Source organism: Epinephelus lanceolatus, chromosome 10 (assembly GCF_041903045.1).
Source record: "Epinephelus lanceolatus isolate andai-2023 chromosome 10, ASM4190304v1, whole genome shotgun sequence".
In the NCBI taxonomy this organism is placed as follows: Eukaryota; Metazoa; Chordata; class Actinopteri; order Perciformes; family Serranidae; genus Epinephelus; species Epinephelus lanceolatus.
The window spans coordinates 34073903-34180833 of NC_135743.1; the positions used below are offsets into that span (position 1 = coordinate 34073903).

The following is a 106931-nucleotide window of genomic DNA, read 5'->3' on the forward strand; positions in this document are numbered from 1 at the left end:
TTTAGTGAAGATAGTGCTCTAGCCTTGGTAAGAGAGGTTCTTAATATTGACTACACTGCAGAATTATGTAACAGGCTAAGTTAACCATTAGATTGTTAATTTTCCATTTTGCTTGCAGAATTCAACCCCCCCATTTTGGTCTGCGTAATAGAACCAGTTTGTTGAAGCTATTGAAACCTACGTCTTTGGTAGAATAAAATAACTCGCTCCCAATGCCTACAGAGATGACTAACTTGCTAGCAAGCTTTACATAGGCACTGACGGCTAACTAACCCCTACTTCACCCAAATATTAGCTCATAGTGCCCAAACTGGATATCGTTATGTCAAGTCACATCGTAATTTCGTATATATTTTCAATTCTGACAGTTAACTAGACGCGTATCCTGGAAAAAAACACCTATAAACGTATACGTTTGTCAAATATTGTTAGCTGGCGTTAGCTAATGCTACATTAGCAGCTAACTTAGCTTGACTGACACATCATCGAAAGCTAACTTTGCGTTAGCCAGCTGTTTTGCGAAGGGAAATTAACGTCGCAGCATCTCTTACCTTCCGCTAGTGAAAGAAAAAAGATGACATGGAGAAAGTAGCATTAACGACGTACATCCACTGTGTCATTACTACAAACAGAAAACGCTAGCGGTATTTTTCTGGTGCAAATTTTGACAGGACTGAACGCTTGTAAGCCTGCAGGGTAGGGAAAAAAACTCGGTAATGTCGAGACTTCTGATTGGTCAGAGCTTGTACATCCCGATAATTAATTGGTTTATTTTTGGGGGGTGTTAGCTGTGCTCTGAGTGTGCTGTTGCTGCATCTATGATGTCATAGGAAATTTTACTTTACTGTTTTTATTTTATGGTTTACGTTGAAAATATAATTATTGAAATAAAACATATATGAAAACAGGGTGATAAAATAACTTACTAAAAAACTATACTTCAAAAAATAGTGTATACCTTATGAATTAATCTTAAATGATACAACACTTTTTGTATTATTTAGAGCTAATTTACAAAGCGTTGATGCCATTTACTTTAATGAACAGACATTGAAATTCTCACTAAATAGGCCTATATTTCCCCCTAGATGCAATAAGAAGCAAGAGAAGCAGGGGAAATGTTTCAGAGTTGTTTTAAAGTAATTTCTGCACAAGTATCACAAGATAATGGATTGTGCCTTTAATAGTTTGTTCGATCTTCCACCCAAACATTATCTGTTGAGCACACCACACCTTCAGTAGGCTAGTGTGGGCATGAAAGAATGAAAAAGGCTTGTTGATATTTCACAAGAGCATCATTTTTGTTCCAATAGTTTCATATTCAACAGATAGACTTCGGGCGGCGTATCACTTACAGCCTTGATCCAGGTGTCATTGAAGTACTCAGATGATTGTCACACTGACGTAGGCAAAGAATAGGAAGGGGTCAAAGGAGGGTAAAGCTAGGGTTACACAAGGATCTACACAGGGGCTTCCAAATATGACATATTGATGAGCTCGCCCTCCCTCACCTTTCATGCATAAACATATCCACAGTTGTGCACAATCCAGCAGACAAGGTCACCACTTAAGTAATTTCTCAGAGGGAGCTTTGAAAATACAGAGCATGAAAATAGATAAAGGAATTTGACCATTCTATTGTTTTCTACAATAATATCATGTTTGTGTACCGTTGATGCAGTCGCTCATTTTGGTAAGATCCAAGAGTTCCTAAACATTTCTTTGCACCAGTAACACTTGTAAAATATAAATCATTAATCTTTGCTCCATCCATGGACCAAAAGCTGAGACAATTTTCTTTAAGTGCAGAGATGACAGTGTGGAGAGAATGTTTTTTCAAGGTCACATGTAGTATTTTCATACATTCACGATTTTTCCCCCTAAAATGGGAAACTTTATTTTACCAAAATGTGGTGTTTCAAATGACTGTTTGCATTAAAGGATGATGACCTTTTGTCTTTTTGGGAAATTTGTATAAAACTTTACCTCAACACTTAAAAAATCTAAGCTTGACACTTTCATTCGAATCTTTACAAGCCATCTTTGCTCTTATTTTGAGTTTGTTATCTATGTGGTTCTCTATTGTGTCAACATACAAGTAAACATGCAATAAATCTTGACAATATTTTTTTCCCTGGCTTCATCGGGTATGGTAGGCTACAGAGACCTAATCCTCACAGATCCTAAAACGGTTTGGCTTTTCAAAATAGCAGCAAAGTGACATTATCAGTGGATCACATGATTAATGTGTTTCCTTTACCAGTTTTCTTTTTGCTTCTCGATACCTTTAAGCTGCTTTCCACTGAGATTATAACGTACTAAATGTTTTTTTTGTTGAACTGGATAAGATAGCAGATATTATGATACGCCTAATAGATCAAACTGGCTTTACCTCGGGAAACACAACATTTCCTATTCCCCTACATGTGAAGTCATTTGCTTATATGCAGCAGCATTATGTAAAAATATTTTATTCCAAGAAATGCCATCTGAAGAGATGTTTGTGGTTGGTTCTGATTTAATATGGGATTGCAAAAATCATCACTTTTGTATAAAAGTCTGAACAGAAGATAATATATTTCTCTACACTGTACTGTATAGACTGCAGCCTTCTCCAAGAGTGAAGCAGTGAGGCTAAATTGTTCTTCACATTGTTTGGGACGTCACTGGAGCTCCCTGAGGTACCCCTAGAGGTCCCTGGACCCCAAGACACCGGGCTCAATTTCAGTAGCAGCACTAGTATGCTATAGGTCGTTTTAAGAAAACTAGCTGTGGTTTTTATAGCTACATGTTTGACTGTCAAATAAAAATCAATTTAAAAACATGTGTGGCATCGTCATAAGTGGAAAATTTGAATAAAAATATGAACGAAACTTGTAAGAGTTTTCTGTTCACCCTCCTTTTGTTGGGAAATGGTACGCTCCCTCCTTCCGCTTGTCTGCACTGTGCTGCTGTGTTTGGTCCTTCCCTCCAGACTCCCAGCGTTTAGGAAAGTGGCAGGCTGGAAGTACGCATGTAGTAATTCATGCCACCTTTGGGAGACAGAGAGCATTGTCTGTCTCGGGACCAGCAGTTCGAGTAAGTTTTTTGGAAAGTTGATATTTTACAGTGGACTGTATTGTTTTACAAGGACTGGAAAAACGTAACGTAAACGCCTGAGGTTTGGGAGACAAACGAAGAGTTTGCGAGCTTCGCCCACATCACGTTTATCCTCATGGAAACGTAGACTTCCCCTCCACAAGGATGATTTGGGGGTAGTTTTATGGAGTCTGAGTTGGAACTGGGTGAGATTTTGGAAAGGATTAAGGCGGGAGACACAGTCGAAAAACTTTCCCCTGGTGAGTCACGGCGGCGAGTGGGTTGGATTGTTGTAAAGTAATTACGCACGGTCTGCGCAGACAGATTTGTACAGTCCAAGATGCGCCTGTTGAGCACGTCGTGCGGATGTGACCGCGGTGAAATCCAAGGGAGAATACACATGACCGGAATGATTCAGTTTCTCTTCCTCCTCGCGGCCGTGCTGTCCTGTCAAGGCTGTCCGGACAAATGCTTGTGCTTCTCACAAACTGTGAAATGCCAAAACCAGGACTTGGACGCGATACCGCATTCTTTGCCGACCAATACCAAATTCCTGTTCGTCACTGGAAACAACATTTCCCGGATCAGTGTGGACTCTTTCCCAACCCGCTTGGAACAATTAACAGATCTCTATCTCAGTGGGAATGAGATGGAGTCTGTGGATGCAATGGTATTTGATAACTTGCCAAACCTTGTGCGGCTGGACCTGAGCAACAACAACATCCAGAATTTCAGTGAAAGAGCTTTCCCTGATGATAATAAAGTGCAGTTCTTGAACCTCAGTAGGTGTTTCCACAATTACTCCACTGTGGATATGGTCTTAAGCGTTCTACAGAGTGGAAACCTCCTCCAGCTGACGGCCTTGGACTTGTCCAACAATGACCTTGTGATTCTCCCAGACGGCATCTTCGGCAGCCTCTCCAACCTGGTCAACCTCAGCCTGCAGAACAGCTCCATCGTCTCCATTCCTAACGGGACGCTGAAGGTGCCACCGCTGCGTGACCTTGACCTGAGGGACAACAGCCTGAGGGGCCTGCCCACCACCACGCTGGCAGAGTTCAGCCTCAAGCCTGCTCTTCACATCCGGCTGGCGGGGAACCCCTGGCGCTGCGACTGCTTCATCGACGACATGCTGCTGTGGCTGAAAAACTCCACTCAGATCATTGACATGCAGAACCTGACCTGCACAGACCCCAAGGCCCTGAGACGCCAGCCGCTCCTGCAGTTAGAGCTGTCACAGCTGAAGTGTTCAAGCGACATGGAGGGTGTGCTGGAGACCTCTTATGTTTTCCTGGGCCTGGTGCTGGCCCTCATTGGCGTCATATTCCTGCTGGTGCTCTACCTGAACAGAAAAGGCATCAAGCGGTGGATGTACAACATCCGGGATGCTTGTAGGGACCACATGGAGGGGTACCATTACAGGTACGAGATAAACTCTGACCCACGTTTGGCCAACCTGAGCATCAATTCAGATGTGTGAGCCAAGAGGGACACTGTCTGGGATCCCGCAGTGAGATATTAAATGACTTCTACTGTTAAAATTTGCATGAAAGTCTTCCTCCCCTTCCCTCCTTCTCCCCCATGATGCTATTCAGATTTTACATCTGTCATGGCTCCTAATTACCCTCCCTCACAACCTTCATTCAACCACTGCCGCATGTCCTACACAAGTACCTGGCAGCTGTGATGTCAACTGCGTTTCTTCCGTGTAACATTGCATGGACAATGAAATGGCGAAGGTTTTTTTCCTGGAGAGTTGCAAAGAGTGCTATGTTCTATTTTTATTTTTCCTAAAGGATAAACGTACGGCGTGACTTTTAAGCGAAAGAAAACATACTGCTGGTCATTGCATCCTTCTCATTATGCCTCTGCTGCTTGTTTATGAGTTTGTTCTTTATAATATGTGTTTTGTGATATACAGTATGCCTCTTGAATGATTATAGTGCACATTGCATAGTTTTTTTGGATTTTAGTAGGTGGATGTAATTGCTCTTTTTTCTGTGAAGATATTCGGCTAAATAAAACGCCTCTGGATTGCTGGTATCTGTCTCCATTGAGGACCTTTTAATCTTAGGACTGAGGAATGTGATTCAAAGGCTTTGATACAGGAGAGACACATTCCTGAGGCAGTGCCACACCTAGCATGAACCATGTGACAAACACTAAATCTTGAAACAGTTGTCAGCTAGTTCAACAATGTGTAAATTTATACTACAGTATCACTGCTACATCAGTTTAAAGGGACAGTTCATCCCAAAAATCAAAAACAAATATTTTTCTTCTTACCTGTAGTGCTGTTTGTCAGTCTAGATTGTTTTGGTGTGAGTTGCCGAGGGTTGGAGATATGGGCTGTAGAGATGTGTCCTACTCTCAAATATAATGGAACTAGATGGCACTTGGTTTGTGGTACTTAAAGCACACAAAAAATACATTTGAAAAACTCAACAGCAATGTCTCTTTCCAGAAATCCTGACTCTGTGACTCACGATGATCCACAGACCTTGTTGTGAGCAGTTTCATGTAGGAGCTATTTTCTTTCTACTGCACTACACCCATCAACCATATCACTGTGCAGAAGGATGTGTGCATCAACTGCTAGCTCTTCTAGCACCACTGTGCTAAGCTTAGCTAATGTTACAGCTCAGCAGAGAAGGACGCCGTCATGTTTACAGTATATCTCGCGCTGTAACAAGCATGAGCCTCTTGATGATATGGTTGGCAGTTGTAGTTAGAGAGAAAGTAGTTCCCACATGAAACTGCTCACAACAAGGTCTGTGGATTAACTTAAGCATCCGGGTCATTATTCTGGAAAGAGACACTGATGTTTTTAGATATATTTTTTTGAGACTATGAGCACCACGAGCCGAATGCCATCTAGTTCCATTATATTAGAGAGAAGGCAGACATCTCTGTGGCCGATATCTCCAACACTCTGCAACTTACACTGAAACAATCTAGACTGATAAATAGTATTAAAGGTAAGACGAAAAATATTTGCTTTTGATTTTTGGGGTGAACTGTCCCTTTAAGGGCGTATTGTGTTAAGTGAGTTGCTGCAGCAGGAAATAAAGTCAAATTAAGAAGTTAAGTAGAGGACACATGCTGTCTGAATTTAAATGGGCTTCTATCTGTAGGTCTATAGGTGATGAGAGGAGCAAACTTTTTATCTCCCATCCAATTTGCTTCCTGCTGTGAATCTGATAAAGATCCCTGGCTCCGCTGCAAACTCCCCAAAAATAACGTGTGTGAGCTGCAGCCAGTGGGCAGGTTTCACATCCGATAGCCCCTGCCAGTAAACTGAAAGCGTTTCAGTGTTCCCCAGCTGCAAAAACTGGGAAGAAATGCTATATGCTGTTTCGTGGCACATGCAAATGAAGGCAAACTGAACCCGCTATTCTCATGGGGCACACAGAGGTATTATGGAAATGAGCTCAAGCGGCTTTTCATGTAACCCTGTTTTAAGGAAACTAGCATCCTCGGAAAAAGCGTTCTCCATTAGCGTTTTATATTCGACTGTCAATCGCTATTTTATATGCCGTCCAGTATAGTATGGATGAATAATTAATCTGGGGTCTTCTGTAGGGTATACCATGCATGTTGGTGTCTAGCAGTCTAAATTAATGAAGATGTTTGTTGTGTCTGCACACAGGAATGACCTTCCTTGGCCCTTTTTGAAGAGCACCTGGATAGATAATAACTTCCCTCTCCCTCCATCTCTCCTTCATTTGCGCACAAACACACAACAACTCTAACAACTGGGCCTTACATAGCCTGCAGCTATATGTCATTATTTGCAGTATAACAGCATGGCTCTTGCACAGATTCCCCAGCCTGCATCTCGCAGCAACACAGCGTGTCGTCATATCTTTGTGTTTCACTATGAAAAACATTTTTGTGATCAGCAGATGCAATAATTGTGATTGTCTCCGGATGTGTCTGATTACACCCTTTCGACACAAGGAAGGGAAGCGCCTGTGTAACACTATCTGTCTGGTCTGGTGCTCTGGCTGGTGTTACCGCTCTATATGTCTCCTGACAAACACAGCAGCTGCTCCAACTGTCTCTGTGGGCTGGAGACGTGTCGTCACACCTTCGGCTTCACACTTCCCGCCTGGAAATCTTTATGTCTGGGAGACTTTTGTTCAGGAACAGCATGGCCAATCTTGTAGATAACAGGGAGTGTGTAGCTGCAAGTTTTCTTTTAATAGGATTATTACTCTCATTGGCTTCAAGGTGCGTTTCTCAGATTTCTGTTCTGATGATCACACCTTCATTTCTGCTTCTCTTATGTCTATAATCATGATTTTGCAGATTGATTTAGGCCACTTAAACAATCCTAACAGAAATAAAGACATTTCCACCATAAATTGATGCAGAAAAAGCTCCCGAATGCAGGAAATTAAGTGTTTGGGGTTAAAAATTTCCTGGGGGAGGACCCCAAACCCCGAGATTCATGTGCCTCCCCAAATGTAAAAAATGAAACCTATGGCCTTGAATCCCAAGCTCAAAAGCCGTTACTTACAGGCTTGCCTCCTCACTATAGATTTGTAATTGTTGCAGGTTCATTTTGGAAATGGATGGTCTCACTACACACACACACAATTCCCCGAAGTGAGGCTTCCTTACCTCTTTGTCCCAGGAGGGACATACAGGTGCAGGCTGCTTACAACCTAATGTTTCCACAGAGACTGTCGGCGAGCAGTCCTCCTCCTCACACACTCTGCAGATTCATATTAACGAGTGATTTTGCCCAGCCACGCCTCGAGCTACGCTTGGCAGAGCAGGTGTAATTACAGCGAGAAAAAAGCAAGCAAGCGAGACAGTGAATGGTTGAAGGGGAAGAAGAGTGAAACAGATGAGTGTTGAGAGTGCTCTTTGTTCTAAAAGCGCGGCGACACCTCTCCTGGCTCGCTCAGTGGCCCCTTTGTGCTTGTTAACACTGGTCTCCAAACAGCTTTGGCGTCTAAATAGCCAGTCATTGACTTATGGTGTCAACTGAGATCCAGAGAGGCAGCAGTGTGTCTCGGGCAGCTCCCTGGACTCTCTCAGCTGTCTGTTAGGGCAGGAACAGGACTGCTGTTTGTTCTTGTCACTAAACACAGGCCATGTTGCAGACACTGCAGTCAACCATGTTTGGTCTCCTCTCCTTTGTTGTTTATCTGACCTACTGAGGCCCCGGCGATGACATGATTGCAGACAGAAACACTGTTTTTATCCCAAGGCTACTTTTTTGCCTCAACAGTCCGTCATCTTGGTGTGTGGTGTTACCTCTGTGAACAGATTTCTTGATCTTTTACTGAAGCAGATGTTGAATGAGTGTCATGTACCTCTAGGTCTTTTATTGTAGAACTAATTAACATTACACTGATGGTCAGTTGGAGGCCCTAATATTCAAATATGCATGAATGTACTTTTTTATTTTTACTCTAGGTTTAAAGGATAAGTTCAGAGTTTTGCCCACATTTACAATGAATGGCTGTGAAGTGCAACTTCAATGTAAGAGACAAAATCCACAGTCTTCGTTCAGCACAAATTGCTAATTTAAGCAGTCTGAGTCAGACAGGCCAGGTGTGTATCTTGCAAAGTTACAGACTTTTTTTTAAAAAAATCACACTTGTCTTATCCCTCCCTGCAGCTCAGGAGCCAGATACTGTCTATGGAAACACTTAAAGTAAATTTGGTACAAAAAAACCCCTTTAAACTTAGATTCAGTAACTCACATTTCTGGAGCCTCATTTTCGTTCCAGCCAGATATGAATCTCTTGCAAGGCAAGGCTGCAGCCAGTTATGTTCCAATCTCTCATGTAATCTGTGGCTTTAACTCATGCTGTAACTGCACTTTGGAGACTTTTGTTCCTGGCCTTTAGAATTAAAGGCAGTGACAATGGGTGTACATCCTGGGGGGAAGTGCCATCTTTAGGATAACTCAAGAAGCAAAAGTCTCATCCCTCGCTGCTGTTTCATGTCTCACAAGCCTTGTGTGGGGATGAAATAGATGAGTGCAGTTAAAACAGTACCACAACTACATATATGAAGCACACACATGAAAGCATGTTATTTAACTCAGTCAAATAGCAAAAAAAACTGCAATATGACACCAATAACAGTCATAGAACAAAGAGCTGCAAAAGAGATCACTTAACAGCCAGTATGAAAAGGAAAAATGATCACAGCTGACAATTTTGCCGATATGTCCAAAATCTTGTATCACAGTATATGTAATTTTATGCCATGATAACGGTATATATAATATGATACAGAGGTTGTTCTGAAAATTCATTGAAGAAATTGTTAAAAAATAACCATATTGAACTTCATCACATTTGATTCTTTACTTCTTTTATTTGGAACTTCCATACACACAAAAAAACAACTGCTCATGGGTCAACACTTGAGTTAAAAGCAAAAGATTTAAAACAGTAAAACTGAAATTCTTTCTACAATAAATCGTTAAGGTTCTTGAGAACAATAATTTCAATCAGTCAGTCTCAATCTGTCCAAATCAGGCTACGTTGCAGGGCCACTGGATTTGCGAGATCACGCGCCCATGTGAGAATCCAGCCCTGATACGTTACATAGTTCCCGCAGTATCAATAGTTTTGCCAAATCTCTATTGTCGCACAGTATATACAGTCATAACCCAGCTCTAATCACTGTGAATTTTTTTTTATGTCGAAATTGGCCAATGAGAGTTATAATTAGACTTAAAAAAACTGAGAAATTTAGTGGTCTGACCCTTTGAAGTAAAACACCTGCAGTTGACAAACATACTGTCCTTCAAAACTTGATTATCAGTCAAACTCTGTCCACCCCCACCACCCCTACCCCATGATACTGCACGCACAGACACTGCTCCCGCTGCTCACAACCATGTTTGTTGAGCCGCATTTAATATGCCAGTGCACTTTCCCAGTGTTGAGAGACAGACTGGCAGGTTATCAGATTGCCAGAGTGCCGTAATTACATTCACCACACCGCACTGGTCTGCTGCTCCACAAACACCTGGCAAGTTGCCCCAGCCGCTGACCTTTCCCTCAGAAAAAAAATCAGGCTATGTAAATGGCAGTCATATGGGGCATGCTTTGTAGACTGAAATTATGATAAAGATTTGGTAACAAAAGCAACAGAAATCCCCTCTCTGACACACCCACCGTTGCTCCTGATCCTTGCGCATCGACAGCCTGGACTACTTGTCGTCAACCGCCACCTCTGCAGCCTCCCTCCACATGAGATGCCTCTGCTTCTCTAATGTGGATTTATGATGCTGTACATGAGCGTGTTGTGGAAGCCTCCCTCCTGTTGAGCCGTGTTGGACTTAATGAACAAGGGGCCTCCTAAACGAAGACGGATCTGAGCTGACAGCACCGCGGCCTCTCTGAGCCAGCTCGGCCGTACAGCATCTGCCAACCGTGCTTGAGGGACACATGCAGGGATAGGAAGAGATCAGGAGGCGAATGCAGCGTTGTAGATCAGGCTAAGATATCTGGTGGCTTGTACAAAGACAGAAGTCAATGTGATGCATGTAAAATGTCAAAATACACACTGAGAATGACCTTTATGTGTAGAATTTCCCGCTCTGAGGGTCAGGTAAGGCTACTAGTTTGTTTTTACAGAATGTTGAGTAACTGCATGATAGTTGAGGATGTAAAATGTTAATAATATACTGACCTTTCCTGGGTGACCTTTACTCTTGGAAGACTTCAGAGAATAGATTTAATCATTTCAAAAAAGATGTCATTTTTCTTTTTATGTGGTACAGGATTTGCACAAGATTTCCCCACAAATACATTCCTGTGTGAGTATTAACATACCTTGATTATAGACACCAAAACCTTCCTGTGTTACTGGCTGATTTCATGCACTATGTTAGACAACAAGCATCCTTGTAGTGAGAGAATGAAATCATTATGCAGCTCAAAAACTAAATCAAAGAAGAGATTTGTAAGAAAAATAAAGCATAAAATCTGAAATTAAATATGATCTCAGTTTACAGCTGAAACTCACCACACACACAAGTCCACACACAGTTAATGATGTTTAATTTTTCAGTTTTATGAATCGAGAGGTCAGACTGTGTGATACATCTCACATCCCACAACCTTTCATGTTTTAAGAGTCAGTCTTCACTCAGCATAGTAAATGTTGAAGTGTTACCTCTGAGCGCTGCGGCTAGGAATCTATCAGGCACACATGGGTGATTTTTGTGTTGATTTCTCAGCACTCGATGGCATAGCTGATCAATGGGCCAGTCTCAACAGGAGCCAGTGTTTTCCTTCAGTACATTCAGTACATACTCAAACTTGAAGCCCTTGTTATGTGAGGGACATGAGTGGTGTTTCCATTGCATTTTAAAACCACTAGAGACTGATTAATGTGTGGACATGTACATCTACTGCTGGGCTCAGCCATCAAGTGGTCTTAAACAGAAAGCGAGAAGTGTTTTTACACTCTTTTGTTACATAAATGAGCTGATAGCCTGACAGGCGTGCTGAGAAGATGCTTTTACAGTCAGTCATCTTTGGTTACAAAAACCCAAAACAGGCCTGAAAATGCTTTGTCTTTGGCCTTGATGGTTTTCAGTAATAATGAAACAAAAGATCAGAACACTCAGGATGGGTGTCTGGTGAGTATCACCCCTGTAGACAGATAGCTAATACAGAGTGTTAATGATCAAACAACCTCTTGGTCCGTGCACTTGTAGGCTGCCAATTAACAACAATTGTGCACTGTCTGTGCATAACAATGAGGTAGAAGAGAAAAGAAGCTAAATTTAAATTATTAGATCAATGAGCTGGATTCAGTATTCTGTAAACCTGCTCCAGACACAGATAACACTTTCAGCCCTGAGCTCATGGAGGCAGGTTACTGTACAGCTCTGTTACACCGTCTCTGTGTTTACGCTGGGTCATGATCCAATCCAAACAGCCCTGAGTGAACACAACTTTATAATGGCTGAACACCGATTACTCACCTCTAATCACTTATAAATTCAATATGTGAAGCTAGGATGCCCACAGCCCTCCAATCGGCTGCATACTCACTATCTTAACAAGTAATGCAAATACACTGCTCAAAAACATTTGGGGAACATTTAAATTGCACATAAATCTTGCACATTGTATAAGTTGTTGAGAACAAAATGACAGAACACTGCACACCAAAATCATCAACCACTGAGGGCTGGATTCAAAATCACACCGAAAATCCAAGTAAAAAATTTAAATCACAGGCTGATCCAACTTACGTGAATTTTATCACAGCAACTCATAATGTGACTCAGTAGTGTGTGTGGCCCCCGCATGCCTGTGTGGACTCTGGCAACATCTGGACGTGCTCTTGATGAGTCGGTGTCATGGGGGATCTTCTCCCAGATTGAGCTCCTGGACAGCCTGTGGCGGTACTTGGCAGCGTCAGATGCACCGATAAAGTCCCATAGGTGCTCAATTGGATTTAAGTCAGGGAAATGAGAGGGCCAGTCAGTTGAATCAATGGGGGGTTGTCTTGCCTTTGCCTCTCCATTGCACCTGTTGTCACTGTCATTTGCACCAAATCAGGTGAAACTGATTCACAATCACTTGTGCTTCCTAAATGGACAGATTGATATCGCTAAAGTTTAACTGACTTGTTATACTGTACTATACTGACAATTAAGTGTTTGCTTAATTTTTTTGAGCAGTGTATATGAGTATTAGTTTTACAGGTCAATCTTAGACCTTGGATATAGCAGTCAAGAAAAAACCTCAACACAAGTTCCATTTAGTAACTGTTTTTAGGCTTTGAATCACGCGATCAGCTTTTAAGCCAACATGGATGTGAAGGTCTTACAACGCTCAGAAATTCTGAGATGTGTAGCTGCAGCCGTGTTGTTTGAAGCCTACAGGACATGTCCCTACAAACCATGCCTGCCACCAGTACAAGACAAACCCAGCTATTCAAACTCACAACACAGTGTGTTAGGCCAGTGACACCAAACATGTCCCTCAACTTAATCTTTTAACCTAACTCTTCACAGCTAGCTAAATGCTAACTTCGCTATCATTCCAGGGCTTCTGCTTCTGGACCAGGGAGTGAAGGGGGCTGATCATGGACCAATGTTGGGTGAGTCATGTACTGTAGCTGGTGAGTGGGTCTAGTAGCTGTTCCAGCCGCAGCTGTAGGCTACCTACTCAGAAAGTTTTATGAGAACTTGGCAAACTCCATTTGCAGATCATGTCGCATGTTTGACACCTCCACACTGGCTAAAAAGTAGACCAAGTGAGACTGTTTTCTCAGTTATTTCACGTCATCATTTTTCTAAAATGACTTTGAGAGTTTTGATACAATTGTATGCTGTTGGTTGAATTCTTTACAGAAATACTTTTGATCACTGTGTGGTCACCATGAGCTTGCTAGCAAACATACTAGCAACCTTATGGTGACCACAGGACTCCAGAAAGTCAATCCACTTGGCCAGGATATAATCCAACACCCAACTCCCTGTAAAAGGACACACTATCATTTTTACACTTCTGTTTTTGTGCGACATAAAGACGCAACGTGTTCATTAATGAGCTTTAGAGGTGCTGGTTGGTGGATTCTTTACAGCCAGGCTAGCTGTTTCCATCTGTTTCCAGTCTTTATGCTAAGCCAAGCTACATGTCTCCAAGCTGTAGCTTTATATGAGTAGTATTGAGCTTCCTCTCTGTCATCATGGTTATATAACTGAACGGGCCTAGGGCTCAAGGGGCCCCTGAGCCAGAGCCTCTGCATGAAGTCACCATTATTAACTCGCCATTTCTTGTCAATATGTCAATAACAGAGCCCCATAAGTACAAAAAAAAAATAAAAATAAAAACTGAAGTAATAGCCTAAACATTAACTTTGAAGGCGTCACAAGAAAGAAACCGCCATGATACATTTTAGTGAATGTTTTCCCCTCAGTTTATCTTTAGGACTTTAGATGTGCTGAGTATTCTATGCAACACGGGTCCCTGTCAAGATAGCAAAAAATGTTCATGTTAGTGTTTATGCTGCTCTCTTCATCATGTCTCCCTTTAAGGAAGACTCCACAGGCTAATGTGCTAAAAATAAAAAAATTAGTACCACTCCAACATATTAAAATTTCCCTGTGGACACGCTCCAATCTAAACAACACTTGAGGTGTGTGTGTCTGTGCATTTCTTGTCTGCTTTCTAAGCATTTAAGAGGGACCACAACCAAGAGCACATGTTAATTTTTCTCACCCGTATGTCCAAATAAACCATGACATCTCAGTGATGAATTTTTGCCATCTGGTAAAGCTAAAGTGGTTCTTATATAATCTGAGGTTTGTAGGGAAAGAAGTGAAACTGATCCAGAGAGGAGAATAACTGTAGGAAAATACAGTAGCCTCAGGTCTACACAGAAAATCATCTTGGGTGCTTTCTGTTCTTTGTGTGCATTTTCTTTCCAATTTGTAGTGTGAGGTCGAAAGAATAACTGAAGACTATACTGTACCCAGTATTGTTTGTCACACTGAGTTCTGAGCATTTTACACCTCAGGTGGTAAAATATAAAAAGATTTTGTTTGCATAGTGTGTGCATTTTCTCTGAGTTCTTCAGAGGACATGATCGATAATTAATCAAGCAGAATGTCAAACAAAGTTGCAAAGCAAAAATTAAAAAGTCTTCCAAAAGAAGTAGCAGCGTGGGGGATTTGCTGAGGAGGGCACTTTAACATTCGTGATGATGCATTTAGTACAGCCTGGTAGTCCTCTCTGTGTTTGTTTGGCGAGGCCGTGCGGTCAGCGGGGAACAACATTAAACGCTTGGTAATATGATGTAGATCAGCGGAGGGTGTCACAGTGAGTAATGACCTCAGCAACACAGCAGCCAGGCACTGGGAGCAGAGAGAGCCAGGAGGAGCTCGATCACGCCATCCTGCGATGCTTTTACAAGGTCATGTGGTGCAAAACTCCTATTTAAAAACGCTTCCTTTTTTTTCCCCTCCAAATTAGAATGCTCAGCAAGCCTTGGAGAAATGGTGTAACATGGTTCACACAGAATATGAAAACTGTGTTCCTGCCATTAATCTGTTGGTACAAGAGGTGTTAAAGTGGACACTGGTTCAACTCCTGCGGCTACAACACTTAGAGAGGAAATAGGAATTTGTTATGTTGCCTAAAATGATCCAATATTTCACAGCTCTTTACACAAGGCAGCCAGATGAGAAAAAAACCTGCCCCACTCTGGTGTTATACATGTGTGTTTAGGAATGGAAAACAATTTCTTCTTCTCTTCATGTTACAGCTGATCTTATATGATCTTTATTATGGATCATGCCATCTATGGGGAAGGTTAAGAAGGAGCATTATTGATACAACATAGCCCCACTTTGCTATTTGGCCCCCAAATGACAAAATGTAGTATGTATGTAGTGCATAATGTATTTTCCATCAGCTGCCAATCAGTTGGTAAGAAATGCAAAAACTTTTTTGACCCTTTATTTTAACCCATTCTTTGGAATTGGCAAACATTAACCACTGACCTCTTTCCTTTTTTTTCCATTGGCAACATTTCCCATTTTCATCTTTTTTTCTTGATGCCCATTGGTTGGTTGGCATGTAGCTATGTTCTGGTCCCTTGAAAGTCCCAGAAACAAAAATGTAATATCAGAATGTTTGCTTTTATAACCTGCACTCATCTACTATGTTAAAAAAAGTCTCCAACTTTTTTAGTGAGTAATCATTTCAGTTTTATATTTTTTTCTTATTTTATTTATTTAAGTTTATTTAACCAGAAAAACCTCCAAGCCAGACAACAACACAAGTTACAGACAGGCACAGATCAAAAATACAGAATAAAATTGTACAGCTCTAAAACAAGCAATGTAAAACACAAAATAAGATTAATACAAAGAAAAGCCAAAACATATGTTCATATATACTGGAAGTGAACCATAAAAATGCAAAAAAGGGCAACCACACATGATTACAAAGACCAGCTAAGAAACACCGTGACATTGGCATATAGAAAATGGTGTACAGAAATCCTGCAACAGTGATTTGAAACGGCTGAGAGTCAGGCTTGCCAAACTCTGTGCGTACCCTTGGCACAGACAATAGAAACATGTTCTGAGAATGGAAAGCATACCCATTTTCAATTTTTTGTTTAACATGCACACATAAGAATGGTGGGAGTAGGCCATGAATAGCTTTGTAAACAAAAGAATGCCAATGAAAAAGTCTACCAAATTGTAAAGAGAGCCAGCCAACCCAAGCAAACAGGATACAGGGATGAGTTTGTGGCTTACAGTTGGTAATAAATCTCAATGTACCATGATACAGAGTCCAGAGCAGAGTATTGTGGACTTATAAAACTGTTAGATAGAGATATTGGAAATGTGTCACTTCTAGTTAATATACATAGATTTCTAACATCAAATATAATTTTATTACAAAGTTGGGTTAAATGTGAGTGAGGTTAGTTGGCACGTTGATTTTGGGTAGGGGTAGGTAATGGGTAGATGTTCTATTAATTGTTAATGGTCAATTAATTGTTGTTTATGTTTTTTGGTTCTTGTTTGAGTTAAATGTTCAAATTTTTTCTATTAGTTTCTTCATTTTTTGTTATAACATTTTGCCAACCAACCCCATAATGTGTGCCAAACCAGCACTGTGATGGGACTGGTTGGCACAAATAACCAACATGACTTGAATCATGAATCACCTAATTATAGAACACATTTGTGTACATTATATCATATTTATTTATTTATAGCTGAGACATTAACCTTTCATTTGATGCAGGCTAGAATATTCAAACATGAATAATGCCAAAGAAATATGGTAGAGAGTGAATAGTGTGCCAACCAACCCAGTCTCCCCTACCATTTGCACGTCATATATATACTGCATACTGCTATTACATCATGAGTTAAAGCACTTAAGCCAGCAAGCTGACAATAACAAACTTTGCTAAATAATACAATTTAGAACTTTTGAATTTAGTTTGACACCACAAGAGGGCAAACATTAAGTCACACAAGTCTACAAAATAATAAAGACAACATAAATCCAAGACTTTCCATTGCAGCCCTTGAAGACAAAAGTGACATGAACTTCAAGAAGATAATATCATGAATGAATGTTCGCTAGCTAACCTCATTCACGTTTGCTTGCTGGCTAAAATATGTGTTAGCTACTGTTACAGCAGTTTGCAGTTGCATTATTGTATCGATGATCAACAGAGTGGTGAAGGAATGACTTCTTAAACCTCTGTGTGTGTGTGTGTGTGTGTGTGTGTGTGTGTGTGTCAAATGGACTGGATGACAAAGATAAAGCTTTATATTTATTTTTACACTCCATTTTAATTATTTATTCAACAGTATTATTTATTGATGTATTCAGTTGTACGTTGAATTGTCTGATAACCTTTTGCAACATTTTGTCACTTCCAGGGCTCTGTACTTTGTCAGCTCTCCATATGTGTGTATAATATCCAAGACCTCACATAGAGCCCTCTCTCCTGGGAGCTTCAGTGAATGCGAAAATACTTACATTCACATTTCTCCAGTTACAATCTCGGCCCCCAGTTGTCAAGTACGTCGTTCCGCCCCTTTGCGCTCCATCTTGTCATTTTCTATTCTCTGTATGAAATGAGACGAGTCTCCACGCCAGCAAAGCAGTCTGGCAGCAGCTCCGGAGAATAATGAAATAGGCTTCAGAGACAGCGTAGGCTCAGACAGCCTCCCGACAGATGAAATGCAATATTCTTAAAGTGCTGTGTAACATGAGCGTCATATGTAGATATCAGATAGTACTTGACGATACCTCTATTACCGTCCACAAGCCAACGCTTTGGGCAATTAGGATCTCTCCGGTTACCCCTCTGTACATGAGCCAATCCGAGATGAGAGGGATAAAAACTCAATTAGCTTTTGTAAGGTGCTGCCCACTCTACATACCAGCTCACATATTCCACATTTTCTTTGTAGGATCAAACAACAGGTTAAGACCTGTCTTACTGGTTTATCATCACTACTTGGCGTTTTGAGTTGAAAATCCACTTTGTCTTGATAAAACCAAATTCTTGCAATTCACTGAAGTATACAAAAAGTGCAGCTCAAGAGGGATTAATCTATCACGCTCTTACACAAATCCCTAAAACAATGTGAGGATAAACATGGGCAGAAAGTTTGATCTGACAACCAGCCCTGTGGTTTAGGGGGTCCATGAGTGAGCAGTCAAAATGGGTGTCAATTCAGTCACCTCAGAGTTATGTGCTGAAGTAACTGTGTTCCAAGACAAAATATGCCATTCTCCTGATGATTTCCCCCTCCCTTTATCTTCCTCTCAACTTCCATTTTCTCCCATCTTCCCTCAGAGACCCCATTTTTCAAAGATTCATTTATTTCAAATGAATCCTATGAAATGACTCGGGGGCTTTGTTACGCCACAAATACCTCCTTGATTTGATGGAGAATATAGATTAAGAAATGAGTGGAGCTGTGTGTTAATGTTAACTTCTACTTCATTCCAACCAGATCTCTTTCACCTTGCGCCTCCACTGTGACCTACCAGACCCGCAGTCATCTGATAAAGATTTCTTGGCTGTCTCAAAAACAGTTTTGTTTTTTGGGGGCCTTTGTATTTGCATGTAATGATGCTACTGTGAGATCTCTCTTGTTTACTAATGAGTTTAACCTCAGTACTTTTCTATTGTCTTCCTATAATCATCAATCATTGCATTTTTCATTGTCACATAATTAAGAGTCTTTTAGAGATCATAATGTATTCAGGTATCGGAATACATAATATAGAATACATTATCTGCTGAATTTTCTGCCTTTGTTGTGTGTATGTTGTATTTGAATAAAGCACAATTTAAATGTATTGATCACTGATTTATCTCACAGAGTCTGTATACTCATCAGTTGCACTATTGGTAGCACTGGTGGGAAGTAGCTATGACATTGACAAAATCTGTCAACAGACATAAACACCTGGCAAAATATTCAAAACACTGTCTGTGGTAGTTCCCACTACAATAGATGCCCCCAGGACCACATTATGCACTCACACACACACACACACTGACAAGATGAAAACAATACCAGCCTTTTTGAAACTGAAGTACATTTTGCTCACATTTGTACTTCTGCTTAAGTAGAATTTCAAAGCCATTTTTTTTTTACGTGTAAATTAATTTAATTTATTGGTTAATTATGGCATTGTAACTTAAATGTAACTTAAGAATATGAACACTTCTTTCACCAGTGTCAAGCAGTGACATCGTAACAACAATTTTTGAGCTATAACGGAAATCAGTTACTTATTTGCGATCCTGGGACAGACTCCTTTGTGATCTTCTTTTATCGTGGTATTAGTTCATAATCTGAAATTCAGATCATGACAAAACCATTCTTGATATCACAACAAAACAAGATCTTCTTACATCTTAAGACAATTTGGTCAAAAATACTGATGTTACTACAACTACAGTACATCCACTTTTGATGCCTTAATACATAACGTGACTGAATGAAATGTGCTGTGTGTATGTGTATGTATAATTATATTATGGTGATGATGATATGATGTATTATGGTGTAGTAGCCCATATAACATACTTTAATTCTGTATTCTATGCCATATTGTATTTGATATTCTGTTATACTGCATTCTATACAATATAATGTTATACTGTATTATACAAAGTCCTATTGCTATTACATTGCACCTTTTACTATATCTTATACCACATATACTATACTGTATTATATCATATATCTGTATTATGTTATGTTATGTTATGTTATGTTGTACAATCTTACCACATCATACATATTATATTTCTATTTTGCTTTATTAATACAGACAACACCAAGTATCATGATAGTCTTTAATTATTCTGGTGTACACTGTTTACATATAAACCAGACTCCAAACATGTAACTTTAATGTCCTTACATCTTTTCTATACTACTTGTTTATAGCTCTTATTTTATTCATTTTTTCCTTCTCTAATCATCTGTTCTTATTTCTGTCTTTGTGATACGGCAACACCTGAAATTTCCCTCTGAGGATCAATAAAGGCTTATCTTATCTTATGATGATGGTGTTTCAATACGTGTACATCCATTGGTTGTTTTGAAATATAAATAAACTTTTTGAAAATCAAGAACTGCAGATTGTGAGTTAATTTACTTTCAAGGACATCAGGTAAACGCCAACTTTAATTAGCGAGGGAGAGACTATAAGGATGTGTGTGTGTGTGTGTGTGTGTGTGTGTGTGTGTGTGTGTGTGTGAAAGAGATGGTGTACAAAGTCAAGCAGACAGCTGCTCTGGAAAAATGAAACGCTTCCTCCTCGTTGTGCCCATTAACGAAGTTTTCAAACATCCTCGGCTCATCAGCAGTGATCCTGAACCAGGCTGGCAGGGTTGCAGGCAAGCCAAGGCCACAGGCAATAATACTGTGGTACACTGATGTTACAAAGAGGAGTGTAAAATGTTAATGACAACAGATCGGCTGTGCATGCACACACACTGTAATCACATCATCGTCCCTACTGGCCAGTTAGTCACCCTCTCTAAGCAGGAGTTGCATTTTCACCATGAGCACTGATGAAATGTACATACTGCATCCTATAAGCACCACAACGTCATGACACACAACATTAGTGACATTAGCCCAGTCTTTATGGCCTGCTGCTTTCCTCTGCAGCCACTCTCTACAGTGTTGATGGTGCTGTTCAAGTGACGAAGGAGCTATTGGATAACAAGCAGAGACAGAGGGAGATCAGAGGAAAAAGGCTGCTGTAATAACATCCTCTGCTCCAGACGCTGACAGCCCTGAGAGGCATCATTTAGTGGTATGAAACAACAGAGAGCTGTACAACTCACAGACAAAAGCTACACATTACGCTTAATTTCAGCCTGTTTTTCTGGAATGTTCGGTGGAATTAATTCCAAAACAGCTGATTACATGATGAAGGCACAAAACATATAAAACTTACTTTACTTCACTAAAAAATATTCTGAAATATGCACAGATCAGTCAATCTATCTATCTATCTATCTATCTATCTGTCTGTCTGTCTGTCTGTCTGTCTGTGTCATTACTGAAGTAAGAAGACCAATCACCAAAAAGTGTCATTTCTATGTACCAAAGACTGTTGTTACCTTATCACAAAGTTACTTGACTATTCACCCCACCTTCTAATGTCAGCAGCCCCTAACAGGTAGCTAATGCAGGCAGCACTTCAAACCAATACATTTAATGGGGCTCTATTGGTGAAAATGTGTGGGGAAAAGATAGAATAAACAAAAAAAAAGATATAATACAGCTATATATTTTAATATATATAATAAATAATATTAATTTACTATTCTAACTACATTCGTTCTATACAGTATATTTTCTTTGACTAACATATGATATGACGATCCTCTAAGCCAGAAGGCTCCATGACACCCTAAACCCTGTACATCTGCATTCTCTATGGGCACCTCTCTGCATCCACAACTACAAAAAAGTGGAAATAGACACCGTGATGTCACCCATTAATTTGTGGACTACTGTTCTGAAACTGTTTTTGAAACCGTTTTGTCAGCATCTTCCTCTTGTGACTGTGAAAGAGAGGGAAGTGGATCTGAACGAGAACCCGAGAACACTGGCGTGGTACCAACCATGCTCTGGAGCATATCCAGCCTTATCATCTTTTTTACTCAAGCTGCAACCTGAAAATGAAGCCAACATGGAAGTGCCAAAAACTGCAGTTCTTTGAACAGCCACTTGAGGCTGGCTCCAGTCAATCCCCATAGACCCCCATGTTAAAAAAGCCCAGCTTTACAGAAGAAATAAACATTTTCACAGCCTGGTACAAAAAACAGTTTTGCTCTTTGTTGTTAATTTCCCCACTTGTGACAACTGTAGAAGGGTGAATTTTTATATAACTCATTTGTTTAAATTTTATTAAGGCCCAAAGTTATGCATATATAAAGGGGCAAAAAGCGAAATTGTTTCACCGCTAGGTTCGCTGTTGTGCACTGCCTGTAGACCAAAACAAAGTGTGTCATGAGCCACACCTCCCTCTACCTCTGCTCTCCACCCCCACCCCACTCATCTTGTCTGTGCAGCCGAGCACCGCAGCATCTCCACGGACTATTACATCCAGACGGTCCCGGTGTTTCTTCTGCAGGCTCCACTTCGTTCAGCTGCCCGATATACCCGCTGCTTCTTCCCACATTAACCTGAATAACAAACCAGGGCTCGGTACTCTGGTTGGATCCAAACGGACAGCCGGGGCTAACGTTAGCTGGGAAGCTAGCGGAGGCTAACTGGCTGTACTGGCAGCTGAGTAAAGTGGAGTCTGAGGAGGAAGCACCGGTTAGCCCCCGCTAGCTGGGAGGCTAGCGGAGGCTAACTGGCTGTGCTGGCAGCTGAGTGAAGTGGAGCCTGAAGAGGAAGCACCGGTTAGCCCCGGTTTCACTACAGGCAGATTCACTCACCACAGGGGCGAGGAAATAAAACCTAAACAGCCAACTAAGTTTGGCTTAGTTTAGCAGTTAGCAATGTCTTTCACTCACTTTCAGTCTCTGCTGTGTTTAGCTATTTCCCTGCTTTCCTGTTAGCATTAGCACTAGTCGGCTGCCACGCTAACGTTCCTACTCTTCTCCGTGAGCCCATGAGCCTGGTGGGCTCAGATTCACGGAGAAGAGTAGGGACGTACATGAACGCGCAGCCGGACCGGCTTGTAAACAAGGGGCTGGAGATCAACACAGAGAGAGGGTGTGTGAGGCCATGCTATACTCCAGATGAAATTACACCTCTAGTTCTTCACATAGCAGTTTTTTAATTCCTTTAATCTAGAAATGGTGAATTTCGCTTATTGCTCCTTTAAGGGCGGGTCCACTTGAGTGACAGGCAGTTTGCGAGGCATCATCACAGTGTATGAGTCAGATCCACCCCTCGCTCCTCCACAGCTCCACCCTTTTCGTTCAAATAGGCTATGGTAAATTCGTGCCTCAAAAAACAAGATGATGATGGCCTAGATCAGGGGTAGGCAACCTGTGGTTCCGGAGCCACATGTGGCTCTTTAGCCCCTGTCCAGTGGCTCCTTGAGCCTTTGAGAAAAGAAGTCTATAGAAATTCATTCTATGAATCCAAATGTTGCTGAACCTCGATAGCAGTGGCTGGTTAGCTATGGATGCCAAATCCAAAAAAGTAAATTGAATAAAATAGAGAATGTAGTAGTGCGTGGACAGATTTGTTTGCTCTCACTGCCAGCTCTGCAAAATTTAAGTATCAGATAATTATTAATAGTGCCCTGCACAGTGTCCACCTTGTGGTAAAACATATTAACAAATGCTTATTTAGACCATAAGTATGCCCTAATTTAGCCTTAATAGGCTATTTACCTTGATTATAAGGCTCAAACATGTTTTGCGGCTCCACACAGATTTTTTCAACTTATTTTTGGTCAAAAATGGCTCTTTTAATGGCAAAGGTTGCAGACCCCTGGCCTAGATTCTAAATTTGAAGCTTCATGAAGCAGTTCACAAGCCAATGCTTAATGTCATAGTTGCTCTATCCATTATTTTATACAGGCTATGGCAGCAACCTGTCAGACAAAAGGTTGTTATGCCCTGAAGCATGCCTTGCTTTATCATCTTTATCATGCTGTATTGAAAAAGACTTAAAGCAAGGGATTGAGACCATAAAGTCATTAGGAAAATATTAATGAAGTAATAAATCTAGTAAGAAGTAGGGTGATAGACTTGTTCACAATCAGACTTATTCTTACAACCAGTGGAGTCAGCCCCGCTGCACATCCGCATTGGCTTCACTTTTCAGACCCAGAGATAATGCCATGATGCTTTACCCGCAGTTTCCCTAAATGTAAGTGTTCGTGCTTCTCTGCACGGCTTTGGTAGCCTGGCCTAATGCTGAAGTGAGAAGACTAATCATACATGATGCATGATGTGTAGGCACATAGGTTTTCCATCTCACTTAGATGTAAACAAGACAGACATGACAGACATTAATATTCATGTACCCTCCAAGACTAAATAATATGCAATGTAGTAACATGCAATGCCTCATTTCTATCTGTGGACTATGACGTTAGATGTGGAGCAACAACTTGGAACCACCAGCTGATGACTCTGATGTACTGAACAGCAAAAACTGTTCCAAATCATTAATTCAAGAACAGGGGGAGGGGGGACATCAAACATTTCAGAACATTTCAGCTTGGTACTTTACGTCAATGTGTTAAATTTGATCATTTTACATGTGCAGAAGCCAAGGTATGGTGCTGCTTAGAGTGACAGTTAAAAGTAGTGTATGGTAATTACAAAGACATCACTGGTAGAAATGTCCCCACTAACTCCTGCAGATAATAACATGCACTGCAATTAGAGGAGAGAAAAAAAAACCTGCCCCCCCCCCCCCCCCCCCTTGCAGAAATTACACTAACGCTTCATATCGTGACTATGATTCATTCTCTACATACAGTGCAGCACAGTACAACACATGTAGCTTTCAGCAAATTGAAGTGAATCATTTCTTAACTTTGTTACAGAAGCTATTAAAGTTGACACAATGCGATGCCAGAGCCGCACCCGAAGGCGTCGTAGGGATTGACTGTCATAGATGGGAGGCAGTGGAGCGAAGCAGGTCCAACATTTAGGTTTTAATATTTGAATACAGCAGCCTTGTTTCCAAAATTTGGTGAAATAATACAAAAATAACGCAAAGACAAGCCCTGTGCACAAAATGAAGGATTACTTGAATGAGATGAAACTAGAATTTTCTCCTGTGAGAGCTGAAAATATCTATATTCAACCATTAATTAAACCTTTCCAAAAGTGTAAGTTCTTTCAAATCATAAATGAAATATATTTTTCCAGCCTATCCCTAATGGTTTCTAGTGGTTTCGTTAGTTTTAGTTTAATTTGCCCAGTGCTGTACCTAGCACATTCAGCACCCAGGCCAAGTTTCCCCATGAAGGCCCCCCCAACCACAAAAAAATATATATTTTTGTAATTATTAGAACAAAAAGGACAAAAGGTAATGACAAATCATAGCTTACATTTTTTCATTTTCTCTTACTCTCATGCTCTCCACTGGATTTGCCTGAGTTTTGAAATATCCATCATAACAACCTGGTACCCGGTCTCACTCCGAAATCATCTAAATCCGGCGCTTGGGCAGTGACTTGTGGCGTTAGACACCAACGAAAAAAGGCGTTCTTTAACGTTGGCATGATTGCCGTTATATTTTAACATCGCCCGGTGGTGTCAGAGGGAAACAAAGCGAGACAAGAATGAAAGTTAAGCTGGCAAAAGTCCAAATGGGTTGAGTGGGAGGGTTGTCGGATCGGTCCAACAAACACTGACTTTCACCCAGGAGAGCAGTGTTTGTGTCCTGTAAGATTATAAAGCCAATCATAAAGCTTTTTTTCCTAAACCTCACCACATGCATTTGTTGTTGAAGGAAAAAAATGTCAATTCACATTTGTGCTGTACCGCCGTAGTGCGTTTATTTTGAAAGACTGTATGTAACAGGCAGAACTTGGAGAACCACGGTGTCCTAGAACGTCAACAACCAATGCACTCAGGGTACCTTGCATGTTGTATCCGGACGTGGAAAGTCCATGACCAAACGCTGATATGTGACAAGGTTGGTGTGAGAATGTGTTGGGGCGGCATTGGCTCAGAGGGAGAGTGGGTTGTCTGGGGATCGAACCACCAATCTCCCAACTGGAAGATTGGATGTTCTCCCCAAACCACCAATCTTGGTGATTCAATCCCCGGCTCCCCCCGTCTGCATGTCGAAGTAACCACAAATTGCTCCCGATGATGCCACCATCGGTGTGTTAGTGTGTTTAAAACTGAGTAGCAGGTGGCACATTGTATGGTTGCCTCGGCCACCAGTGTATGAATGTGTGTGTAAATGGGTGAATGTCACTCAGTGTAAAAAGCGCTTTGAGTGGTCAGATGACTAGAAAGGCGCTATACAAATGCAAGTCCATTTACCATTTCCCATCATGATGCTCCTGCCAACCCCAAATCAATTAAGGTGATTAATATGGAAGGTAGACAAGGATATGCATAAAAAGAAAAAAATATTGCAGTAATATTTCTCTCTGAGCTGAAGGAGGACGTTGTAGCAGAAATGGTAAGGGGCACATTGACAAAAAAGTGGATAAGATGATGCTCTCAGCTTGTCAAAATCCTCCCCTCCACCTGTCGCCTCTGAGGGATAGCAAGGAGCTTTGTTCTGTCTGAGCGACAAACCCTCCACTGAATAAAGGCTTCTGTCTAATGGAACAATCTGCCTGGGAGATCCACATGTGGAGGGAACTATAATTTAGGAGCAGCTCCAGGAAATGGGACTCTCGCACCTCAAAACATTAATGCCTCAGAGACTCTCAATGTGCACAGTCCTGGAACCATTCAGAAAACTGGACTCAGTCTCATCACGATGAATCCCATCTAAAGATAGTTTCATGGAAATATATTGGAACAGACAAAAGGCCTCTCTTTGGCAAGAGGCAATGGGTAACACACAAACTGGCATGCATGCACACACAGAAACTGTGGAAACCATTCCTCGTTGGCCAGTGGGAATATGTCTCTGCCTATTATTCGTTTTTGTTCCAGGTGTCCACTTTTCTTGGGTTTATCATGAGGAGGATGTGTTGCTGTGGGGTTCTAGGGGTCAGGTCTGCTACACAAACAAGAAGCCTCTATATCCTTTGGGCTACAGTCAGCTGAATCTCCTGGAGAAAGAGAGGGGGAGGACAGGAGAGGAATGTGCTGAGCAATTTTGTGCCGTAGTTGCTTTTCTCTCCCTAGTCACAGTTTTTCTTTTGATCTAAAAATGCTGGAAAGATGGACGCTCCAATTTTGTTCAGTGTTTTTACATTTGGGGAAAAATATTGTCCATGTATTGTCACAGCTAGCGGCATGGCTTTGTGGATGGCGGAGTTTGTTCACCACTTCAGTCCAAAGTGAAATAGCTCAAGACCTGTATATTGGATTGCCATTAAGCGTACATATATTCATGTTTCCCTCAGGATGAATTTTAATAACTGTGATGTTCCCACTCATTTTGCTCCTAAGGAACCGCTGGCTCCATTATACACATGTTGTATAGGAATGTCCAGGGGTTTGGGGAGAAAAGTCATTAGTGCCCTCGCAGAACTAACGAGGGTACAATTACCAATGGATCCTGGTATAGCCTATATCTTCTAAATGATGATTCCCACCTTTCCCTCTCAGGAAAAAAAAACATGCAAAGCTGGCTGGCAGGCCTGACTGCAGTTAAGAAGACTGTAGCCCAGCATTGGAAACCTCCTCATAATGTTTCAAGGATTCACTGACTTTAGAGCCCTTTGGATATTTCTTACCTTAAACTGTCATCAGTAAAGGTCAATGACGCATTTTAATGTAAAAATTTGATATCTTAGTGTAGGTTCTCCATCTAAATATGGATTCTCTGTCTGTGCAGGTATTACTATCCTGTTGAGGGGTGGAGATGGAGACATGGGTGGGGGTGGGGATGAGGGTTAAGGGCTAGCTGGATTAGAATGTAATTGTTTATTACAGCATATTGTCTGAAATTTGTTGATGTTGAAATGAAAAATGTGATCCCTGGTGTTCATGGGTAATACATTTTATATTACCAATTACTTTGGTAAATACCATGGATGTATAAAGAGAACTGGATACAGTGTTGGAGGGTGGGCTGCGTTTGTTCCTATGAAAGTTGCTCCGTGGCGCTTGAAGCCTAAAAGTTCAACAGCCATGTATAAATTTACCTGGATGATCGGCACTGCTTCTGCACTGTACAGCGCATAAAGCAGGCGCACTAGAGACCTCTGCAAGGCAAATTCTAGAGGTTGCATGATCGCATACAAAGTCAATTAAAAGATGTAAGTGGGTGCAAATTTACCTGGGACTATATGAATTGAGGCGAAGATGCAAGCGGAAGATTTGATGTTTCAACTTACCCCCCGGGGCTTTACAAACCTGCTTCATAGACATACAGAGGACAAAGACTAAAGTAAAAATTTCTGGTGAGTTCTGCGGTCACACAAACACAAGCACACTCCCATCATGGATGTATAAAGAGAACTGGATATTAGGCAGGCCTTATTCATTATGAACTTATGAAACTTGCTCAGTGGTGCACAAAGCCAAAAAAGCTCGGTCGACATGTTATGAAACTACCCAGATTCTCTGCAATGTGGGGCCCAAACAGCTCCACTGGACTTTCAAAATGTTATTGAACTTGGATCAAATGCTGATAGTGAAATAAGCCATTTTGTGAGGGTTTTGACGCTCAAAAGATGTCTCTTTCCCAATGGGAATTTTTTTTATAAGCCCTATGGCATCACGTGATGGACCCAGATGCTGTAATTCCACATTTGGCCACTGTATGAGATTGGCTTTAGAGCCTGGTGCTGTTGCTTGGGTGGCACTTGACTCCCATAACATGGGCATCCATTTCTAGCTAGCTTACAGCTAAAATCTGTGCAGGTACATTGGCTTCAGGGGTGAATTAACAGTCTGCACAAAAAATGTAATTCAGTTTCTGTTTGAATGTACCTTTAGTCTTGTTTTGATCTGGGCAGTGAGAACACAATGCTTGTGGTTGTAATTCTGAACAACTGGCCAAAGACTTTTAATAATGTACCTTTTTCAAGATCTAACCTTGCGGCAATGGAATTATACAGCTTATCTGTTGCCTGAAAAGATTAGTTCCTGTTTATATACTTTGATCGTCATTCAAAGGTCCACAATGGCAATAGCCACACAACAGCTGCAGTGCGTGCACCCATGAGGCATGCACAGGAGACAAGAGTTCGTGTAGATTGGATCATTTGTCTTAGCTGTGAGTGCTGACAGATTGCCCTGTCGTTAACATCCCCCCCTCTCCGTCTCTTCCTGTTCCCGATTCTATCCATCCCTCATCTAGATGCTCCCTAAAGCAGCAGCAGTACAGCAGTCCATATAGCTGTCGTCTCATTCATGGGGCACAGCTGAATTATCTATCTTTGCTAAATAGTTAGAAGATCTCAATTTTGGATCAAGAGTCTGCAGTCTGCCCAAGGTGGTTTATTGCATTGCTCCAAAAGCTACTGGCTACCTCTTAAAAAGTCCCATTTAATTTTTTTTATGCTTTTTTTTCTTCTATTCTATGCCCATCAGCTTCTACCTGTAAAAGGCATTTTGTTCATTTTAAATCAAGGTTTTCTAGAATGCAAGCCCGCACTCTATGCATCTCTCCCAGGAATGCGGATTAGCAGCTACAGGAAACTTAACTGCTTATTTTTCCATAATACATACTGAACATAACCGCTGATAAGCATTTTGCCCCCCGACAGTGATGCAAAAGCTCCTCTGTCTCCAAACTCAGAAGCGGCAGTCGATTCTTCTTCCCTCGGGCTGGAGGAGATATCAAGCTGCAGCGGCGGCAGAAACAGCATCCTAACACCCCACTTCCAGCAGGGCTTCCATCTCCTCTGTCAGCTGTCAGCTCAAAATGTCTCCTGCCTGTCAGGCCAGAGCTTTCAACTCAGCCTGTGTCTGTCTGCCCAACTACCACCACTCTCTGTTTCCAGAGTTAGAAATGAGTTTTTGCATCACGTTTGAAAATCAAATGTGTATTCTGCAACCTAAACAACAGAAATATTGCTGATGCATTTGACAAGTTTCATTCCCACACACTGTTTTCTTACGTTGGACCAGGCACTCATGACAGTAAGCAGTTTTCTGTCTGTCATTATGCTGTCACAAGCATTATAAGTTCAAAAGTGCTTCCTGGGTGTCTCTTTTGAGTTGTTGTTGTTTTCTTTTTTTGCCTCATGTTTGCTGAGGCAGCTGTGTATTTCTTCCCCAGGAGCAGGTTGACTCTGTGGCCTGTTTCCTGCTTGAAGGCTTGGCATGGATTTGCTCCAAGGTTGCCACTAAGGCTTGTTGAGACCAATGGACTAGCTAATGAGCCCCCGAAGGCACCACTGATATGCCCCATGGCCTTGTTAGAAAGCCAAGATGGAGGAGTAGCAGAGGGAGAGAAGGGCTGAGATATGGGTGTAGGTGCTGGGGTGGTTGTTAAAGTTATGTGGCTGTTGGGGGAAGCTAGAGGGAAAGACAGTATGACTTTGGAATTAAGATAACACTGAAATAGAATAAGAGTATTTGGTCAGACTAGCAGCTTTCTGAGGCTGTACAGTACTTACTTGGGTAGCCTACATTAGTATTTTTTAAGCTAAATGCTCAATGTAACAGCATACTAAAATGTTCACAATGACAAAATGCTAGCGTGTTAGCATGCAAACATTAAAGTTAAAGTAATGGTATCACCAAAGTCATGAGGCTATTTCATCTGGAGTCATCAATGTAGGTACTACATTTTGTGTCGGCCCATCTCGTTGATGTTGAGATATTGCACAGATAGATATAAAGTTTGACCTGCTAATGACTCTAAATGATAGGTCGAAGAATCACCAATCATGGGTAGGATTCATCCTCCAGGGACCATGGGTATCTGTACCAAATGTTATGGCAATCCATCAGACTTTTCAAAAGTGCAGATCTCCGCCAGGCAGCAGGCCTTGTCTATTTGGGATGGAGCCACTGCACATTGCAGAGAGCAGATCAGGTTCTCCCTCTAACAGTCACTGTACTATGTGAAATATAATACAATGTAATTATGAGGATGAATGTATTTTAATAACTGCAAGACAGCTGCAACTCTTTGATCCGGGTCATTCATACCTGGCCTTTTATTTGTATTAACTCTGGCTGTAGGTTATAGCACAACAAAGTAGGAAATACATAATTAAAATAGACAAAAAAAAAGGTGACCATTAAACTATGTAGAATACTGATTTATTTACTGTATGGTAGAAGCACAAACATTAAGGAAAATTAATCAAATCAACAAAGCCAGCAAAACATTTCACCTCAGAAATGCTCCTGTTGTGACATAATGCTGTGTGGTGCACAGAACCAGGTTGCAGCCATGACAGCCAGAATGAGATGCAGCTTTGCCCAGTGGAATTGTCACCCCCTGTCTCCCTTACAGTCAAAATGGTGGCAAAGATTACAAAAACAGTTGGCTTATACATCTCGTATCGTGTCTAACTTTGGTGGATCATAAAATATTAGGTATGGAATTAATCTGCAGATACTCCAGTTCAAAATGAGACCAAAGTTTTCTATGGATGTCATGTTTGAGCCACAGCGAAGGCTGAAATGGCCTGCAACAGACGGTAAGGCTTGTTCTTCTCAGCAAAGCCAAGATCCTGAAAACCTGCAGCTCCTACTGGCTGGTCAAGTGGAGTGAGGAAACATCAGTCAGTGATGGTATAAAACAGTCAATAAAACAGGTTTTTAACAATTTTGAATCACGCAACCACGAGAGGTCCTTGACCATACAGTCATAATTGTGCACACAAAATATTAGGCTGATTGGTCCAGTAGTATGCAAGATTAGCTCTGGGCAGACAGATACACACATTCACAACGCATGTAATGCCTGGCAGAGATCACTAAGACTGTCAACGTCATGGTGGTGTTAGAAGCAAAATTCAAGAGATCACCACAGTCAGAATTCATCCTTGGGGATCATGAATGTGCACAACATTTCACAGCAATCCATCCAGTGGCTATTGAGATATTTCAGTGTGGAACAAAGGGTCCAACAAAAAGGCTTTCAACTGAAGAATGCAATTTCTTTGTGTGGCACTTATGTGACAACAATGATTAGTACATAAAGTTTTGCAATTTGAAGTCATATCGGGGCATCTTAGAGGGTAATATACTTTAATTCTGAAACCCATTTCAGCCGTTTATAAGAGGCATTTGGCTTCCCAAGTGCAAAAGCAATAAACAAAATGGGTACAGATCAGAGACAAATTGGATGATCTACACAGCAGGGTGAGGCCATAGTGCAGTATTCTCAAATCCAGGAACAGACCCTACTGTAGCACCTGTGCAGTCCTTTGGGAACTATGGATATAACTAAGCTGACTTCAAGATTGTTTTTGTCTTAACTTTTCACCTTTACAGTGACTCAGGAAAAGAGCAAAGATTCTGTGATTCCTGTTTCGCAGAATGACTCCAAGATTCTCAGGATAGATGACCCATTAGGATTGGCTGACTAAAACGGGAACTCAATCTAATGCCTCATTTCCTCTCAGAGATGAGACAAGCTTTATGGCTTGACCTCTCCCAAAAGGATCTCTTTCTTTCTACAGTAGCCAAGTTGTAATCTCACACATCACTGTCTTGCTTAATCCGAAAATAATATCAAACACATTAGCAAAAGCAAAGGCCTGGAAAATCCAATTTGAAATTCATACGGTGGGGCTCATGGACTTGATCACTCCATATGTGTGATGTCACATATGGTTTTAATGGACATTTATCTCCAATGGGAGAGAAGTCATAGAGGAAGCGGGGAGTTCTGGGTGAAGCAATGCAGCGAGTTTAGCACAGTCGAAGTACAAGATGATACAAAACTCCTGACTTTTACTCCTGCCTTGCCAAATAAAATAGAACACAATAACATATATTTTCTGTCAGGAAAAAAATGTTTTAGGAACTTATTTGTTCTGGACAGATGTACATGTTTCATCTTTTAATTGTGAGGTTTTTAGCTTTGCTATGTGCATGGCTACAGGAATGGCAACATCAGTGGGTCCACCATTTTGTTTTCATTTTAATATTTAAATGAAATTTGGCACAGATATTAATGATGCCCCCAATGATGAATCCTGATACCTTTGGCTACCCACCAACTTTTTCATCGAGTGCCACCAACTGGTCAAAGTTTTCGCGTATACAGTAAATGATCTAGATCTAGATGGATTAACATAAGAATTTAAAATTTAAAATTTATTTCGGTCTGCAAATAGAAATAAGAACATCATGTATTAATCAACAAATTCATGTAAATAAAGTCACCGCCTCTCACAGAAAATGGCAGATACTTAAATAGTACAGTGCAAAAAATTCCAGTGATGTAATGTAACATAACTTAGACACTTCTGCAGTCCGAAAAAGGTGTAGGCTGAAGCTACAACTCATAACACCTATACTTTAAACAGCACATCATGTTAAGCAAATAACAACAAAACAAACCGAAACAGGCAAACAAGGCAAAATAGCAACAAAAACAAAATACAACTCACAGACACACACAAAAAAACAACTAACAAAAGGCAACTTACACAATTTATGTTCCTCTACACTGTTCTTCTACATCAGTATCACAGTCTGATCAATACATACTTTTTAAACCTTCTTAATGTTTTACATGTTTTCAGTTCCTCACTACAGCTGTTCCATAAACTCTCACCTTAAACTGAGATGTTTGGCCTTGGTCCTTACCAATGTTTTTTTGAACATAAAAATACCTCTCAAAGCATGTTGGCTTTCTCTCTTCAGAAACAACTTTTGGATACTTTCAGGTAATAATTGTTTTGCTCTCTACATAATTTGAGCTGTTTTAAAGTTTGCAAGTCTTCAAATTTAATCATTAAATTTAGTACAGACATTCATGGTTCCCAGATGATGAGCTGTGGTTTTGGTGATCCCCTGATTTTTCTGACAGCACCACCATGATGTAGACCAGGGGTGTCAAACATACGGACCACCTCATCCTTAACAGAAGATTGTCTTTCATGAGTTCCAATTTATAAAACAACTGTTCTGTGTTTTATTTTTCATGGTACTATAGTGTACGTTTTTATAATCTTTTTTATGATGTTTTAGTTGGTGTCTCACAACTCTTTATTTGAGTGGTCCCCAACACTTTTTATTTTGTCAAGGGGGAGGGGGGTAAATTGTATTGAATACTGTATTTTTATAAACATATTCCCTCTGTACCCTCATGTATTTTTAATGTGTGTTGTGGAGTGACACCGAAATAAAGTTTATCTATCTATCTACGGAACCAGCCCGCCAAAGGATCAAATCCGGCCTTCTAGATGACTTTGCACATGTAATGTTGTTGCGCATGTGAAGGTTGAGAGGTTTCAAAATGCTGCCTCAGAGGCTTTTCCACCCTGACCAGAATACAGCTCTCTGAAATAGCAAGGCGCTTTCAATGGTAATATTTAAAGATATTGAACATTGTGCAAAATATTGTCAACCAGCAGCTTCAGTACAAAAGAATCTGTATCAGACTTCTGTCTCAAAACAATATTAGTGGAGCCCTGCCGCTGAGGCACTGACAAAACTTCAGACTGTAAATGGTTTGTAAGGCAGGGGATGACTTCACCTGCTTCTTCAACAGCTTCCACTTAAGTGGAAAATTATGAGAAAAAGTCACATGTAATGAAAGTGAGTAGTACACTGACTAAGGCATACTGTTAAATTTGCACATAACTTTTCTTTTGTCTTTGTTTGGTGAATGGATGAACATTTTCAGAATAAAAGAAAAAATTAAAGTGGTTGATATTTATAGGTTATTATGCAGTGGTTTCAGCAGTCCCGCCCACTTGAGATCAAATTGAGCTGTATGTGGCCCCTGAACTAAATGAGTTTGACACCCCTGATGTACACATTTGTGGGGTTGTGTAAAATGTCTTGACAACCATTGTAGAAATTGCCATGAAACTATGCTATTATGCTTCCTTTTATCTGCAACAAAGACATTTTTACTGACACTTTTGCTAAATAAAGCATTAATATTCACATCATTCAGACATCATTTGTCTAAATGACAAATGATAGACAATGTAATTAATGTTGTCATTCAATGTTTGATATATTTACTCCAAAAAAATATTATATACACAGTAAATTCCAGTGTTCAAATTACACGGGGGCTTTAAGGAACCTATTTTGTCACACAGGGATGGGAGGGTACTGTACGCATGCACACCCATAAATGAATGTGCCTGTTTGCATTCAAAAATATAGCTTACAATCAATAATTTTCAATGCTTTCAGAGAATATTTAACCTGGAACAACAAAGAAATAATAATAATAATAAAAAAAATTCACCATTGTAATATTTTGAAGCAAGACACAGGAACTTCACCTGGGTCTCGAGGAGCTGCTTTGTTTATTCATGGACAAAACTCAAACTCACTGTACCTAAGCACAGCCTCATAGAGCAATTTGTGTGGCTATAGTACACAAGTCTTGTTAGGGTTATCAAACAGGGTTTGACATGTTTTCATAAGATCCTGCCATGGAATTTCATTCATCAAAAACGGAGTGGTCAACCAATGTTCATTTGTATGTGACTGATATGTGGATTATTTTGTGGGCAAACATAAAATTAAGCAAGATCAGGATTGTAAATGAAATCACGATGACAGAGATGCCTGTCATCAGATGCAGCACTATTCTAGTAGCTGCAGTTGGATATCCTTTCCTTTTTTCCCTTATATTTACTGTACATGTGTAAAAGAAGAGCAGACAAAACCTGTCCTCTAACCACGGACAAGTAATTAATAAGGCTGAATATGAAGTAGACCTTTGTTCAGACTGATATTTTTCACGAGATAACTGTCTGAAAAGGCTAATGAGCTGCACAGTGTCAACAGAAGGTGGTGTACTGGCCAAAAAACTTTTAATTTGACACTTCTATTGTCCATCAAGGGTAGAAAGACAAAGAGTGCCTGCAACTCCTCAAGGCTCCTGGGTGACTGTGTCTGTCGCTGTGTTCATAACAGCAGCAGCGGCAGCCAGTAATGTGGAGTAGCTCCTTCTGCTCAGCGGGCTTGAAACAAATGGGTTATTTAGAGCCTACTTCATTTGCACTTGTGGAGAAAGGGCAGAAAGGAAATGAGAACCCCTTGACGGTTCAGCGTTGGATGTATTTAATTAGCCAATTCACTCTCTGCTTTGCCGCCTCAGTGGGCACAATACTTCTTTGTATTTTTTAAAAGTAATTGTCACTTGCCGCATCAGGATTCAGCAGATCCAGGCATGCAGTCAGGAGCACAGAAGAATAGTCCACCCATCTCTACTTATAGCTTGTAAAAATAGACATGCAGCCACATATTATGCTGCATTGCTGGTCAGAGATAACCTATGGAGGCAGAATGCCGTGTTCACAAGCCATGAAGTAGAGGTGAGGGCATCCTAAGCTTAAGCAGTAAACAGTAAAGGATCATTTTGTTTTACTCAACTGACTGAACTCTGCAGGCAGTTTTCCTGGCCACACATCAAAATGGTCTCATCTTGATTTCGGGGAAAAGCCAGAGCTTTCAGACGTCACACAGAAGCAGACATCATAAATTATATTCAGAAAAATATAAAACTATTACAGGTTCTTTATCTCATAAGGACACAAGGCTGAGAGTCTACAGCCATGCTAGTGGCCCTGAGGCTGTACTGTTTGAGCTAAATGCTAATGTCAGCATGCTAGCATGCTCACAATGACTATGCCAACATGCTGAAGTTTAGATATTATGATGTTTGCTGGTTTGCAAGTTCACCATCTGATGGCCAATTTATAGTTTCTGCTTCTGTGAGGATCTGCTTTGGCTCACGTGACATATATCTTGTCATCTGCCCATGCAGCAAGGGTTGGCACGGACCTCTATATAGACGTCTGAGTACAGACTGTATGCATGGCAAGCATGCCGACTGTACATGCTCCAATTACAAAATAAAATCACTTGTTCCACACTCCAGTCCAGTTGGTGACATGCACCTCTAGCTGGTTGCCAAGAAGAAGATAACACCTGTTGAATGCTTGTTTTTAAGAGACGCTTTGGGAGGAGATCTGCCATTCAGCTTTGGCTCAGAGGCAGAGCAGGTCATCCACTAATTACAAGATCAGCGGTTCGATTCCCTGGCTCCTCCAATCCGCATGTCGAAGTATCCTTGGGCAAAACACTAAGCCCAAAATTGCTCCCGATGGCTGTTCCATCGGTGTGTGAGAGCTTGTGAATGGTTACTGAGTAGCAGGTTGCACCATGTAAAGTAGCCTCAGGCACCAGTGTGTGAATGGGTAAATGTGATTTAGTGTAAAAGCGCTTTCAGTAGTCAGAAGACTAGGAAAACGCTATACAAGTACAGTCTATTTTCCTTTTACCATTACCTGGGTTTATATAATTTGTCTTTAAAAGCATACAAAAAACAGCATGGCAGCAGCAGCAGACCCTCTACTGTAGTATGAATGGTACAAATCCACAGCTCTCTGCAGATGTTCACCGTGGAAAGTATGTCCGAGGCTTGAGTTAAGCATGTCAGCATGCTAACATTTGCTAATTAGCACTAAACACAAATTATAGCTGTGGCCGATTGGCGTGTGATTGGTTTAGCAGGTGTTTCGTCATAAGGAAGAAAGTTATTAAAATGAATTTTGAGGGGAAATTAATGTGTGTTACTCAAAGTAAATCAGAAGATTACTACAGCCAGTAGGATACATCATCTGGAAACCATTAATGTTTATACAAAATGTTGTGTCAATGCACCTGGTAGATATCAAGAAATCTCTGGTTAGGTGGAAACTTTGACCTAATGGTGGCAACTACATGAAAAGTCAGGGGATCACCTAAATGAATAGAATCTAGCCTCTGAGGACCATGAATGTGTTTAGAGCAGTTCATGGCAATCCATCTCATAGTTGTGGAGCCGTTTCACTCAGAACCAAAAATGTCAACGCTAAGTCAGGGAATCACCGAAGTCCATGGGACATCTGAATGTCTGTATAAAGATGTCACAGCAGGACATCCAACAGCACTGAGATATTTTAGTCTGAACCAAATCACAGTCTGACATTGCCATCCCTAGCATCACACCACTAATGTGTAAAAAGTACTTTGACTTTCTGTGAGAGCTACTTGACCGACCAGCTCACATCATGATACATTTTAGAAGGTGAAGAGTGTTTAACTATACATTTTCGCAAGGGTTCTCCCTACCACGCATGTTACATAAACACCATCAATCCCTGGCACACACAAATAAACCCACAACTAGACAAAAAAATCACCTAGCTCCACAAGCTGTAATTACACTCAAGTGGAGGATGCACTGCTGTACCCTGGGGCTGAAGTGCCTCTATAATAAGCTTTTATCAAGAGCCAACTCAAGAACACTGTCCCACATATCAACCAGCAGTGCTCTCTGGCAGATGGAAAAGAAGAAAGGCAGAGGTGAGACTTTCAAAAATACAACAGTTTAATCTGTTTTTGTTGGGAATGGTAAAAAAAAATACAAAGTTTAGGCATGGACAAAAATACAATGTACACATACAGGCTTTGAAACCACTATGATACATGTTGATTTAATTATACATAAGAAGTAAAAATTATACAACAAGATGTTATCATCTACTCTATGAAAAACTATTCTGACAATGTTATTCTCTTCCACTTTTGCATTTACTGGATGGGTGTTAACATTAAGAAATTTGGCAACAACCTGTTTCAACATGAATCTGTTTGGAGATGTTGACACATTTCCTTCTGTGGTAATCTCCATTCTCATACTTACTGGAAAACTGTGCAGGAATTTACCTTAACAAATACAAACATGTTCACAAAAGTTCCTCTCTCAGCTTTTTCAGCGTCCTCTTGAATTCTCCAAGAGTGAAGTCTTCACCTCCTGGCATCCGATCTTTGGCCTCACAGTCTCAGGTACGCCACCTGAGAACAACAAGCAAAAAGTTTAGGAGAGGTACAAATCTATGCGGACAACTGTGACACATGAGAATAAATTAAAAACAGATTAACTTTCAGAAAACTCCACTTTGTACTGTACAATGAGGAATTTTGTTCCCCAAAGCACAGATGTACTGGATCTCTACGGTCTGCTGATCAGCACAGAAACACATTATCTGCAATTACCGCCTTCAAACAACAAAAACACCACAGGTGGTAGAGATTTAATCAACTTCAAAAACACACATGCAGATAAACAAAGCGCAGAAAACAAATCAGCTCTGCTCTGCCTTCCCTCCCTCCCTGCCTCTCCCTCTCTCCATCTGCTATTCCTGGGTGTTTGCCTACTGCAGACAATGGTTGCGCTCCACTGAGGGCTCTATATTGGGATGATGGATGAGGGCATTTGCCTCACTCAAGGCCCTGTCTACTCCGTCCCCAAGCCAATGTCTGCTCGCCACTCAACCGCATCAATGGTAATTCATACAAATGATAACAAACGGCAACTAGAGGTGAGCTGTGAGGCCCAGAAAAAATAAAACAAAGTGTGATGAAGAACCTGCCTTTATTTTTATTTCCTCTTAATATGTTTACTGTATGCACCAGACCCCAAGGCAAATTCCTTGTAAGTGAAAACTTGGCAACAAACCATATCTGGATTCTGAACCAGAGCAACAGAAGTCTACGTACAGGACAGAAGCTGGCCTGTGATTGAAGGGTTGCTACGCTGAAGTTGGAGAAAGGTTGTACAGTGCCCCATTTGACAAGTTGAGCAAGGCACAAAAACCACAACTCCTTCCATTGAGCTGTACAGTGACTGACATTAGAGCCAAGGCTGCACCGGGCAGCCCTAAAGTGAAATGAAACTTGAGTGGATTGATGGTGAAACACTGAATGAGGTCTTGCTTTAAGCCTTTGAAAAGTTTATTTCAGAGCTAATGTATTTCTCTGTAACATATATTCATGGCAAAATAAGCAACAAGCAAATTTAAATTTCTGATTAAAAAAGCATGCTTATTTGCATTTCATTTAGGGGGCACTATGATGCTCTTCATAATTTTCTGCTATATACATACAGTACAGGCCAAAAGTTTGGACACACCTTCTCATTCAATGCGTTTTCTTTATTTTCATGACTATTTACATTGTAGATTCTCACTGAAGGCATCAAAACTATGAATGAACACATGTGGAGTTATGTACTTAACAAAAAAAGGTGAAATAACTGAAAACATGGTTTATATTCTAGTTTCTTCAAAATAGCCACCCTTTGCTCTGATTACTGCTTTGCACACTCTTGGCATTCTCTCCATGAGCTTCAAGAGGTAGTCACCTGAAATGGTTTTCCAACAGTCTTGAAGGAGTTCCCAGAGGTGTTTAGCACTTGTTGGCCCCTTTGCCTTCACTCTGCGGTCCAGCTCACCCCAAACCATCTCAATTGGGTTCAGGTCCGGTGACTGTGGAGGCCAGGTCATTTGCCGCAGCACTCCATCACTCTCCTTCTTGGTCAAATAGCCCTTACACAGCCTGGAGGTGTGTTTGGGGTCATTGTCCTGTTGAAAAATAAATGATCGTCCAACTAAATGCAAACCGGATGGGATGGCATGTCGCTGCAGGATGCTGTGGTAGCCATGCTGGTTCAGTGTGCCTTCAATTTTGAATAAATCCCCAACAGTGTCACCAGCAAAACACCCCCACACCATCACACCTCCTCCTCCATGCTTCACAGTGGGAACCAGGCATGTGGAATCCATCCGTTCACCTTTTCTGCGTCTCACAAAGACACAGCGGTTGGAACCAAAGATCTCAAATTTGGACTCATCAGACCAAAGCACAGATTTCCACTAGTCTAATGTCCATTCCTTGTGTTTATTGGCCCAAACAAATCTCTTCTGCTTGTTGCCTCTCCTTAGCAGTGGTTTCCTAGCAGCTATTTGACCATGAAGGCCTGATTCGCGCAGTCTCCTCTTAACAGTTGTTCTAGAGATGGGTCTGCTGCTAGAACTCTGTCTGGTTTTCATCTGGTCTCTGATCTGAGCTGCTGTTAACTTGCGATTTCTGAGGCTGGTGACTCGGATGAACTTATCCTCAGAAGCAGAGGTGACTCTTGGTCTTCCTTTCCTGGGTCGGTCCTCATGTGAGCCAGTTTCGTTGTAGCGCTTGATGGTTTTTGCAACTCCACTTGGGGACACATTTAAAGTTTTTGCAATTTTCCGGACTGACTGACCTTCATTTCTTAAAGTAATGATGGCCACTCGTTTTTCTTTAGTTAGCTGATTGGTTCTTGCCATAATATGAATTTTAACAGTTGTCCAATAGGGCTGTCGGCTGTGTATTAACCTGACTTCTGCACAACACAACTGATGGTCCCAACCCCATTGATAAAGCAAGAAATTCCACTAATTAACCCTGATAAGGCACACCTGTGAAGTGGAAACCATTTCAGGTGACTACCTCTTGAAGCTCATCGAGAGAATGCCAAGAGTGTGCAAAGCAGTAATCAGAGCAAAGGGTGGCCATTTTGAAGAAACTAGAATATAAATCATGTTTTCAGTTATTTCACCTTTTTTTGTTAAGTACATAACTCCACATGTGTTCATTCATAGTTTTGATGCCTTCAGTGAGAATCTACAATGTAAATAGTCATGAAAATAAAGAAAACGCATTGAATGAGAAGGTGTGTCCAAACTTTTGGCCTGTACTGTATACTGTATATAATGTTACAGTGGAGGATGTTCATATTAAACATGGCCAAAATTTCAAATAATGAGATAAACATATGTAAAAGTGATCCACGTGAGCAAAAACCTCAGACTGTTCTGTATATGCTGTTACAGTTTTTTCTGCTTTCTCAACAAGCTGATGACAGCTCGTGACTGACTTCTTTATATGGTCATTTGCTCCAGACACGTCACTGCAAGTGTTTACTTTACATACATGCTACATGTAGCTACATGCTAACATCAGGGAGACATGTCATCTTGGTTGCCGATGTTAATTTCTATCTGATATCGGATCATATTCCTGTTTAAAACATGTTATTTTTTATAATAGGAAGTGCCACTATACTTGGGGGCCACTGTCAAACAAGAGGAGCTGCTCTGTATGTAGATATAAAAGCTTATAGTAAGGTAACAAAAACACAACGATTCTTATTTAAGGTGATTATAAACTACTTAAAACATCAATATAAATATTATATACTGTACCATTTCTGCCAATAGATGCCCCTAAATTCTACATGCTACACCTTTAAAAGTTTATTACACAAAAACTCAGCTCCTCTGAGACTGTGTAGGTGTGGTTTGATCAGATTTGATTGACACAACTGTCATCGCATTTTGATTATAACTCTCATTTGAGCACAGAAACGCATGCCATCACCTTTTTGCAACTAAGCATAACCCACCCCTGACCAGGACAAAAACAAATACATAAAGATAAATGAAATATTTCAGCCCCCGGCAACGGCCCGGGTATAAGTCCAGCCCGGGCCCTTTTCTGCATGTCATCCCCTCTGTCTGCCCTGCCTTAACTGTCTGTCTGTGTCACTATCTAACAAAAGCAGAAAATGTCTAAAAATAATCTTTAAGAATACATAAATAAAGATAAATACAGTAAAGAAATCTACCATTATAAATATTGAGTTATTGGTTGATTTCTGATTAAAATAAATACTTCTCAGGGTCTTTAAAGCTGCTATAATCTATATGTTTATGTTAAGCAAGTGGTGGTTCCTCTATGGCACTGAACCTCAAGTATAACCACAACATAAAATGTAATGTTCAAGAGACATACAAGCTGACTGAGAGCCTGACTGAGAAGACGAATCACAAGCACAGGTATCCAAAGACTCACTACTTTCCGCTTGCTCCTGATGAGTACATTTAAAGGGTCTCCATGGGGGAATTCAAAGTGTATGAGTTGTCTGGACACGGTATTCAGCATAGAAGTAACTGAGCTGGTGGCTAGCAGCTAATGGTGCTAACTCCATAAACAGTGCTAAACAGCGGCAACAGTGCTGACAGTGCTAACAGTGTTAAGCAGGGTGGGCGCTACATTTCCGTGATGACGCCGCCCCCATATCAGTGTTAACCACCATTTGAGTGCAGTGCAAAGCGTTGTTGATGAGTGAGCTGATGGGATACGCACATGCACAAACATGCATGTGCAGCTGGACCCCAACAAATCACAGAGGTACTGTGAGTTTATTCCCTGCTCAGTGCACCATTACTCTACTGTATCTTAACAAAGCCAATAGTGGTTTGCTGCTATATTAATGCTCTGAATGTCACCTACAGAACCTTTAACTGTTTTAGGAATCAACTGTTTATATAATGATGCCACACAAAAGGGGTTCTCAGGTAGCTTATATTTAACAGCGGTAAAATTACATGAAGGTCTTTAAACTGGTGGGGATGCTGACAGCAGGTCTTCCCAGAACACTTGATGATAATGTGCTTACGGGTGTAACACTTCTTTGATCTCATTGAAATTCCTTTGAGCACAGCGAAATAAAAACATCACTGCAAAGCCTTTAGAATAATACATCTACCTGTAGCAAGAGATAATCTTTGGTTTTATTTTCCATTTCTATACAACAGCTCTTCAGTTGAAGAAGGGACTTTACACAACCGGAGGTTAATGGGTGAGTATTAAAAGGGTCTGAGACAATGACAAGAGAAGAGAAGACGTGAGGAAGTCTTTCCAACAAACACACACTCTTTGATGCGTGGTGCCAGGGACTGTTATCATAACACTTAAAACTTGGCGAGCGGCACGGTAAATGTTTCTTCACACGTCAAGAGACAGACAGAAGGTGTGGAAAACCAGAACGTGACGGAGGAAACGAGTTGGTGCTGTTGATAGACAGAGTAATACAATACACTGAAAGCACAGTCTTGCAGTTCAAGCAGATAAAGAGGTAAACAAGGATATATTCCTGGCATTATGGACAAAGCCACTGACCCATATCATTTCACTTACCTCTGTTATTTCTATTATCATCCTTAGGAGTGTCTCCACACCACTCTAAGGACATGGACAAATTTAAACAAAAGAACCACAACTGGTTCTGAATCTGGTACACATGGACTGATTACTGCCTTTTGAGACTTCAACACTCTCTGTTAATGCTACATAGTATTTCAAGCAGTGAGTGAATGTAGCTGTCATCAACTTATTACTAGGCTGAATGGTACTTGTTGAGTGCACACATTATTAATGAGCAGCATTCTCAAACAACATATTCCAATGTGGTTAGTAAGGACAGGAGTAAGGGATAAAAAAAAGGACAACTGATTGTAATAAAATAGCTCCCTGACATTTTTTTAGCTGCACCCACAGGCCAGACAGGCTCATTTCAGCCCTGAGCATTATCTTATTAAAATATATATTCCCATATTTGTGTTTAGGAGGAAAATAACAATCACCACTCACCAATAAGTGTTCTGATCTTCAGCAACTTAATGGTCACAAAAATAAGCAAGTTTTCCTGAAATGGCTGGCAAAACGCTATTTGATTCCACATATTCACGTGTCTTCTGTAAAAACAGGAAGCTAGGAACAAAAATTTTGTGGATATTGGTTGGTGTTACATTAGCCAATCTCACGTCACAAGCAAACATAGCGGCAGCTGCTGGATGTGCCAACAATTCTAACAGCTGCAAGGTCTAACAGTGTCAATGAAGCGTTACCTTGCAGGGGGGCCGGAGGTTGGCATTACACTTCCTGCCACCGTGGGTCAGGATGGCGGTATCAGTCAGGACAGATGAATAAGTGGCAACGCTCTTCTGCCCACGCATGGCCCAGGTAGTGCTCAGTTCAGAGTGGCGGTGATTAACAAGTAAATGAGATGGCAAATAGTTGTTTGCTGCTATATTAGTGGTCAAAGTCTCATTTTCAGAACCTTTAACCTTGGGTTGAAAGGGAAAGGGAAAAGATTGTGGGAGTTGGCACAACCAAAAACACAGACACGACCCACAACTGCTATCTAGCTCGTAGGCTCTTGTGCCCTAGTCGCTAACTGGCAGAATTTATAGTCACGGGGGAGTGACAAGTGGGGGAGCAAGTATTTTATTGGATGCAAAATTGGGAAATGGTATGGATACCTCCTAGCCCCCTACTTCTGGCCCCGTTGCTCGGTCTCACCCATGTACGAACTCAGTCTTCATTTTGATCTCAGCTAGATAACTGTACATTTTCATGACTGCACCTTGCACGGCTGTGACGTTATTAAATTGAGAAAATCTGTCCACAGAAAGACAGACAGATAGACAGACAGACAGACATTAACAACTGGTAAATTACTCGAAATTGCCTCTGTTGTAGTTCCCACTACAATAGGTGCTACCACAATCACATTTTGCCATGATCTCTCAGACCTTTGAACAAACGTGACAGCAACCTTAGGTTCAGGGCATCATACACAACCCATACAGTATAAATCCATCATTCACTAAACATCTAAATCAACAAACTGCGACATTTCTGTCATTAGAGGCAAACAACACTGACTTACCATTACAACATCTTTTTTAATTAACGAACCTATCAGCCTAAATTATGCTGTAAAGCAGAGATATCCTGATGTAAACACTAACTAAGAACAGAATCACAAACCCCACGCTCTGTTGATTAATTCCCCCTCTCATCCATTGGTGCATGCGCAATGAATCGAGACGTGTGCGTCTTGGGGGAAGTAATTTATTTCGACAAAATGCAGCCGTTACTGGTGGAGAGCTGCGTCGAGTGCAGAAAGACTGAGGCGATGTATGATCGATATATCTCCTCAGTTCTTCATTGTAAAACGTTGGATCAGTTTTGGGTTCAGTTTCTGTCTAACTGATATGCTGTCTCTGTGGGAGTGAGGAGGAGAATAATGAGATGGGAGGGAGGAGGGAGGTGTTTTCTGTTCCCGGGCTAAAGAGTGACACTCGGAGCTTGAGCCACTTTACACCCCATTACATCGGCCGGCCCAGGGACAGGAAGCGGGGAACACAGCAGCCCACACAGTAGACACATATTAGGGCTAAAATTATAGAAGAAAAACACACATAGACACACACCCAATTCAAAACAGTTACTTTTTAGCTCTGATTTATTGCTGTTATAGATGGATTGGGCTGTTCGGGTTCGTACTCATATATTGTGCTGATAACAAAATGCGAGCGGTCAGTGAGATCCACCTTAAGTGTATGGATATGACACCATTTGGTTGCATATGTAATGTAGAACTGAGCATGCCTGGATGTAATTTGGGTTTCCTTATGAACATACTTTAACACCAAATTGGATGTCCTCTTTTCAGCCTGCAGGAGCTATTTATATGGCAGCTGTTAAAGCTGTAGTAGTCTTTTTAACAACCTTTTTCACGGCAGGCATTCTGCACAGGTGTAAATGATGAAATTTAATTAATTCCATTTAGGTGAGGCCGTTCCAGGGTGCTGGCACTGTGCATGCTGGCTCACTGTCGATGGCTCCGTTCTATTCAAGTGTCCCTGTAAGCCATGCTGACAGTGTGACAGCATGTGCCAGCATGCACAATACCAGGAGCCTGAAACTGAAGCAGCGAAATGGAATTCATTAAATTTTACCATTTACACCTGTGCTTTTCCTACTGTGACACGTCAAAATGTGTTTTGTGGGGAAGGCCTATTGTGCATGCTTGCTCAGTGGATTGGCCTGCTAGGCTGGCTAGGACACTTAAATGGAACAGATTCATTGTTAATGTTATAAGCTACCCCATTGCTTATCCTGCTATGAGTCAAATTGTCAGCAGTGAAAAAGGCTGTTGCCTATGTAGGAGTATGTATGAGCAGTCCAAAGTTCAGACAACACTTAAACCCAATTACAGGTCTCAACAGTAATGGTTGCAAGATTGCCATTGCCAACCATTTTCACAAATTAGCAACCAGTTCTTGGCCTTTGGCTGCCATCAAAAATAGTGTTTATTATTCGAAGACCAAGCTAAACCAAATTTCTTCATCTGTTTCCCCATTAATGTGACAGATGCAAAAGTTCAGAGGGCTCTCTAACACATCTTTTCTGGCTTTGTCCTCAATTACACAATTATTGGTGCAAAATATTTCAGTGGATCTCCAGGGTATGAGGAAGAGATATCCCCCCTGACCGAAAACTGGCACTCTCTGGATGCTCAGGGTCTGTTTTGAACCACACATCTGAGGCGCTACTGACATTGATGCCTGGTATGGTAGCTGCCGAAAAGATGATTCTAACCAGTTGGGAATCACCAACACCCCTCTGCTTTGAGAAATGGCTCAACAAGATGATCATAGTCCTTCAAAAGAAGAGAATATGGTTCTACAACACTTAAACATCCAATTAAATTTGAGCATGTGATGTCCTTCATTGACTATTTCAAAGGTAATAATCATTAAGAATATATGTCCATCCTTACTTGTATTCTAGTAACATCTGACTATACACAAAAATAAATAAATAGGGATAATAGGTGAGTAACAGGTTGAGACTGCAAGAGCTGGCACACCCAACGACGGGCTGTTGAACACTGGCATTTGCAATCAATTCCGCCGACTGGAAGATTCTTGTAAAAGTAACAAAACCACATGGTATGTCATGAGAACTGAAGAACGCTTTCCAGCCTTACCTTGTCTGCTGGATCTCCAAATAAATAATGGATCTGATTCGGTGCCACGGACAAGCTAATATTACAGGATGGATCAGGCATGCAGGAGGTTAATAATGCTAGCTAGCCTGGACTCGGAGTTTGAGGAGCTAATTCAGTAAACAACTCAATGTTTGTTTGTTGTTGATGACATTATGTTGTTTTGGGATGACTGCTGGCAGATGTCAAATTTCAGAACAGCCTGCTGAGCTACTGTTAACCTGACAGTGCTGTCATCTCCTGCAGAGACAACATCACACCAACTCTGTTAAACAAATAGTCAGTTTGATTATTTCTCTCAATTTGGGTTGAAATAAATGTGCAGCAAAGCACAACATACCTTAAGTTTGCTCCTTAAGTATGACACTTAAGATTCAGTTTTCTTAGGTGAAATTACTGAAGGGTGTTGCACAGAATCTCTTAGAAGGTTTCCATAGTCAAGAAAAGATGTTAAGGCATTTACTGAACTGAAAGAGATTATAGCAATAATAAAATTCTACTGTTTCCATGGAGACCATTTTTTGCTTATACATTCACTTGTGATAGCCTTGGCTACCTCTCACAAGGTTGGCCTGATAGTAAAAAAAAAATAAAGAGGATAAGAAGACATGACAACCACATTGATCGGAGGAAGAAAAAAAATTCTATGGGAATTCAATAAAAGAAAGAAACTGAAAAGTAAATTGGATCTGAAAATAACAGAAAACATGAAGCACTGAATTTGGAAGGACATTCAGCAGACAGATGAGAGCCTTTGAAATCCAGTGAATGACGCGACACAGGATTGACTTGTGTACATAAAATACCTCGCCAATAACTGATTGGAAAGATCCTGTTACATAAAACCGCAGATCATTATTGTAAACAGGCTGGAAGAGCGCAGGTTTGGAAAGTCTAGTGATCCAACTCCAGGTGTTGAAACAAATAATGCAATTATAGTGCAAAATCAATTACTTATCATTAAGGGTGTCAATTGGGTTCTCCTGTTCGCAGAACACTCTTCTTGGGATGCCTTCAATTAACTTATTTACCCCCACAAACTCAGCCATGTTGTTGTTAAGATGCAGTCAGAGGTACCTTATGTTTTTTTCATTACTGTGGTTGCTAGGGTCCTCTGTGCAAGTAAATCCTTAAGTATAAGACCAAGATAAGGTGAAATACTTAGGAAACCTTAAGGAGAAGACTCAAGGTGCTTCATGCAACCAGCCTCTGATACTTCATAAAAGTGTTCTGTTTAATTCGGGATATGTCTAGTCCACCAAACAGCATTTAAATGATGTTAAATCTTAGCTATTAATGTTTGGGTATTGTTTGTCCTGTTAACTTACTATAGGCTAATTTAGAGTGACACTTAAGAGATTAACGTCCTAGTCTTAGTATGTTATATAGTTATGTTTTTCCATTATTATCATGGTATGTGTGCCTCTCCATTTCTGAGAAACCATTCAGGACTTTCGTATTTTATTTCATGTAAACATATGCAGATATTTGCCATATTTAACATGTTTTTTCCAGTAAGTTTATTTAAACGTACGTGACAATTCTTTATCAGTAATAGCAAATTGTTTGATATTTGATCCACATAAGGTGTGAACAAAATTATAAGTTGATCTCAACGACACTGTGGCTGAATCTCTGTTGCTCTCTGGGGATAGTGTACTTTAGCTTTTAATCATTCTTCATTGTCACATTCTCATTACTGAACTGATATATGACTGCATAGCATCTTGTTTAATACAACAGTATAAGGTGACTTTAAATGCCTCACCTAAATGAAATACAGTTGTTAATAATTACACCAGTACTTATTCAGCATGACGAAGCAAACTGTCTGCCATAAAAAAATCTCTACAAGTACATGGAGTTTAGTGATGTCATATAGCTCTCAGTGTAGCTCCACTTCAGCCTGAGCAGCGGTCTAATCAGCCAGAGTAAGTGAAAGCACCTGTGGTTGTGCTGGGCCTTTAACATCCCTTCATTCCCCCATCATTCATTTTCTCTTCTGAATAAGTGATTTTAAATTGTTAGATTACATTTTATAAATCTGGTCTCACAGTACGAATATCTCTAGAAATACTGTTGCACCCTTACAACAGTGAAGTTAGTGGGTAAAGTATTAGCATAGGCATTAAAAATATCGACCAAAATACAAACACAATGAAACATTTTTCTTTAAACGACGCAGAAGTGATTGTGAATTGTTACTGCTTTTCTCAAGGAGGCTTTTGCTCACTTGAGCCTTCAAAAGCCAACAGTAGGAGAGCCATAATCCTCAGTACCCACCCTCTCTGTTTTTTCTTTCTCTCTCACATCTCCATCTCCCCATCTCTATCAGATGCAACTCTTCAGATCATAATAAGCTTCCAGACCGCCATCTAACTGCTTTCAGTATTTTTCAAACAGTGTTTTAAACAGGGACTCTCGGACGCTCTCAGACCATCTCTGGTAACTCTAGATGGCCCTATGATCACATTACCTTCCTGTCCTTTGCCGCCTATAGCACAAGCTTCTACTATCAGGAAGTGTTCAAGTGTGTCAATTTATCACACTCTCCTTAATGCTGTAATTGCTTCCAGCACCAGACAGATAGTATGTCCTATGTCTGGGTCGCTCTATCTGTAGCCTTCTCCATTTCAGAAGAGCCTAATTCCTCCCCCCCACCACCACCTCTGTCATGTTGTTGCCTCAGAAAACAACAATACTGTTCATCATTGTAGCACAATGTGTAAGACAAACAAGACAAACACCTCTGACTTTACATTCATTTGTCATCCTTGGGGCTCAAGGTGTGAGAGTGAAACTATAGGGAGCATTTTATGGTGTGACACACATTACCTTTATAACAAGAGAGGAGCCTGCTGTAGGTGAGATCATTAGAATGGCAGTCTGGTGTAAATCAGCCCTCTATTCCAAATTCCACTTCTTCTCAGGCGACATACTGATGAGTTTCAGCTTTGATATTGTGTTATTTCGACAAGAAAGAGCACAGCAGGATAGAAAAATACAAATACTGTCTCTCTCTGAGTTCAGGCTGACATTAGATGAGTTCAGAAAGTCTGCTTCGAATCAACTGTTGTTGAGATTGGAGTTTACTTTGAAGTACAGCTAGAAAGATTACAAACACATTGCCTCTCTCAGGCCTGTTATAGCAGGCTTTAGCAGCATGGTGGCATGCTAAACTATGATCATGCTGTAGTATGCACATTGAAGTTACAGGTGCTGTGTGCAGCTGGCTGAAACATCAATACATCATTATCAAACCAATTGCAGAATCTTGGTTCACTGTGGGCTAATCCCCGGCCCCCTAAGTTACCGTTGCTGTGTTAAGCTTTCCAATCTTCCAGTACAGAGGTTTACAGTGATAAGGCTGGCAGATGTACCAATCAAAAGCTGCAGGATTTTTGAAATAAATTCAGATTTTAGACAGAGGTAGAAGAAGCTTTTTATTTCGAGCTGACAACCGCTGATTTGCCACTTGAAATGGCAACTCCTGGCAGATTTTAATAGCTGTGGCTGGCTAATTATGCTAATGTTGATTAAATTTTTAATTTTTCCAACAGATTTGTATTAAAATGAGAACCCAATAACACCCCCAACCCCCTGCAAGTGTGTTTGTGCTGTGAAATGGTGAAATGAGAGTCATCAGAGGCCCTATGATATGAGATGATATTATCACGATACAAAAGTCGCAATACATTATCACTGCTATGTTAAACATGTTGCAATATGGTGCGTATTGGGATAAAAAACATTGCAATTTATTGCCTTTTTTAATGGCCAATGATGTCTCCAACTTAAGAACCTTGTCAACATCTCTGTTATTTACTGAGGTAAAGGTTTGAGTCTGTTAATCTCACTTCAGTCATTTTTATTGCAGCAACATGTGTCTAGTGGACTGAAAAAAGCAGTTGATTATATCATTCTAGTAGGCTACCAAAAGTTTGCATTTGTAATATTCACTATTTATACAACACACAAACTGGTACTTGGCGTCCATGTCACGATACAATATTGCCACACAAAAATATTGCGATACTATCATTTTTTCCCCTCTTGTTTCTCACCTACTTGTTCTTTGTGGTTATAAATAGAACTTTTGGCACTAAACCTCAAACCTATCCTATCTCCATTGTAGCAAATCACAGACAGAAGGGAAATGACAGGGAAGAGAGACAGAGAGAAGGAGAGAGATGCAAACCAGTGTAAACAGCTGTTTCTACATGCCTGCTGAATTTGATTGATTATTGTGAATGTTCTGATTTTTAAATATAAATAAATAATACTTTGTATGTGATGAAAGTTTTGTTCAGTTTTAACAGCTAACACCTAGGTGTTGTCCAACGTGCTCAAGGCAGTGTAGGTATTTGTTGAGTTCTTCTTTGTTCATGTGCACACTCACTTTGACTCTCACAAACACATTCAATAAAATATACTGGCAATGTAATGTAAAAAAAGAAAAAAAAAAACATTATCAACCTAAAATATTATGTTGTTATTATGTAAACCGATCAGCCAAAACATTAAAACCACCGTGGATAACTTTGATTATTTTGTTCCAATGCTTTGTTCTGCTGGGAAACCTTTGGTTCTGGCGTTCATGTGGATACCACCTGACATGTTCCACCCACTCAAACACTGTTGCGGTAGTACCCCTCCTCATGGCGACAGTTCTCCCCAATGGCAGTGGCCCCCCAGCAGAAAATAGCAGCGTGCCACACTACAAAAACTGTTTAGAAATGGCCCGTAGAGCGTGACAAAAAGCTCAGGGTGTCGACCTGGCTTCTAAATTTCCCAGGTCCCAATCTGTTCAAGGATTCTTGTGATGTGCCGGTACCCCAGATGTACCCCTAATCCAAGGTGGGGCCTCCTTGGATGAGACTTGGCTCTGACCTGTCGAAGCATGGACACAGGATCTCTGGGAGTGTCCTGCGGTGTCTGGCTCCAGTGCGTTGGTGGCAGATCCATTTAGTCCAGTGGGTTGTGAGGTGGGTTAAGCCTAGTTCACATTACACGATTTACACTGCGATTTTGATGTCGCAGAGGATCTTGAGAGCCACCTTGGGTCGGAGGTGAGTCGGCTCGGCAGATAGTCTGCCACCACGAATCCTCATGTGTGAATAAGCCTATGAGCAAGTCGCCCCCTCGTCTGTGACTGAGACTGGATATCTGGCATGCTAGAAAACTGGAGAAGTCTGACACGACTGACAAAGAGCATCAGCCAATGAGAGGCGGGATACGTTCCACATCAGCACGCAGGAGGACGGAAGAAATGTGAGGAGGACAAGCCGCAGGGCTGCCACTTGCCAGGTCCGCTTATTAGCTGTGACTTTGGGATTGTTTCTAAAGTGGAGTTGCTTATTTGGGCTTGCTCTCTAAACATCACCTTTCTCTCTCTATATATATCTGTCTAATAAGTTATTTAAACGCATGATAGTTGCTTCTTTTGGGCTTGTTTCCATAGCCCTGGTTGGTTGTTTCTCTCCCAAGATCTGGCAACACTGACAAGCCGGCAAGCAACAACAAAAATGGTGGCGTCCACAGGATCACAGGGAGCGCGTTGTGTTTGGACCCAGGCCCTGGAGGCAGATCTGATTCAACACTGGGAAGAATATCCATGCCTTTACGATGTGTCGTCTCCAACTTTGGTGACGTCACCGCGTTATCTGGGGCTCTGTTGGCGAGGGCTTGGTGGAGAAATCTTGTGGTGTGCACACACAGGTCGTAACCCAGTTGGCAAGACTCCCGCTGACAGAAACAAAAGATTACGATAGTCTCTGCTACGCAAAATCAGGGTGAAAATCATGTAATGTGAACTAGGCTTCAATGACATGTACCACAGATGCTCATTCAGACTGGGATCTGGGGAATTTGGAGGCCAAGTCGACACTTTGAGGTCTTTGTCACATTCCTTGGGCCATTCCTGAACGATGTTTGCAGTGTGGCATGGTGCATTATCCTGCTGGGGGGCCACTGCCATTAGGGAGTACTGTTGAGAATTATTGTGCTAAAAGATTGAGGAGGCTTTCACATCAGGGTCCAAGGCTGAATCTAAGTACACTTGACCCCAAAGTTGAGTTTGTTTGGTAAGTGCTACACTGTGTATGGATCAATGAACCGTGCCTGGGTCCCCTTGAAAAGATTATCTTGGTTGCAGATGTACTCTATGAATCAATTGTACCTTGTGTGAAAATGCCCTGAGGTTAAAGTTGTCCAAAGCAGACAGAAAGTCAGCACCCTCCCTAGCTTATGACGCATGTAGAAGACATGGGAACAAAAGAGCAGCACTGTTCTTCCAATGCAGAGCCAATTGTCCTCTTATTAAACTTTAACTATGATAAAGAAAAATGTCTGATCTGTACTGTGGGTGTCTGTCAAAACTAAAGACCACATCGCCTTTAATTGCTCCCACTTGCGCACATGGTGACTGGATATTTTGTTTTAGTTACTTACAGTATGTGAAATCTTTACACAAAAAACATACTCGGATAGGTTATTTTTCTCATGGCAAGAAAGTAGCCCTTCTTCAATGCATCAAGCCAGTTTAGATTAAAGAAAGAATCCAAGCCTTCAAGTGAAGACCCCCTGCCTGGGTTTACAATAAAAGAGGCTTCACATGACGTACACCAGCAGACGTCCTAAAAGATTTGTAGCCGTATGTTATTCAAGTTCTGATACTTCATAGCAGGAGGAAAACTTGTTTAAGTGGTGGGAGTCATTTCCTAAACTTCCTGAGCAGGAAGTGGAGGATAATGGTGCTAATTACCCCGTCACTTTGTTGAAAAGGGGTAGGAGAATAGAGGTGTCAGCAAAGTTAACGCCTCCTATTTTCTAGTCAAAGGCTTTTTTTCTCCGCAACTCGAGCTAAATATACACATTTTGCACAGTTACAGGTGTACAGAAGCTGGAATAGGGCTGACAAAAGTAAAACCTTAAAATTGACCCACATAATCCCTAAAGCGAAGCTGTTAACTGAAAGCTCTGAATCATGAAATTAATTAAGGCGGGATAAAAACACAAGTCAAGCGCTGCTGCTGAATAATGGATAAACAAGGCACTGTAAGTAACAAGTAAGTGAAATAAGTGATCGCTGTCGGCTGCAGGAGTCCCTGCTGTTTTGTACAAAGCATGAAGATAAATTAAAAGACTTTCAGCTTCTCTCTGCAGTTATTACACAATATAGGGGTAAGCATTTTACAGTTTACCGTAGCTGTCTTACCTCATAGGACCTCATGCGACGCATAGATGCAGGAAGTGTGGAGTTGCTGTCATCTATCACTTGCAGCAGCTCCTCGCACACCTTCAGCGGCAGCACCACAGGATGTCCTATGGCATTGACCTCCCAACTAGTTACAATGCTGAAAACACACACAGAGTAGAGTAGGAGTGATTTATAGTGACTGCCACGGCATTATACAACCAACATGATGCCCAGAATAGCTGCTGTAAATCCCACAGTGAAGCATTTACACTGATGCTTTAATTAAGTGGTGTTTGACTGTGAACTAAACTAGATAACTAGGGATACATAAACGTGGACTGATGGCGAGTGCGTGTGCACAGCATCAACATACAGTATGTCTGCGTGTGAGACGTGAAGAAGAGGGGACTGAGGAGAAGAGGAAGAGTGATTGGGAGAGGAAAGATTGATGCTCTGTCAGTGTGTAGTGCCGTTCCAGTTTGTTTGGGGTGACATTTAGCCATCTGTGCAGTTCCTGGGAGGGAAAAGTTGTCTCAAAGTTTTAACAGTTTTGCTTTTGACATCACACTGAAGACAGACTGCTTCTGTAGCTATGTTTGCATGCATGAGGAATCTGCTATTAGCCTCTCAAAAACGAATGTCTTAGTTAGGTTTAACTGTTTACAACAGTAATAACAACAGTAACAACTACAAGGATGACGTATAAACGTGTATGGCTAAAAAAAGAGCAATTACAAACAAGACAAATATATACAGCATATATTTCTATGGTAAATATGTACATAAAAATCCCCCCACCAAACCCATCAAAACTACCAGTCAAAAATCAGTCTGTCTTTATTGGAAATTGGAATAGCTCCTGGTAGTGTTAAAGACCAAATATGCTAAATGAAGTGGAGAAATAATGGAAACAATAAAAACAACAAAAATGGCCAGCTTCAATAACATACATTATGGAACTGTATTGTCACTCTATGGTCAAAGAGGGGTTGCTATATTTTGAACAATTTTGCCATTGACCTACACAGGGTATATTTCATCTTTTCTAATTTACTAAAATGAAGAATATCTCAGATCCAATCCTCAAGGGGCAGAGGAGAGGGTGACTGCTAATGAAGTAATATGAGTCATCTCGCTAATAAGGACAAAGAGGCCACAAGGTCTGCTTTAATTCTTGGCAGGTCCACTGTATCTGGTTTTACACCAAAGAGTGCTATTGATGCAACTGGATCAAAGGGTACCTGAAGTGCCCTGATAACATTTTCATAAAGATACATAAGCGGAAATCTGAAATCGTCCAGTGGCTGGGGTGTATGGTTTTTTATGTTGGATTAAACCAAGTTTGGTACATACAGATTAAGAGTGAACCCGGAGAGGAATAACAGTTCTTAGATCACTGTTAATTTCTTCGCCTATATTCTGCTCTTGTTATGTTTTGACAGCTAACAATGAGTAAAGTCTCTCAGATCCACATGAGATGATACTCTTTACCACATGGGCTGATAATAAACATGATTAATGGAGGGGCTTACAGGCAAATTCGGAACTTGTGTCCTGGCCAAAGCAATTAACCTGTAGATATCTAATAAAAATGGCCTTTTGGAATATTCGATGAAATCTGTTGGAAGGCCACACTGATGCCCTCAATATACAAATCATTACATGACTTTAGGTCAAGATTAGACCACACAGGAAAAGCTCAATTTGTTTCAGAGAGAGGTTGAAAGCAGCAGGCTGAACCCCGAGGAGTGTAAACCAAAGCAGCCAGTGAAGACAGCCAACAAGATGATGATTCCATCCTCAACCAAGCTGGGACTTTATTCAAACTATCTGCACGCAACCAATGCAATATTCAGAAGTTGGTCACTCAGTAAAAGAGGTTAAAATTTGATAGGGGCATCCAACCTCTTTGGTCTCTGCAAGTATATTTTGCAGATTCTTGGATTCTCTTCATCCCCAATGAACCCTGAGAAAATCCGATCAAGTTAAAAAAAAATGATTCAGGGATAAAAATAGCCAATCTGATCAAATTATGCAGCTGTATATTGACCCAAACCAGCCTACGTCATAATTCTTTGTGCATGGACATGTAGTTAATGTTATCTACAGTAAGATTACTCAAATATCAGAATAAATTCTATAAAAAAGGAGTTGGGCGTACAATTTCCATTAGACTCAATTTCCTTGTCCATGAGACCTCATTCACATGGTACTGGACTGTGATGGTGCCTCCGACTTTCACTCAACTCATAATCAAGTCACTGCCATTAGTGACAAGCGTAATCCACTTAGGCACTGGCTCACCGATTCTCTAGCCAATTATTGGCAGTTCTAACAACACATACTGCGACCTCCAGCTGCAGTCAACTGTAACCGACTGTATCCTGAATAAGAGGGCCACCGTCCGGGGAATTCAGCTCCCCAGGCATAACATTTAATTTAAAAATGTCAGAGATGAGTGATGAAGGATGAATGGTAAATTATGTAGGGGGAAATGGAAGTGTGAGTAACACCAGCATTTAGCTTTGCAAGGCTTCAGAGAAATGCCAGAAATAGGTGAAATTAAAAAAAATTGCAGTTGCTCAAATGTTAGAAAAAAAGATAATAACACGCACATCCCAAAGAAATATTGAAAGGGTGCTGGATCATAAACTTCTAACATGCATCAAAAAAGGAAAAAAATGATCCGCACACTGGTAGAGCTCCCATTAATCCATGATTTATTTTCCGTCAAGTGACGTTTCGAGCAACGCAGACTCTTCCTCAGACTTGTAATTAATAAATAAATAATAAATTATTACAAGTCTGAGGAAGAGTCTGCGTTGCTCGAAACGTCACTTGAGAGAAAATAAATCATGGATTAATGGGAGCTCTACTGGTGTGCGGATAATTTTTTCCTTTTTTAGTTGCTCAAATGTTAAGCATTTGAAAGCTGAGACTTTTAAACAAAATAATGTATAGAACAATAAATTGGTCAGGCACCTAAATCGAAATGTCAAAGATGGGTTTGAGATCATTTAAAAACTGTCACAATTACATAGTTTGTCCAACAGAAAACTCTAACAAGTTTATTTAATTCTGTAAAATGTTTGGCCCAGTACTTATCTCGGTAAAGATTCTTCAAAAATACAAATTTTTGGGATCGTCATCGAAAACGCTTACATGTTATGTGTTCATGGCTAATACGTTCTTGAATTTTGAAACACTCAAAAATCAATTTCATACTACTGTAAAAAGTTGGGATATAACAATGAACAGCCCGAAAACTTAAAATTTAGACAGCAAAAGAAGAGATATTTTTATTTCATGTCTGGCAGGGGTCAAAGGGGACCTATTCTGCTTGTTTTCAGGTTCATGCATGTATTGTCTACAAACTTTAAGACTTTAACAAATTGGGGGCATTTATTTGGTGCAATTAATTTGCACATCAATACACATTTAAGCATCCGATTTTATTAGGGTCTGGGCAGCTAAGCCGCCAGGACACTACTGTAATCCTAGGTATTCTTCTTCTTTCTTCTTCCGAGGAAATCATACTTCCCATGGGTGAAAACTCACCAAACTTTGCACAAAGGTCCAGTCTCATGCCAGATATCCTCAGCTTTAAACTCAAGCCAATAGTCCTGATGGTGGCGCTACAGCAATCGTCTGAAGTTCAAAACTTTGAAAATTCATAAGAAGTCAACCATATGTGCTACAACTTCACAACTTCCATCAAACTGTAGCCCCAATACTGAAGAAACTTTTGTACACTTAAACCTATTAAAAATTATTAAGTTCATCACTCTGTTTTTTTCAATAACTGTAAAACTTCTTAAACCTATCTCCTCCCACAATTTTTGCTCAACTGACACCAAACTTGCTACAGAGCATCTTCAGACTGTCCTACAAAAACTGTTTCTCAGATTTTTGATTTATCAAAAATTGAGCCTACAGTGCATCAAAATGTTTGACTGTAAATGGTGCTGTAAACATATACATGCAAATTCTTGCTAAATAAATCTTTAATGTTCATGAAAAAAAATGGCAAAATTCTAGAGTCATGGTAGATGATGTGTGGCAAATTTCAGAATTTTATCTCAAAAACTGAATTTTTGACAGCATTTTGAATTTTGCTCTAATGTGGATTGGAGTCAATGTAAAAATGTCAATTTTAAACATCAGTTTTTCACTTATGGAGCAAATCAATCATTGTTTCAAACAAATTACCAACATCTCCATGCTGTCTACATGCAATGTGTGTATTTTCAGATTTTTGTCTTAATAACTGAATTTTTTTTACAGTGGTTTCAAATCTGCCTTTCCATGCACGGATGGCTGCTTTCCTACACAACAGTGAATGGCTTACTCAATTTGTGAAGCCACTGTTGAGTTGCTACTTGCCAATTAGCTCAGAGCGGTAGATGACCGTCTTAGGTTCCAGAGGTTGCTCAGAATTGCCTAAAAATGCCCGGACCCGACCCATCGCTGCGCAGCAGCTATAATTTATTTATCTTTTTGAACAATGTCCCTTTGTCTAAATTTTCGCATAGCACATCAAAGCACATAAACACTAAGAAAATGTTCTCCAGTGGGGACTCAAATTCACTCAGCATTTTAGCATTTTGCTAAAAAGAAACTAGATAAAAGAGCTTACAGCAGCATAAGCTATACAACAACTGACCTCAACCAGACTGCCAGATGCTCCTCTGGCTCAAAAGGATCCCTGTCGTTGATGTAAATTTCAGTTGCTGCCGGTGGCCCCTTGTGGCTCCTTTAAGTGCCTGTCTCTTTAAGCCCCTCTCCAAAAAAGACCAGTCTGTTCTGATTGGTCAGTGTTTCATCTCTGCACCTTCACTGCAGCCAGGGAGTAGCTGTAAATAAGCATGTTGGCACTTTTTACCATGAAAAACTGCCAATAAAAGCTTCTAGAAACAACCAGACATCTTCCAGCAGGATTATGATCTGAAATAGGGTGAAATTAACAACATCGAAATCTAGAGCCTCATTTTCACCATGCAGTATACAGTACGGTTCAGTTCAGTTCGGTACACTTTTTGTCGGTCTCCACTGTGAAAAGTTGTGGATGGTACCAATGGAACTGTTCTGTACTGTCCCCATTTTTGCTGGGGTACCTTGCACACAGATCTGGTACTAAAAGGTGGAGCCGTGAACATTGCAGTCCTTTGATTGGTCAATAGAGAACAGACACTCTTAGCTATTTGGGCCATTTGACCAAGAAGGAGAGTGATGGAGTGCTGCGGCAGATGACCTGGCCTCCACAGTCACCGGACCTGAACCCAATCGAGATGGTTTGGGGTGAGCTGGACCGCAGAGTGAAGGCAAAGAGGCCAACAAGTGCTAAACACCTCTGGGAACTCCTTCAAGACTGTTGGAAAACCATTTCAGGTGACTACCTCTTGAAGCTCATGGAGAGAATGCCAAGAGTGTGCAAAGCAGTAATCAGAGCAAAGGGTGGCTATTTTGAAGAAACTAGAATATAAAACATGTTTTCAGTTATTTCACCTTTTTTTGTTAAGTACATAACTCCACATGTATTCATTCATAGTTTTGATGCCTTCAGTGAGAATCTACAATGTAAATAGTCATGAAAATAAAGAAAACGCATTGAATGAGAAGGTGTGTCCAAACTTTTGGCCTGTACTGTATATATGACAGAAAATAAGGAGAAGCATAATAGGTCGTGTTTAAAATGAGCTCTGCAGTGTGAAATAACTCATACGGTAAAAGAAAAGCTGAAACTCAGAGGTCTTAATTCTTATTCTGGCTTGACAAAAACAGCGGTGCACTTTCTGTCACAGCTTTTGTTACCAAGATGACATCTCTCTTGGTAGCCAGCATGCATCTTTGGTGTAATGGGTTCCTGTGCATCACTCGGCTCATACAGTTACTCATGTCATTTAAATGCACTCTTACTGCTTTGACTGTAAAGACAAGCTTTTCTTCTTTCATGCGAGTTTTACTTCTAATTACCCTTTCTCCGTCAGTCAGCCGGTGGGCTTGTCAAAATGGTAGAAACAACAAAACGTCTCTGTTCTGCCTTCACTGTACGCGGCTGCAGGGAAAAGGAGGAGGAGGGAAAAAACGCTGAGTGCTGTTTCAGTTGAAAATAATGAGGGTGGAAGGCTCTTCCAGTGGGGTGCTGCTGTACTGAACATGGAGAACCACATGCAGTACATCCACCTACACCTCTCTAATGCATCACAGCAAGGTACACGGAGCCTCGCTCCAGTCAAAACAACATCTCCTGTATGTGCAACAAATATGAGCATGACTTACACAACTGACAACACTGAGATGATAAACTCCTTTGATGGCAATCTCATTCGCAAAATAATAGACAATTACATCTGAGCGGGGACCCTTGGCGCTAAGTGTTCTAAGACCTAAAATCTGTTCGGCAACAAAGCAGTCTTTCATCCCTCGCAGTGAGCCAAGACAGGTGGTGATTGAGAGGGTGCGTTGGAAAGATGAAAGGATAAGATTAAGAAGAGGAAAACAAAGAATGAAGGGGGTTGGGGGGGGGGTTTGGAGGATGCAGTAAGTCTCTGCTTACTCTCTCTGCTGGATGCCTGTGTCAGAACAGGCAGTGTAGAGGAGTTTCAGGGCTCTGGCAGCTCTGGGTGATGGACTGTGAAGAGCGGGGGAGCTGATAGACCTCTCACCCCCGACACACGTTTCTGGAACTGATGCGGTGATGGAGTCGCTGTTCAGCAGCCAGAGCTGCGGGAAGGAGCAGACAGGTCACTTAACACTTGAGATACACATGCCAGATGTCATGTGGGCGAAGGAATCACACTCTGCAAAATCAAGTCTCTGCATCCACTCATGCACACCAGAGTATCTCAGGTGTCTTATAAACAATGGTCTTATATCACGTGACGGATACAGGATGTTGTACAGGTTGTACTGATTTAACTGCCAGCCACATTAAAATTTTTTTAAGCATATAATGACCCTCCGACACATTTAACTCTTACCTTTAAAGTGATATTTAACTTTCTGGTTTGAGCAATTACACAAATATATCCGCTATTGGCAACTGGCTGAGTACATCGCTGTTCTTTTTTTGTGTGGCAGTTTTATTTTGCTAAATTAATGGTCTGTCTCTAAAGAATAAGTGAGAGCTGCTGCTCAGCGGGCAGCTGGCAGAGTCTTTAGTTAAGTGTGGAGCTAGAGCTGGCTATGCAAAACCACTCAGCAACAGACTCTTGTTCAGCGAGCTAACCCAGGAGCACTGAGAGGCAGCGGCATAGAGAGACAGGAGGGAAAAACAGCCAACATATTTCACACGTAAAATAGCTTGTTTGCAATCACATGAATATTATGATGGTTGAAATGACTGTGTGAATTGAATTAAATAAACATAAAGGGTATGTGATCCATAAAGAATGAAGATTTTTGCCACAGCTTGACTGATTTGCCCAGTGTGGACACAATCATTATAAAAAAGAACCACATCCTCCAGACCTCCTGACGTTATTAACTTTACACGGCAAGCTGATGAAAGTGCGCAGGAGTCTAGTGGACTATTTTGTGTGCAGCGGGGTCTACGTCTGAAATGACTGCTATCTTGTTTCTGGCTAAGTTAAAATGCTTGAGTTTAACTGTAGCTTATTTTAGATTTTAGCGCTGTATAAGGATGCAGTGGCTGCCAAGCTACTATTTTACTAGGTCAACTGTACCCAGAGGTCTGGTGGAACATTGTTAAAAATCAGTGTCTTGGCTTAAAAAATGGAAAAGTTATCACAGCACACTGTCATTGCATCCAACTTAAACACAATGCCTTTATGTTAATGTCTGACATTAGCTGACTCTGCTCCTCAAGACGCCTCCTCCACACCTGCCGTCATTTCACTGTTTCACTCTTTTTTACTTTTTCAAATCCTACCGTTCTCTGGACTTTAAGTTGCCTTTGTTTTTCCCCAATTTATGATTGGAGCAGCTGTAAACAGCACAGATCATGCGCATTTGTGCAGTGCTGGTAGTCTTTGCCTCCAGTTGCCTGCCTTCCAACTGCCCACCAATATATGGGGTTTATTTTGTCCAAACCAGAAGTGGTGTTTCCACTTGTTTCCATCAACCTGAATGAAGTATGTTACATGGTGAGTTAACAAGGTATTTAAGCTAGTCAGTTTTGGTTCAATAAGGAAGACCAGTTTAAGAATTTATCCTTTCTTGACTGTTTGTGAGTTTTATTTATTTATTTGTTTGACTATAAAAGCTAAGAGGACTTTTGGAACATAGTATGAATATATCGGCTGCCCCAGTAGTAGTGATGGTGGCTGGTTGAAAAATGTAAACTAATCGCCCAACCTTATTACCTTTAAAACCTCTTAAATCCCCCACTACAAAGGTTAACCAGTACACACACTGTTGTTTTTTACTCCTTACTTCTTTTCAAACAGTGTTGAAGAAATCAGTGGGGTCCAGCCATGACTCATACTATCTGATTTTCCCTCTCACTACTGTTCCTGTGATGCAGAGTCTGCTGGTGGCAGACTAGAAATAGCTGTCTAGATGAGCACATTAACAATGTAAATGATTGTAGAGCTACATGGAGCTTAAAAGCCATGTAAACAAAATTATATACAGCACAACTCCTCCTAAACCCCAAAGTTTCTGTCTTGATTTCTGTAACTTTACCGTATGTGCATGTGTTTGTCTGTGAAGGACTTTTTGAAAGCAAAAGGAATATATACTTGTCTATGCAAAACCCACAACATATTTGGACCCATAATAATGCTCTATGCTCATTTCTGTAATTTGTTACCTTCATCAAATGCGCAAGCTCAGTTTGTGGCAGGTAAAAAGGATATCAGTTACATATTGGGCTTTAATAAGGTCAGAGGACACGAAAAAAAAGATTTGAAGGGGAAAAAGATGGTTGATTTTTACAATTACTACTATTATGTTTCTTATATAACAATAAGGAAGTAAGGCTATCCACAGAACTAAAGGGTTAAAAAGCAAGCCGTGCACCTCTGATATGATGCAGGTTACTTTTTCATTTTGTAGTATTGAAGAATTCAGAAGTCAGTTGGTTTCATACAAGATGATTTATATTATTACTGCTCCCATTTTTTATGTCCTGCAGTTCAAAGTCTGACTATTGATGGGATACTTCAGACAATTTATGTTACGCAGATGATAAGATTTGCTAATACCACCTGCCAGCTTCGGCTAAAATAACATCAATATTGGAGTATAAACACTAAAGCACACACTCTAAACTGTACTGTTAATTACATTCAGTGCCGTGTTTCTGTTGTTTTACAAAGAGCCGCTTGTCATAATCCACTTGTAGCTGATTTTAAAGAAGCTGAAAGCCTGGCAATAAGCTCAACAAATCACAGTCAATCAGCTTTTCATATTGCTTAATGACCTGCCACATCACTCTTCCCACTTCTTAAATAATTGAGGAGTCTATTTTTACCCAAATTTCATGTGCTTCTCTGATTATGCCAACTCGTTCTTACCAATAAGAAAGCTTTTCCATCAGGAGTCTGGACAGAAAAGTGGAAGGTGCTCAGCAAGGTGGACAGCCCCAACAGCCTGGCTGCTACAGTCTTCTCCAGGAAGAGCGATCTGTCCAAAACAGACAGTGTTTATTCATTCACAGTAGAAAAGAATGGAGGTATGAATGTCTTTTGGAAACAGGACATGGTGTCGAGGTTTTCCTTCTCACCAAATGCCTCCAAGATAAAGTTATGGAAAAATTAGTCACATTTTCTGGTCATGCATATGCCCACTACTAATTCTGGAAGTTAAATAATGCAGCCAATCACAAAGTACATGGAGAGCACTTTAACAGGGAAATGGTTTCTCAAAAGGTGGTGAAAAAAAATCCTGATGCTTGGGCTTAATCTTTAAATTATTCACACTTGCACTGTGGGATTATTAAAATGTTTAATTCAGACCAACCATTACAAAAGGCTGAACACAGAGCTGACATGTGTCATTCTGCAAAGTTTCGGCAAAATCCAGCCGCTGGTGTGTTAGATTGGGCGAGACTGGCATACAATTTAAGTATTAGATATTTATATCCCATGTGCTGCATTGACTTTGAGGGACAAAAATATATGACAAAAGTCACAATGGTTATTCGTCAATTTCTCTCCCATATCTTCTACACATAAGAGCCACGTTTCATCCATTTACCCATGAAACAATGTTCCTTAGCCTGGGTTTCAACACATTTTCATGGAAAAAAATCTTAATTTTTCTGACTTTTCAAGGACACATAATAAAATGTCAACGATAATTCACAATGTATAAGTATACGGCAGAATAAATTTGCTGTCATGCTGCATTACGTGAAAGGTTATCTATTGAAGATTAATGTAACAACTAATTCTATTAAACACAACAAAATTTGATGTTTTTTTCCATAACTTTCAAGGATTTTATTCATACCATCCTGGAAAATGCCTGGAAAATGAGATTTAAAATATTCCATGATCATGGCAACTCTGTTTAACAGCCACAGTTTGCCAATTATCACCACTAGAAGCTGCCTTGGATCAAAACCTGCCTGTTCAGAGAAGCTTCTGGTGTTCTGTCTCCAACAGCGGGCTCCACCACCACCTGCGTGATGTACAGTTTCAGGGTCTCTGTAGGATACAATAGAGAAAGGCTCATGAATGCTGTCGAAAGTTATGATTATAATCTATAGGATGATGTATACCTGCTGCCACAGCCTCTCCCAGCACTGATGAACAGCTCTTGCAGGAGACGAGTGCCAGTCGGCGGCAGGGTTTCTGTGCGTAACCAAAAAAAAAAAAAAAAAGAAGAAGAAAATTATTCACCACAACATACGCCCGTCTTTAACTTGGCTGTTTTATAACTGCAATCAATAGTCACTATGACCAGGATGGAAGGCAGAGGAGAGGAGACAGAGAGATATATACAGCAGGTAGATTGTCATTTGATCTTCTGCTCTTTCTATCTGCCTCTCTTTCTATTTTTCTCACTTTCAGTCATGCAAAGAGTGCCACTCGTGCTGAGAATGACTAATAAAAGAGTAGGGAGATCAATCCTCGTCTACAGAGTGCGAGAGATTGACTTCACTGATGCAGCCGTCTGAGGAGTGCGTGTGTGCGTGGGTGAGTGAGTACACTGTATGATACGAATATGAATCCAATTTTTGCCTTTTATCAAAACAAATCTGGTATTGACCATTTAGTGCTTCCCCCACTTCCTCCTTCACTGCAGCTAGTGAGAATGTTTTTAATCGATATAATTCTGATAATTGTCTGAAACAAAAACCTCTCAAAAATCCTTGGTTTTGTAGGAATCCCAAAACTTTAAATGGTTTAAAGGCTTCGTATTCCTTCTAAGAATAAAGGAGCATACTAGCTGTTTTCCTCTGCACGTCCCTCACCTTTGTATCTTGACTGTCCTCTGAGCCAACAGTGCTCACTTCCTCAGTGAGAGTCTGTTGGCAGCTGCCGTCTCTGGCTAGGAGGAGGAAGGAGTCACCCACTAAACAATCCTCTGCTCGGGGCAGCAGCTTCTTGTTTGCGAATGGATCGGGGTGGCAACACCAGTCGTCGACGATGGCGTTCCAGTTGCCATTAGGGAGAGGGAGAACTCGCTTAAACACTCTGAAGAAGAAAGAAAAAAAAAAACAATTACAGGCTTTCCTCCCACCACTGTCCAGTGATTATTGGAAATTGCATCATTTGGTTCTTGCTGCAGTGAGAGCTGTTATCTTTCAATAAGCAGAGGGTCAGAGAAGATCAGAATACAAAGGAGAAAACAATCTGACAAAAGGACCCAAAAAACATCAGAAACTAAAGGGGGGCAGGACAAAAAGTCCTTGTACGGAAAGTTTCTTAAGGAAAGCTGGTGCAATGATCACAATATCTAATATTAGAATTATATTGTGATTTTCTTAATGTCCTCATAATATATTTACATATATTTAAAGCAGCATTTATGGATTTTCTATGGCCATCGCAAGCACATTAGCAAATAATTATGTTTTAACACATCCTTAAATTATGAAACATTCATTTGAAGACATGTTTCTGGCCACCCGATGAGTTGAAGTCCAATATTTTCTCTGTTTTTGGTCTCCACCAAGTCCTGGGAAAACATCTGGCTCTTAAGCTGCTGAATGCCTCACTATGTTTGCCAGCTGATCGCTAACTTTGTTTGGTGTTGCTGTTTGGTGCTGAGTAGGAAGTAGATAAAGGATTTATCAGAGCCGTTTTAAACTGAAAATGGATGCATTTTGTGGCTGACACAAAGCTGATGAGAGCCATGAGACTGAACCAAGTGGCTTCCTCTAGGGCTGAAAAATGAAGCCAATGCGGAAGTACTAGAAAACTGCAATTCCTCAAATGGCCACTTGAGGCTTGCTCCAAAAGCCAGTCCAGACCCCCATGTTAAAATGCCAAGCTTTACAGCCTGGTACAAGAAACGTTTTTGGTCTCTATAGCTAATTTCCGCCTTCATGACAACTGTGCAGGGAGTGAATTCTTTTATAACTCACCCTTCTACATTTTATTAAGGCTTAAGGTTACGCATATTTAAGGGTGGGCGGCTTTAAGTGACAGGCTGCATCGGCTTCTCAGTCAGAGCCTCCCCTTGCTTCTCCACAGCGCCAGTCTCTTGCCCAAATATAGTCACTTCTGGCTCCAAAAAAACCCAAATAGCAAAATGCTGAACTCTAGGCTTCAAAACGGGAGTCCACATACCAATGGGTGACGTTATGGTAGCTACATCCATTATTTTTACAGTGTCTGGACTGAACCAAAAAGTAAAATTTTTGGCTGTTAAACCAAATCAATGAGCTAGAGATACAAGATAGTAATGGTGCTGTACATTACAAACAGAACATAAATACAGCAGCAAATAAAGATTTGTTATTTAAAGATATAGTGGAATAAAATTGCAGAAAATAAGGTCACGCTTCTTCTGTGTGTTCGTGTGTGTTGTAATCTGAGCTTCTCTGTTCTTTGTAATGCCCTAATGCCCAGTAGTGCATTAATGTTAGTGCATATGCGTATTGCATGGTTAGCTCATTGCTGCCCCTCTGCACTGTGCTCATACGGTTACTGTTGATAAGACTGTCCCAACTTATGCCGTCGTCAGGGAAGCGTAACGCCCACCCTCTAGTTCCCCCTTCTTAACATCATTAGTTGTTAGTGCTGTTCACGCTGGTAGCACTGTTAGCTGCTAGCCACCGGCTCATCCACCTTCATGTTGAGAACTGTAAATCTGAATCAGACTTTGAATTACTGATACGCTCTGAATATTGTACAGCTCATTCAAAAAGCTCAGAAGAACAAAGAGGGAACCGTGGAGTCGTTTTTTTGTTTTGTGGAATCATCACCACTAGTAGGAATGCACCGAATATTCGGTAACCGAATATATTTGGCCAAATATTGCAAAAAAACACACATTCGGTATTCGGTGGAATAAGTTAAAAGCAAGGCCGAATAATAGCGGAGTGTTTTGATAACGCAATCAAACAGCGTGCGGTGACGGACGGAGTAAAATGTCGGCAGTGTGGCGATATTTTACTCCATCCGTCACTGCACTTGCATTTGCGACTAAAAATAGTTTTGTTCGAGCAAAATAAATCATTCAGCACGTAGTGCGAGTACAGATTTCAACCAGCAGCAGAAACTAAAGGCGAATCCTGCCAGTTGTGGGTTGAACGGGGGTCACAGACACAGACAGGAATGTATTCCTGTCAAATACGGCGGCCATAGGCTCACCGGTGACGGAGAAGTCCGGCTCCAATAATGTCCTCTTCTTGGCGTCATGACTGCCCAAAAGTACCTGGACAGCCGAGCCATGGCAGCACACAGGTATGTGACGTGTCAGAGGAGAAGAGCCGTTCACATTTCTGTCTTTGTGGCAGGTAACGGTCCACAAACCTCACCGCACTTTAGGGACTGTTCTTTACTTATGAAGGGACTGTTCTTTACTTGTCAGAGGAGGAGGGTGGCTGGTTGATTTTTATTTTATTTATTTATTTTATTTTGATCCCCGCTATGTTAATCACTTATTGATGCTGTTTTTGAAGTATGAATAAGTCAATAAGTAATTTATTCCATTGAAATATCATTGATGTATTATAGAAAAGTGATTTATCTTTTTATAAATGACAAAAGGCACATCTGCCTCATTTTCGCTGTGGTATCGTGATACTACTCAGAACCTTGATACTTTCACTGGTATCGTACCGTGGGTCCCAATTTTGGTACCGTGACAACACTAATCTGGAGGGGGTTCATCTGCAAAAACTAATGAAAAACTAAACAACGGTATTCGATATTCGGTACTCTTTTCCACTACATGTAGTCATCTGGCACATTGCTAATACAAAAATACTGAGGGATGCAGCTTTAACACAACAGTTGTTTTATTCATTCCAGTAAAGCACTTAGTGTGCACTACTTTAGGCTGCAAAGAGAACTTCCAGAAGGTACTTTGTGATGGTTGCAATCAATGGTAGCATTAATACCTCTGAGCAGCCATGAAATGGAACATATTGCTACAAAGCATAATGAGGCATAATGTTGTTGAAATTATAACTTTTACCCTGCCCCAAAGCACTTATCATTTACATTTTTACTTTTCCCAGCCCTTGTTGAAAACAAAAAATACATTTTTGGCTGCTTTTATTGGGCTATTGCTGAGAAACATCGCCAGAGGCCAAGGGTCTCTGTGCTGCAGCTATTGCAATTTTCAGCATGTCACCTTGCCGAGCAGAGAAAGCTACAAGCTGAGGGCTATAAGAACAATCCCACTGTCCAGCTGAACCACCTCAAGGTAAGAAACACAATTGGTTTTTAATGGGTAGCGCAGACCTTTACGTCACGCTGACTCTATAACTCTAACCCAGTCGGCTTGATAACTGTGGACTCTGCCGCAGCTCCATCCATCAATTTTTCTTTGCCAGACTATCACTTCAACTGCTGGGTCACACCATCAATAAACACCCCCTTCTACTTCCGCGGAGGAGGGTGTAAATAAAAACACATTTCCACCGATGCTCTTCGTCGTCTGTCTGCTCCTCACCTGTCCTCCAGCAGCCTGGTCATGCAGCCCTGGCAGTAGAAGCAATAAGTCTCTTTTGCCCGGAGTGTCTCCATCACACTGTCAGAAGCCTCTGTGGAGGGCCAAAGGCAAACAGATAAATGAGGCAGATTTGGTGAAAGGGTGGTAACCTTGTACTACAGAGCACAAAATCAATAAAGTACTGTGTGGCGAAGGTGGCTTGAAGAGGGAGCGGGCAATCAATCTGATTTTCATTGGATTTGTCAATGACTGTCCTCAGCTATAACTTCTTCTTGGGCGAGAAGTGACATAAAAATTGCCAAGAAGATGGAGTCTGTGGATATTACGCAATGACTCTGGGGTACACTTTTGATGATATGAGATCAAACCAAAACTTAAAGGGAGTATTCTCATGACTCTGATGATCAGTTGCTCGTGAGCCATGGGGGATTCTGAGAGCAAAATTTACACCATCAATGTCTCAGATGACCAAGTGACTCAATCCAATTAATTCAGAATAGAAAGCAAGCTCTAAATAGCTACCAAAAGACTTTGTTCTCGCCTTGGCACAGAGGAGTGTAGCAAAGCACAGGGGGGTTGCACGTGTCTGGATGTGTTTCCATAGCTGTCCTGGACATTACCTTCGTCTGCGCTGTGCGTGACACTGATGCGCAGTCTGAAGTGAAGCTCTTCTTCACAGGACTCTCCCGCAGGTGTCGGAACGCAGGATCCCTGCTCGAAGGTGACTCCTGCTGGCAACATCAGGCTCAGCTCACCTCTGGGAGTCTGAATGCTGAGAGAAGACTCTCCACCTGTCACGGCCACATCTGCAGGACTTTTGGCCACATCTTTCCTGGAGAGCAGACGCATGATGATGGTTTACACACACAGGTTCAAAAGAAACGTATACAATGAACACACGTTTTTTTTTGGTTTTTTTTTGCTATGAGTTAGATGAGAAGATCAGTAACTGTCATTTTTATAAGGTAAATGTAAAACTAGAGCCAGGAGATTATTAGCTTAGCTTAGCATAAAGACTGGAAACAGGGGAAAACACTAAGCTTTCTCACAGGTTTACATTATATATCTAAGACTTTTTTATGCACTCAAGGGATTTATTTGTCAATTTTTGGTCACAAATTTGTTAAAAATTTGTGTTTGTGAGAACTTCTCCTTTCACAAGATAATCCCAATGTCAATGGCACGCTCCCTCAAAACTTGTGACACCTGAAGCATATTCTTGTGTATTAAAACTGCACATTTTAAAGTGGCTTTTAATTGTGACCATCCCAAGGCACACCTGTGTAGTAATGATGCCATTTAATCAGAATCTTGATATGTCACACCTGTCAGGTGGATGGATTATCTTGGAAAAGGAGAAGTGCTCCCCAACATGAATTTAGTTTAACAAATTTGGGACCCAGTGGCACCATGGCGCAGTGGTGCAGCAAGAGGATTTCTGGTTCGAACCCATGGTGGGGGAGCCCCCCGTGTCAGCGTGTCCATCCAAAGACATGCAGATTAGGTTAATTGGTGACTCTAAATTGCCCGTAGGTGTGAATGAGAGCGTGAATGGTTGTGTCAGCCCTGTGATAGTCTGGTGACCTGTCCAGGGTGTACCCCGCCTCTCACTCAGTGACAGCTGGGATAGGCTCCAGCCCCCCATGCAACCGCCAACAGGATAAGCAGATACAGAAATGAATGAATGAGATTTGGGACCAATATTTGAAAGAAATGTATCTACTGAGTACATGAAAAAACGGTCTAAGATCTTTTACTTAAACCTGTGAAAAACAGGAGCAAAAACAAAAGAGTTGCATATAATTTTTTGTTCAATGTGGTTGTTCTAGAAACTTTATGCATAATTAGTGCATAACAGCCAATATCCCAAAAACTTGGCAACATGAATTCATACACATGGGCCTATGGATTTGGCAGGATCTGTAATTAGTCAAAGCCTCAGTACAGTGATTAATGAGTCAGCCTTTAGTGCAGACCATAAACTGTACAGAAATATAACTACATATCATATATATTTAAATAAAGTCTATGGGGCAGAACAAAATCTGGCTTTCTCCGTCACGTACTCTGAGTGGAGAGGTGTAAAAATTAAAGTCCACTGATTGGTCTAACATTCTCTGCAGACTAGACCTACTAAAGTAAAGAACTATTATTAATAACACTACTACAACCATTAATAGCACCTCTCCCTCCTGCGGCGTGCTGCTGTCGCAGCTGAAGGAAGTACTGAGTAATGATTGAGTTTGGGATGACCACCAGCTGAGAGAGGCACTCTTTAAACTGAAAACAAAATGGATTGTTACAGGACATTATTAATAAGTTTACCACTTTTGTTCTTACACCAGCGGACCACTGACAGTGTACAGTCCCACTCTAAATGAGTGCTGGCTTTGACTAAATCTGGCTTTGTGAGAAATGTTTTACTTTAGCCCTCCTTGTCTTCACATAACTTTAAGCCTGATATTTTTGTAGTTATATACTGAGAAGAATAAGATTTCAGCCAGAGTCAGCTTTCCACTGAAAATTCAATAAGGACTAGGGTTGATTTTACTGCCTGTCAAATCTCATTAACCCCATCTAGTGATATTAAGGATGCATTACATTCACTAAACTAAAGGAAGCAGTATCACACTATAAAAACACTCAGTTACAACTAAAAGTCCTTAATGCACCAAAAGTACTCATTATGCAGAACTGTGCCTGTCAGTGCTGTAATGTTGTATTATAAGATCATTAATATGACAAAAGTTCAAACACAACACCTTTGTTTTTGCTGCCATGTTTTCACAGGTTTAAGTTAAAGCTAAAATTAAAGACCTTCTTATGCATTAACTGACATATGTTTGTCAAATTTTGGTCACAAATTTATTAAATTCCATGTTAGTGAGCACTTCTTTTCCAAGATAATCCATCCACCTGACAGGTGTGACATATCAAGATGCTGATTAAACAGCATCATTACTGCACAGGTGTGCCTTGGGATGGTCACAATAAAAGGCCACTACAATGTGCAGGAATGTCCACCAGAGCTGCTGCCCACGAACTTAATGTTCATTTCACTAACATAAGTCATCTTAGTATTGTTTGCCTTAACTTGGCAGTACATCCAACTGGCCTCACAACCGCACAAGTCCGTTACGATGATAAACTGTTGTTAGGTCAAGACCCTGGTGAGGATGGCAAACACGAAGATGAACTTTTGATTGTTTGTGCAAAAATTTTTCAGTTGTACAAAACATTTGTTGCATCAGCTGTCCAGGTGGCTCATCTTATCTTGCAGGTAAAAACGCAGGATGTGGAGGTCCTGAGCTGGCGTGGTTACACGTGGTCTGCCGTTATGAAGCTGGTTGGATGTACTGCCAAATTCACAGAAATGGAATTGGAGACAGCTTATGGTAGTGAAATAAACATTGAGTTCACAGGCAATAGCTCTTGTGGGCATTCCTGCTGTCAGCATGTCAATGGCAAGCTCTCCTAAAACATGCAACATTCATGGCATTGTGTTGTGTGATCAAACTGCACATTGTAGAGTGGCCTTTTATTGTCACCATCCCAAGGCACATCTGTGTAGTAATGATGCTGTTTAACTAGCATCTTTACATGCCATGTCTGTCAGATGGATGGATTATCTTGGTAAAGGCCACTAATGCAGATTTTAACAAATCTGTGACCACAGTTTGAGAGAAATAAGTGCATAAAAAAAGTCTGAGATCCTTAAATTAGACCTGCAAAAAATGGGAGCAAAACCAAAAGTGTTGCATTTAAAGGTTTGTTCTGTATTTATGTAGGTGTACTTTAATCTTGTAGTTTGTCAAGGTGGACAGAATGTAACAACTTGATATGATAATCATCTCTAATAACGCATCATATTTTGAAAATACTGATAAAATCAAACATATAGTGAGAGTTGTGAGGACACTTACACCCATGAGGTTAACCTTAGCTCCCACTGATTCAGACCAGAGAGGCAGATGGTTTGGATTCAATCACTACAGTAAGGGCTTGTTTGACTCATTTTGTAACACACGGTAACACACTTTGTTATTGCTAACTCCTGCAAAGTGTCCAACCAAAGTCGCATGTAACAGAGTGTTAAAGCCCAAACAACAGTAAGCTAACATCATAGAGATGTGACGTTAATATTTAACTAGGTGAGGAGGTGCAGCATCAACTCACATTGACTGTGCTACCTTAGCTAACGCTCTTAGCTAGCCTGGCATGCATTGTACATTTACCAAGACACTGAATAATGTTCAATACCTAACTGTTAATGTTTTGTTCACTAGCTTTCTATCATAACATTTACCCGACAATGAGCAGTCCAGTCTGAAGCCTTTTCCTCAGCTCTAAGAAGACTCCAACTCCATGTGTTGTGGCTGGCATCTCCAAGTCTGCCATTCAGACACTGCGATATTCAGAAAATTTAAAAAAAAAAAATATATATATATATCACATTCATCAAAACTCAGCTGGACTAGTAGACTCTAGGTGGCAGCATGAAATCCAAAGTAAGACGAACATAAAATCACATCTATCTCATTCACAGTAACGTTAGCGAGAGGTATCCAGAGGTTGGTACATGACTGCAGCGTGACGATACCGCCGGTGTCAAATATGCCATAGTAGGAGGAGAATATCCGGTCAGACCTTTCAAAATAAAACTAGGTTAAGCGATCCTTTTTTTATTTTTAATTTTTTTTTTGTAAAGTTCAAATAAGATAAAGGTTACAGGAGTATTACCATAGACTGTATATAAAAATCATAACTATAAATAAAAAAAAAAATCTTAAGTCTATGAGTATTACTTGAGAAGGGTGTTCAAGATAGACCCCCCCTTTTGAAACATGCTGACCCTTGTCTTATTAATTGTGTCTTTTCCACTTGTTTATTTTTACTTTTAGTCATAATGCTGAGATATATCTCAAAGCTATGTGTGTCTCTTTAATATATGGCACTGTTGTAAAACTCTAACCCATTGCCAGACTCTTGGAGGGCCCCCTGGGCAAATATTGTTTTTTGGGACTAGAAATAAACACCATGTGAGCACACCTGAAATAATAAATGTCTAGAGATAGATAGATTGGTCCTTCAGTAAAACAGAACCACAAGATGCAATACAGGACCTGTCTTGATGCAAAGTTTTGGGGCCTCCTGGTGGTTTGGTTAGTTGTACGTTTTGTTCATTGGCAATCCACCCTTGACCTGACCCATGAGTGAATGAAACAAAATTAGTGAAAAACTACTTTGTTTCAGTATTTCTATAATTATTTCTTGTTATTATTTAGCCCAAAAGCATTTGATTGTGTAACTTATAAGAGTGTATGTCCTCAGAGAGTGGAGGCAAGAGAATTTGTCAAAGCTGAACAGCAGAATCATCAGGGAACTCTATTTTATAGATATTCTGTATATACTGACAGAGTATGGTAATGTTTTCCATTGACATCAATATACATCTTTTCTGGTATGATATGTGGATTACTGTGTTATTACTGCTATCTATCTATCTATCTATCTATCTATCTATATTAAGGACTGTTCTTTACTTATTATTATTATGTTGACGCTCCCTGTTTTTCCTTGAGAAGATGCATGACCCTCCCTTCACAATAAATTATATTTTCAAAATTTACCCTTTGATGTTTGAAAGTTAAAAGTTAAAAGCTGAAGATGAAATTCTGGAGTTGAAGAAAAAAAAACTGTCTATTTTTGGCCAAATTTTAAATGAGACATAGACTAAAGTGATCTTGATGAAATATCACTATTTTAAGATCAGATTCAGTCATGTGTTCTTTTTTCTGATGGAAACATTCGTCACAAATTATGTGTCCTAGGATCATTGGAAATTTGAATTTTTTTAGTGTCTGGCTATGATAAAGGGTGTGACATATTTTCTTTAAAAATTGCAGGAAAATAAATACAAAATACAACCATTTAAAGTTGCATGTCCATTCCCAAGCCAAAATAAAAAACATAAGTCTCTCCCTAGCGTTAATTTTTTTTTGACATGCCTCCTCCCAGCCTCCCATAAGTAACGAACAGTCCCTAAATCAATGTTGAATTTTACGTTATGGAAAATATCTGGCTTTTAAAGAAGTATTTTGAAGAAGGAGCACTTAACTTCCGGGATGTTTTAGTATGACTGTGGGTGACTTGACCGAGCAGAGAGGCGGAAGACGTCCATGCGGAAGACCGGAGCCGTTGGACGCTATGGTTGGACGTACAGCTAATCTGCAGTGCAGTCTGGGAGCTGTCAATCGTCTCGCTTTGTATCTTTGGCACTGGAAGCAACTGATGCGCTCATCACTGTTTATTTACACACTCCGGGACACTACAAAGAAGAATAAGAATATGTAGAATATAATCACCCACTATCTGCCTCCAAAGCCTTCTTGTCAAAGGACGTGACTAAATGAACGGCGACATCGGAGCCGGGCCCTGCATCTCTATCATTTAAACAACCTGCTACCAACGTTAGCTAGCTTGCTAGTCATATTATTGACGTTGTCAGCCGTATTTATTCAGCGAACCGGGCACATGATTGAATGACAGTAGCTGGCCTGCATCCTAAAACGGTAAGCTTTCATATATACTTATTTTTTAACGCCATAAAGTGTCATGGACGTTAGCTGAAGTCACCTCACCTAGCTAGCGACAGTGTAGCTGTTAGCTATCGATAACTGTATCACTTTCCCTCTCACATACACGACTTCACACGGTAACAAAGCCTTTATTAAGAGCCAACAAACATTTCCTCGCTAAAGTGCGTTTTATATTAATTCTCGTTAATTGTATTTTCCACCAAAGAAGGTTAACATATGCAATGGCTGCTGTGGTATGGACGACAGGTGTGCGTACCTGCTCTCATTACTACAGTACATTGTGTTATTGATACTTTACAGCCATACTCAGCTCAGTGTGTGCTAAACAGACAGCTGCCACAAGCTAGTCTCTCACACACACTGTTATATTTCCCTATATTTTCAACTATAAGACTGTCTCGGCCCCTCTGTTGTCGAATAAGTAAGTTATACTTCTTCTCAAACGCTATGATAAACATTGTAGTCGTCTGTGTGTCTGCTATAGACCATTTTCACGGCAGACATTTTGACATGTCACAGCAGTAAAAGCACAGGTGTGACTAATGACATTAATTAGTAACAGCCTAGCTGCAGTGGGCCTGGTGGCTCACTGATAATGGCTATCTGGGACACTTGAATTGGCATCAAGTCATCAGTAATGTTATTAGTTCCACCTTTACTGCTGTGACAAGTCCAGAATGTCCACCATGAAATGTCTTTTGACTTTCTAAGTGGACAAATCTTACTACAGAAATGTCTCTTGCCCTTTCTAAATCTGTTTGAGCCCCATACAGTTTAAACAGCACATAATATTGTAGTACTTGATGGGCCTAACAGCCATTTCCACCTCTGAAACTATCTGTGAGCTTTCAGCATGCAGTTATAAACAAAGATTTGTGTTGAAATTTATTTCCTCATTGGTTGTTCCACTTAAGATATTCATTTGACATCAAGAGAGAGGGCTGTGTGAGGAAAATAACACCATGTCAACCAGAGGATTCCAATATTAGTACTAGAAGTAGACCGATAGATTGACCAAGCCCATTTATTTTTGTGGATACTTGCTTATTGCAACTTTATCAGTAATCTGTGTATGTCGAGCTGTCAACCAATAAGTAACAAGACATTGCAAAGATGTATTTGAGTAAATTCAAAAATGATATCATGTCACCATTCCAAGAATTCAACTTCATGATTTATTTTGTTTTTAGTTCACATTCCACATTATGATTACTGTTCTAGTGTGGTAATAATGATAAATATTGTGGGTTTGCACAATACTGTTATCAGGACTGACTCACTTAAGGTCAAGGAACATGTTGTGTCAGATGCGTTCATGTGCTAGTAAGTTAGCCTATATTTAAAACGCCATATAAAAGACAAGTACATGGAGCTAGTCTAACTGTATTTATGTTTTTAATAGTAGCTTGTCAGCCTGGATGATGCTGTGTAGGATGGACTTAACTACATCGCTGTGTGCTAACAAGACCCCAATTCTTAGTGTGACATACCATTCACACTCAAACTTCTCCTGCTCAACAGCTGCAGAAATTTGTTGCCTGGAGTGTGATTCCTTTAAAATAAATGTTTTCCTGAAAGACTGCATTGTAGTGAGTAGCAGCAGAGGCATTGGGTGAAAGTTGATGGCTCCTCTTTGCAGAGGTTTTTTGTTTGAAGTCATTCTATATTTCATGATGTCAGTTGTATTTTTTATTTCCAAATACACAAAACAAAGATTGTAATGGCTGGCTATCGCTCCTCCTGATGTGTATGACTCGATCTATTAAAATGGCTCCAGCTACACCCTGACAGATATGGTCAAGAATGAAGATGACTAAGCTTTAACTTTCAGTCAGTGTGTACTGACGATCTTCTTGTTCTCATCATGTCTTCTTTTCTTTTTGTTTCTTCATTGCAGGTGTGATGTACATATGTGTGCCTGGTGTTTTACATTAGCGTAATAACCACCCAGGAGAATGAATGCAGAGGAGGTGGAGCTGCTCAGTGACTCCAAGTACAGGAACTATGTGGCAGCAGTGGACAAAGCCCTCAAGAACTTTGAGTACTCCAGTGAGTGGGCAGACCTCATCTCTGCACTGGGCAAACTCAACAAGGTAATGATCTCAGTCAGGCCACTGCTTGACATACACTGCACCATATTACAAGGAGTCTAAGACACATACATACAGTATACAAATATGTATGTATATATAGACTGTAAATACATAAAGCTAAATCATGTGTCATTGGTTTCAAACACATTGCATCTAATCTACTCTTGTGTGAGAATCATTCTATTTGTTACACCACCATTTTACCATCTTGTCTCAGGTGTTGCAGAACAATGCAAAATACCAAGTGGTTCCCAAGAAGCTGACGATAGGCAAACGGCTGGCCCAATGCCTCCACCCTGCCCTGCCCAGCGGGGTCCACCGCAAGGCCTTGGAGACATATGAGATTATCTTCAAGATCATTGGACCCAAGAGGCTGGCCAAAGACCTCTTTCTTTACAGGTAATAGTGCAGTACCACTCGCAGCAGCCAATAAAGTTAGCTGGACATTTCAAGCTAGTATCAGATTTTGACATCACTTATGTCTTTTCCATCACCGCAGCTCTGGGCTCTTCCCTTTACTCTCCAATGCCGCGATGTCTGTGAAGCCTGTGCTGCTGGGGCTCTATGAGACCTACTACCTGCCCCTAGGAAAGACTCTGAAACCAGGCCTACAGGGACTACTGACTGGGGTTCTGCCTGGTCTGGAGGAAGGCTCTGAGTATTATGACAGGTGAGAAGAGTATGAATGGAAAGAAAAACACTTTTAATGTGCACATGTGGGCAGTGGAACAGGCCATTAGGAGAAAGCCTTTTATAGCATAATGTGGAAGGGAATTGATTTCAGATTGAATGAATGATGCATGAGATGGCAGGATGAATGCATCAAACTCAAGACACAGCCCAAGACTTCTGTCTCTGAGACAAAGCCTGTTAGTTTTACCGTCAAGGGGATGGTAGCAGGAACTACTGGCAGACCTATTTCAGCTATGGTTACGCTTACTATTAGGGCTGGGCAATTTATCAGTATCAGGATGTGAGACCAGGTATCGTCTTAGATTTTGGATATTGTAATATGGCAAGTGTTGTCTTTCCCTAGTTTTAAAGGCTGCATCTCAGTAAAGTGATGTTCTGAAAGTGATTTTCTGAGCTTACAAGACTGTTCTAGCTGTTCTATTATTTGCCTTCACCCACTTAGTTATCATATCCACATTACTGATGAGTGTTTATCCAAAATGTCATTGTGTAAACATTTGTGAAACACCAATAGTCAAGCCTACAATATTGTCCCGATATTGATATCAAGATAGTTGCTAAAAGAATTGACATTTGGTTCTGTCCATCTGCCCAGCCCTATTTACTTTCTTTAAAAAAAAATCCATATTTATAGTATTTCTTTTCGTAGCTCATTTTTGTCCTTCTTAGTTATAATACATTTAAAATATGTTGACATTGGTTTAACGGTCTGTAAATTGTGCACAGCTGGCTAATTTCCTTGATAGTCACAATAAAAAAATATTAATATTTGTCTATATAATTGTGAATGATATCTCAGATATTACAAAAGCTGGGTTATTATTAATGTCATCAGTGATTACTGTGACTGGCTGTAGAGGGCACTGCATTTACAGCTTAAACCAAAATGACATATTTGGCCTAAAGGGGGACCCAACATTGGACATCTCCATGTCAGATATTGTTAGTGACGCCTCTGCTTTTCCTGGTTTGTTAAGTGTCATTTGTTAAAACGGTCCATTTATAAGTGTCAACATGTATACTGTCATCTTGTTTTCATTTAGATTTGTACAATATGTGTTATTGTTTTAGTACTTGTGTATCAGATATGCAGAATTGCACATTCTAGCTTTGAGTTTATTCTGCCTCTGTGAAACTGCAGAGGTGAACAGGAGGTTGCATTATTTTTTCTACCACCTGTTGCCATTTCCTGCTACAGTTTCAATAATTCAGTTTCCACACAAAGGGCCTTTGAATTTCTCAAAGCTGCACTTGGAATGTGCTTTTGATATTGTTTGCTCACTTAGTGTGCTGTGTGATGTTACTTATACCACGGAGCAGTAAAACCTGACTGACTGGGCATTTAAACCTAGAAAACCACAATATAATCAGCAGAGAAAATCTGCTCATGTGTCTGCTTGATTCATTGCTTAACAATTGACCATTAAGATCATTATATGAGGTTCATAAGTACTGACTGCCTCAATCTGAGCAGGGCAGAAACACATTATTAAGTCTGCCAACAGCAGGTGAAGCAGAGTGCTGCTGCTTTGAATTAATGATTTCACTGTGCTGGTGATTTCACTGTGTCCTCTCTGTGTTTTTCACAGAACCAACACCCTGTTGGAGAAGGTGGCTGCAGCAGTGGAGCAGTCGGCCTTCTACAGTGCCTTGTGGGGCAGCATCCTGACCAGCCCTGCTGTGCGTCTCCCTGGGGTGTCCTTTGTTCTGCTACACCTCAATCGCAAGCTCTCTATGGAGGACCAGCTCTATGTCATGGGCAGTGACATCGAGCTCATGGTACATGACAGTACACTACAATACAAACACCCCATGTCAAAAATAAGTAGCGACAGAATTGCGTGCCCCTAATGCCTGCTGTACAGTAGTAAACTTTGAAAAGACTTCTGTGTCTGTGACGCTCTCACATCTAAAGGCAACATGAGTTTTAAGTCACACTACAAGATTTTGCAAAGAATGGGGATCTTGTACGGTCACTATTTTCTAGACTACAACTAGATTCATTCTGAGATTGTTTCCCATCCTGCTCCTGGTGAAAATATACCCTTATGTGTCCACAAAAACACCAAACTGTAGAGACACAAGATAAAAGCTGTCAGATGTTGACAGTATTCTTGTCAATTTGGCATCAATATAATCTGCACAGATAAAATGTATTTGCGTACAAACTTTTTTATTTTGTCACCTCAAGAGAACAGAGACTTGTCCCATTATAGCACCTACCCCTAGTCCCCTCAATGTTTACTGTCAACCCAGGTTGCTGCTTGTTTTTTTGGTGCTGGAGAAAGCACACCAGCTAGTTGTTTACAATGTTCGTATTAGACTAAAAATTGACAATAATATTAAACATGTTTGATTTTGCCACTTCGTAAAAACGAGAAAAAGACTGACTCAAGACAGCTCGGACTGAGTTTTATAACTACCTTACACCAAAAGATTGAGATCACAGGAGTGCACACCAACTGAAGAAAACTCTCATGATTTCATTCTGACATTGAAAGTTTGTCTGCAACAGTGAAATTGCTTGAAAAGTCGTTTGGTGTAAAGTCAGCATAAGCTCAAAATAAGGTTTTGCACACCTGCTAGTTCCACTGAGGGACAAAATTTACTACAACACCACACTTCAAAAATCACATTTTAGTGAAGCTCATGTTTAAGTGATTTGGGTTGTCTAGCATCAGTTCTATGTTTTTATCAAGTTTTATTGTATATAAGTTTCCAAATGCAAATTTGGAATAGAAGGGTCAATATTAAAACTTTAATTTACGTAGGAAGAAAAAGGAAGAGAGGGACATTTGCACACATTGTTGACCACAGAGCAAGTTCAAATAGGTTAATAGTGTAATGTTGTATAATGTTCTGCATGTTTTTAACATACATAGGCAGATTGATTAATAGTGTGTCTCTGTTGTCACCAGGTGGAGGCGGTTAGTACCTCAGTCCAGGACTCAAGTGTGTTGGTGCAGCGGAGCACCTTGGACCTGATCCTCTTCTGCTTCCCCTTCCATATGAGCCAGGTAAGGAAAGCTGTGTGAGTGAGGTCTGGCTAAAACTACAGGCCTCTGTGTTAACTACAATAAGGTGATGACGTGTGTTCGTCTTTCAGTCAGGTTTAGACTGACGAGTACAGTGCCCATTCAAAACATGCCTGTTTGGAACAGGCCGATTGCTGGGCCTGTGGTATTGCTGCTCACAGCCTTCTGGACAACTGTCATACATACAGCTTCACACTTGGCACTGCACTTCTTTGGGTCCTGAGCGGTACACCTGGACCCCAGACAGCTCTATATCTATTATGATGTTTTGATATGAAAAATATAAAATTATTTTGCTATTCACACTCATTGTGCCCCAAATAACAAGGCACCCAAAGCACCTAAACAATATGTAACTCAGTGGTGCACAACTTACTTAGTGTTTACTTCTACATCAAAGGAAAACATTTTAGGCCTGCAGATTTTACTCACAATATTTAACAATTAAAATATGATGCATTTTTATTCATTTAACTATCTAGCATTATATTAGAATAGAAAGCTCCACCTTTGTGTTTGTCTGGGGTCCCCACATCACGAAATCCATCCGTGAAAAACACACTGGTGAAATATTAGTGGATGTATTCATTTCCAAACAGGCACATTAGTCGCTTGTTTTGACACAACCACCGCGGTTATAAAGTAGACCATGGATTTAAGTAGCTGAGGCATTTTGCAGGTGGTAACGTTATTAGTATTCACACAAGAGAAGGGTGAAGACATGCTTGACTCTGTCCAAACCACCACAGTTAAGTAGAGCATGGCTTTAGATTGCGGGTATTATGTCCACACATAGACACACACACCATGCACTTAGTGACTTTCTCGCTAGACTTGGCGACTTTTCAAACTGTTTTATGACTTGCAGTTAAGAACGATCTCAGTCAGCGTGCAGCTCTCTCAAGGACCACTTATATAAACAACTTCACGCTTGATGCTGCGCTTACTTTTTTACTGGATCAAAAGCATTCATTCCGAAAGTTACATCACTGATGCTTGAAATGTTTGAGCGTGCTACACTGTGACATCTCCTATCTTTATTCATCTGTTATGAGGACATGCATCACTCTCCAGAGAGCCCTGAAGCTCTGCCCTCTCCTCTGCCCAGAGACACAGAGCATTGTCTGCTTGTTTATCCAAAGTTTATTGATACTGAATATGCCACTTGTCCAAATCGCATTGCATATCCTTGGGCCCCCAGCAATACACCTGCCAAGTGTGAATTTGATTGGATGCATGGTCTTCGAGATATGCGAAGGACACACCAATACACACACTTATACACACACACAAACAGACAGAGATTCCTTGCCCTGTAGCTATTCACATTAGCTATTATTAGCATTAGTTTTGGCATTGTTGTTATGTTATGTCAGATGTGTGTCTTTTTCTCTTTATGCATTTTTACATGCATGTGTGTGTGGTCATGATGAGGTCACTCAGACAGCCACGGTGGTGACTCATGCTGGCTGCTTGTTAAATCCTTCACCTCAGAACATTTCTGGGCCCGTCAGGGCCGGGACAGAGCACTAATCTGACATCTGCACTGTGTGTGTGCGAGTGAGTGAGTGTGTGTATTTGTTGGTATGTATGTATATGTGTGAAAGGGAGAGTGAAACAGTCACAAATGTTCTGGTCTGTTCTGTTGTGTTCAGGCGACTCGCCCTGACATGATCCGGATCCTGTCAGCAGCTTTGCATGTGGTTTTGAGAAGAGACATGTCCCTCAACCGCAGACTCTACGCCTGGCTGCTGGGTGCGAAACACACACACAGACACAGTACTGACATTCAAATGTACTAGGGTTCCCGCTCATTTAATTTCTGGAATAGTGTAAAATTTAGAGAGACACTTCATTCATAAGGGAATTTTCATGAACGTCAGGTAAATCTTTTTGGAACATACCAAAGTGGTGTCATTGTGTACATTCACACATTTACTAATCCGTTGTACAATTAAGTGTTCACAACCTGTGGCAGGAACCCTGATATACTACTTTAACATGCACATTGTTCTGTTTTGTGATGTGCATAGGCACTGAGTGCGTGTGTGCTTTGTTGCTGTTTTCCTTTTTGCTGTTCTGTGAAACATACAGTAGGCATGTATCTGCTGTGGTCATGGTCTTACTTTATTTTCTCTTCTTTGCAACTTACTGCGGATGAACATGCTGGTAAGTGTCTGCATAGCTAAGGATCGACACCGAATGTCTCAAGCTTACACTTCTCTCCAAAGCACCTTGCAGTGATTGCAACATTAGGATGTGTCAGATTTCTACATCACCAGAAGTGATAAGGATCAAATAAAAAGTGGCCTGGAGGTCATGAAGATAAACAGTACAGTGTGATTCTAATTCCACGTGTAAGATAGATTCAGGGCCAGTCAGAATGGGATACTATATTATCTCGGGTCCAGCTCCAGCTGTTTGCCTGGCACAAGTTTTTGACTGTTTAATGATGTTGAATACTGGCAGGCCCTACCACTCTGAATCTGGCCAGGCATTTATTATGTGAAGCAGTCCAAGATGTACTTTGTTATAACATGACTGAAATCTGAGTGATGTTGGCTACAGTCATTGGGACTTTACAAAGAAGAAAGATGAAGAGGATGAACAGAAAGATACAGATAGTTAATCTCAGTAAACATTAAATCTCCATATGCTCTGCAACAGAGAAGAGCTTTTCCTCTTGCACTGTGCTTTAATACGCTGGATGTACATCTGAGTATTAACGTGATTAGAACTCCATGTTCTTGTTTTTTGAAGGCTTTGACAACAACGGGGTGATTATAGGCCCCCGCAGCACTCGGCAGAGCAACCCAGAGGAGCATGCGAGCCACTACTTCAATACCTTCTCTAAAGACATGCTGGTCCAGGTGAGATTTCAGGCTGTTAGCAGATAAGTCACCAGTGAAAAGTGGTTTTGTATGTGTAAAACTAGCTTTCAAAAAAATCCCCAAATCTGTCTGTCTGTTGAGATTGAATGTGTATATATGTGGGGTGGGGAAGAGTGTGTGTGTGTGTGTGTGTGTGTCTGTCTGTCTGTCTGTCTGTCTGTCTGTCTGTCTGTGTGTTGCTTGAGGTTCATCCTGAGTTTGGCAGATCTGGCCCTCTTTTGTCTGCCATGCAATTTATCCATTCCCTTTAATCCCTCTCCCACATCCTCCCTGGGGTTTGCATATATGTCCTGCTCTCTTCTCCTATTCCCATTTGCCTGTCCTTTTGAAGACAGTTTCCAGTTCTCCCAAAGACTTTTACACGCACACACACCCACACTTGTGTAATCTGTCCTGCCACGCTCAAAACAGCCTTTGGCCTTCTGGCATGTGATGAGCTCTGGTACTCCAGGGGTTGGAACAAGGGTCAGTCAGCAACCAGGAGGGGAAATTTTGTTTTTGAAAGTGTTTTTTTGTTTTTGTTTGAATTTTTGTTTGCTTCTCGGCCATCTGCTCTGAGATAGTTATTGTAGCTCCCTCCACTGGGAGAAGGTTGGTACTACAGAGACCGTCTGTTGCTGGCTTCACACCATTATGTGACAGACGAAGCGTGAAAACACACAAAAAAAACCCAAACACAAAAATTGAAGGGGGTTCAATGCAAATATAAAGGCAACATTAAAAAAAAAAGATTAAAAAAAAGCACAAAACCAAACATATGTGTCAAGTGGCTCTGGAGTTTATAGATGCTTAATGATATTTTTGTGTTTCCAGGCAATGGTGGGGATCTTGCAGGGCAAGGCCCGAGGAGGGGAAGAGGAGAGCATCCTTATGCACGATCTCAAGCCATTTCGCATCCTCATCAGTCTGCTGGACAAACCGGAACTTGGTAACCTGTCTATCAATATGTAAACACACACAGAACAAAAACAGTCTTGTTAGTGTTGTAAATGCATAAATAAGGATACATGTCCGACAAGCAGCCTGTCACAAAAACAAAATGTAATAAATCAACTGTGTATATCATCTCTGGCATGTGTATGTGTTCCTCTGCAGGTCCAGCAATCCTAGAGGATGTTCTGATCGAGGTGTTTCGGACTCTGCACACACAGTGCCGAACAGAGTTGGACCTTCAAAACCAGAGTCCATTCAGTAAAGACCACACACACCTCAGCAGGTCCGTCCAGTTCACCACTCCCCCTCCTGGGCCTGGTAGAAAATGCATATAATAAAACTTAGATCAATCCTTTAATGAAAGTGTAGTTGATGAATCATCATAGAAAAACTAATGTAGAACAATACAACTAGGATATGTTAATTCAAATAATATCTATATCATTACAATATTAGAACATTTTAGTGATTTTTGGAAAACTTAACAGCATACTTTAAAAAAACGTATGGAAAGTAAGTAAAACTGCAACACAGAAATGATAATTTGACTATCAAATATTGGCAATTAAGTATTATAAATGTTGCCTTGTAAATATTTTTACAGAATTAATCATTGAAATCATGGCTAGCATTAAAATAGATGAGTTTGTTAATTTACACAAATCGTGATGAGCATGTTGCTAATTTTGCTTTCTTTCTTAGTAAACTGCGAGAGAACAAGAAGACGGCAGAACTTATTAAAACAGCCAACCTCCTGTTCAACTCATTTGAGCCATACTACATGTGGGACTATATCGCTCGTTGGTTTGAGGAATGCTGCAGGTTTGTATATTAAAATTAAAGTGCACATCACATTGCCACCTTATAAGGCACACCTAGCTAGTGTCAGAAACACTGCGACTTAAGGTCTAAATAAAATTGTAATGTGTGCCAAGATGCTTTTCCCACCACCATTACACCCGCACCTCAACTTGTGACATCAAAGTGTATCAACAGTTTACATCATCGGCTCTGTTGCAGGAGGACAGTGAACAGCAGCACACGAGCACCACGGCACGCTGGGAGCTCAGATCCTCCAGAGCTCTCATTGGTGGAGTTCTGTCAGCTGGTCGATTTCCTGTTGGATATTGTTTCCTTGGTGAGACTTTCTTTCTTTCTTTCTTTCTTTCTTTCTTTGTCTTTTTGTCTTTCTGTCTTTCTTTCTTTCTTTCTTTCTTTTTTCCTGTCTTTCTTTCTGTCTTTTTTTTGTCTTTCTCTCTTTCTTTCTTCCTTGTTTATCCCTATCTTTCTTTCTTTCCTGTTTCTTTTTGTTTGTCTCTTTTTCTCTCTGCCTTTATTTCTTTCCTTCCTTTCTTCCTTCTTTTTGTCTTTCTGTTTTTTTCTGCCTTGGTCTTTTTTGTATACATCTATTGCCCATTTTCTCTTTCTTCCAATTTTGGTCTTTGCTTTTACTCCACTATGACATTCTCTTATTATTAAACTTTTATATCTGTTTCTTTTGTTCATCTTTTTTCCCTTCACACTTCCATGCTGTTGCTTTTCATTTCTCTCCTTTTCTGTCTTTGTCACTGTTCAGTCATTCTCCTTATTCTTTCATGTTTTCATTGACATTCCATTATAGATTTCTGTTTTCTTAAAGTGTTCCTCTTTGTCTCTGCATCTCTCCACCACATTCTTTCTCTTCCATCTACAGTCCCTTGTCTCCTGCCCCTGCTTGGGCTTTCCATCTTAGTCTCAGTTTCTCACTCCTTTTACGCTCACACACCTCCTTTTTAAATCCAGTATGTTCCCATCAAGCACCCTCCACAGACATTTGCAATTTGGCCTCCATGTCGTCAGATTTGTTGTCCCACTCCATTTTTTTAAGAATAGTTCTGGGATGTTGTGGCCACCATTAGGGGGTGTGTGTCTGCACCTCCTCTCTTTTCTGTGTATGTGTGTGTATGTTTGCAATCTCTCTACACAGGTTCAACAGTGCCTGTGTTTAGTGTCCCTGCCAAAATATTGTTTGCATCCTCATAGAAATCTGCTTGTCTATACAGTATTTCCAATCTGAATAGTTTGGAAATCCCTTACTCTTTTATTACCCTGTTTAAATGCTTGTGTGTGTGTGAGAAAGAGAGAGTGTGTGTGTTTGAAAGAGAGTGAGAAAGAGAACCTTGTGTTCTGTGAGTTTGTGAGCGAGAAAGAGAGAATGTATGGCGTCTGTGTGTGTTTCTGCAAACCAAGTGTTGTGTGGCCTGTGCTCTGCTTGCTCCTGTCTGTTCAAACTATCTGCTCTTTCTCCTTGAAGCCTACTAGAAGCATGAGGGTAATCTGCCAGGTAAAGTACTGCTCTTTCCTGCTTTTTCACCTCACCCTGCTTCACTGAGGCTACGATAACATTTCTGCAACGTCCTGCCAACATCCCTCAGGCCATCATTGTTCCTGCTCCTGCTTTGAGTGATCATTTCAGAATGACTGACTGACTGTCATATTTTAATGCCAAAATAAAAAATGATCCGGAGGAAGAAGTGGGATTATAACAGTCATTACATGTGGTGAAAACTTACCCTGGCTGTTTGGTGTGGATCTTGTGAAAATGAAATCTCCGCCCAGTGTGTATGTGCTTTCTGTTCAGCATGCATGCTGTTATATGCTATTGCAGAGCTCACATATTTGTAAGAAATATGACTCTTCTAATTCAGTTCATGGTATAATGCTCATTTTATGATTTGGTTGTTCTTTTTTGCTCCTGTTTTCTTTCATAAAAATGTGGTTTGCTTGTTGAGTCAAAACTTAAAAAAGAAAAAAACAAACTGATGAGAACATCGACACACTCACAACACAATGCTAAGGTGAGAAGAAGGGTCTTTACATTTAGGTCCATAGGTCCATTTAATGATTAAGGCATCATTAAATACTTGAATTGGATCCAACTGTGCAGAGCCTTCTTTTTTCAAGGTAAAACAAGCTAAAATTTGAAATTTTGACTAAAATTAAATAAGAAACAGCCAACATAAAAAAAATATAGGAGAGATGTCTCTGGATAAATGGCCCTTACATCATATTTACAGCAGCAATTTTACACCCTGACATCTGTAGGCTTTTTAAATATTGTTATGTAATGATATTTATAACTGTTTTATAGGACTGAAACTGACAGTAGCAGATCGTATTTCATCCTGACAATTTAGATTTCATCACTGGTTGAGGGTTCAAGATTTTCCTTCTGACAGCCAGAGGGAAAAGAGATAAGACATTTTTAGATGTTAATGTGTATTTAATAACATTTAATGACGCATATTGTATTTCATCAATCATTTTGAAGACTTCAATAAAGTTCATCATCAGCCTTAGTTAACGGCCTTAATTACATTATATCAGGTTCACCTCACTCCAGATACTCAGTAATTGCACCTCACCTCACTCCTGTGTTTTCCAACATTCCCAGGAGACCTACATCGAGATCCAGACAGAGCATCTTCCACAGCTGCTGCTGCGAATGGTAGCAGCTCTGACGTGTCACCTGCAGGCCCTTGGCCTCGGGGAACTCACCCACTGCCTTCGTCTCTGCTCCAAGATCCTCAGCAAAGTGCAGCCGCCGCTGGTGTCCCCTCTGGCCCTTCCATCAGGCCCCCAGGCTCAGGGCCGCTCCAACTCCACCGGCAACCGCTCAGACTCATTAAAGGATAAAAGCAGAGACAAGGAGGATAAACAGGTGAGGAGAACTTGAAAAGTTCCACAAGATTAAAAGGGCAATGCTTTTCTCTGTCAGAAACAGGTATCACTTGGCAAGTGTTATACAGTATGTTAAGTTTTTTTGGCACTTTAATCAGGATAATATACCAGAATCTGTTCACTTTAGTAATCAGTTAGAAATTAAAATTGCTCACAAGTACCAAAACAAAAGTGATGCCACTGCTATGCCTTTGAAAAACACTGCCAGCTGATAATTCAGTTCTTTCTCTGATCCTTTAAAAATCGTTTGATAATAGCACAGGCACTGCTGCCCCAGTCAGAGCTTAACCCACTTCCTCTACAAGTTACTGCCCAAAAATCCATCAACTCAGGCTCTGATGGTGTGCCCTGGTCTCTGAACAGGGCCTCTTCCGGCTCTAGTTGGCTCCTGCCATCCTCCTGCCCTTTGCTGCAGTTGGCTGGGTGGTCCCATGACTGGCACTCTCCCTCGACACAAGGCATTTGAAGACTTGTTCAGAACAAATGCTTCATTTAGCTGTCCTGTTCCTCCTGGTCCCTGTCCAGCAGCCTGGTTGTTTAAGTGTTTAAGAGCTCAGTGAGGCACAATTAAAAGTTCAGTAAATCAGTCTCATGCCCCGAGATGGATAGGCGCTGGATAGATAGAGGTAGACCCATGAGGGGCAGAAGAGAGGACAAGTAGAAAGTCAGAAGATGGTTAGCCAACAGCTGAGCCCAGGAAGAAGAGGAGTAGACTAGCTCGCAATGCCTCCTGGGTGAGCCATATCCATCAGAGTGGAAAATATTCCACATACATCCACTAAATACTTTCACGTCCCCACCCCCACCCTGAGGGACATATAGAGAGCGTGCTATCTAATGTGCCATCTGAGTCCAGGCTCCAGAATGTGCATGCTGCCTCGATCAAAATGCATCCCAAGAAGCCCTGAGGCTCCCAAAGGCTGACTGTGACAAACAATTGTAAGAAGTTACGTCTGTCAGTGTGTCTGCAGCAGGACTCCAGCCTGGTGTACAGCTCAGTCTGCATGAGTCCCTCAGGTCAAACCCAACAGCTGTGTATTCAGACTGTATAATGACCAGTGTACAAAACACAGAGCAGTGCTGTGATGAGCTTCATGTGTCTGTTTAGAGACGTGCACCATTATAACTAATAATTATAATCTATAACAATCTTAGTGGAGGCTATTCCTTTTTTGACACAGTGGAGAAAAAGGAAAAGCCTCCACTAAGATTGTTAGTTTTATAATATTTGAGGAATTAGATTCCAGTGGTGGCTATGACGGATTGTTTTCGACAAACATTTTCAGTAACTCCAGAGCATTGTGAAGTCCAAAAGGCAAAATTAATAGAAAAAAATATAGATTTTGTCATTTAAAAAACTCAGCATCTTTATCTAATTAAATATTCTGCTTCAGTCCATTCACTGCATTTAAAAATCTGTTTGCTCTCTTGCCTGCTGTCAAAAGGGAGGTGCATACCTGTATCGATTCTTCTAATGATCAATCTAACGGCATCATAAATTACATTTATTCATCAAAGAAAGTTGATTTAATAAAAAGAAAATACTTTTAATCTGATGGCTCACTTCATTCAAATTGAGGATTTTGTTGGAAGATTTTTTATTTTCAATTTTTAGGGTGATGACATAAAGTATGATGACAGACATTCAAAGCTTCATTCAAAACCCTCCATAGGTACTGTGAATGTAAAAACTGGTATTTGGTACAGCCCTAGCATGGGATACAGATTAAGTCTTCTGTCACAATACTGTATCTGTAGTTATGTTTTTTGGTGAAATTCTAGATGGAAATATCTGTTCATTTCTAATATTTTTTTTTTTTTACAGAATTAAATACCTAATATACATAAGGTACCAATATTCCCACTATACAAGTATTGAACCTCGTCACCATGGAAATGAAACTGGATAAAAAAATCTTGTAAATCCAATATTTCCTCAAAGCAGTCCTGCAACACTGCCTGCAGTGGCCCTATATGGTCAGAGGTATTAAAGGGATAGATTTGTCGGGACAAACAGTGTGGCAAAATCTCTGGTGGTAGACAAATTTAGAGTCTTACACTCACTTTGCGCAACCAAACTGTGGTCACATACAGCACATATAAATGTGGAGTTTCACTTGTAGATTAAAAATGAGCATATGTTTTACATCTTATCATAACTACATAAAAACCATAAATAAAGTAGATACAGTTGTTGTCTAGTGCAAGTCCCTCTATTAAGGACTGTCCATCAAATTTAGAGTGTTGGCAGGTTGCAGTCCTGTGTTTTAGATTTTGTTGGTTGGGTTGTTGGATTATTTGACCTTTTTTACAGCAGACACTTTAATGAGATATTTCAGAAAAAGCACAGGCGTGGTGTTTCAATACAGTGTGATACAAGTGGGCTCACTGGAATGACCTACTGGGACACTAGATTGACTTCTTCAGGGTTATTAGTTACATCTGTGACATTCCTGCTACGACAATTCAGATGTCGTTTATGAAAATGTCTATTATTGTGCCTTGAAAGTATCTGTGTGTCCGTCATCCACCCACACGGGCATTTCACTTGTGTTGCCTGATCAGACCTCAACTTAGCTGTGTGGGCTTGGACGATATACAATTTATTGACATCTCTTTCTTTCTCCTACTAGTTTTGTTGCACCTTTATCATTCTTATTAATAAATAGAGTTTGATGGCATCACGTAATTCCCAGTATAGCTCCCCCAACTTCAACCTGACTAGGTCTAGAGAGCCAGCGTAATAAAGAGCACCTGTGTGGGTGTGCAGCCTTAAAGGAAACCAGACATTAAATCATGCAGAGCAAAGATAGATTAATATAACATAACATTTATCTCTGGACCACTAGAGAAAAAGAGATGAAGTCACAATCATCACAAAATTATTTATGAAAGAAAGATCAAGGCGGAAAACAAACTGTGGGAATAAACAGAATCAGACACCATTTTGGATTTTCCTAACCTCCTGTAATTTCAGTGTACTGATGAATACACACCTCTTTTCTTCCTTTGTATCTATCACTCTTTCCTGAACTTCCGTCATCACCTATTCTTCTCTGTCATCTTGCAGGCTTTACCTGCTACTCTGGAGATACCCGGCAGTGGAGAGGTGTTTGAGGACGGAGAAAACCCTGCCAGTGGTCGCTCCTCAGAAAGTGGCTTTACAGACTTCATCCAGTATCAGGGAGATGGCATGGTGGAGACAGAGCGAACCCCTCACCCCCACCCAGCAGTCAAAACGGGCCGTCGCTCCTCAGGCCCCTCTCAGACCAAGCCTCTGGACAAACCGGTCATGCAATGTTGCCTGGAGCACTTCCAGCAGTTTCTCTCCCGACTCATCACCTTGTATATTACCCCTGGACAAGTGGACAGAGCTGAGGGTGAAAGAGGTGAGGTTATGCAGTCTGGGCTCCTGGTTTCAGAGGCCTCCCAGCACAGTGATCATATGGAGTCCTGCTCAGAATCAGGCTTGGTTCAGAGGGAGTGTGTTGCTGCCTTCACTGCTGCCTGCCAGCTCTTCTTAGAATGCTCCAGTTTCCCTGTCTACATCGCAGAGGGCAACCTCAAATCCTCACCTGCACAGGAAGAGCAGTTAGGTAAGTGCCAAAAAGACTCTGATCAAAAAGTAGTTTTATGTAAACAAAATTGACTTGACTAGACAAGGATACCCAGTGCTAGGGAGACTGTTAGACTGCTAAAATCTTGAGCTGTTTTGGAGCTTTTAAATTTTTTATTTATTACATCTAAATATGTTCTGTCACCCCTGTTTTAATACAGACAGTGAGCAGGTCCGCCTGCCAGTGTGGCTGCAGACCCTGATGGATGCCTGCTGCCTAGCCAGTGATTTCAGCCTGCAGGGTGTGGCTATCTCCCTGCTCATGGACCTCGTGGGACTCACCCAGTCGGTTGCCATGGTGACTGCAGAGAGCGTGGCATCTGGTGCCAGCTCCGAGGCCACCCAGCCCATGAGCCCCAGCCAGGGTCGAGTAGCTGTTGTCATCAGGCCACCTCTCACTCAGGGAATCCTAAAGTACATCGCTGACAAGACACATTTCTTCAAGGTAGAGCTCTCGTTTTAGGTTATACTGGAACTATTGGTGGGCTTAATTTGTTGCAATGGTTTTGACCATGTTTGGTGTCCAATCTTTTTCCCAGAGTGTGGCTCTGATCCTATGGGACCAGTTGGGTGAAGGAACACCACAGCACCATCAACGCAGCGTAGAGCTCTTCTACCAACTCCACAACCTGGTGCCTTCCTCCAGCATCTGTGAGGACGTCATCAGCCAGCAGCTCATGCACAGAGACAAGGTTTGTACAGTACACACTTTACATTTGAGGAAATGCATAAAATAAGTGCGTGCAATCCATCACTTAGTCTGCAGACACACACAATCGGTCGATGATGGCTGATGCACCTTTTGCTTACAGAGAATTCGACTGGAGGCCCACGTGAAGTTCTCTGTGCTGTGGCATTTGACACGAGATCTGAACATCACCAAATCCTCTCCTTTTAGTCGCACATTTGACAGGTATGTTTGCCACACAGAAATGGTTTTAAAGGGACAGTTCACCACAAAATCAAAAATACATATTCTTCCTTTTACCTGTAGTGCTATTTATCAGTCTAGACTGTTTTGGTGTGATTTGCTGAGTGTTGGTGATGTCTGCCTCTTCTTGAATATAATGGAATAGATGGCACTTGGCTTGCACAAAGCCCCAAGTGATGATCTTTTCTCTTTAATTTATGTGAATGGGCCTTCCATTAGTACAGTTGCATTTTGTATCAAGTGCCTTTCCTGTGATTCACCGTCAGTTTTGTTTATTTTTTTCCTCTCTTCACAGATCGCTTTTCATCATGCTCGACAGTCTGAGTTATTGGGATCCGTGCACCAGTGCTGTCGGTCGGGCTTGGCTGAATCAGGTCCTTCAGAGACATGACATTGCTCGGGTTTTAGAGCCTCTCCTCCTTGTTCTGCTCCACCCCAAGACCCACAGAGTATCTATTCAGAGGGTGCAGGCCCAGCGCCACTGGGCCCAGGTCTTCCCTGAACTGCCTGAACAGGAGCCATCAGAACCCATATACACCAGGGACTCTGGCTTCTCAGACAGTAAGCTACAGCTAGTAATACAGCTTTTTAGATTTACTGTTTGTTTCCACATTGACTCTGGTAAATAAATCCTGAAGCATCCTGTTAATGTAAAATTTTCTTTTCTCCTCTTTCTTTCCTCAGACTTTGGTCAGACCCAAGGGGATAGGCTGGCACAAGAGGAGCTCCGAGGCCTGGTGATGGGTGACATGGAGCCGTTCTGTCTGACTGTTAACCCCTTGAGTGACAGCCTGTCCTTACTGAGTCTGAGCAGTGAGAACTTGCAACTAGCTGGAGAATATCAGCCTGCCGACCAGCAGGAGGAGCTCCAAAGCTCTGACTCCAGTGGTTCTCAATCATCTACAGTGGAAAATGGCAGCTTTGAGGATCCTGAGGTCATCAGCAACACAGTCAATGGCTCAGAGCAACAGCCTGGATCCTCAGATGACATATCTGAGGACTCACTAGAAGAGGCTGTGTCCTCTGTTATCAAAGAGCTGATAGACAGGGTTTTGAGTTTAGTAGATGAGGAATCTCTTGAAGTCTCATGTCAACCTGAAAACTGGCCCCAGACAGACACAGACAGCACTTCCTCTGATACCTCCACTGGTCCCCGTCTTGACACTGGCCCTCCTCCAGGCTCCAACCACCAGACTCTGCCCGAGATGCTGGCTGGAGGCACACTGGAGTTCCTTTCTGTGACACGGGCTGATACATCTGCAGAGGAGGAGCACAGAGAGGGCATCACCCGTCACAGTTCATCACCTTCCATTGTAACGTTGCCAGATAGCTCTGACCCCGCCACCCCTGACCACAACCTGCGGGTGGACGACCCCCAGGCCCGTAAACGTAGCCATAGCAGCACCCAGCTTAGCCTTAAAGGGAAGATCATGGAGAGGCTGGCAGACAAATCTCCAGGGGCCAAGCCCAAGGTCAAGAAGGCCAAGAGGAAAGAGGAGGAAAGGCAGAGAAAGATGGCAATCCAAGCTGAAAAACTGCGGCCACCCAGTATTTTCTTTGGGGACAGCCTGGATCTGGAGAACTGGTACAGCTGTGGGGAAGGGGAGGTGTCAGAGATTGAGAGTGACACTGGCTCACCCAGCGGGGGCTCTAGTGGGACTGTTGGGGGGGTCAGTGTCACAGGACGCAGATCATCCTCTGCCCCACCTCGTTTTAACATCCATCCTCTCTACCAGCATGTCCTGCTATACCTCCAGCTGTATGACTCCTCCCGAGCACTCCACGCTCTGTCAGCCATAGCAGCCATGCTAAGAGCCGCTCCCTCAGGGTTTGTAAGTGCCATCTCCACCACCAGCATCAACAACACCTACACTCCACAGCTCTCTTTGCTCCAAAACCTGCTAGCCCGTCACAGGGTCTCCGTCATGGGCAAAGATTTTTACTGCCCCATCCCCCAGGACTCTCACTCCCACTCATTCCGTAGCGCCATGTACCTGGAGATCATCATCTCACTCTGTCTCTACTTCTTAAGAAGTTATTACTCCGCCCACCTGGCAGCCGGCCCACAGGACTTAGCAGGTAACCGGGCCATGCAGCTGACTAGCGTGGAGGTCTTAACTCTCCTTTTCAGCGAGCTCGTCAAAGTCACAGGTGGTTCGGCTAAGGGCTTCGCTAGTTTCATCAGCGACGTCCTCTCTAAATGCAAAGTTCAGAAAGTGGTTCTGCATTGCCTGCTCTCCTCCATATTCAGTGCCCAGAAGTGGCATGAGCAGCGTGTGGCAGGGGTGAATGTGGCCACAGTGGAGGAAGGTCTATCGGAGGACAGCGTCATCAACCTGTCAGAGGACCAGATAGACAGCTGTAGCGCCATCCAGTCTCAACTTCTCAGACTGCTGCAGAGCTTAGTTGTACTTGAGCACAGAGTCCTGGTGCCAGCTGATGAGGGAGGAGAAGGAGGACCTGTGGGAGCAGGGGCAGGAGGGGGTGTAGTGGGAGGTGGTGCCGGGGCCGGGTTTGAGATTCTGGGTGGGGAAGTAGAGCATGTCAACCCTCAGCAGCCAATGAAGTCACTGCAATACCTCCACGGACAGCCAATCACAGCGCAGGGTATGTTCCTGTGTGCAGTGATCAGGGCGCTGCATCAACACCATGCGTGTAAGATGCATCCCCAGTGGATAGGACTCATCACAGCCACCCTGCCATACATGGGGAGGGTGCTGAGGAGGGTGGTGGCCTCAGTCACTCTGCAGCTGTGCAGGAACCTGGATAATCTTCTTCAGCAGTACCGCTATGAGACGGGGATAACTGACACCAGGTAATAACGCCTACATGGGTGGGACTGATGAGCTTTACTACTATGATAAGCCATCTACATATAGTGTATTATAAAGTCAGTACAGTGCAGTAAATGGCTCAGCAAGAATTTGATCACCAGATGGCACTCTTAGCCGCAAGATGCAATAGCTTATGCATCCTCCATCTTTCTGATGTCACACTTGTGATGAAAATGCTTGGCATTCAGAATTTTGTATGAAAATACACAGAGTGTCTGCAGGTTCTTAAAAAGTCTTTAAATATCTGAAATTCAATTTCATAAATATTAGGCCTTAGAAGGCATTAAATAGTCTTACAGTTGCATTTGTGAGGTCTTACTTGCCATATAAAATAATTTATCCATCTTTTAATTTTTTTTTGTTAAAATGAGTTAAGCTTGTCTGCATGAAAATCCACATTTCAGATGTAACAAATCTTTAAACCTACCACTGAACCTAATAACTCTTTTGACATCATACTTGCACTTACCTGTTGGCAAAATGCAAATGAATCTAACTCACTCTAATACCCACAATTCTACATAAAACCTACCTCTGCACAGGACTACATATATACTTGTTCTTGTACTTTTATACTCATCTGCAATGTTTGAATAAGAAAAATATGAATTATCCAAAAATCAGTTGTGAATTCAGTTAAACTTTTTCTTGAAAATGTCTTAAAATGCATTATCTTTGAATGTCTGATACCTCTAGATAATTAATTCCAAAATATGTGTTAATTAAACTGCATATTGTCCCTCTGTCTTCTAGACCCCAGTGGATGGCTCTCTGCATCCCTCCTGACCTGATTCTGACAGTGCTTGAGGGGGTGACAGCCATCATCCATTACTGCCTGCTGGACCCCACTTCCCAGTATCACCAGGTGAGGGTGCCAAGCACCACCGTGTTGATGCAAATTTCTCAGTAAATGTTTACAACCACTGCACAGACTTGTGAATATGTCTAGCAGTTCTGAATGTTGTTTCTGCAGTTTACACATTCATTCCTGAGTATGATTTGTATGCTTGTTTTTTTCTGTGTCTTTGCGTAATTGTATAGCACCATTATTACTGACTGTTGTGTTGCATATTCTGCCGATCAGTTACAAGTGAGTGTTGACCAAAAACACCTGGCTGAGGCTCGTTCAGGCATCCTATCCATCCTCCACACCATCATGTCTTCTGTCACCCTGCTGTGGAGCGTCCTCCACCAGGCGGACAACTCCGACAAGCCAGCTGCTGCCTCTGCTGCTTCCACATCCAACATCAACCTGGGCTCCACCAAGGTAAATTTGTATCAATCAAAAACTCAGTAACATATTTTAATGCAGGTCTTGGCCAGTCTAGCAAGGTGATAACTAATCCTTGCCAAGCTATAACTGAATAGGGCAATGTTTGAGCAAACTAAGAAATGAGAGGAAGTGCCTGACATCATTCGTCTACAATTGACTGTTTCTTTTCACCTCAAGGAAATTGAATGGCTGAGATGATGAATGTAATCTCACACTAATGTATCTCACTATTTCACTCGTGTTGACTTAAGCCTTACCTAAGTAAAATAACTGCAAATATAGCTCACATATTTTTCAGATAACCTGAAATGTCTCCTGCAGCACTCAACAGAGGTCTGGTATAAAACAGGAAACTGTAGTGTGCGGTGTACAAATGAAAAATCCGTCCCAGAGGTGTGATGTGAGGGCAGCCTGGTCTAAAAGGTTCTACAGAGAAAGTATCACAACCCCATGTATAATACTTGGGTCACTGGTCTCAACAGTAAGAACTGAATCTCATTAGTGGCACTGTTGTCAGCAATTACAGCTCTGTATTTTTCTGCCAGTAGTTATTAGTCTTGTCCAGATGATATTAGTTTTTTTCCGGAGGTGGGTTGGTAATGTAATTTTCACTGAGATAATACAGGGATTTTTATGCTGTGTAGAACATAATTTGTAATCAGTACAGGGCCTGTGTCCCTGCAGGAGGAATAATTAAGGCCTAAAACCTGCTCACTTAAACTTACTTTGGCAACTAACTCACATGTTTTGTTAGTTTGAATATTTAGTGTAACACAGAACTTAGCAAAAGCTCAACTTTAACACAAATAATGTTGTTTGACAATTTATGTTGTGTCAGTTAACTGGATAAATGTGGAATTTAGCATGTGTTATGTCTCTGAAAATGAACTGTGTTTAATTTACTTGTTGCGTTCAGTTGTATTTTAACACAATATACTGTGTGAGACACTGAAAGGTATCTACAGGATGTTACTAATGGTAGAATGAATTGCAACTGAAATTGTTTGCATGGACAGTCAGCTGTATAGGTCCAACCTAATGTCCTTGCTTACATCTTTTCTACAGAACTTGCGGCAGCAAATCCTGGAGCTGCTGGGTCCGATCTCCATGAACCACGGTGCTCACTTCATGGCAGCAATTGCGTATGTTTGGAATGAGAGGAAACAGGTCAAGACTCCAGTCAGAAATAAGGTCAGTGTTCTGAAAAACAAGAGAGGAAAAAAAGTACTGCCATCCTTTAGGTTGTATTGCCTCAAGGCCTGCGTTGAAAACCATTTACACACGACTTAATTCATTCATCGATTTATGTATTCACTTCTGTTACAGTGTTTAAGTAAAATGTTACACTCGGCTAAAAAGCAGTGTTTTGCTGCACTCTCTGGTTAAAGGTTTCAGGCTTGTTTCATCTCTGACAGCACTCAGCAGTGATTTTGTTGAGCGTGGTCAGATGTGTACTCTGCTGCACCTGTGAACACACCCAACAATTGATGTCACAAGGTCGAGGCAGATTGTGCTTCACTGCAGTCAGATGAGAAGTTACACCAGTAGAGGTCAGCAAAGCAAAGCAAAGCAAAATAATGTTTTCACGGTGTGTTAGATTGTTATTATTTAAGTGAAACCTGAGAGAAGCACATTTCTGTTATTTATTCTCTCACTGTCATTGTTCTCAGTAGAGATGCCCAGACTCCAGTATGTCTCTGTTTGGGTAAGCTTTTTAAAGCATTATATTTATACCATGTCTTTCAGGTTATTCCTGTAGCGAGTGAAGAACAGCTGCTGCTGGTTGAGCTGGTTCGTTCCGTGAGCGCCATGCGCACTGAGACGGTCATGCAGACGGTCAAAGAAGTCCTGAAGCAGCCACCTGCCATTGCAAAGGACAAGGTTGATTACATTTTTGTTGCTGAATTCCATTAGCTTAAATGGTTTTTATCCCTATCTTCTTTTCCCTCAGCATAAAGCTATTAGCACAGTGCAGAGCTGTAAGAGTTTCTGCCTGAACACAATAACAGCACAAATTTAAGTCATTTAATTTAATTGAGTTTTTCATTTTTAATTTAAATGAGAAAGAGAGTGTGCAAACTTTAGATTTTTGGTTTCACAAGGACTTTGACTCTCATGGCTTTTATTCATTCATTAAATTATTATTATGTCTTCACTGTTCTCCACAGAAGCACCTCTCTTTGGAGGTCTGTATGCTGCAGTTTTTCTATGCCTATGTCCAGAGGTGAGTCCAACAGCAGTTTATATATTTATACTATACATATATATATTTACTGTTTAATGTAAAGGATGCCATTATTGCTTTTTATGAAGGCTCAATTTGTGTGCAGCCTTCTAACCTTTAAAACCTTTTAACTTTTCATGCATGATTGTTCCCTGTCTGTGTCTCAGGATCCCTGTGTCCAGTTTAGTTGATAGCTGGCCGTCTCTGCTGGCACTGCTGAAGGACTCAGTACCGTTAGGCCTGCCTGCGCCAGGACAGTTTCTTATATTAGGGTTGGTTTCTCTTCCTTCTCTTCATTTGATTGTGGTACAGGTGTCCTTTTTTTTCTTTACAACATCTGAGGATTACTTGTACAATTATACTTAGATATATCAGTTGTGTGGATGTCAGTGGGCTGCTCACAGTTAAATGGCCACAGTGCGGATCTAAATGAATGAGTCTGTAGAGACTACACCTTGTTCCACTTCCACATTATATTCTTATTTAATATGTCTCTCTCTGTCTCTTTGTTTTCTCTAGAGTTCTGAATGAGTTCATTTTGAAGAATCCCAATCTAGAGAGCAAAAAGGACCAACGGGAGCTGCAGGTAATTACTGCAGCCACCTTGGCGACTATTCAACTCTTAATTGTTTCCATTATGTTTTATAATTAGATTATGTATTTTTCCTTTTTTTTTCCCCCTAACATCAAAGCTATTGCATTTTTTAACCTCATCTAAATGATCTGAATAAATACAAGTAACTGAATATGACTTGTGTACTCAGGATGTGACCCATAAGGTGGTGGAGGCCATCGGGACGATTGCAGGCTCCTCTCTGGAGCAAACCACATGGCTGAGGAGAAACCTGGAGGTGAAAGCCTCGCCTCAGATAGTTGTGGATGGAACCAACTTGGAAGCCGATGTAGAAGGTGTGCTGCTTACAACCACTGATTACACAAGGAAACTCCTATCAACAAATTGAGATTTTTTTTTTTTTTTACTGTTGTTGAGTTTCCACTGAGTCTCTCTCCGGACATAAAATAAATCAGTTTAAAACTAAATCCATATTAGTTGACTGTGAAGTAGTAGTCAGTCAGGAAGGCAGCGTGGATACTGTCCTTTTTTTGTATTTGTGTTTAGGGCTGTTTGTGTTTTGGCAAGGGAACGATGATTTCCGTGTTTATACCAGAGATGTATTTTAATGTCAGGGATTAATGTAATCCAGCTAAATCAAGTGTAAAAAATAATCTGAAACTAAGTGTGAGGGGTCAGAGTGGAGCACTTAGATGCTTCTGTTCATGTGTGCTACAAAAAGCATGTGAAATGTACATTTTGCAGATAGTCTGCATGGCAGTATTGCAATTTTTCTGCTATGTAGCTGCTGCTAATGTGTGGTATGTGTGTTTTATAGATTTAATGCTCACAGTGATGGAGGCCTCCAGCTTCACTCCATCAGTGTACAGCGTTCACGCCCTCACACTGTTGGCCGAGGTAAAACACTCATGTCTCTGTGATTCAGCTAAAGCCTTCCTGCTCAACTGTTGTTTCTCAGGCCATTAGTCAGCCACCCTGTTAGTTATCTCTATTGTTCATCCTGATTATGTCTCAGGACGCTCTCACTCACATTTAACCAGCCTGTTGCTCTCAGGCTCAGCCCTGCAGTACACTAACACAATCCAACTGAGCTCCTTAGAGTTGATTTACAATCACCTCCCCGCCTCTGCTTCAGTTATTATTAGTGGACCAATGAATCAGTCCACTGGACTTAGAGTGGTGCTGTGAATGAGCTGAACAATTGAAATCACTGGCCACCTTCTTCCATCTGGACTGTTTATCTCATTGTGGAGCTAATTATGCAGAATCTGTCTGTGCTTCACTGCTGTTTGCAGCTTATAGATTAATGGGTTTATTCAAAGCAATATATCAACTTAATGCTGCAGTGCAGTTTGTCATATTGTTGCTTGGTGCAGTAATAAACTGCATTATATAGTTTTCCAGCCAAGTTTTTCAATACTAAGAGATGAATGCCTACTTTTTCCTGTTAGTTTGGAAGAACGTCACTCAGTGTTGTAATGCTTACTGAAAGCCTATGGTGTAAGACTGACACGAGTGAATGTTGAATGTATTTGTCAGGTGCTGGCTCATCTGTTGGACATGGTGTTCTACAGTGACGAGAAGGAAAGAGTGATCCCACTGCTGGTTAATATCATGCACTACGTAGTACCCTACCTCCGCAACCACAGGTGGGGATGAGCTTCTTACTGCTTTGTATTTTGTCAGGGTTTGTTGTCACCGAGATTTCCTCTGAATTTCTGCCAAAAAGTTTAGAAGTTAAAGTTTAAATTCACATCTTAATTGTGGAATGGCTTTAATATTGAAATCCTACACGGTGAACCTTGTATGAAGGAGAAGAACTTGAAATGTCAAGTGGATAAATGAAACTGTTCTTTTCATGACAGGAAGGAAGAAGTGCAGTGAACTGCCAAGTGTGATAATGACTCGTAACTGATCATCCATGTTTGATACGAAAGTGAACTGTTTCCTGTTTCTCCTGCCAGTGCTCACAACGCCCCCAGCTACCGGGCCTGCATCCAACTGTTGAGCAGCCTAAGTGGGTACCAGTACACCCGCCGAGCCTGGAAGAAAGAAGCCTTCGACCTCTTCATGGACCACACCTTCTTCCAGATGGACTCCTCCTGCGTCAGTCAGTAAGTAGGAGAGGAAACTTTACTGTGTGTGGGTGAACTCTTTTACAGCTGGTGTTAAAATGTGGCTGAAATGATTACAACGAGAGACAGAAAAAGAATACATTAACTCAAGATGAACTTAAGAGGCTAACACCCAAACCAGTCTCACAATTGTAAGTATAATATGACATGGGACATACAGTATACATGAACGGGATGTTAATAGAGGACTGTGTTGCAGACTTCTGTTGAATAGGTAAAAATAAGAACTTAGGGACACTAGAGATGCATTTTAAAGTCAGTGTAAATACATTTTACTTAAATATTCTATCATCATAACTTTTGAATGGTACATGTTTCTTGTCAGATGTTAGGGGGCTGTGTGTCTCAAAGTTTCTGGAATATCAGCCTAACATCATCATCATTTTCCTAATTTTTCAGCTGGAGAGCCATCATTGACCACTTGATGACGCACGACAAGACCACATTCAGAGACCTCATGAGTAAGCTTTACAATTTGTTAGTAGAGTTTAATTTAGAAATAAATACAGCTATTAGCACCCGGTGAGATCACAGACCATTTACCGGATCATCTTTTTCTCTCTGACATTTGCTCTGAGTGTGTTGCCCTTTTCATGTCTCATCTCAGGCAGAATTAACCCTGCGCCCTGCATCTCCATGTCAAAACAAGCACTTTCTATTACACTGCTATTAAGTCTGTAGCTCATTCAGCTGCAAAAATATGCTGATTTGACTTAGTTTATCAAATTAAGTCAATTTTATTTATGGTATATAGCCCCATGTCACAAATCACAAATTTGTCTCATGGGGCTTTACAATCTGTACCGCAAACAACACCCTCTATCTTCAGACCCTTGTTTAGCATTAGGTAAAACTCTCCTTTAACTCCCTTAGTTAAAGCCTATCAATAAGGTAAAGACTGCAGATAGACTAATAATGACTCTATGTGTGTTTTCCTTCAGCTCGTGTGGCTGTAGCCCAGAGCAGCTCTCTGAGTCTGTTCACCAACAGAGACGCTGAGCTGGAGCAGAGAGCCATGCTGCTCAAACGCCTGGCTTTCACCATCTACAGCAGTGAAGTGGATCAATACCAAAAATACCTCCCAGACATACAAGGTGAGCAATACACACGTATACTGTACATGTACCAGTGTTGTATACAGATACTATATGCAGCAGTGGTAACAGTCTCACTGTCAGAGACCATTTCCCACAAGAAACAGCATAAAAATGAAACTTCATGAACTGTGTCAAAGGAAAAAAAAAATTTAACCTTGCATATTTCATAAATGTGTCAGCTGTGAATTTATGGTTGATGCTAGTTGCGCTAGACACTTCCGTTGTCAAAATTCAGGGAGACAAGGACTCACGAAAAACATCGTGTATCAGGGCAAACTGTGCAAGACTCCTACACCCTTCCAAATAAACATGATTTTTCCCAAGGGAACAGATAGTAGCCGTCTGAAATGGCCGTTATGCTAACTGCATAGGGATCTACACCTGTGTTTATTAACCGACATGTTTTACCAAACATTCACTGAACAGATGCTTAAAAGTTTGTGTGTGTGTTCAGAGCGCCTCGTGGAGAGCCTGCGTCTGCCTCAGGTGCCCATCCTTCATGCTCAAGTGTTCCTGTTCTTCAGAGTGCTGCTGCTGCGCATGTCACCTCAGCACCTCACCTCTCTGTGGCCCACCATGATCACTGAGCTGGTGAGAACCAGACTGCAGTGTCTTCCTGACTCTTTCAATCACTTACTCTATCTTCATATCTTTCTTTCTCTCAGTCATCTACACATATTGACCTACTCACACAAACTCACTCACATGTGCTTATTCACACATACTACATCTGTTTCCCCGCAGGTTCAGGTGTTTCTTCTGATGGAGCAGGAGCTAACAGCAGATGAAGACATATCAAGGTACATTATCTGTTGATAAAACACACTGAATTGTGGCAGGAAATGAACATGAACAAATGACTTTCTCCTGTGTTCCATTATTGATTTATCCTCTCCCGTCCATCTGTAGGACGTCAGGGCCGTCTGTGGCTGGGTTGGAAACCACCTATTCTGGTGGGAACGGCTTCTCCACTTCCTACAACAGCCAGCGCTGGCTCAACCTCTATCTGTCTGCCTGCAAGCTCCTGGACCTGGCTTTGGCCCTGCCTCCTGAGAGCCTGCCTCAGTTCCAGATGTCAGTACAGATAAGCCTGGGGCATAACTGCATGTGATGGGGATGAATTAGAGAATCAGTTGCAGACACAATTCGTTAAAAATGTGTGCCTGTTACGATTTGGAATGGATGAATAAAGCAGGGATCATTTGTGATAATAGTTGTAAATGGAAGAAATGCCCAGTCTCAATGTGTGGATAGCATTTGAATGGAAGTTAGAATAAAATATTCGGATATTGCTCTGCTCAAAGCTAAGTTGAGTAGATGAAAACTGTATTTTCTGAGTGAGTCCTGCCTCATTACAGGTACCGCTGGGCGTTCATCCCAGAGGCTTCAGACGATTCAGGATTGGAAGTGAGACGTCAAGGGACTCACCAGAGAGAGTTTAAACCCTACGTGGTCCGACTGGCCAAGCTGCTGAGGAAACGAGCCAAGGTATCTCACCCTCCCTCTGTCTACACAAAGTTATTAAATAATGGAGACAAATGACTGCCTTCAGTGAAGAGTATGTGCGGGGAAATATTTATTAAAAGACCCTTTGTCGCAAGTTGTAGCCCATTTCATTCCTGCTGCATTGTCCCCTTGCCTGCAGGGCGGCACATGAATTTTTCAGAGTTTGTAATCCATTTTCACCTCCTCCCACAGAAAAACCCAGAGGAGGACTGCTCCACCCGAACCTTGTCCTGGGAGCCAGGTCACCTGATGCTGACCCTTTACGTGATCCGCAGCATGGAGCAGCTGCTTCCCTTTTTCAACCTGCTCAGCCAGGTGTTCAACAGCAAGGCCAGCAGCCGTACCGGTCCCGCCTTCACCCACAACCCCACAGACACTTCCTTCCCCAGCCACAAGGAGGGCCACAAACTGGAGAGCCAGAAAGTCTTCTGGAGTCGAGCTCGGCAGAACATCGAGGAGATGGTGGAGAAAGACTTTCTAGAGGGCCTTATCAAGACGTGAGGACACAGCAAGGGGAGGGAGGGGCATTAACACACGACTGATCAACACTAGTGAAAAACCTCAACTTGTACATTGACAAACAAGGGATTACAAATGGGGGAAAACAGTTTGTACATTTTTTGTATTTATAACAATTATTTTACTTTTCAGAAGCTATTGTATTTAATTTTAATTATTTGTATATATGGAGCAGCTTTGATGACTGACTTTTAACATTTCATGTGAGTCCTTTTGGACAAAGTGAAGATGCTGTGCCATTCCATATTGATGTGACTTAATAAAGATTTCTAATGGAAGGGTTACACACTGTCATCATGACATTTTAAATACATATACACTATGTCCCTGAGCTAAACCAAGTTTCCTTCCTCTGTTTTTGCCTCCCACATCTTTGATTTGTGCAATGAAGTGAAGCAAAATACCACTTCAGTCCTTTGATCAGTGATTGATTCAATGATTCAGACTGATGTCACTTCTTTTGTTGGGGATTACGCATGTTGTGTGTGTACATAAATAGATATATAAAACTGGTAACTAGGCAGACAAGTATGAGCCAAACCGGCCTTTGTCACAGCAGATATTCTGACTTGTCACAGCAGGAAGAGCTCAGGTCTTTCTAATAACATTAACAATGGCTCTATTCCATTCAAGTGTCCCAGTAAGCCATGCATGACAGTGGGACAGCATGCACAATACAGGAACCC

General features: G+C 41.1%; 3 protein-coding genes across 5 annotated transcripts; 2 read left to right on the forward strand and 1 right to left on the reverse strand.

Moving 5' to 3' along the window:
* Positions 1-2953: 2953 nt before the first annotated feature.
* Positions 2954-5470, forward strand: tpbg (trophoblast glycoprotein). The gene has a single exon (XM_033639948.2). The coding sequence runs from the start codon at positions 3419-3421 to the stop codon at positions 4556-4558; it is 1140 nt and encodes a 379-aa protein (XP_033495839.1). The 5' UTR covers positions 2954-3418; the 3' UTR covers positions 4559-5470.
* A 32721-nt stretch (positions 5471-38191) lies between these two features.
* ube3d (ubiquitin protein ligase E3D) lies at positions 38192-74185 on the reverse strand. Its single transcript, XM_033640229.2, has 10 exons — positions 73879-74185; positions 70193-70404; positions 69573-69663; positions 65917-66139; positions 65221-65293; positions 65068-65146; positions 64013-64121; positions 61090-61256; positions 54552-54690; positions 38192-38673 (listed from the first exon to the last, which is right to left on the reverse strand). Exons 1-10 carry the CDS (start codon positions 73968-73970, stop codon positions 38653-38655), a joined length of 1206 nt encoding a protein of 401 aa, XP_033496120.1. The 5' UTR covers positions 73971-74185; the 3' UTR covers positions 38192-38652.
* Positions 74186-75712: 1527 nt separating this feature from the next.
* Positions 75713-106529, forward strand: dop1a (DOP1 leucine zipper like protein A). 3 transcript variants are annotated; one of them, XM_033640488.2, is made up of 38 exons: positions 75713-76144; positions 78069-78264; positions 78482-78663; positions 78764-78934; positions 80547-80736; positions 81876-81974; positions 83648-83747; positions 84780-84862; positions 85697-85811; positions 85979-86099; positions 86519-86638; positions 86837-86954; positions 88110-88139; positions 89250-89516; positions 92607-93132; positions 93314-93597; positions 93692-93844; positions 93965-94065; positions 94379-94644; positions 94768-96898; positions 97671-97782; positions 98002-98184; positions 99256-99381; positions 99937-100071; positions 100359-100414; positions 100582-100686; positions 100934-101000; positions 101179-101323; positions 101806-101885; positions 102528-102637; positions 102953-103102; positions 103523-103584; positions 104065-104217; positions 104675-104811; positions 104965-105020; positions 105130-105294; positions 105579-105708; positions 105919-106529. In XM_033640488.2, the coding sequence occupies exons 2-38, from the start codon at positions 78127-78129 to the stop codon at positions 106225-106227; spliced, it is 7476 nt and encodes a 2491-aa protein (XP_033496379.2). In that variant the 5' UTR covers positions 75713-76144; positions 78069-78126; the 3' UTR covers positions 106228-106529. The 3 variants fall into 3 exon arrangements, with proteins under 3 accessions (XP_033496379.2, XP_033496377.2, XP_033496380.2); XM_033640486.2 differs by having other exon boundaries at positions 75717-76144; positions 84753-84862; XM_033640489.2 differs by lacking the exon at positions 88110-88139 and having other exon boundaries at positions 75717-76144; positions 84753-84862.
* Positions 106530-106931: the final 402 nt, after the last annotated feature.

Excerpts from the sequence above, each read along its gene's own strand:
- tpbg (XM_033639948.2), top strand. The coding sequence starts at position 3,419 with ATGCGCCTGTTGAGCACGTCGTGCGGATGTGACCGCGGTGAAATCCAA.
- ube3d (XM_033640229.2), bottom strand. The coding sequence starts at position 73,970 with ATGGCAGACTTGGAGATGCCAGCCACAACACATGGAGTTGGAGTCTTC. Across the intron at positions 69,664-70,192 it reads CACGCACAGCGCAGACGAAG|AGGCTTCTGACAGTGTGATG; the intron begins GTAATGTCCAGG and ends GGCCCTCCACAG. Across the intron at positions 54,691-61,089 it reads ACAGGCATCCAGCAGAGAGA|CATTGTAACTAGTTGGGAGG; the intron begins GTAAGCAGAGAC and ends GTGTGTTTTCAG.
- dop1a (XM_033640486.2), top strand. The coding sequence starts at position 78,127 with ATGAATGCAGAGGAGGTGGAGCTGCTCAGTGACTCCAAGTACAGGAAC. Across the intron at positions 88,140-89,249 it reads GCATGAGGGTAATCTGCCAG|GAGACCTACATCGAGATCCA; the intron begins GTAAAGTACTGC and ends CAACATTCCCAG. Across the intron at positions 96,899-97,670 it reads ACGGGGATAACTGACACCAG|ACCCCAGTGGATGGCTCTCT; the intron begins GTAATAACGCCT and ends TCTGTCTTCTAG.